This window comes from Cryptomeria japonica, chromosome 3, assembly GCF_030272615.1.
Source record: "Cryptomeria japonica chromosome 3, Sugi_1.0, whole genome shotgun sequence".
NCBI lineage: Eukaryota > Viridiplantae > Streptophyta > Pinopsida > Cupressales > Cupressaceae > Cryptomeria > Cryptomeria japonica.
Window position 1 is genome coordinate 346,121,043 of NC_081407.1, and position 144,179 is coordinate 346,265,221.

The 144,179-nt window shown below is 37.5% G+C and overlaps 1 protein-coding gene across 9 annotated transcripts; it reads right to left on the reverse strand.

The window, feature by feature from the left end:
- Positions 1–13,474: 13,474 nt before the first annotated feature.
- On the reverse strand, positions 13,475–106,727 carry LOC131034796 (ATP-dependent Clp protease proteolytic subunit-related protein 4, chloroplastic). Of its 9 annotated transcripts, none has more exons than XR_009103838.2 (10): positions 106,372–106,727; positions 77,926–78,129; positions 59,796–59,851; positions 41,358–41,484; positions 40,973–41,050; positions 14,590–14,703; positions 14,332–14,427; positions 14,054–14,095; positions 13,840–13,898; positions 13,475–13,727 (listed from the first exon to the last, which is right to left on the reverse strand). XR_009103838.2 is itself a non-coding variant. In XM_057966396.2 (8 exons), the coding sequence occupies exons 1-7, from the start codon at positions 106,627–106,629 to the stop codon at positions 14,341–14,343; spliced, it is 924 nt and encodes a 307-aa protein (XP_057822379.1). In that variant the 5' UTR covers positions 106,630–106,726; the 3' UTR covers positions 13,475–13,898; positions 14,332–14,340. The 9 variants fall into 9 exon arrangements, 1 of the variants encoding a protein (XP_057822379.1); XR_009103837.2 differs by lacking the exon at positions 14,054–14,095 and adding an exon at positions 14,185–14,235; XR_009103836.2 differs by lacking the exon at positions 14,054–14,095 and adding an exon at positions 14,178–14,235.
- Positions 106,728–144,179: the final 37,452 nt, after the last annotated feature.

The following is a 144,179-nucleotide window of genomic DNA, read 5'->3' on the forward strand; positions in this document are numbered from 1 at the left end:
AGAAGCCATAAGCCAAAAGAACCTTCACGAGAAAAGACCAATCAACCCAATCATAGGCCTTAGAGAGATCAAGCTTGAGGATGAAACCCTGTTTCTTAGCCATAACAAGAGAATGAATATTCTCATTAACAGTTATGGTGGAATCAAGGATTTGTCTTCCTGGCACAAAACCATTTTGCTAATGATTAATCAGAGAAGGAAGGCTAGTTAGGAGTTTGGAAGTAAGGACCTTAGAAATAATCTTATAAAAAGAATTACATAAGCTGATTGGCCTGAACTTATCCATGGAGTCAGCACCTTGAATTTTGGGGATTAATGCAATGAAGGTACCATTGATCTCTTTCAAAAGTCTTCTAGCCTCGAAAAATTCTTTGACCCCATTGGAAACATCTTTCCCAACAATATCCCAGAATTCTTGGAAAAAGAACATGGGGAAGCCATCAGGTCTGGGAGTTTTGTTACCATCAAAAGAAAAGACAACATTTCTGATCTCCAAGTTCGAATGTATAGAAGAAAGGGAGGCATTCATCTTCTCATCAATAAGGCAAGGAATATTCTGAAGGAAAGAACTTTGAGCATCAACATCCAGTCTATGATCTCTACAAAGAAGATCTGAAAAGAATCTTTTGGCCTCATTTCTTATCTCATCCTCCTTAACCAGCCCCCCATTGTCCACAACCAGTTTTGTGATCCTGTTTGTCGCTTTATGTTTGATAGTCGACATATGAAAGAATCTCATGTTTTTATCTCCTTCCTTCAGCCAAATACATCTTGATCTCTACTTCCAAAAAATTTCTTCTTTAGCAATGATTTCATGGTATTTTTTGAGGATCTCATTTTCTTCAGCAATTGACACAGCAGAGAATCCATCCTTCTGAATTTGGACTTGTATTTTATTGAGGTCTTCCTGAATTTTTCCTTTGGCCTCAAAAATATTCCCAAAGCTGGATTTGTTCCATAACCTTATATTGTCTTTGATACTTTTGAGTTTCTTCACAACTCTATACATAACAGTGCCCTCAACTTTAATGTTCCACCATTCCTGAATTTTAAGGGTGAGATCTGGATGAAGAATTCACATTTTTTCAAATCTAGAAGGAAAGTGCCTTCTTCTATTTATTGGGTCAGCATAAAAAGTTATGGGATAATGGTCATACCCAACCCAGATGTGGGCAGACAGGGAACATTAATAATGTTTGTACCAGTCATCAGAAATAAGAGCCCTATCAAGGTGAACTTGAATAAGGTCCTTTCCAATCCTCCTGTTAGTCCAAGTGTAATTGCATCCCTGTATCTCCACATCATTGAGAGCCTGAGTGTTTATAAAATCCATGAGGGCCAGTCTACTTTCCAGCTGAGAGGGGCTTCCACCAAAATTTTCCTCCTCTCTCAAAAGAGTGTTGAAGTCTCCCATGACCAGCCAGCTAAGATTCTTGAAGTTGTCCCTTATTTCCATTAGTTTTTTCCAAAAATTGCTTCTGGCTTTCAAGGTATTAGGAGCATAAATGTTAGTGAGGACCCATGATGTTCCATCTTTTAAATGCTCAAATTTTATGCAAGAGAGATTGTTTTCTTGAATAAGAACTTGACCTTTAACACTATTGAGATTCCAAATAGTTGCAATGCCTCTAGAGGCACCTTCCAAGCTACCACCATTGATGCTCCTAGATTTAAAGAACTTCAAAGATTCAACCTTTTCTCTACTCATCTTAGTTTCTTGAATAAGAAAAATATCAGGTTTACTATCCCTTATCATATTCCTAATAACATCAAGATGGATATATTGATATAAACTAACCACCAACACATATATCAACTGATATACACCCATCTATTAATATATGTATAAAATTTAATATGTATTGATTGTTGTACATATCAATTGCTATTATTCAATTTATCAATCAAAATTGAAATTAATATTTATAGGTTTTCTATTGTATCGTGTGTGTGTGTGTGTGTGTGTGTGTGTGTGTGTGTGTGTGTGTGTGTGTACACATGCATACATACATATTGTTGGTGTATATCAATTGTAATATAGATGGATATCAATTGATATTTCTAAATTTTACATTGTATCATATTATATTTTCTATTTATTGGTTGTTGGTGTATATCAATTAATATTGATCGGTCAACCCACAATAATGAATCCCACTTTTTGGCAAAATTAGGCTAGCAAAATCAGCATTTTCCATCAAATCTCCACTTTTGAACACCTATTGAAACTAAACCATTAAGAACTCAAAGATGATGCAAGCTAGCGAATTGTGAGATTTTGTGAGTAGATTCTATCTATCTAACGAACTAACTAGCTAACTAGCTAACTGACTAATTAACTATATATATATATATATATATATATACTCAAAGATGATGCAAGCTAGCGATTTGTGAGATTTTGTGAGTAGATTCTATCTATCTAACGAACTAACTAACTAACTAGCTAACTGACTAATTAACTATATATATATATATATTAAAAAAATAGAAATCAATTCTAAATATTCTTACGTAACTTTTAATAACCTGTTTTTATAGTAAACCATTTTTTAAAAGTGACATTTATGTCGTCATGCATAAATGTTTTTATAGAAAGTATAAACTTTTGAGTAATTATAATTTGGATAGAGGTATATGCCATCATGCATTACTTTTTTTTGTATGCATTTGAATTATTATTATTTTACTCTTTTGTTGAAATGAGAACAACACACCCTAGGGAAAATATACTTTTTAGAAAAAAATTCTCATATTTTTCTATTTTTCCACATGTGCAAAACAAAGACCTTAATGTTTGGTGAAAAACCTACATTCACAAGAAATTAAAAATAAATATAATAATCAAATTAAATATATTCAAAATTATACTTTTTAGAAAGCTTATAGTAAGAGCTACATAATTAAAAAAGATAAACTCTAAATGAGTTCATTTAATCTTCCAAAAGGTATAGCAACAGTGGTTTTTTGTCAGCATTTTGATAGGTGTAAAAGAGACTCCATTGTAAGTACAATTTAAGGCTAGACAGATTCTACCCAAAGGGGTTTGATTTAAACCTCTTTAATTAAAATACTTTAAATGGAACTTCTCAAGACTTAAATCATTATATTCTCTAAAATATGTGATTTCGAACAAAAATCAAGATGCCCTAGAAGCAAGACATAGTATTGTGAGATCATCCTAATCTATACCAATTGACATAAATATAAGATTTCTATTGTTTCATATTAAGTTATATATATTGATTGTTTTTATATATCATTGTTAATGTGTGTGTGTGTGTGTATATATATATATATATATATATATATATATATATATATGGTTTCCATTGTATTAATATATTGGGTGACATATATCAATTAATATCAATCGATATATTAACTAATATTTCTGTAGTATGAGTCTAAGGTTTCAATAGTTATGTCTAAGCTTCTATTATATCATATTAAATTTTATATGTATTGATTCTATCGTATTAAATTTATGACTTCCAATTGTATCATTTTAATTTTTATGTAGTAATTTTTAACCTCAACTATTTAAAACCCTTTTTAAATTTAGGGTTTTAGGTTTACGACTACAATATAAGGCACGGGGTTTAGACTTAGGCCTAGGGTATGTATTTTAAGGTTCAAAAATCAATCTAGGGTTTTAGGTTTATAAATGTCATTTACATTAAAAATAAGAAAGAGAACACAAAATTAAATACACATGTTAGAGAGTTGCCTACCTCAAAGTCTTGGCAATCAATTCTCGTGGAGGGGGCTATTTGAGAAATAATTGAGGATGTTTGACATCGATACCTATTCTAAGTTACTTTCCCAAGTCAAATTTTAAAACGAAATCAAATGAGGCTACTAGGGGGAAAAAAACACTTGTTGAGTACTCATTCCTAAACAAGCATGCTTTACTAACTAGTACCTATTCTTTACAAATAGGTGTTTAGGTTCAAGCTTATATCCGAGATGAACTCACAATACTGGTTCCCACTTTTTGACCAACTTTGACACTTGGATGAATATTTTGAAAAAAAACTTCACTTTTTGACACCTATAACTTTTAAACCGTCAAGAATTTGAAGATGATATAAACTAGTGATTTTTAACATCTTGTTTGTAGATTCTAAATATATTTTTTGCAAATGTGTTTGAATAAAATTTTATTGATTTTTCCATCTCCCTCGAAAAGTATTTGTTTATAGCAAACAACATTTTTTAAAAGTGGTGTGTATCCCGAAACGTATAATTTTTTTTCTATAAATGATTAAATCTTAATTATTTTGAATTTTGGTTTGTAACATCAATACCCAGGGCATGCACTTGCTTTGATAGTGATATGTTGAATATTTTTTATTTTATTAAGTTTTGAAGTTCGACTAATTATAATTTGGATATAGGTGTACGTTTGAACACATAACTTGTTCTATATATATCAAAATTCAATTTTCTTTTTTTTGTTAGAAAGAAAACACCAATACCTAGTGCATAGATATTTTTCAGAGTTTTTTTGAATTAGTTTACTATTTTTCCCAATGCATTGAACAAAGAAGTTCGTGTTCGGTGAAAAACCTACATTCATAATAAATAAAATAAAAATATATTAATGAAATTAAATATATTAAAAGTTATACTATTTGGAAAGCTTATAATAAGGACTAAATACTTTAAAAAAAAAAAATTTAATGAATTAATTTGACCCCCCAAAAGCTAATGTAAAATTGGTTTTTTATCATAATTTGATAGATACAAAGGAGACTCCATTGCAAGTATGATTTAGAAGTAGAGAGGTTCTATCCAAGAAATTTTGATCTAAGAGCCTTTGATTTAACTCTCTTCAATTAATTACTTCAAATGGATCCTCTTAAATCTTAACTCATTATATTTTTTAAAAAATGTATGATTTCAACAAAAATCAGGACGTACCAAAAAGTGGGAACCATCTTTGTGAGTTCACCCTCTGTGAGTTCCCTTTTTAATGAAACAATCCCCAATCTTGTCAAAAAAATTTCCCTCGTGATTCTTCCACTAACAATGGGTTCAATTTCTTGCAATTGCACATAGGAAGAAAATGGTTTGCCCTAATATAATAGGCCACACTCCACAATGAAGCATCATGCTATTTTGGAGCTAACCATATGTTGTTCATTTGGTCCAATATTTAGGAACACTAGTAATGACACAATGCCATTTTTCGAAGGGGGATTCAATTAATAAAAGCATGAATGAAATTTAAACAATCAAGATTTATTTTAAAAAACACAAGGAAACACGTCACTTTTTAATTCAATAGAGTCGAAAACATAAACTTTTTAAAGCCGAACTAAAGGATGTGTGGCAGCAATCTTCAATAGCGTTGAGAGATGATGTGCAAGTTAAGATCTTTGAGGCCACTTGAACCATGCCTCATGCATGTCATTTTTCACAATTTTAATACTTTTAACCAAGCTCTAGATTCTTCAAGAAATGCAATTTTATGATTAGTTAAGTTGAATTGTCATCGGTTTGCCCATGGAGCAGCCCTAAACCTAAGTATATCTTTGACATACCTAAACCGAAAGGTCAATCATATTTAAAATTACCTACCATCGCAAAAATACTTAGTACTTGTTTGAAGCATGATCAATGAGTTGGTTGCACTTGCAAGAAACTATCTAGAGTGAAGAAGTGATTATATGTGCCATCACAAGTAAGAAGCTAGTAGTGATGGTTATACACAAAACATATCGATACCAGCAATGTAGAGAATGTGACTATTGTTTAATAATGTGGGACAACTAATGGTAGGTGTCATATGTTGATGTTACATATTTAACTCTTGGTATTCAACAAGTTAGTTATACAATTGGACAACTGATATTCCCATAAAACTTCTATATATAATTGTATGTGTGAATCCACAAAGATTACTTGAAATTACTAAGTTTGTTCCCTATTGAAACTACTAGCTGGGATACATGCTAAAGTAGATGATGATTCAAAAACTATTTTGTTAAATAGCATGCCTCCTAGTTATGGAAACATTGTCTTCATATTAAACAAAGTAGATGCTAACTTAGATGAAATAGTATCTACTTTGATTGACGAAGGAGCTAAAAAAAATTGATTCAGCTATAAAAGAAATCGTAGTGTATGAAAAAAAATTGGCCTAATTATTCCTCCAAATCTAGTTCTTCTACATCAAAAGAAAATCGTTTCTTCAAGAATAGAATTTTGTGCTACTATTGCAAGAAGGGACACATTGTTATGAATTGCACTCAACATGCCAAGGATCTCCTTGATGGAAAGTTCAATACAAATTAGGCATTGGGTGTAGATGAAGAAGAATGCCTTCATGGGGTGGCTATTGAAGACCCTCCACATAAAGATAGTGAGTAGGAATATGTTTTCTAAATCAAATCAAAAGTTTGTATTTGTGATTGGATGTGTTTGTCCCCGGTCACTATTGTTGGTTGTTTGTGAATGGATGTGTTTGTCCCCGGTCACTATTGTTGGTTGTTTGTGAATGGATGCGTTTGTCCCCATTTGTTTACCCCGTGGGGTGTGTTATTAATATTGCATATCAATTGTCAGATAATAACCATAGGATAGAATAGAAACCAGGAGCTCAGAGCAATGCTTCCATTAATGCCAAAATGTCTAGTACAATAATCATTCTCTGCATCCATGTATCCAACAACAAGTACAAGAGCATATATAAAGACACGGTCGAGAGTTGCGATTACCACCCGTGGGGAACCATCGTGCAACGGACAACTACCCTCAACGACACTAACATACTTAACCAACGTAGCTTAACAAGTAGTACAAAGCCCATTTTACGACCAACATCATCCCCTCCCCCCAAGAAAAGTCGTCTCCGGACGACAAGGACAAAAACTAACACAACAAAATGGGGATGAAGTACACTGTATACAATAAGAAAATCACTAAGAAGAAGGGGCTGAGGGGGTGTCCCTAAAGGAGGTAGTTGCATTGCCGATGAAGAAGATGCAGGAACTGCTGATGCCAATCGAGCCCAAAACTCATACACCTGTTGCGTCCTCGCCTGAAAATCCTTTTCTGCTACCATTTGATGCTCAAGTGCGGATTTCACCATTATTGCTTCCGCGAGGAGTTCTTTTTTCCCTTGACATCACAGTCCTCCTGTGCCTAAACCAAACTTGTCTGCAAAACACGCTTTTCAGTCTAAGCCTCCACCAACGGCTACTCAAATGATACTATCCCCCTAGCCAATTTGTCCTCGATAGCCACCTGCACTGCCCTCTCAGCATCCAACTCCTAGGTATGCTAAGCTAAGTCTCACGCTACTAGTGCCTCCAACTTGGTGGTCATCTCCTCCCAAGCCCTCTATGCATCCACCAAGGCAACCTCACGTCCGACCGAGACATACTCTGAGTTCCTCAAAGTGGACCATTCATGCCTGGAAGTGGCCACAACCCTCTGGCACAAAGGCTAGGAGATGCCTCCCTGGTGTCGTATGACTTCACGTTCTTGTCATGCCTTCCCTCAAACTCTATTTGTTCGCAACCTCCAAATCTGTCTCCCTCTACAGCTTATGGCTTCCCCACCAATGCTTAGCTTCAGGCTTCTTTCTCACAGTACGAAACAACCCCAACACTTACCGTGACTTCTCTGATGCCCTTCGCCCAACTCAAAAGTGTATTGTAGCTCAAAAATAAACTAGGGGTCTGAGGGCAATGCTCCAGAGGGGTCGAGGGGCGCTGCCCCAGCAAGGTCGAGGGGTAACGCCCCCTCGCGGGGTGGAGGGGCAACGCCCCACGTGCGCTCCCTATCGATGTACAAGGCGAGGTCATTTTTGTGATATTTTAAGATGCCAAAAACCTTCTTCTCCACTCTAATTTTTTCAGTGTCCTCCAGACTCCATCGAATGATTTTTCAATCTAATCGTCTTTTTTTTGCTTTTTTCTTTTCACGTGCCATCCCACCGTTTATCCCTTCCGTTTCGTGGTATTTTTTCCATTCACCCTTTTTTTAAACTACCACCGCCGCCGCCGTCGTGCTCCTTCAGACCTACGGTGGTATTCCATCGTCGGTGACCTCTGTCAACGATGGTCTCACCGTGGTGGTTCCACCGTACAGGACCCCTCAACGATGGTCCCACCGCACGCCAATTCCACCGTGGCCATCGATTTTTTTTAAATTTCCTAATCTAATTGTCTAGAGCGTCTTTGGCTCGGGTCCCGTGCCTCTAGGATCACCCTTCATCCTTCTCGGTTTGCCTCGCCCAAGAGTCTCCTGCTTTGGTCATGTGCCTCTCGGGTCCCCCTTTGGACTCTCGAGTGTCCTTCCAACCTCTTGGGTCCCCTGCGCGCTTCTCGTGGTAGGGTTTCAATTTGGACCCGTTGATGGCAAGTCTATTTTCAATGGCCATCTGAAGACCTGGAACCATAAATTCTACAGGGACCACGGTCTCCTTCCTATACATAAGAAGAAGAAGAATAAAGATTTTGAAGGTTGCAGCATTCCACACAAGGTTCCAATCGTTGCCGACTTGAATGATCTTGGGATTATCTACGTCACCGAGGTTTGTCTCCTTCAATTTTACCTCGTGATACTTGATGGGTTCTTCCTTCGAGAACTGGTGTGCGGTGGTGTCACTCACACAGGCGTCTCCCTTCCAATATTCTTTGTATTCCGACAGGTACACCTCTGCTGTTACTTGCTCTGGTTCCTCTACTTCGAGCCTGTAGCTCTGGAACATTTCGTAATCCTCCATCTGCCAGTGGAAGAGTCCGTTCAATGACCCCATCTCATCCTCGGAGCACTCTCCTAGTTTGAGAATCCCTTCGTCATTAGGCTCCATGCAGCCCCGTCCTTCGTTCCTCGGGTCGCCTTCTCCTTCACCCTTCGATTCCGAAGATGGTGCCAGTTCCTCACTAACCAACTGCGTCCCAAGGTCTATGATAAACAAACTTCCTCCATTATCCATAGACAGTGTTCTTCTTCCAATTGTGGGTGGCCTTGGCTGCCACCAGCCACCCTCTCCCTAAGATCGCATCATACCCTTTTTTTCTTTAGTGGGATTACCACGAAGTCCAATATGAAGGGTTGCGTCCCGATGGTAACTTGTTGGCCCATCAATGTCCCGATGGGTTTGATTCCATGTTGATCTACTCCAAGCAAATTGAATGTAGATGGCCACAACGTCGGCTTCCCCAACTTCCGCCAAGTTTCTTCTAGAAGAACATTCACTCTCAATCCACCATCGACGATGGTATCGGTTAGAATGGTGCCAAGGATACCCATCTCCACAATGGTCGGGTTCCTTCCATTGTTAACTACCAGCAGCCTAGGGTCTATTGCAGACCCCCCAGGAACATTCATGTGGTGGTTGGTATTGGTGCGTGGTTGGGAGAGATTATCCAACGCCGTTCGTAATTGAGGCATTGTCTGGAGGAGATCGTGTACCTTCACAGTCACCTCCAGTTTTAAAATTTGATTTAGTATAGCCTCCTCCGCCTTCGGTCGACTAGAAGTACCCGTCGTACCCTTGGCCTTTGTCCTCTCTCGTATCTTTTTCTCAATTTCTTCTCGTGCTTCTCGTACCCTTCGCTTCTCCGTCTTTGGGTCTGGGCACGTTGCTTGTCTGGCTTGGGCGCGGGTTACGGCCAGCACTTCCTCTTCTTTGGTTTCCTCGATATTGAGCAAGATGACATCTGAGTTCGGGCAGGTGGCGTCTTCGTGGTCTCCAAGTCTGCACCATTTGCACAAATATTGTGTGGCCTCTCCCTTCGGGCAGTCTCGGGCAAAGTGCCCCCACTGGCTGCACGCTTTGCATTGTATCATCGGTCGACCTTTGGAGTCATATTGGATCCGTCTCCTTGTATTGTTATTGTTGTTATTGTTGTTTCGTCCTCCCCACCGGTTATCTCGATAGCCTCCCGATGTTGCATTGTTGTTCGCCTGGGAGCTGTCGGTACCGCCCGATGTAGTTGGTTCTTCCTGAGTAAGCAATACTTGTTGGTTTCATGTTTTCATGTTGTAGGGGCATTCCCTGGTAGGATGCCCCATCAACTAGCATATATCACAATAGGCCTTCTTTGGGCAGGAGCCTTTCGTGTGGCCGTCCGTCTTACATTCCGTGCACCAAAGCTCCCCTTCGTCGGTCTTGCTCGGGCCTCCCTTCATAACCTTCAACTCTTTCATCATCCTCAGCATGTCCTTCTGCAGGGCTTGCACCTTTTTGCCGGACTCGCCATCGTTGATGCTTCCCTCAGAAGAGTCATCATCCTTGGACGAGCTATCCTTCTTTTTCTTCTCGGATGTCTTGGTCTCGCTCTCGAGATCCATCGCTCTATTATATGCATCTTCGTACGAGGTTGGTGGAACAATTTTCATCTTCTTCCGAAGGGAGTGTTTCAATCCCTCCACGAACCATCTCTTTTTCAACCCATCCGCTGGTTGACTCTCCATTTTCCCCAACAGTTCCTTGAGCCGTCGACTATAGGCTCGGACCGTCTCGTTCTTGTTCTGCTTTGTGCCATAGATTTCGGCTACTATTTCATTGTCATCTTTGAGGAGGCAGAACTCTATCTCGAACTCCTTCAAGTTGGGCCATGTGCCGCCTTTGGCCTTATCCGTATCAGAGTACCAGTCGATGGCCACTCCCCTTAAGGTTGCTGGAAATTGTGTTACCCATTCGTCCTGGTTGGTAATACCATTCGCTGACCATATGGTTTCGCAAGTGCGGCAATGGCCGAGGGGATCTTCCTTCCTGTTGTCGTTGAACTTCGGCAACTTCTGTTTATTGGCCATTGATGGGGGTCGTGTCCCCTGTCATGCACCTGCACCACTCCCACCTGCGCCGGTGGTGTTTGTTGTTTGAGTGACTGGGGGTACGGTGGTTTGTACCCGCATGCTTGGTGTGATGGGTCCCAAGAGGGGGTCCTGCTTGTCGTGTGCCTGTGCCTCCTCCGCACCTACAGTCTTACGGTTGCCCTCCCCTTAGTTCTCACCCTCGTCGTCTATTTGCTCCCTTCGGTGGTCCTTCCCTGAACTGATCCCGGGTATCTTCGACCAGATTTCTTCGTAGCCTTGTTTCCTCCAAAAATTCTTTGTAGCTTCTCACCCTACAGTGTTCTGGCGACACGTAGAAATCTCCTTCGGCTTTTGCTCCGTGGCACCTCCTTGGTTCCCTTCGGGCAACCCTTCGGCAGGTCATCCTTCGGCAAGTTGCCTCAGCCTCCATCTACGTTCTACTTGTTGTTCCAGAATCAGGGCTCTCTGTGCGGCCTCCCACTCCTCACTTTGTGCCTTCTTATTTAATTTGTCAATAGTATGACACCATTATTATAGTATAGAATGCTCTTTATTCCTCCTAGAGGTTCAAGGTTCAATTTCCCCTTCCCCTCTTGCCATCACAATCCGCTTCCTAGCGACGATTGTTTTCTTCATACTATCAAAGGACCTGTTGGCGTCGCTCCTCACGGGCAATCTCCTCCAGGCAGGTTCGTTGTGCCAGTGATGCCTGTGCAAGCCACCAGGGGAGGTGGTTCATCAACCAATTCACTGCAGGGCTAACTTCCAGTGCGGTCCACACGACACTTGTTGGGACTTCAACCTCCGTGGCCTCTCTTCGGACGTAGGTCTCGATGGCCGCCTGAAGCAGGATTGAGAATTCCCTCGTTGCAGTGTCCTCTCCGTCGTAGAGTTCCTTTTGTGCGTCGTTGGCCTCTGGGTTAATCTCACCAACGGGTAGGCCCATGGTGTCCGTACGCCATCCGCTCCTTCCTTTCTCGAGTATGTCTAGGCAACGGCACCAGATGTTTACCCCGTGGGGTGTGTTATTAATATTGCATATCAACAGTCAAATAATAACCATGGGATAGAATAGTAACCAGGAGCTCAGAGCAATGTTTCCATTAATGCCAAAATGTCTAGTACAATAATCATTCTCTGCATCTGTGTATCCAACAAGAAGTACAAGAGCATATATAAAGACAAGGCCGAGGGTTGCGGTCACCACCCGTGGGGAACCGTCGTGCAACGGACAACTACCCTCGACGACACTAACATACTTAACCAACGTAGCTTAACAAGTGGTACAAAGCCCATTTTACGACCAACACCATTCACAAAATGATGTAAATGATTGGATGTGTGTCCCCAATCATAATTGTTGTGAGTAGATTTGTGTCCCTTGTTCATACCTTGATGTTAGATAAATGTATTTGTCCCTATCCAAACTTGATGTACAACCTCGAATGGATCTGTTAGTCCCTCTCCCTGGTTCCATAGGTAGAAGTGTTTGTCCCTATCCTTGGATGAAAGTACAATGAGCATAGCGAGGCTTGTTCCACTATTGCTGGTCACGAGTAGATGAGTATGTTCCTACTCTACCTTATGATGAACTACTACATGTGGTCATCAAGTATTGTTGGTCTGCCATCCCCATTTGGAGAATGATGCAATATGAGGGGGTGTTAGGAATATTGCATAATAGGATGCATAAAATAATAGTTTAGAAGGTTTGTTATGGGCATTGGGAATATCACATCATTCCCATATAGGTTATTTGCTATTTAGCTATGATTTGGAATATGAGTTGTCAAAACAACTCATATCTTTAGCAAGTTGTTATAGGCAGTTTCCTGTAAAATAGGGAATATAAATCCTATAAATAAGTGAATGTATTGAACAAAAAGAAACAATAAGAAAAGAAGCCTATCATTCTTCATGTAAAATCTTCCCTGCTTTCTGTTCTGCCCAAATTCTGAAATTTACTACAGAACTGAGAATATAAGGCCAGATTATTCTCTTGTTTGGTTCTAGGTAATTCCATTTGCCTCCAAAATTCCATTAGTGTCAGATTGAAGATAACCCTTGTCTGCTGAGGAGATGCCTTTGAGAAGAAAGTATCCGTAACTACTTTAACTACTCTGACAACTTTAACATAAAAAGCTTTGTTCCCTGAAAGATTACTCTTACAATGCAACAGCTCTGTAACATCCTGCCACAACTAATATATGTTTCGATACAATATTCTTTGTTTCCAAGAATATCTCAGCCAATTGTAGATTGGCCCACCGTTCTTCCACAGCCTTAGTATTCTATAGTATGGGCCATGGTAGAATCCCTCATGATTTATTATCCGATCCATGTGTTCCACATAGCTCTCAATCCATGTGCCCTATATTTTTAGATTCCATACCCCAAAGCACATATATTCTTTAAATTGCATGCAAAGAACATGTATATGTGTGCTTCTTTGTTGCAGATTATTAACTACAAATGACTGAAACAAAAAATTACTCATTAAACAATAATTACTAAATGCATTTCAATCGGTGACCTTATAAATTAGAAGTTTTGTTTTTAGCCTGATCTTTAATCTTAGGGACTGCCCAACAGATCCGCAAAAGTTGTCCACACACACATGAAGCATTACTATAACACCTATCACATATGAAATATATGTGCAGCACAAGGCCTGAAGGAGAGACTGCTCATGTAAACAAAGTAAGAAGGTTGGATCATAATACTTATTCCATTAATAATAACCTGCCAAGTTTCTTTTACAGAAGAAATATTTGGGACCAGATACACGTGCAGGAATCAATTCATTCATTTGAATAGATGAACCAATTCATCAAAATTTGACCAGCACTTACAATAAATGGTTCATAATAGCAATTGCACTAGCTCAGTGCTTCTCCCACCCAAATAAGCTGAAACATTCCTCTAGAAATGGCCACTAACATATCCTAACCATAAAACAATAGTGATCATTTTAGCGGAACTCCAATCTCAAGTATATGAATATTGGTAAAAGATTTAGAAGCATCAAAAGGAACTTTCCAGCATTCTAAGAAGAACCTGCAAACTCAATTTTAAGCTGAAAATGCCACCCCAAGGTCATAATCTTTAATGGGAACCTGACAATAGCAAAAAGGTTCAAACTGTTGTAAATAAATGAATGCATACAACAGAGAAATTTTTTAACACCAAATACCACTGATGAGTCTTATAGAACATTTGGTTAACACAAATAAAAATATATCATAAAAAGTCTAAAAGATGAAATTTAAACCTAACAATTGCAAATAGCTTGAAATTGTTGTAAACAACTACCCTGAAAAGATGCAACATAGCAAAATTTAAACACCATTGCAAATAGCTTGAAATTGTTGTAAACAACTACCCTGAATACATACAAGTTACAACACAGCAAAAATTAAACACCAGCTATCACTGACGAGTCTCATAAAACATCTGATCAACACAACAAACAAAAAAACAAAAATTAAAAGCAACTTACAAGTTCAATCATAGCAAATTCATCTGTGAGATAACATTTATTTTACATACCTTCAGTAGTTATATTAATTCCGCTTTACTGACAAGAGAAGCAGCAGAGTCCTCCAAGACCCTACCCTCCGATTCCTTACCTTTACCATACAATACCTATTGACCAAAACATGTACCAGAAATTATGGTATAGAAGAAAATTAAGTTTAAATTGAAATTTCTCATGAAAAAGGTAGGCTTGCAGGAATTCAAGGTATTGTGCATAAAAATCCATATTGTGCAAAACGATATTGGAATGTAGAAGTCTTCTGTCTGTACCTTATCAATCAGCCCATACTCAATAGCTTCTTCTGGGCTGAAATATTTTGGCCGCAAAATATCTTCTGCAATCTTTTTTCTAGAATGTCCAGTGTAATGAGCCCAAAGTTTAACCTATGATACACAAAAAAAGCATAACATTACCAAATTATACAGTCCAACATTAAATCTAAATTTATGAATATAATAGATGCATAACACTAACAGCATTGCAATTTAAACCTTTCTGACATCTTTTCTGATGTTCACTAAACCCCAAAACATAATCACTGCCATAAAAGCAGAAATCGCCTGAAAATCGCAATAAATCACGAGTAATCATTTCTTGGCCCCCCTCTTGATTTTTTTGTCTGCATAGAAACCCAATTTTCAATTTTTTTCCTGCTACTTTTCTTCCAGTTATTTCAGTCTGATTTTTTTGCAATTGTCTTGATCTTCTACAATTTTTCAGAGGGGTTTAAGTCAAAATTTATTATGTTTGGTTTGTCACAAATACTTCAACATGGTGTTGCTTTAAGGCAAAAAACATAACAGTTAAGGAGGTGCAGGTATGAACCAAGGGAATGTGTGACTTTCAAGCTGGAGACCTCTCATAAACCAGCACTTATGAAGAAGCAACCTATATTGGAAGAAGATGCAATAAAGGTCAATGAAGACACTTCGAAGAGGTGTGAAATTTCTAATTTTCTGAATTTGACCAGCAGTCCTTGGTTATCTCATAAGTCTTGCATTGAGGACACTCAAGAGTGGTTTGATAAGTATGGAAATTCGGATTGCTCACAGTGATTTGGTAACAGCAATTAAAAAAGAGCATGATGTAAATGATTCTACTTACTATTATGATGGTGATCCCTTGACTAAGCATGATGGTGACTGTTGTGAGGTATTCACACATCGCCCCATCGCAAATGGGGACCCCCACTATTTTTCCTGATTTCTAGGGTAATGTTAGAGTCCTTAGCTATTAGCCTTTGCATCGAAGAAGTATAGATGGTCAAGAAGCCAGGAGTCAGGTGGATAGCCTTGTGTGACAGATGAAGTGAGTGAGTTTGTTAACCTTTAGCAACGTCTAGATCACATGAGGAGTAAAGCCCATCATGAGTTCAAATGAAGAATGAATGAGAGAATGCTAGATAGGGAAACTTCAAGTGCCCCTCTCCTCGAGTGAATTTCACTCCTATTGCCTCAAGTTGAAGAAGAAATCATATTCAAAGTAAGTTTTGAGGTCTTATAGTATATAGAGGCATAAACTAAGGCATAAAGTAATAAGGTTCAACTCAAAAGTGCATTTTCAAGCTACTTCAAGCGCTCAAGGTTGAGGGTGAAAAACTTCAAGTGCTCCTCTTTAGGAGCGAAATTCACTTCAAGTGCCCTTAGTTGAGAGCAAAATTGTTCCTAGAACGCACAATGAGCCTAGTTTCAACAAGCTTGAATGAATAGAATGAAGGAGAATGAGCAAGAAAACACTAAGTGTCAAGTTTCAATCCACTAAAGGTGCATGAGCTTTAGGACTTCACTTCATGTGCATCCACTTTGATTTGGGCTTCACTTCATGTGCATCCACTTTGATTTCGACTTCACTTCATGTGCATCCACTTTGGAGTGGACTTCACTTCATGTGCATCCACTTTGAAGCAAACTTCATTTCATGTGCATCCACTTTGAAGCGGACTTCACTTCATGTGCACCCCTTGTGGAGCGAACTTCATGTGCTCAAGACTCATAGCAAAATTCTTCCTAAGACCTCATGTCGAGCATGCTATGACGTATTAAAATTGGGAGAGTGTAAGTAAGCAAAGGAGAGTTCAAGTGTTGATTTGAAAGTAACTTCAAGTGCATGGAAATTGGAGCAAACTTTATGTGCATGGCATTTAGAGCGAACTTCATGTGCATAGACCTTGGAGCAAATTTGCCTCATTTGCCCAAGATAAGATGAGAAATTGCTTACAGATCATTGCCTTAAGCTGATTTGATGTCTTCATATGCTTAGAAAAGAACAATTTTGAATTTGAGAAGATGAAGGGCAAGTTAGAGGTTTACTTAATGTGCACCTCTTGTGGAGCGAACTTCATGTGCACCCATCTTGGAGTGAACTTCATGTGCTTCACTCTCAGAGCGAAATTCCTATAGAGGCCTTCCCTAAGGTTAGTTTGTCATGTTTTCATCAATCAATGGTTGAAAGACTCAATGTTAGAACCCATAGAATGAAGGGAAACGAGTGAAAGAAAGTTCAATGATGAGTTTGAAGATCACTTCATGTGCATCAAGGTTGGAGTGAAATCTACTTCAAGTGCTCCTCTCTAGGAGCGAAAAACACTTCAAGTGCTCCTACATGAGAGCGAATTTTCTCTAAATCCTCTTATCAAACCTGCAAATCACACAAAATCAGAAATCATGTCAAATTAGGAAGCTATATAGAGGTTATATATCATGTGTGTTTGATGCTCATTTCTTTGTTTTGCAGGAGATGAAGAAAGAAATCAAGGGGATCACATTGGAGGAGGATTGAAACAAGTCTCTCAAAGAGCAAATTTCAACGTCAAGATCAAGATACAAGGAAGATATCTTCAAAGAGATTTCATAGACAAGCACAAGAAGGTGACTTCACAAGGAACATTTACTAATACAAGGGCATGATCCAGCTATTCAAGGTTTGATGCGTTGAAAGAATCAACAACATGAAGGGGGTCACAAAGAAGGAATTCCAAAGGAGAGAAGCAGTTGTGACATCAAGAGTTTGTTCCAAGACAACACCAATACTTCAAAACAAAGAGGAAGTCAAAATATATACCTTGCACCTCCATGATTGAGGCATTCCAAAGGATAGTTTCAGAAGAGTTAATCAAAGTTAGAAGATCATCATCATCACTACTGAAGTTGGATAATGATATTCATTCATGATGATGAATCAAGTCCACAAGTGCAAAGTCGAGGTGGCATCCCAATCATCACTCACCAATCAGAGGAGTTCCACCTCAGCACGTCTAGATGCAATGAACTTGACTCGTCCATGATGGCACAAACTTCGAGGCACCTACCCTTGTTATCCATTGGTCGAATATTCTAGAGATGACATGTGTCAAAGTGTTGTAATTATTTCATTGACCAAAATTGAGTTTGTTGTAACAAGCCCTAATTAGGGTTTCATTGTAAAATCTCAACCATTGATCTCAAATTGATCTGAGCCATTGAATTGTATTGAGAGCATTATAAAAGGCTCAAGCTCTTCATTTGTTAAGCTTAATAGATAGTTTTAGACGAATAGAATAATGAATAGCAATTAGAGTAGAAGTTAGAATACGAGAAGACAAAGATTGTTGCCAAACCTTGTTGTAAAGAACAATTGATTTCATTGAAGTTATGGTAAATTTGATTTGTTGCTTCAACAACTTGCATGGTCTTTGCTTCTCAATTTATTTTCATGTTGATTAGATTGGATGAAAGAATTTGTTGAATGCATTTATGTAGAATCCGTTTAGTCCATACCACTAGCCTCTTGTTGATTGTAAGTGTGCCTTGCGTGGTCAACTGGAATAATATGAGCTTAACTTCAAATTGTTATGCATCCATTGTTTATGCATTAACTTGGATGGTAATCAATGTTTGATGATAATGATTTGAACATCTTTTAATTATCCCTTAGAAGATTGCACTGAGCTTGTGTCAAATTGTTCAAGTTGATGGTGAGACCTTGCCCAATAGGATTCCATTGAATCATTCACCCATTCTCTTGCATTCTTAGAATTAGAAGACTCCCCAAACCTTATGTCTTTTGCTTTTTCTTTATTATCCAAGCGTGTAGTTAGGATCTAAGTTCCAGCGATTTAAGCACTCAACAATTCAACGTAGGTCTCTTTGTGATTCCAGCATAATCACATCAAACCAATGAGCTTATCCACACGTCGTGACCCGACATTTATAAACCTTGAAATTATCTCAAGTGATCCTTAAGCTAATCTTCAGCATTTGAGTAACTTTGTTCAAGAGAGGATAAGATACTTTTGGGTATTTTATTTTGTGTTCGCATGTGCCTGAAAAACACATCAACAGTGACCAAGCTTCCAAACATGGATATTGTAAAGAAGATGTCATGGAGGAAGCTGATTTGAAGAGGCATTATTATGAAGAAAAATTAGAAAAGTTGTTTGAAGATAATAGGCCCCATGAGTCACATCATTTAAAAGGGCATTTGAAATTAAATGGGGAAACTGATGCAAAAAGGGTAGAAATTGAGCAAGTAATGGAGGATCTTCATATAGAAGAGGATTTAGTTTGAAACCATAATATTTTTAATTTTTCACTTGTATGCATCTTTTGGATCAGCCTTTGTTGAACCTCCCAATGAAGAAGTTGCAATGAAGGCTCAAACTATGATCAAAGGGGGAAAAGATTGTTTATACTCTTTGTGGGCCATCAAGGGATGATAGTGGTGCAATTGGGGAAGAAATTGTCCTTGATTCAGAATGGAAGATCCGTGTGTCTTGACATCTCACCTTGAAGAGGGTGATTTCTTGATTAGACATGATGCTGTCCTAAACTTAGAAAATTCTGATTTTTGGATTGTTGACAGCAGTACTCTAGTTGGGACAGTTGGCAACCTTGTGGAGGATGGTCTTTGGTGTGGTACACACTTTGGGACAACAAAAATCAATGGCACACTTGTGAACATGACAGCTAAGAGGATGGAGGCTCAAATTGAGCTTGAAGCATGTGACTTTCAGTTAGAGACATCTCTTGAACCAGCACTTGTTGATGACCATCCACTCATCAAAGGAGAGGTGATCAAGATCTATGATGGCATCACAGCAAGGCATGAGGAAAAGGCTGATTTGCTAATTGGGAACATCAGCTCCTTATCTTTAAAGAATCATGAGTTGGCAGCCCGTATACATGAAGATGTTATTGTTACAGAGATTTCCAATGTTGGCGCTCAAGAATTGAGAGCCAAACATGAGGCATTTGTAATTGAAGGGTCCGAGTTTCTATATTTTAGCAGGGAAGATGTAAGGAAGTCACAAGGTACATGTTACGAATGGCTACAAAAGGATAGGAAGGCCAAGTGGTTGACTGCCCAAGCAAGATGGCACTTACAAGAAGAAACACTGCCCAAGCAAGATGGCACTTACAAGAAGAAACATTCAGATTAGTGTCATCTAGAGAAGTATGATTCAGAAAATTTTAAGGGGACATCTACTTTGCATCATGAGGTTCATGAGTCTCCTCTTTTAGAGAATCCAATGAACGCTCAAATCATAGAGAAAGATGGGTTAGTTGAGCACACATTTGGCGGATCCACCACTAGTGTTGTATCTACACATATAGAGGGAGGCATAAGTAATTTGGTTGGGTTTGTGGTCATTCATGGAGAATTTGATGAGAAGTTATCTCTTTTAGAAGTTCACCTGGTAGAACTCACCGTTTTGAAGCCAGCCTATGAAGGAGTGTACATGGATGGGGGCATTGGTGATTTTTTGATGAAGTCTAAGACTGCTCAAATTCCAAGACTTTTGATACATGTCATAGAGATACGTGCTCTTGGTTGGTATGCACTTGGAGAAGTGAAGACACAGCTGATCTATGAACCAAGGTATGGAGGAGTTGTCACGAAGATACTTGGTTTTGGGTTGCAAATATTTGTGCTTCAGCTGGGTTGTGATCTATGGTATGAACCTAGGCATAACGGAAGAAGCATTCCAACCGTAATTCATGGGTTAATACTATATATATTGTTGAGTAATATCTGTTCTTCATCGAACATGGATTTTCTTGGAAGTACTTCTAAGGCAGCAACTGTTTGGGTGTTTTGGAGAGACATGGATCATCTCTTTATCATTGGAAGTTGGCATAACGATGAGGCACTATCATCATTAGTCATTAGAAGCACTTCTCACATCATCATGAGTCTGATTTTCAGATTTATGGGTGCTGTTTGGGTTTGCATCAGCAGCCTGGGATGGGCTGATATGTTTTTTTGTGCGCCTATGATGTGTATTTTGCACATCCAAGGAAGATCATGTGGAGTTGGAGAGTTATTTGTTGTTGATAGCTTCTTGCAAAACTTCTATCTCCTCATTTTTGTTGAATGGGACAGTGTGATGATTTGGAATCCATTAATCAGCTTGATAGTGGGAATGTTTCAGAATAATAGAGTTGCAGGGTTTAGTACTGCGGGTTGCATTAGAGCGGAGCAGCGGAATGATGCAATGTTTTTCAGATGGATAGTTTGGGATCCTGGTGGAGCAGTGGAGAATTAGTTAAGGACAAGCAATGTTTGGGCCGGGAGGACTGTAACGTCCCCAATTTGTAAGGTGACAATTAGTTAGATTAATTTTTATTAAGTTGTCAAATTTTTTTTTTAAAGTCCAATGATGACTTAATATTAATTAATTAAATTAAATAAACAATAAAATATTATAATGTCACTTTATTAAATAAAGTTTTCCAATGTTCAAGTCAGCCTTATCCTCTAGGAAGTTCCTAGAGGTCTTTATAACGAGGCTCACTGGGAGAAAAAAAGCATGCTTTTGGATTTGAAAAACGTTTATGATTTTTGGAGACAAAAACCTTCACGAGTTGAGAAGGGCTGGATGAAAACCTAGTTCTTCCGGAGGGGTGGATTCACAATGGAGTCTACATCTGCGCCAAATTAGTTAAGTCTCCTTTGGAGACAAATTTGTAAGATTTAGAGTTTGTCTCAGAGATAATATTATATCTATCCATTTACTATCAGAAAATAAGATTTCTATATTCTGAAGTTCAATTTTGTCACTTCCTTATACTAGCCGCCCTTTTCAATATTTTGGAGATTGAAGTATGATAAGAATGTTGTTTTTCCTTTCATAAAATTTACCAATAAACATAAGGAAGGTAATGAACATTGTCTTTTTCATCCTACTTATTGTCATTCTCTTGGAAAGTGCAAAGCATTTAAAACATTTGTTCAAGAACAATATGATAGGGCTCGCATAGCTCTTACAACCAATCTAGCACTCTTTCTTGGTGAAGAGGTAGTGCCTTAGCACTCCATTCATCCTTCATGTTGCTCCTCACCCTATGACACTAGTGGTGGTTAACTTAATTGGAGGCTCTTTGTCATAACAGGTGATGCTATTTCAATTACAAACATTTTGGTGCAGCAACATTATTCATTCTTGCCTCTATCTTATTCCTTCTCTCTATCTAAGGTTTCGCTATTCCTTTTAGGGGTTGCATTTTTCATATTTTAATGTCATGTCTCTTATGATTAATCTCTGCTTAGGGGAGTATGTGATCCTTCATCTAAATCTTTCTTTTCTTCTCTTTGAAGATTACCTCTTCTTTAGAGTGGCATTTTACATATCTTAATGTCTTTTCTTGCATTGAATATTCCTTCATGTGAGTACATTGTGCATTTGCTTATGTCTAATCTCTCCCTAGAGGTTGTATAATCCTTCTCATTGTCCCTACGCTTGGGAGACATTGATCTTTCTCTCCTATCCTTTCTAAGGATCCACTTTTTCGTTGTTAAGTGGTGTTTGCTTATGATTTGATGTTATTCCTTGTATAAAGTTGTTTGTTTGCTCAAGGATTCTGTCTTATGCAAGAGGTGTGTGTCCTTGGCTACAACTTCTTTTACACTCGGCAATTGTAGCATCCTAAATTGTACTCCCTTACAATTTGGTCCACATTTGGGGCCCTTACCTTAGTGTTTGTCCCCCAATGCTTAATTAAGACCTAATTATGCTTACATCATGCAAATATGGCCTTATTTTCACTTCATACACCACATGGCCCCTTATTTTCGACCCTAAAATGGGGTGGGACCACGGCGTGGTGCCTTGGTCCTCATTGGGACGATGGTGCCACACCTTGGTCCTCCCTATTTGGGCTCCCCTTTGAACCCCTTGAGCATTTCCAAATTTGAGCAGGAAACCTAGCCCCGTGTGGGCCTATGTCGGAAAACTAACATGTTTTTTGACGAGCAAGTGTATAAGGAGGCTTTCCCCTCTCATTTTGATATATACAAGGATAGAAGGGCAAAATTATAATCACAAGGCATCAAGCATTCAAGCATTCATTATCAAGCATTTCTAAAGATCTTCAAGGCTGCATATTCTTCATTCATCAATTGCGGAGCAACATTACATCGTTCATATGGAAGCATGTGTGTGTGATTAGGGTTTTGTCAGATTCATGCCATTTCATATAGCATATGTGATTACATTCAAGAAAAAAAGCATCATTATCAATCATTGTAGATCTGAGTTATATCCTTCCATCACTTATTTCAGTATTTGCAATATTTCAATCAAGCTTAATTCCTAAATCGGGGTATAACTTAGGCAAGCTCCTATTCCCAACCTATTTCCCCTTCTTTCTGTGTGTAGAAAATAGGTACGGAGCTGCGATCTTCAGGATAAGCATTATTTACAATGACGAATCAATCCCCCTTTGGTGTGTGAAGTTTGGAGGACCAGGGCGATAGGCACCACGATCTTGACATTTTGAGAGCTCCTTCGGGGATCAAGTTTGAATTTGCTTATATTTCTCAAATCCAGGTGCGTGGCTCAATCCAACGACTGTAGCTCATTGTTTCTGTGTTTTCATTCTCATTTCCAGCACATTACCCTAATTTCAGCAATTCAACTTACAAAAGAGGGTAAACAAAATCACACTTTGAATCCAATCAGTATTTCTAGTCCTTATCCTTGTTGGTTTGTGACTAAATCTATTGGATTCAACCCGTCTTTTGAATGTAAAGGTCCCTAAGTAAAAATTAGTGGTTTTCATCCTTCTTGTGGTGGAAACTCTAATTTTTCACTCCTTTACAACAATATATATCTATTATAAACTTACCCCTCACATTGGGTCAAAAGTGTGTCGTCTTTCATCAAGAATCCCTTTCACCTAGCAATAGGGGGAAGGTATGCATTCTTGTTCTCCTTCTCTTCTTTTGGTAGAAGATGCTATGTTTGTTCAAGAAACTCCTCTTGGAGGTAGATGTCTTTTGAGCAAAGATCTATTCTCCTCCAAGGATCCTCTTTACACTTGTTGCAAGATATCTCTTTTTCAACTATCTTATCCTTGCTTGTAAGAGTATTCCCTCTTTAGCTTGGATGTATGAACATTGTTGCCTAAAAGGATATCTCCTTGGTGTTGAAGGTGGGTATCCTTGTTTCTAACTTCCTTAAGACATCAATGTAGGGCTATGTTGACATCTTAAGCAAGGGGCATACATATCGCCCTCTTTGTACCAGATTGTACTATATTGTTGCATGTCTTAAACGGGGTGTTCATTCTCAAAACCAGAGAAAACAAACTCTTACACGAGATGCTTCATGCCCGAAACCAGACGCCTCGTTAATATGTCTTAGACGAGGTGCACATTCCCAAAACCAAAAATAACAAACTCTTACACAAGATGTCCTCGAAACTAGATATATATTTGTCTTAAACGGGGTTACACATTCTCGAAACCGGAGCAAACAAACTCTTATACAAAATGTTCCCGAAACCAAACTCGCCCCTTGGCATTTGCATTTTCATTACATGTCTTAAACAGGTTGAAGCATGCTTGAAACCAAAGAAAACAAACTCTTATACAGGATGCTATACACTTGAAACCAAAAATCACTTGCACACACACACAAGGGTGAGTGGAACTAGCAAAACATAGCTAGACTTTTCCTACTCTCCTCCCCAACATGGATCACCTAGAAAAACACATCTAGAATGTGTATCCATGTCTTCTCTCATTCTTCTCATGGATCACCTAGAAAAACACATCTAGAATGTGTATCCATGCTTTCTCTCTTTCTTCTTGTGAGCTCATAGCTTTTCTATTTGTTTGTTCATGGATGATGTGTGCTCCTTCTCTTTTATGTGATCACTTGTGTTCATGAGATGGCATTTTTCAAGAATGATATTAGAGGTTGAGGCATTTTGATATCGAGGTCTCTTTGGCTAGTTGACTTGAGCTCTTGTTTTTAGTTTTTAGCTTTTGCATTGTGTGTCTTTTGCCTTTTGTCTTTTTGTTTTCTGTCTTGTGTAGTGAGTTAAGATCCTAAGATTGGGGGCTTTGTTCCTCAAGATTAGTGATGTCTTATACTCCTTGTGATTGTGCTCCTAATTGCCCCTCTTCCATCTCTTTCGTCTACTTTACCACGGGTATTTGCATAAGCTCATACTCCCGTTAAAGTGGGGACTAAATGTAGTGTCGTAAATTGTCACCAGGCCAGTTTACACCTCATATTTGTGCCCCTACTTTAGGGTGTTTCCCCCTCATCTCCTATCCGGGTCCGTTTAATGCCTTAACTCCAATTCTGATGTCATGTACACCTAACAATTAATTTCCTGGAGGGATGTCCTTCTCCTTGGGTTGAACCATGGTCCCCGACTAAGGAGGACCAGAGTGCCCCGCGCCCTAGCCCCCCTTAGTTGGGCCCTATTTTGAAGTGTGTGATGGGCCCTATCTTGCCGACGGGAAATGAAACTTGTGGCTTTACATGACTGTTGGAGGTTGGCCTAATCGGTAATTGACCTAGAATCCCCTATATAAATACATTAATCAATTCATTTCAATCTAAGTCTCCATCTCCAAGCAATTCGTGAAGCATTCATAATCAAGCATTTTCAAAGATCTTCAAGGTTGCATATTCTTCATTCAGCCAATGTGGAGCAAAATTACATCATTCATATGCAAGCATGTGTGTGATTACGGTTTTGTCATGTTCATGCCATTTCATACAACATATGTGATTACATTCAAGAAGCAAAGCATCATCATCAACAATTGCAGATCTGAGGTATATCTTTCCCTTATTTATTTCAGTATTTGCAATATTTCATTCAAGGATAATTCCTAAACCGAGGTTTGACTAGGCAAACCCCTATTCCCAAAAAAATTCCCCCTTCTTTCTATGTGTATAAAACAGGTGTGAAGCTGCAATCTTCAGAATCAACATTATTCACAGACACGAATAGGTTCCCCCTTGGATGGCAAAAAGTGTGGAGGACCAGAGTGACATGCATTCTAGTCTTGACAAATCAGGAGCTCCTTCTGGGAACAAGTCCGAATACTCACATATTACCTAGATCCAAGTTCGTGGCTCCGTTTGATGATCGTAGCTCACTGTTCATTCATACTCACTTCAATTTCAGCACATTTACCCTAATTTCAGCATTTCAACAATTCAACTTAAAAGAGGGCATTAATCCTAAAACCAGTGAATCTAATAAGAATTTTCAGCCCTATCCTTGCTGATTTGTGGCTAGATCTATTAGGTTCACCTCTCTTTAATGTAATTGGTCTCTAAGTAAACATTAGTGGTCTTCTCCCTTCTATGGTGGAAGCCCTATTTTTTCACCACATTACATACCTATCTCACCCATTTTGCATTAAGAGCGTCATTATGTTGCCCAAATCTTGAGTGAGCACACATACAACCAAATATCATGGACAAATCTACTCAACAAGGGGTTTGATATAATTTTTATATGCTCTTTTAACCTCTTTTAACTTGATCTTGATTTTAATTTAATTTGTGTGTTTTGGGTGTTTTCCTTTAGTTGTTTATGCTCTTTAAACTCACATTTTGTTGAACACATTCTGGCACGTTTGATGGGACCCACGTCATAGGCTCCCTTTTAATCATTTTGCATTTTTTAGCATTTTGATAGCTTGCAGGTTTGTGGATCGGTGGGTTTTCCAATTTATTGGCGAACTCACTTCTAGATTGGTGGATTTGCTAATTACAACCCAAAAACGAAGATCTTATAAACCAATAAGTACACTTTGTCAACTAGCGAATATGCTCAATAAACAGGCCGATTCGCTCCCTGATAGTCAACAAATACACTTAGTCACTCGACAGATACAAAGCGAGCTGCAGATTCGTTCAAAAACCCACACATTTACTCAAATACCAGTAAATTTCTCAAGAACTCGTGGATTCACTCAAATACTAGTGAAATTGGTTAAGAACTAGCAGATTTGCTCAAGAACTCGTGGATTCGCTCAAATACCAGTGAAATCGGTCAAGAACTAGCAGATTTGCTCAAGAACTTTGCTCAAATACTAGCGAAATTGCTCATGAACTAGTTGATTCACTCAAGGACCAGCGAGCTTACTTCTATATTAGCAAATTCACTCTGTAAATTAGCCAAAACACTCTATTCTTTAATGGATTTGCTCAGGATCAGCGGATTTGCACTATCATTTAGCGGATTCACACCGTGTTTCAGTGGATTTGTAATTAGTTATAAAAAAACAATTTTAAACTAATTTTTGTGCAATTTTTCCTTATCATTTTGGGGGGGCTTATAATATTGTTTCCTTACAACCTCCTTATCATTGGGTTGAGTGCTCCAACCCCCCTTGGGTTAACCTACTGCTATCTCTTTGAGCTTTTTTAGCCTCTAATCAGTTTGTTGTGCAACTTGTAATTGATCGCCAAAGACAAAATCTTAAACAACTAACACATCTTCTTGCAGCACCGCACTCAAAGACAATCATTTTATCACTAATCTAGGAACACTTTAATTTCATAAAGTAATTTATGACTGTTTTTTGTCTCTGGTGCGCTTGGACATCTTTTGTCATCTGAGTTAGCATGTGTGTATCCTCTCCCCTTGCCTTTGTGGAACTTGGGTGTAAGAGAAACACACACTAGCTCCCTTTTATTTTCATGTTAGGAGGCCTATTTGGGGGTTTGATCACACCAAAAGGACAACCTCAACCATGTGAACCAACAAGGTATATAAAGGGGTGAGAACAAAAGTTGTAGCCCAATCCATCTCATGTTGTGTTTAACGAAATCCTGAAGCTCAGGTGATACCAAGATAGGGGTGCAAGGCTGGTCCAAAGCGGTTAACTCACCTTCCTGACCCACGCTTGTGGCAGAGTGGTGTTTACGAATGTGCCTCATGTACCTTGTGTACATCGAGGACACCCCTAATCGCTTGTATAAGCCTAGCTAGAAACTTTCGCTCACCGCTACATTGGTGCAAGTGATGTAGATCATACCCCCAAGTTACTCATGATGTACTTATTTGGGTTGATAAAGGAATCCCTTGGTTGGTCTTATCTAGCCTTCTTGAGATGGAGCAAAGGGTAACCTCTTTATAGGCCCAAAGCTCTAGCTATCTGCCCTTTGTGGTATTAGTGCTTGCACTGTGATCCTAGTGTAATACCTTTATTCCTAATTGTATAGCATAGGTTGTGAGCGTTTCTAGCGTGTATTCTTGTGCTCGTCTAGTATTTAACTCCCGTCAGTCCAATCCGAGTCATCTTTTGTCTTCTTGTTTTCTATCTTCAGTCTTCCTGTCTCAATCAGTCTAGTCTGTCATCTCCATCCTTCAGAGGATTCATCTCCTAGTTCAGCGAATTCGCCTTTCCTAGTCCTATCCATCCTCCAGTGGATTTGCCTCCTAATCCGATGGATTTGCCTTTCCCAGTCCTCTCCATCCTCTAGTAGATTCGCCTCCTAGTCTGACAAATTTTCCTTTCCCAATTGTAATGTCCCTACTAGGCAGGGATCATTATCCTGCAAAACAGACTGTTAGAATACAATAGACATTTATATATATATGTAATCTAAATTGTGATCGAAATTTAAAACACTTAATTAACATAATCATAATTTTAATCTAATAAAAAGGATACGAATGCCATACAAAGTATGTCCTTAGGCAGCCGTGAAGCTCGCCTTCTTGGAACCCATCTTGGTTCCAAGCCCTCCAAGAAGTCGAAGGTGAATTCGACTCCTGTCTTGAATGTAATTCCTTGCATCCAAGCCCTCTAGGAAATCGAAAGTTATCTCGATTTCTGTCTTGGGTGTAACCTTTTACGCCCAAGCCCTCCAAGGAAGACCATGTGTCATTCCTTGCCTTGGGTGGTGCATCCCATCACCCGAGTCCTCGGAGTGGACCGGCCAGATCCAACTCCTCTTGGTTGAACTTAATCAACCAAGCCCTACATATGCATATTAATAATCAGTATATATACTGCCCTAGGGATTTCATAATCCCTTCCTTAGACTAATGGAGTTTCCTCCCTATAGCCTCCAACATGGGTATACATTTGTATTTATAATGCATTTGATGATTTAGTCCTATTTTAATTTCCTAATCTTCATTTTATGTTAACATGTATTCCTAATGTGTTCTTTAACATATATACATATTAAATGTATCCTACCATTGTTGACATATGCATTACACCTTCCTTGATAACATCTTTATTTCTTAATCATTCCCTATGTGCAGATTAGTATATTAATTAATTACCTTCCTTAATGCACATATGTTTTAACCTTTATATATTCTTACCAATGTTCAATGAAATATACATTACTTAATATTAACATCTTAATTATCATATTTAATTTAATGCTTAAAGAAACATACATTAGTTAATGTTAACATATATTAGTTATCACACTTAATTAATGCTCAGTGAAATATATATTAATATATTAATCTGCATTAATATACTAATTAATCCTATTATATCCTACCTTACCTCTTACCTACTGTCCGTGAAGGTCTGCTCCTGATTGCTCTTCCCGTCCTCCTCTCCTCTTCCCTTGCGGTGGTTGCTTCCTTTTAGAGCCTCGTGAAGGGTTGTGACCCTTCACGATCTCCTTCCGCACCAAGGGTTGCGGTGGTAATTGATTACCGTCGCACCTCTTGGTGTGGGGGAATAGGGGGGTTTATTAGTGCTTGCCTTTTAGTTTTTAAATATATAATAATATATTAAGGTTTGCTCTTTTAATATATATTAAATATAATACTTCCTTCATTTAAAATAATAATATAATACTTCCTTCATTTAAAATAATAATATAATACTTCCCTCATTTAAAATAATAATATAATACTTCTTTTATTATATGTGTATATTAAACATTGACATTTTAAATAATGTATTTCCTCTATAATATAATACTTATATTAAATGTATTTCCTCTATTTACAATAATCTTATTTACTTGATGCATACTTTACATCAGGTGCTAACGCGGGGTTATCACAGTCCCTCCGTCTCAATTTTGCTTGTCCTCAAGCATCTTTAGGTCTTCCTCCTTTTCCCAAGTAGCATCCTCATTTGGGAGATTCTTCCATTTAATCAGGTGTTCGGTAATGGTTCTATTCCTGAGCTCCTTCTGTCGTGTATCTAGAATGATCTCGGGGTACAAGGTGAGTTTCCCTTCGTCATCTAGGGGCGATAGCTCACTGCAAGGAGCCAAGTGTTGCCCGAGAACCTTTTTGAGTCGGGAGACGTGGAATACATTATGTATTTTACTGTCTTTGGGAAGTTCTATTTCATAAGCTACTTCTCCAACCCTTCGAAGTACCTTATAGGGTCCATAGAACCGTGGTTTCAATTTTTCATCCCCATTCTTCTTGAGGGAGGATTGCTTATATGGTTGCAGCCTTAAAAACACTAAGTCTCCGGCCTCAAAAGTCCTTTCTGTACGCTTCTTGTTTGCATAGATCTTTTGTTGATTTTGGGCTTGCTGTAAATTCTCTTTCAAGGTCTTCATGATATCCTTACTTTGTTGAACAACATCTTGTGCTTTTAGTACTTTGCTTTCTTGGTTTATTATTTCTCCAAAACTTGTGGCCTCGTAGACGTACAAGGCTTGGAAGGGGCTCATCCCGATTGACATGTGGTGTGTCGTGTTGTAGCAATGTTCTCCTAGGTCTAACCACTTGATCCAGGCGGTCTGTTGCCCTGTAACATAATTCCTTAGGTAGCCCTCTATCCATTTGTTCACTATTTCAGTTTGCCCATCAGTTTGAGGGTGGTAACTGGTACTAGGGGTTAAAATTATTCCTGCAATTCTGAAGAGTTTCTGCCAGAATTGACTGATAAACTTGCTATCTCTATCACTGACAATATTCAAGGGAAGTCCATGGAGTCTAAAAATCTCTTTGAAGAATAAATCGGCTATTTGGTGGGCTTTGTATTCGGTGGAGACCGCAAAGAAATGGGCATATTTTATGAGTCTATCTACTACCACAAAGATGCTATCTTTACCTTGTGTCCTTGGCAATCCTGTTATGAAGTCCATCGAGATGCTCTCCCACTTCTGTTTGGGGATAGGTAATGGTTGAAGTAGTCCGGCTGGGTGAGTGAGTTTTGTTTTATTGCGTTGACATGTTAGGCACTCTTGTACATATTTCTGGATGTCTCTCTTCTGGTCTTTCCATGCATATTTTTCCCTGATGTGTTTATAAGTTTTATAATATCCTTGGTGTCCCGCCAAGGGGTTATCATGGAATTTTTTTAGGAGCTTGTTTTTGAACTTGGTTTGAGGGGTCAAGTATACCCTTCCTTTATACAATATGAGGCCTCCCTTAACTTGAAAGTCTTCATTGGGTAGGTTTCCCCCTAAGATTCCCCTTGTTTGTGGATCTTGGTTGTATTCATTAAGGATTTCTTCCCTCCAGTCCCTTGAGATGCTGGTAAGGGCATTGAGGTAAGCTCTGCGGGATAACGCATCTGCTGCTTTGTTATTCACCCCTTTCACATATTCTATATCGAAGTCATAGGCTTGTATTTTGCTCACCCATTTTTGTTGCCTATCATTGAGGTCTCTTTGGCTCAAGAAGAAGCGTAGACTGTTATGATCGGTTTTCACACTGAACTTTCCACAGACAAGGTATTGACGAAATTTGGCTAAGGCGTGCATTATGGCTAGCATCTCTTTGTCATAGATAGAGTAGTGTCTCTCTGCTTCGGTGAGTTTACGGCTCTCAAAAGCTAGGGGTTGTTTCTTTTGCATGAGGACTGCCCCAATTCCCTCCCCGGATGCATCACATTGTAGTTCAAAAGGTATAGAGAAGTCGGGAATGGCCAATACGGGACATGAGCTCATGGTTATTTTAAGTTGTTCGAAGGCTTGTTGGGCCTGGTCATTCCACATGAAGGCTCCTTTCTTTGTTAGGTCGGTGAGGGGTGCTGCTATTTTGGAGAACCCCTTTAAAAAGCGTCTATAGTAGCTGCATAGTCCCACAAACATTCTTAATTGTGTTAAAGTTCTAGGGATGGGCCATTCCTTGATGGCTTTGATTTTTTCCTCATCCACACTAAATCCTACCTCACTAATTTTGTGTCCTAGGTATATGATTTCTTTCATCCCAAATTCACACTTGGAGGCTTTAGCATATAAGGATTCAGTTTCAAGAATATTTAATACCTCTTCGATGTGCAAGAGATGTTCTTCCCATGTCTTGCTGTAAATGAGTATATCATCGAAGAAGATTAGAAGAGATTTCCTCAACTGTTGTCTGAATGTATGATTCATGCATGATTGAAAGGTGGCTGGTGTGTTAGTGAGGCCAAATGGTAGAACCAAAAATTTGAAATGTCCATAGTGACATCTGAATGCGGTCTTGGGGATGTCTTCCTTCCTCATTCTGATCTGATGGTACCCCGGCCTTAGATCGATTTTAGAGAAATATTTTGCCCCGTGAAGTTCATCCATTAGCTCATCAATTCTTGGGATAGGGTATCTGTTCTTTATAGTCTTTTTATTTAGGGCTCTGTAATCTATGCACATCCTCATTGTCCCGTCTTTTTTCTTGACCAATACTACTAAAGAGGCAAAAGGGTTGCTGCTTGGTTGGATATGTCCCATTTCTAATAATTCCTTTATGGTTTTTTCGATCTCTTCTTTGAATTTGTCTGGGTGGCGGTAAGGAGTGGTAATTACCGGTTTTGCTCCTCCTTCTAATTCAATGGAATGCTCAAACCCCCTTTTTGGTGGTAAGCCTGGAGGGATGTCTTCGAATACCTTTTTGTGTCTTCTAAGGATGGGTTGTATATCACTCTGAATGTTTTGACCTTCGGATTGAGATTTATCCAAGATCATACATTGAGCGATCCACTCTCCTTGATCATGTCGAAGAATTTTCTCCATTTTATTGCAAGATACTATCTTTGGAGAACCGTCGGGAATTCCTTTTAATGTTATCTCCCTCCCTTCATGTTGGAAGCATATCTCTCGATTTGGACTATCCATGGTGAATCATCCTAATGAATTTATCCATGGCATTCCCAAAATGATGTCATTCTCTAGGTTCACCACGAAGAAGTTCCTCATAATTGTATGTCCCCCTAGGGTGACTTCCAACTGAGGGATAACTTTAGTGCATTTGTCTATGACTTCGTTGCCCATAACCACTTCAAACCCTTCAAATTCTTGAGTTTTTAACCTTCTCTTTGCTGCCAAGTGTTTGCTAATGAAGTCATGTGATGCTCCTGTGTCCACTAACGCAATTACTTTCTGTCCTTTGATAGTTCCTTTGAGCTTGAAGCACCTATTTTCATTCCCTTGAGTGATGACTGCCAAGGTACTTGGTTCGTTGTTTCCAAATCTGGCTCTTTTGTATGGTCTTTCCTCACCTTGTATTTCTTCTGTGTTATTTAACTGTCCTCTTTTACATTCATGGCCTCTCCCCCATGGGGCCTTGCATTTGAAACACAACCCCTTCTCCACCAAGTTGTCTCTCTCCTTACATTGGTGATTGTAACTCCAAGGTTTTTTGCACAAGCGGCAGGGTTTCTCTCTGCGGTCATTTTGGTGTCCTTCATTCCTATATGGTGTTTTGGTTGAGGTATTCTTGGGAGCACTAAATTCAACCATTCTAGTTTTCTTGATGGCTCCTCCTAAGTTTTGTGGTTCTAGGGGTTTCACAAAATTCTTAATAGAGTCTTTTAAGCCTTCTAAGAACATGTAAGTGAGCCTCTTCTGGGATAGGTCGGGAACCATTACTGACTAGTTCTGGAATTGGTCTATATAGTCCTCAATGGTTCCTAATTGTTTAAGGTGTGTTAACTCTTGGAAGTACCATTCGGAATCCTTTTGGTCGAATCGGCTAATGAGCTTTTGGGTGAATTCAGTGTAGGTGGCGACATTTTTGTGTCCTAGGGTAATGAGACCGTTGTGCCACCAATTATGGGCGGTTCCGGTTAAATGTAGTATGGCAAATTTAATAGCATCTCCTTCCGTCATGGGGCTGTATGAAAGATAGGTGTCTAGTTTTTGTACCCAAGCTTGGGCGACATCCTTTCCTGTCCCATCAAAGCATGGTAGGGACATTTTGTTGACTTTAGCTTTAAGGTCATTACCCATAGGTTTTCTCTTTCTACATTCACTAGTTTTGGATTCACAAAAGTCCCTGAAGGATACCACTCTCTGAACTTCTGGCTCTAACCTAGCATAAATTTGGGCAATTTCTTCCACTCCAAGTGTGGCTGGTTCCTCTTCCTCCCTTACATGTTCCTCTCTAGGTAGAAATTCGGGAATTGTTTGTCTAGAACTCTGAGGAGATCGTTCGTTATCAGCGTGATTAGAGTGTACCTCTCTCCTATGGTTTTGCATATCTCTATTGTGCCTGTTTGTACTTTGGAGGATTAGTTGGCTCATTCTTTCAAATTTCTCATTGGTCTGTTCCATGAAAGTCTGAAGTTGTTTGGCCAATTGGTCGGCCATTGCTTTTGCTCCTTTCTTTCTCTGATACGTGATCATAAACTAAGAATCCTTCCCACAGGTTGGCAGGATTATGCTCTGATACCACTGTAATGTCCCTACTAGGCAAGGATCACTATCCTGCAAAACAGATTGTTAGAATACAATAGACATTTATATATATATGTAATCTAAATTGCAATCGAAATTTAAAACACTTAATTAACATAATCATAATTTTAATCTAATAAAAAGGATACGAATGCCATACAAAGTATGTCCTTAGGCAGCCATGAAGCTCGCCTTCTTGGAACCCATCTTGCTTCCAAGCCCTCCAGGAAGTCGAAGGTGAATTCGACTCCTATCTTGAATGTAATTCCTTACATCCAAGCCCTCCAGGAAATCGAAGGTTATCTCCATTCCTGTCTTGGGTGTAACCTTTAACGCCCAAGCCCTCCAAGGAAGACCATGTGTCATTCCTTGCCTTGGGTGGTACATCCCATCACCCGAGTCCTCGGAGTGGACCGGCCAGATCCAACTCCTCTTGGTTGAACTTAATCAACCAAGCCCTACATATGCATATTAATAATCAGTATATATACTGCCCTAGGGATTTCATAATCCCTTCCTTAGACTAATGGAGTTTCCTCCCTATAGCCTCCAACATGGGTATACATTTGTATTTATAATGCATTTGATGATTTAGTCCTATTTTAATTTCCTAATCTTCATTTTACGTTAACATGTATTCCTAATGTGTTCTTTAACATATATACATATTAAATGTATCCTACCATTGTTGACATATGCATTACACCTTCCTTGATAACATCTTTATTTCTTAATCATTCCCTATGTGCAGATTAGTATATTAATTAATTACCTTCCTTAATGCACATATGTTTTAACTTTTATATATTCTTACCAATGTTCAATGAAATATACATTACTTAGTATTAACATCTTAATTATCATATTTAATTTAATGCTTAATGAAACATACATTAGTTAATGTTAACATATATTAGTTATCACTTAATTAATGCTCAGTGAAATATATATTAATATATCAATCTGCATTAATATACTAATTAATCCTATTATATCCTACCTTACCTCTTACCTGCTGTCCGCGAAGGTCTGCTCCTGCTTGCTCTTCCCGTCCTCCTCTCCTATTCCCTTGCGGTGGCTGCTTCCTTTTAGATCCTTGTGAAGGGCTGTGACCCTTCACGATCTCCTTCCACACCAAGGGTTGCGGTGGTAATTGATTACCGTCGCACCTCTTGGTGTGGGGGAATCGGGGGGTTTATTAGAATTTGCCTTTTAGTTTTTAATTATATAATAATATATTAAGGTTTGCTCTTTTAATATATATTAAATATAATACTTCCTTCATTGTTATATATATTTAAATTAATAATATAATACTTCCTTCATTTAAAATAATAATATAATACTTCCTTCATTTAAAATAATAATATAATACTTCTTTTATTATATGTGTATATTAAATATTGACATTTTAAATAATGTATTTCCTCTATAATATAATACTTATATTAAATGTATTTCCTCTATTTACAATAATCTTATTTACTTGATCCATACTTTAAATCAGGTGCTAACGCGGGGTTATCACACCAATCCTCTCCATCGTTTAGTGGATTCACCTCCTAGTTTGGCAGGTTCGCCTTTCCTAGTCATCTCCATCCTTCAGCAAATTTGCTCCTTAGTCCAACGGATCTGCTATCTAGTCTAGCGGATTCACCATCCTAGTTTGCCCATACTCCAGCAGATTCACTCCCTAGTCCAACAGATTCACCTTTCCTAGTCAGTTCATCCTTCAGTAGCTTCACTCATTAATCCACTGTATTCAACTTTCCTAGTCAGTCCATCCTTCAGCAGATGTGCTCCTCAGTCCAACGGATTGACTCTCTAGTCTGATGGGTTCACGTTTTCCTAGTTATCTCCACCTTCCAACGGAATCGCCCCGTTGTTTGGCGGAATTGCTTTGTTGTTTAGCAAGCCTGAATATACTTAGCATAGTCCCTGTTCAACTGTTCTATTGGGTTTGTCCTATGTTATGGCGGATTCATCCCCATCCAAAATCCAGAGAGTCAATCCTTCATCTAAAATCATTTTTATTCTCCCCAACTTCTTTCCATCATCTTCAGAGTCAATCCTCATCCTAGTTAGAGCTTAATCCAAGTCCTAGCATGAGCCTATCGTTCATCATAATCTAAGCTTTAGTAGATGTCATCCACCTTCATCCTGCATCCCTATCTAACTCATCAACTAATAATCATGCCGTAATCTTATTTTGATGAGTTTGGCCATCCTACTTTTTCTTCCACTTCACCCCATTCCAATGTTGATGAGAGTCTTGTTGATCAAAACGAGTACAAAATTGAAAACTTTGATCCCATCATTCTTAGCAAGCTTGCGCCAAGTGTTAGATACCAAAATGCCATCATTCATCCCAGCTACACCACCATTCCTCCATACATATCCACTCATAATCCTTATCATACCTTTGACAAGGGAGCTCCATTGTGTCACCCATCTACATCTCCCTCTTATAGCACACCCACATATCCCCCTAATGCAACATCCATGCCTCCACCTTCACCCATGGTCATATCTCAACCTCCATCTTTTCATAACAACACTACCACCTACTACTTAAATCTAGTTTATTAATTACAATTAAGTTTTACTTTTTACATTTTATTTATTAAGTTTTGAAGTTTTACTTACTAATTTTAAATTTTATTTAAAAACTATGTACTTAGGGAAATAATATTTACCATTTGAAGAGTTATTTTACTTTAAGTTTTGAAAGGATTAAATTTGAAACAAATTATTTACTACAAACATTTTTATGAATAATTGTCTATTATATTAGAAAAGATACATTCAAAGTTCAACAAGGACGCATCCTACCCCCCAAAATACCTATGTTTCCAAGATAAGGATGACATGCAAATATTCTTCTAGTTCAGGGGCAGCAAAGTCTAAGGGGAAATGTAGGATGACTAGTGATGCTCCAAACCCACTAGCAGATTTATTCAATGTGTAATTGAAAGATGAGGCAAATAATGTCATTGGCTAATTCATTTTTTAGCCAATGGAATTCCATTCCATGTGACTTACTCGCATTATTATAAGGAATCTATGGCAACGATATTAAAGACAAGACCATCATATGTGCCACTAGGAGAGACTAAATTAAGGACAACAATTTTGGATAAGAACTATTCCAAGATTAATATTTTAATATAGAAAATGAAGGAATCCTAGGTCACAAGTGGATGTAGCATTGTCATGGATGAGTGGGTGGACATTGGGCATCATCCACTCATCAATATCATGGTTACATGTACAAAGAACTCTTATTTCCTTGAAGTTGCTGTTTGTCCAAGGCATTGCAAGTATGTTGATTTTCAACTTCAGATCCTTAAAGATGCTATAGATAAGGTTGGGTCAAAATATGTGGTGCAAGTAGTGACAAATGCTGCACATGTGTGCAAAGTTGCAGGGAATTTAATGTGCATTCCATGAAGAATGCACTCAAGAACATGGGAAAATTTGGTTGAATCAAAACAATTTTTAGCAGTGATAGAGATGTACAAATGTTTATTTGCAACCACCACACTTCACATGTACTTTCCAACACTTTCTCCAAGAAGGAATTCTTGAAACCTATAGACACTAGATATGCATCATATTTAATTCTCTTAGAGAGGATACTTGAGTTGCAAGAGGAATTGCAACTAATGATTATGATAGCAGAATAGAATCAGTGTCCTGAGTCCAAAACAAAGCAAGGGAAGAGGGTGAAGGATGTGGTGAAGTGTGATGTTTTTTGGGGTGATGCAATATGTATTGTCTCCATCATTATCCCAATCTTCAAAATGAAGGTTGCTTCAAAACAAAAACAAAAACCCACATTGCAATTCTACAATGAATATATCCAACCAATCATTCATCACAAATGGGAGAAGCTCAACACTCTCTTGCACATGGCAGCCTACACATTGAACTTGAAGTGGTACATGCAAAGGTCATGCATAATTACACCTATAAAAGCTGTTGAGATGAAGGCATGGTTCATGAAGGCCATTCAAAAGATGAATGATTCTATAGAGGTTCGCATTATTTGTACAAAGTAGCCAAAATTTGTCACTCTTTGGGAATATTCTAAAGAGGCAAAGATAAAAAGAGGGACTGTGGCACAAGAGGACTTAATTTTGTGGTGGACAATACACAAGCCTACTTCTTTGAGTACCACACCAGCCATTTGTTTTCTATTTCAAGTTCTTAATTCTTCTATTATTTAAAGGAGATAGTCTACTTATAGTGTCATCCACTCCATTAAGAGGGACAAGCTTACCTCAAGGGGGGCACAGAAGCTTGTGGCTATACATAGTGTCTTGTGTCTCATTGACCACAACACATTTACATATAAGGAGAGTCTAGCATCTTGATGTGATGTAGAGCTAAAAGAGTCAGAAAAAGTTGATAATGACGCTACATAGATAGGGCTGGTTAGTATTTATTTGGAGGAGCCTGAGCATGTGGAGTCCAACAATTCTAGTGATAATGAGTTTGGGAATGATTAGATGCGTCACTTTAGGCATTTCTCCATTTTGAACATTGTATTTGTAATCATCATATAAAATTTTGAATATAATATAAATTCCTAATTCGACATTGTCATTGTTAATGTTCACTTAAACAATTCAAATGTTCAATGCAATCACTGCAATGTGTTTAACATTACTATTTCGTACATAGTAGTTTATTTAGTATGTCAAAGTTTCATCTGTAATCCTTATACATCTTTTTATAACTAATTTCCAAGTAGAATATGTATATTTGCCCGTACCCCCACTGTCCCCAAACTTAGGTCTTTGGTCCTTCCACACCCTGTCAGAAAACTCCATTAAACTATGGATATATTACACTAATTCACAAACAAAAAACAAGTGAAAGGGAACCACAGCTGATTATTTCAAAACCATTATTACCTACATATTTAACTGTATTGTTATTTCATGAATATTCCTATTTAAAAACATACAGAAAATAGTGCAAAAAGACTAAAATAAGAGAAGATTTATTTATTCCTTTGACAATTTATGACAGTCCACAAAAGAACATTCATTCAAAATAACTCATTGGACATTACAGCACACAAACTGGAATCCTAGGATGAAGTTGAATGCTTGTTGGCAAGGGTTTCCATTCTCAATTATATGTTGTAAGCAACACTAGTGATTTCCCCCACATCCTGCTTTTATTAATGCTGCTGATGTACAACTCTAACGATGATGGTTGCTGGAGGGTTTCGTCCCCAGAATCTGCTTACTGTACCTGTAGATTTCCACCCCAAGCATCAAGAATTGTTGTAGCTGCATCACTCACAGACATGTTTTTTTATTTCAAAAAGGAAATGCTCTCTAATCATTCCCAACAGTACCTATAAACCCTCAGCCTGGGCAATCCACAGACTGTGAAAATTGTTCCTACATTTATTGCTGGTTAGCTAACAAGCCATTCCCCAAGATTTCCAGGAGAAAACTGATTGCATGAATAGTAATTTAAATGCAGATAAATTATGGAAATCACAGCCAAAAAAAAGATATAAGTGCATCGCCCCACCTTTAAGGATAATCTAACAACTAATTGAGTGAGTCAAATTCTAACTGCAAAACTGACAACTTCTCAGTCTAACCACTGGCAATGGACATATGCAACACCCACTGCATATTGGTCACTAACAGTCAGTCTTGGCAGGTCAAAACGAGAACATTACATTTCAAAAGTACTATATTTTATTTATTTACTAAAGTGCATAGTTATTTACTATATTATTTACTAAAATTATAGTTCTTTCATTAAATTATTTTATTCATTACAATTAAATAAAAATAAGCATGCACACAAGTACAGTAACTTTAATATGCTAGTCTGAAAATAGTTAAATTTGAAACAAATTATTTACTGCATATTTAACTATAAAATCATTTCAAAAGTATTACTTACTATTTTATTAAGCAATAACCAAATAGCATAGCTATTTACTATTTTATTTAGTAATATACATAGCTATTTAATTGAAACTATTTTATCCACTACAATTAAAAGCAATAATCATGTGCACAAATGCAGTAATTTTACATTTTTCTTAAAAATATTTAATCACTCTATTTTTCGGGTTTTTTGTTTTTGCCAGTTGCACAATTTTTAAGTTTCTGTGAAGCACAAATGCAGTAATTTTACATTTTACTTTAAAATATTTAATCACTCTGTATTTTTCGGTTATTCTTTTGTTTTGTTTTTTTATATTTGTGTTTAATTTTGTTTGCCAGTTGCACAAAAATTTTGAGTTTCTATGAACACAGTCAAGCCACAACACTCTATCCTTGCTGCCACTATAGATTAGACCTCTCAATATAATAATAAATAATGAAATCAAACATTTAAGCCTCGTTCTATCTGGTAGATGATGCAAGGTTTGATGCTGAATATTATAAGATTCATTGCAAAAGGCATAGTCTCCCAAAAAGATCATTCAAATATCAACTCTTGTAAAAAAAGCTCAAAAACCATGGGGCAAAGGCACATATATTCTTAAGTTTTTCTAGAGATTTCAACTATATGTATCTAGATAAAATGTGGCTCATATAATTTTATCTAAACCTTCAGAAGCATCAAAAACATATCTTTACACAGAAGGACCTTAGAATCTTGAACATTAAGCATCCTGAAGTTTACAAATCAATCTACATACAGAAAAATATAAGTATTTTTTTCAGGGAAAGCTTCATAACAGAAACAATCTTATGTTTTTCCAAATTCTATAGAGACAGGAGATCTCCTTTGTGAAAAGAAAACGCAAAAACAATGTGAAAAAAACTTACCATAAGATCTTTACCAAATGTTACTTCATCGCGTGCAAGGTCAATGTCAGTAGCTTGGCCTTGGGCCGCTATTATTGGCTGCAAATCAGGTGGAATCATAGATTAAGCACTCTATAATTTTGAATCAAATTCAAGGAATGTCAAATTCATCTTCTTAAATAAAATTGTATATATAGATAGAGAGACACACAAACAAAATAAACTCAGATGACTAATAAAATGTAAAAAATCTAGGCAAAATAATTAAGTTAATGTTCATGCATTTCATTAGCTATGTTGGCAATGATTAAAAATTCAAAACTCAAATATATTTTCATAGAAAATTGATGCATTTGCAGGTTTCTATTAAGCTCTACATGGAGAGAGATGATCATCCTTAAAGAACCTGTTTTATCATTATACTAGCTGATGGCAAAGCAGCACGATGTCCTTTAGCTCCAGCTGCCAAAAGCAAGGCTGCTTCCCCCCATGCATTCCCAACACAAAGTGTATAAACTGGAAATGATGCTGTCCTGCAGTGACATATTGGAAAATCTTAGTTATGCATATTTTAAAACTTCCCAAGCTCACTTTTGCAGACAAAATTTGCATATTGAAGGAAATAAAAAATAGAAGACTATGCAAGCTTTATACAAATGGACAAAGTAACCCAATGGGACAGGAAAGCTCAAGTTAAAATAGTAAGTGCAAGTGCTAAAAATAAGTACAAAAAATGTATCTGAAAAAAAAAACAATAAAAGATCAACGTTCAAAGTCCAAACTATAGTACCAAGACCTGGACTCACATCCATCTAGTAGACTTTGAAGTTCTTAAAACTAGCAAGGGCTAAAACTGTCCTTATAGCTTCCATACAAGCAACAGAAGCAAAAGTTTCTATGAAATCAATTCCTTTTACTTAAGAATATCCTTTGCATACAAGCATTGCTTAGTTCCTTACAACTTGGACATCCTCATTCAATTTAGTTCTGAAAACCCATTTAGTGCCAATGACATTCTTGTCTTTAGGTCTTGGGACAAGTTCCCAAGTTTCATTCTTCTTGATTTGATCCAATTCCTCTTCCATAGCCTTTATCCAATGCTTATCTTCACTTGCCCTCGATAAAGTCCTTTGTTTCTATTTTGGAAAGCAAGCACAGATTTGCATGTTTTGTTGTGCTAGTAAATATCCTCTTTGTCTGAATCTTTGTATATTTGTCCCCAATAATTGGGCCTTATGGATGATTCTTCTCGACAAATTTGGATGGAGTCTTAGGTGGCACTCTTGATGGTGTCTTTAGATTCTGTTGCCGAACTATCTCTTTCTCAATTTCCTCCTCTATTTCTTCTTCTTTGCAAACTTTCTCATTTTGAGGAACATCTTCTTGAACTTATTCATAGTGTCTTCATCAACCTTCACTTTGCACTTTCAACAACGTTGTGCAACCTCTTGTCATAGCATTTGTACACTTTACTTCTTGTGGAGTAGCCAAGGAATATTCCTTCATCAGTGCTAGAATCAAACTTCCCTAGATCTCCATCATCTCTCGTTATATGACATGTGCTTCCAAATACTTTGAAATACTTCATTGTTGCAGGTCTCCTTTCCATAACTCATATGGCATTTTGCTATCATTTACTCTATTTTGTGCACAATTAAAAATGTAGATTGTCGTGCGAACTGCATGTATCCAAAAAGTATCAAATAACTTTGACTCATTTAACATATCTTTAGCCATTTCTTAGATTGCTCTGTTCTTTTTTCTACAGCTCCATTTTGTTGTGGAGTTCTTGCAGCTGAAAACTATCTTCTTATCCCATGCTTTTCACAGAAATTTTCAAATTCATTGGAAGTGAATTCTCCTCCTCTATCTAAACTAAGACCTTTGATCTTCAAACCTGATTCATTCTCCACTAAGGCTTTGAACACCTTAAACTTGTCAAGAACTTCAGATTTTTCTTTTAAAAATGTAATCCAAGTGATTCTAGACAAATCAGCAATTAATAACATAAAGTAGCTTTCTCCTTGCATGCTTCTTGTTCAGATCAGATCACAGAGATTTATATGTATAAGCTCCAATGGTTTTCATGCAAAGTGTTCCTTTGATTTAAAACTCACTCTAGTCTGCTTCCCGAGTTGACATTGCTTATAGGTGATGTTTGCGAGCTTTGAGATCCATGGCATGTCTCTCACAACTTACTTACGACTGATCTTGACAAGACTGTCAAAGTTTAGGCGCCCTGTTCTCCTGTGCCATAACTAGCTCTCGTCTTCTTGCCCCATGAAACATTTTTGGCTTTTGATTTCATTGAGGTTATAGCGATTATCAGATGTTTCGTATGCATCTGCTATCAAATTCCCATCCTTCATTTCAAATCCTCCAAGATGAAATGTAAGAGTGCGCCCTTAATCACACAATTAAATTATTCTACTTCAATCCTTTGACATATAGGACATTCTCCGTTTTGGTTTTCCATTGTCCAGACTATGGGTTCCTTTTCCTTTTATATTTCTCTTAGTGTTTGTTGGCTCCAAATTTCACTGTCCCTTCATTTGTTTGTTCAAGAGTAAGAAATTTACTTTTGTCACTTGTCATGTGCCTTGAACAACTATCAACATACCATCTATCTCCTTTATTTCGTGCATGTAGAGCTGTTTGAACAAAAATGGATTAGATTCTTTCTTTTCTTTCTCTTGCTTCTTCTTCTTCTTCCAAACTTTAGTTGATTTATCCTTCCTTTTATCTAGAACATCCTCCTCATTTTGTCTTGGAGGCTCAGTAAAAGTAGTTCTGCACAAATGTCTTGTGCCCAAAATTGTTGCATTTGTAGCATATAATGTTATAATCCCTTAGAGGAGCAAATAAATTATAATTCCTTTTGGTGACACTAGAATTATCCCTTGCACAAATTCTACAATCTACTGCTTTGTGACCAAAATGATTGCATTCAAAACAACAACAATGAAAAGAATGATGGAACCTGATTATATGTGGTTGTCTTTGACGAAAGGGCCTTCTGAAGTTGTCCTTGATTGCCTTTGGAGGTGGATTGTTCTTTTGTGGGACTTTATTATCCTCCTTGATCTTCTCCCTTTTGTTGTCATCCTTTTTGGTAGAACTCTTGAGAGCCTTGATGTAGCTTTTTGGCTTTTCTTCATTTTCCTTTTGTGACAACCATAACCTTAGAACTTATAGCCTCCTTTGTCTTCTCTTGATCTTCAACAAAACCAAGTCCAATCTTAATAAATGGTGACCCTTGGAAATTGATGATGTCATATTTTGGTGCATTTGTCAAACTTAAGTTTCGATTCACTTGTTCAATGGATTTCCACAACTCCTTTCTTAAAGAGGCAATTTCATGCCCTAGTTTTTCACAATTGGCTAACTTTCTCATAAGCTTATCTCTTATAACCTCCTCAATCTGTTTTGCCTCTTTTAATTGAACTTTTAGATCTACAATCAGCTTATCCTATTTTTTAGGATTTTGTTCTAGTTTTTCATGAGCTTCACTACTCTCTTGAATTCATACCTTTTGCTTTGGAATTTTTTTCTTGAGCTTCTCGTTTTCTTTGTAACCATAATGGAGTTCTTAATCCAGATCTACTTCCTCTTCATCTTAATTGTATGCCTCTATTTCTCCTTTCTCTTTGTCTTTATCATCTTTTACTTCAATTGCCAAGAAAAGTTTTCCCCATCACTGCTTGAATTTTCTTCACTCATTCCTTGAGATGAGCTATTGTCCTTAAATAAAGACTCTTTGTATATTTGCTAGAGTACTTCCTCTTTTGATATTGTCCTTGCTTGTAGCTCTTCTTTTGATGATGCTTTCTTCCTTTCTTTATGTAGTGGTACTCTTCATCCTCACAATATTCATTTTATCCTATTGACATTTAGAAGCAAAATGTTCTATTTTACCACAATTAAAGCATTTGAATGGTAACTTACCTTGATATTTTCCGGATCCTTTCTTTAGCTTCCTCATGAAATGAGCTTCTTCTTCATCCATTTCATTGCATGAACTCTTGCTTGGTTCACATGCTTTCTTCTTTCTCTTTATGGATGCTTTAAAGACTGCCTCTCCATTTGATAGCTTGTCTTCAATCCTCATTTCATAGGTGGTAAGAATCCCATGCAACTCGTACTTTGTCAGTGTATCTAGATTCTTCACTTCTTCAATTCTTGAAACTTTGGAATCAAATATTAAGGGCAACGACCTTGGAACCGTTTGAACACTTAAGGCTTCATCAACTTGTTCACCGAGTCCTCTACTTATGTTCACGATCTCATCAACATGAGGCAAATAGGAAGCTATGTTCTCTTCTTCTTTCATCTTTAGACTTTCAAATTGTTTTCGATAGGTTTGAAGCTTCGGCTTCTTCACCTTAGCATCTCCTTCATAGATGTTCTTCAACTTATCCCACATGTCCTTAGCTGATTTGCAATGTATAACCTTCATGAATTCAATTTCAAATAATCCATACAAAATTGCATGCTTGGCTTTTGCAGTGTTCTCACTTTCTTTCTTCTCAGCCTGATCCGTTGGGGGAGTTGGCAAGGGTGTGTAGCCATTTACCACCAATTGCCAAACTTCATATCCTAGGGCATTCAAGTAGGTTTCCATCCTTATGCTCCAAAAGGCATAATTTGTCCCATCAAAGAATGGTGCCTTGTTTGATGAGAATTCGTGACCTTGCCTAACCATTAATGCTCTTATAGATCTACCCAAGCGGTTAGGCTATATCCAAAGGAACCAACTCTAATACCAATTGAAGAGAACAAGATTATACTTGCGGGGGGGGGGGAGGGGGTGAATCAATATAACAAACTTTTGCTTTTCAAATTTTGATTGTCACATAGCAATACTTCAAAATTTAATAAACCACATATGCAAGATCTAGCAAGCAGAAACACAAGAACACGATTTACGAGGAAACCCTTGCGGGAAAAAACCATGGCAAACTATTGCTTATATTAGAGACTTCTTACAAATTTCGCAAGCACCAACCCACAAGAGACATCAATCCCCTTTAGATGATTCATAGGCACCAACCCACTAGATACACCAATCCACACAACTGAGCACCAACTCAGCAAGAGACACTATTGATGTGTTTTTTTAGACACTTCAAACATAGAATAAGATACCAAGAGTATCCTATCCTCTCTTGATCAAAATCTTCCTACATGCTAAACTCTGTGATCAATTAGAAGACTCCAAGGTTTCTATTGTTGGGTCACGACTTGTGGATAAGCACAATTGCCCATTGTGATTGTTGTTACTCCAAGGGGCCTTACGTACTTCTTAAGGGATGAATGTCTAGCTTTCAAGGGATGCTTTTCAAATGATATGCAATGTAGCTCACTTACTTACTACTACTAGATGTTCAATAAAAAAAGTGCAAAAGTTGAGGGTTGAGAGATACTAAACTATGCCTAAGAATGCAAGGATGAAGGATGACTTTAGATAAAATTCTACTAGTCTTTGTTTCGACATACAAGAACAACTCCACAAAGATTAATGCAATCTTCTAAGGAAATTAAATAAGTTTTCAAATTATTACCAAGCATAGACACCATTAATAGAATGCATATCAATGATTGAATAGCAATCAAGCTCAAGTACATTCAAAAATTCCAGTTGACCACACAAGGCAAATTTGCAATCAACAAACTGCTAGTGGTATGGATTGGGAGTTTCACCTTAGATCATACACAACATTCTATCATTCAACCTAAATACTTCAACAAATTTTAAAGCTTAGATTGAGAACATGAATAACCATGCAAATGCTCCAAAGATTGAAAAGAAAACACCCCACTTCAATGTCTTTATTAATCCAACAGCAAAATAGCAACAATTGTTCAAGTCTATCTCATACATTACAAAATGAAAGATGGTAGCTTATATAGAGCTTCAAAATGAAATAGAGGACCAAGATTGCCCTGAAATGAATGGCTAAGATCAAAACCCTAATCAGGGTTAGTTGTAGCCAACTAACCAATTCCATAATCAACCAGAAGGAATCAGGCACGTTTCTGGCATGAAATTTGAGGAAATTTCGTCCAATGAGAAAATAAACATCACATGGGAATCACAGCAAACTTTCTTCTAGAAGCTCATTTCCTTGATCCTTCTCTATTGATGGCGAATGCAACGAATTTGGACACCACTGTGTTGAGCTCCTCCATGCACAAGCTAGGCAAATTATCAAGTTTGAACTCGATCACCTACAATGTGTCAGCACAATTGGCGAAGACCTTTTGCCATTCCATTTCCTATTTTCGGAACATACCTGTGAAGACCATGAATGAACATACTCCATTCAAAACATCGTCTGAAAAACCCATGTTTGGAAAGAAGATAGTCTTTATATCATTATGCAATTCATTAATATTGAAACCATCTTCTTCAAGCATGTCCCAGACAAACACTTCCCTAGTTGACATGATGAATTGTTCTTGAATACCTTAAGTGTTTCCTCCATCTTGATACAATCAGCTCTTGTTTTATCAAGAGTTTCCTTCCTTGCCATCAGAATACAATACCACCTATTGAAATCATAGACTGCTTTTGCTTCCATTACCCCACCATTAATTAGTACCTGCTTGGGAATTTATTTCAATGCTTGCAAATATGGTATAGTCTTATCCCGAATAAACTGAAACTCTTCCCATATCTCCATGATGTTTTGGATCCTGCACAAGAATGTGGTGACTCTGTCATAGGTTTGCATGAATTCATGAGTGAATGTACTAGTTCATTGAAAGGCATTCTCAATCCATGTCTTAGTGACTTCGGCTATTACTCTTGTTTCTTCTACTCCTTCAACGGCTTCTTTGGAGAGTATCAGTGGTGGGCACGGTGTCTTCTTCTTCTTGCCGGGATGACATATGGTGAATGTAGTTTATCAATTGCTTGTTTTCCTCCTTAATTTGCTTCCTTTTTCCTCACCTTAATCTCCAATTGTTCTTCCATGTTAGAGGTTGATCCTCTTTATTCTTCAACAACTTGACTGCGAGTGATAGGACCAATGTCTATCTCTCTTATGTCATAATCTTTCGTTGTAATTTGATCCCTTGGCTTATCAAATTTAGGAATAGCCACTTGTACTTTTCGAAAGCCAGATGCGTCATTCACAATCCTAGAATATTTCTTAGGCTTCTTTTCTTTCTTTTGTTCTACTCTAGCAAAAGCAAAGTGTTCAAATCTCTTACCTCATCAACTAATTGTCATTGTTTTCTTTTTCATTCTTTCTTTCAACCATTTAGGCACTTGATCATCTTCCTCCTCCAATTCAGATTGTTGTCGATTACCCTTGGGAGCTATGAATGTGTCTTCATAATGTTCTTGATTTTGATCATCAACATCCATGCATTGTGTCTCTCCCATTGGATTGGTTTGTTGATCATAAACAGGTTCTTCATCATGAGATGGTGAATTAACTTCTTCATTATCTTGCTGATTGGTATCACTGGATTCATTAACACTTCTCCTATCTTGTGCGTTCTGAATGACTGCCTCATCTTCTTGTGAGATGTTCTTCCCTTTTGAGGCTGCATTCATGTGCACAAAGATGTCTACCTCTCTGTTAGAAGGAGTACTAATAGTAGATGGAGTACTTGTTGTCTTGTGTTTCTTTCACTGAGTTGAATCATCATTTATTCCTTTTCTCTCCCTAGCTTGGGCTTGTGAACTTTCAAGAATGTCCTATTGACTACTCTCCCTTTGTGTGTTCACTTCATTTCCTATGCTTTCATCTTCGAACTTTTCTGAATTCTCATATTGATAAGATGATGATTCCTCATTATCCATTCAGTCATATGTTGGAGTGATGCCTTTTGCTCTTACCTTGTCTATCTGGTATAATATCCATTTTTTAGTGTTTTCTAACACGAATTGATTTATTACTTCTGGTTGGGTGACTTCAGGAACACACCAATCTATTGCAGAGAAGGGCTTGTCCTTTTCCTTTTTATAGTGTGGTAGTATCATATCTTCATCACCTTTGACCTGGTCTGGAACTCACAACACTTTTGTGAGCCTGATCAACTTGAGAGAGAGTCTTAAATATGCTTTCTCTCTTATCTCGAAATGTCATAACCCCTCTTTGGACATTGGATTAAATAAATACGATAATTAAAACATTTATTAATTAACATTTAATAATATTGGAAAATCCTCTCATTTATGAGACTTCACGATTTTCCTCTGAAGTGAGAGGGTTGTCATAACCCCACATCCTGGTGATGTAATTAATACTAGATTTTGTGATTCTTCATCATAATAATAAATTATCATTTATTATGTAATTAATTGAAAAATTAGTTAATAATAAATAATAATAAAATTAAGATACAAAAGAATACAAATAAAAATTAAATATAATTAATACACTTATTTGGTACTGATTCATCATCCATTTATTTAATAATTAAAGATTCATTGAATTAATTAAACTAATAATTAAAGAATGTGTGAATAATTAAAGAAAGTGTTAATAATTAAATATTCATTTGGGCTGAGTGTGTATTAAACCAAATGAAGAGATTAATTAAAGTGAATCCCTTATATATTAAGATGGGAGGACGTGACTCAAGAATAAATCACAACTCTCCCATTGTTCGTGCCTTTCACTCACCATAAAAGGTACGCTTGCGTGGGAGTCAAAGGATATATATAGAGGGGAACAATTAATAAAGGAGGATATAACTTTAGGAGGACTTCAGACCAAGCAGATACATAAAGGTCTGACTACTTCCCTGCTTTTAGAGAATTCACGGCACACGTTTAGCATCTATATTATTCAGATTAATATCGGCATCAATAATATCATATTATTCAGATTATTATCAGCATCAATAATATCATAATATTCAGATTAATATCAGCATTAATAATATCATATTACATCAGATCAGTATCTGCATTTAATAATGTCATATTATTCAGATTAGTTTCAGTATTCATAATATCTAAAATACTGGAATGTTAAGTGTATGTTTATGATGAATTAATACTGTTCTAGAAGTTTGTATATATATATATATATATATATATATATATATATATATATATATATATATATATATATATATATATATATATATACTGTGTGAATATGTCTGAGAGCATATACTGTGTAATTATATGAATGCTGCTTGTTCAATAAGAAGATAAGATATAAAATGGGAAGAGTGTCTGAAGAAATGGGGGATTATGAAGGCAGCAGTGAAAATTCCATAAGTTTAGTTATGACTAGACATCAATACATAGACATCAATACATCTCCAGACAGCAGCGATTATAATATGCACTAATTAATATGTTAAGAAGCTACAGCAAATATATATTTGAAATACATAATCAGATTTTATTATTCTATTTGACTCAAGCAACACTCAGAAAACATATATTAATTCAGCATCATTTATAATTATCTTGTGATGTGGAAGCGGATTAGAAAGGAAGGAATTCCACGTGGGGGGGGCTCTTGATCTGACAGAGATATCAGAATTAAGGAAAAAGAACTTCAATAGAAATTCAGATTTTAAGCTTGCCAAAGTGCTTGGGGGCCCCACACAAAAGTTATTCAGATTCCTATAAATAAAGAATCTTCCAACAGTATTTGCAGAAAAGGTTATGAAGATTTCACAATTTTTGTTGTGTTTTTAGCAGCAGCTCCACTAAAGGGAATGGGGCCCACTTGTAATACTTGGAGATATTGGTTGTGTTTTAACTTCAGCCCCATTTAAGCTTTACAAGGAATTTGTAGATTATTGTTTGTGATTTGAGCAATCAGCATTACCAAAAGGTCAACAAATATTTAAGAGGAGTCAACAACATGCTGAAGAATTTTGTTTGGGTAAATCAGAGAGAGTTACCAAGATAAGTTCCACTCTCTTAAATTTTAAATTCAATATTATAATGAAATGTGTTCAGTTTTAATAAAGTTATGTTTATTAATATATTGCCATTCTCATTTTAATTTAAAATTGATGTCTCAGGGCTAAATTATGTTAAGTCTGAAATGGGGACATTACACGAAACCATCAGCTGCATTTGGCCAATGGTCTTCAATATGCATGAAATGATGAAATGTCTCCTTGTTTATTGTCCCAATGTTGTGGTAGGGATAGAAGTTGCTTCTTAAGGTATGAGTCTTGAGATTGTAGTGTTGTAGCTCTTCCTCTGATCCTTGTGCTGCTGAAATAGTGGGGCATGTTTCAAGAGACTTACCTATTTTGACTGGGAAGGTAGTCTTAGCTTTCTTCTTTCTTCTCTCAAGTGCATCATATTCTAACAACTGCCTAGATACTTCCAATAGTACCATCCTACTTGTAGGATATCTAGGAAGACGGTAAGCATAAGAAGAGCATCCTTGTATTCTTAAGTAGGTAAATTTTGGAAATTGAATGTACCAAAAACCATTATTTTTCACCAACTTCTTAGACTCTTCAGATAGCCTAATATGGGTGCCTCCTTGCAATGTTCTTACAATGTGCATGGTGAAGGCATCATTCACCCTTCTATAATGGGGAATACTATTCTTCAAATGCAATTGACAACATTTGACCCTCAGCTGGTCCTACTGGTGCTTTACAATTCAATCCCTTGTATTTACCATATCTAGCTAAGAAGTACATCAAGTATGAGCTCATGTAAAATGTTTTAGTTTGTTCCACATTCATCAATTGCTCATGTAAATTATCACTTACTAATTTCACCCAATTGATGATGTTAGCTCCTTTGGTTACTTCTTCAATGTAGTACCACATCCATGGTTCATATGATGAAGCTTGAGGTGATCCCATGACTTTGTTTAGCATCATGATCAATTCTGCTATTTTTCCTTGAAATCTTATTTGAGGAGTGTTTTTTCGGTACTCTCTTATGACTTTTTATAGGCTCTAGGATCCAATTCCTATTGAGGATGTCATCACAAGCTTCTAGTTTACTTTGATACGAATCTAAGGCATCATCTTTGCTTTTGTAGATCATCTTGTCGTATGTAGGAACATTGAACACTTCAGCTACTGATAGTTATGTGAGATATGCTATCTTCCTTCCATCTGCTGCTACAATTTGCCTCTGCTCTGAGCAGTAATGCTTAGCACATTCAAGGACCAGCTCGCTACATTGGACTGTCGGTGGGAAGCAAGCTATATGAGATATGCCATTCCTTATGAGCTTCTTCGCCATCTTGGAGGTATTGTACTTGCCTCTCCCAAACACTCGATCTCGGAAGTCATCCATATCTGTGTGTCCAAAGTTGGTGTCACTAATCTTCCGTCATTTGGATGTGAGCTTTGTATCAAAGACCATGTCTTTGAATTCGTTCTTCATTAGCGCTTGCCTTCGATTTGCTCGTGTCTTCATGTCAGACATTAGCTTACAAACAAAATGATTTTATTACCAAGTTGATGTGGATTTTGAAGTTCTAAGGAATAAGGTATGATAGATAAGAATGCTAACAATATTCAGCTTGATCAATAACTTCTCATACCTTAGCTAAGGCAAACAAAAAAATCTTTCCTTAATGAAATTATAGGCTACAGCTCTTTGTGATGACAAAATCAGACCTAGAAATTAGAAAATAAACTCAGATTTATAGCAACTTGTGAGACCTTAGGGTTTGTAAAAGTGGTTTTTTGCATAGAAAAATGGTCTTACAAGTAGAGATTCGCTAAATGTCAACACCTGATTTAACTTTTATTTGTCTCTCTGTGCTGCTGTAAGTCTAATGATGCATACAATTTCACTAAATTCTGTCAATGTCCCCTTCAATTTGGACTGGAAATTTTCCAGATTGGATTTAGTATTGTTCTAATCAAAATCGCTTCTCTTAAAGGTTCATTTTGATCATTGAAATAATCAAAATCCTTTGTCTAAATCGCTGACTTCCTTTGTCCAATTGCTGGCCTCAAGATGAAAATTGTTCTTCAAAATTATCACCTTGAATGATAAGATCACTGATGTCTTTGAACTTGCAGATCAAATTTTGTTTGAATGATGTTTTAAAAATGAACTTGAATGCCTTCTTATATAGGCACTAAAGACATAGAGTCACCACCTTTCATTTCTAATTCCTACATAGGCTGACTTTGTATCTTAACAAAAACATTTTAATCCATTTGGACTTGGTGAGTGCTCCTCCTTCATGGCCAACTTCTTCTCTTCTTCAAATCGGTGATTATCCTTTCAATTGCACCAAATTTTCGGCTTTTATGCTTTTTTATTTGTACTTGTGTCAAATCGGCAGCTTTTGCATCTCCATTTGGACTTGGAGGCATGCGCAGATTTTTCTCTTTCATTTGCACCTTATGAGTTAGGCGGTCTTTCATGTTTTGTTTGCACCTCTCGACTTTGGCGGCTTTTCTTCTTTTGTTTGCACCTAAAGGTTGGAACGGATTCTTAAGGTTCATTTGCACTACATGATCTTGGCGGCATTTTGGACTCCATTTGTACCTTGAGACTTGGGCAGCCTTTTGATCTTCGTTTGCACTTGATGAAAACTACCTTCTCAAATCGGTGATTGGAGCTTTATTTGCACTTAGGTGTTTTATATTTCTTTTGCACCATTTCCATTTCGCACCTCATTCGTACCGCATTTCTTCATTAATTTCAAACTTGAGTGAGGCGTTGTATATTTGCACCAAATTCATTCTGCATTTCGTTCGTACCTCTTTCAAGTTCAAAACGTTAAATCTTGAAGGGTGGAATTTTCACTTTCATTTGGAATAAATTCATACCTCATTTTATTCATACCACTTACATTTTGCGAAATCTCCAACTTGAACGGCGGAATTTTCGCCTTTATTCGTACCTTGTTCATTTTATGTTTCATTCCTACCTCAATCAAATCTGGATTTCAAAGCTCTCATCTATACAGACTCGAAATTGCTAAGCAATCATTCATCAAGATCGATTTTAGCAAATTCAGGCCTTAGCCTATTTTCATATCAAAATCCCTATGAGGTCACATCATCTATCTTCCCTGAAAGTGATCCTGATGACTCTATTTCTCATTCGGACCTAGACCACTTCAACTTTGGTTTTTGTATTCTTTTAACCCTAAAAGACCCCTTGAATTGTTCGGCCTATGCAAAGGGAAACCTTCAATTTGGAGTCTGACTAAGACTATTAGCTACTCAATCAATCAACTTGAGCTATTGGAAAAAAAAGGGGCCCCATTTGATGGGGTGGTGTGTGAAATGGTCACAACAAACACCAACCTCCAAAAGAATAAAGTGAAAAATGTTTGATCTTCTTGAATAAGATCTGATCCTCCTCCATAAATCTGCTCAAAAATTGCTTCTTAAATCTGCTTATGATCTTAAAGAATATTTGAACATAGGTCTGCAACAATTAGCCCTTAAAATTTGCAATAATTCACCTTCATGGTCCGCTCATAATCTTATAAGGTCTGAAACAATCTGCTCATAAGGTCTGAAACAATCTGCTCATAAATCTAAAACAATCTTCACTAAAATCTGCTCAGAGGCGCTCCTTAGATCTGCTCTAAAAGTCTGTTCATAACTACTTTGAATAGGAAGGATACTCGATGAATTGCTTCAAAAGAGATCTTCAAATGAACTCTTATTTATGCCAACCAAAACACCCCTTCATCAAACGGTCACACCTCTTCAAGCAAGTCGGCCAAGGGGGAAAAAAGAATTTTATTTAATTTTAATTTTTGCCTCACACAATGGCGCCTATCTCCATAAGGTCTACCCAAACAAAAAATGCAAGTAAATTTATTTACAGACCGTAGATTGGGGTGCACCACTCAAGGCAAGGTTGTCCCTCATAAAAGGATATTTAAAAGCATTTTTAGAACCCATATATAGGTTTGCTCCAAGAGGAGGGTCGACCACATCAAAGATAAATATTTTACAATTTTTAAATCCACAATTTATCTCCTCCTTGCATTAAGACACCTTGATAATAGTGACATAGATATGGCACAAATTGACCTTCATCAAATACGACATGAAATGCACTTTGACATCAATGACAATATTCCAACAAGGCTAACTCTATTTAAATAAACCAATATTCGAAGAAGGAGAAGAAGGCTACTTAAATAGAGATTACAAGACGGTCTTTCAAATAGAAACTAACTGTTAACAACAGACTCTAAATAGAACGTAAGATGACAACTAAGACGACAATTAAGATGACCATTATAGAATAAATATAATAATATTTTAAAACCCTCCATAATGGTCATCATACTACTCTACAGAAAACGCTATAGGTCTTTTGATCACAAATGCAAAGAAGGCTGCCCCTTCTCTTCTTAACACTCTGTTGCTGCGAAGACCCTCCCAGGATCTGCAGAATGTTAATGACCAAGAGTAACAAAATCTGTCCAACCTGAAGTAATCGTCACACACGAATTATAGAACTATCACACGTGAATTACTGAGGCTGAAACCATGATTTTGAGGAAAAATCGGCAAACCTTCCAAAGAGCAACAAACACAATTTTGACAAAAACCGCAAAAACTTTTGCAGATGAGCATTGAGCATTGTTCACTCAAGCAACTCCAAAACAAACTGCAAGATACCATGATTGCAGATGTCCGCTCCAGCATCTCTAGGTGCGACCCAAAACAGACTGCAACAAATCACATTTTTTGTGGAAAAAATCGTCAAACACTGAAAACTAAAGTTACAAATCATCGTTTTTTGTGGAAAAAATGGTAAAAACCTTAAAACAGGAACACCCATCATAATTTTTTGTGGAAAAAATTATAAACCCTATTTACTCCCTACGGTGAATATGTTTTAACTTCATGGAGTAAACAGAGAAACTACAGTATGCATAAAACACAAATAAGAGTCACAACAACATAGGTGGAATGATATAACTTTATTGCATCATGTAATGGATAGTACAACAGTAACCAGAATATATCTTCAATCATAATCCCCTTGTTCCCGATACAATGCCAGAATATATACCACTAGGTCGATTGGCGAAGAGGCCAATCGTCAGGAACTACCAACTACCTATGGGAACTAATTACCCATTACATTGCCATTTCAAACATAACAAAACATACTTTATTTAGTTGCAGCATAATTGCCATCTACAAACCCAAATAACCAAAATCCCACGAGAACTTCACGAATTACAAATGATTTTTAGGACAAAATCAAAAAAACCCTTAAACGATTTTTGAGGAAAAAATCAAACAAAACCCACCAAAAAAACAACTGTGCACGGCAAGACACCAAACATCACGCGACAAAACAGAACTCGATTTTTGAGGAAAAAATCGGGCAAAACCCTCCCATGATGTTTTGTAGAGAAAAATAAAAAAACCCAACATAATTTTTTGTGGACAAAAATTATAAGACCCACCCCTGATGCTAGATACCTAGGCACTGCAGACAAAACCACGATTCCAGCACGACCCAAAAAAAACACTCCGTCGCACAGAGGAAGAACCGCAAAAAAGCATGCCTCACTGCTAGAAAACACGAAAAATTGAAGCCTTTTAAACACAGGCCTTGCACAAGAGAAAATTGAAACCAGAAAAAAATCAGGGAAACCCTAAATCACACACAAAAATTGCGATTTTTCAGGTTGCAGGAAACACAATCGCGAAAAACAAACACAAACTCCCATCGCACGCAGAGTAAAAATTGTGCACAGTCAACAAACAAAAATGGCAGCCTGGAAAAACACAGATTGGGCGATTGTAGAAAAGACACCGATGCAAAAATCCCACAAGTCGAAGAAAAATGCGGGCGTAGAAAAATGCAAACCAAAAAAAAATCCACGTGAAAAGGAAAGCACGCCAAAAAAGACGTGAAATCTACTGTCATAGACTCAGAAAACACAGCCTCAAGAAAACACACAGTGATTTACAGTTTTTTTTTTTTTAAAAACCCCCGACTTACACCCACATCGAAGGAAGAAACAAGCCCTTCAACGTACCTCCTAAATAAACCAGAAGACCCACGAAAACGCACAGAAAAGATCAACTAAAATCCAGCTTCAGACCTCAAGCAAACAAAAAGACGGGTTGAAAATCCCTAGCAAAAATACCCTCCACTAATTTTTTCCATTAAAAAAATCGGAAAAATAAATTCCAAGTAGAACACCTCGAATTTTCGGAAACCCTTGAATTTGAAAAAACCACCAAAATCCCATGAGGGAGTTAGACTCAGACAACCGGCTCCCACTCTGATACCATGTTCAGATAAACCAATATACAATATATTCAAAGGAGACGAAGGCTCCTTAAATGGAGATTACAAGACGGTGTTTCAAATAGAAACTAACCAAAACTCTAAAAATAGAGACTCTAAATAGAACTTAAGATGACAACTAAGACGACAATTAAGATGACCATTATAGAATAAATATAATAATATTTTAATAAACTCTAGCTAAGAATAGATTGTATGGCCAAGGGGCACAAATAAGGATAAATTGTACGACAAGGTGACTGCAAATAAAATTCCACTATACTACAAGGAGGTTTGAGGGGGTAGCATAGGGCATACAATAAATCATGACATAATTTGTAAGCAATATAGTGGGAAGCAAGGTCATATGACCGGACTTGGAGGATTGTACAATGAGTGATACAGCTAGGAGGATCATAGAGCAAAAATGAATGACACAACAAAGTGGATGATGATCAACAGGTCATACAATATAGTAGAATTCAAAAAGACTACTGACCATATGGTGATAAAAAGGCATATGAGTGAGCAAAAACAAGGCCGTATAGTCAAATTTTATCACAACCAAATATAAGGAACGAACGTACAACACACTTCAAAGGAGGTCGTACAACATACGATAGGCAAGTATAGAGTACGACAAAGAAAAAGATTGCTGGTCATATGGAGATTTCTAAAGAAAGACATACAAAGATTTCTAGCGAATGGTGTGCAATCAATTTCAAAAGTTTTTATTGGATTGCATAAAAAGGGAGGTCGTATGGTCTTAATATGAGATCGTACCTTTCGACTTTTTATTTTACTTTTTCTTCTTGAAAATTTTACTTTTCCATTTATTTATACATATATCATATTTTCCTAAATTGATTTCAAATCTATCCTCCCCTTCTGACAATTTTTGTTTTTGTTTATCACACTGAATTTAATTATTTTAGCAACTTTACCTTCACTTCATGTTGCATTATACAATGTGTACAGCCCTATGTGACATTCATTCATATAGCATTTTTTGCATATTCTAATTGAAATTTTTCCTTAACCATCATGATTTTTAGCATACCTTTATTAATGTTGTGTTTCAAGAGTCAATAAATTGCCCTTTGCTCACAGCTAACACTAGGTGACTTCTTTTGTAATGTTCCCCTTTTGTGGCCTTTCCAACATCTTTGGAAGCTCCAACTTTCTTGGAGAGCACCATGCTTTTTGAAATAGAGTTCAGAGAATGGTATTTATTCAAGAGATCAAGATGAATCCATTGAAGCTTTCTGAGAGCAATTTCATAATTTCAAGTGCATTCCAAACCTCTTGGATATCTATGGAAAGTATTAGTTTTAATTTATTTGATCTCCAATGAGCTTCAAAATATGATGCCATATTTAGAATTTACTTGCGGGTTAATTTTTATGTTTTCTGCATCATTGGGTGGATGTGTAGAAAATGTTTAAAATACTAAATAATTAATATTGCGGTGCACAACTCAAGGCAGGGTTGTCCCTTATAAAAGCATATTTAAAAGCATTTTTAGAACCCATAAATAGGTTGGCTCCAAGAAGAGGGTCTGCCACATTAAAGATAAGTGTTTTACAATTTTTAAATCCACAATTTATCTCCTGCTTGCATGAAGACACCTTGATAATAGTGCCATAGATATGGCACAAGCTGACCTTCATCAAATACGACATGAAATGCAGTTTGACAGCAATGACAATATTTCAACAAGGTTAGCTAAGAATAGATAGTATGGCCAAGGGGCACAAAAAAGGATAAATTGTACAATGAGGTGACTGCAGATAAAATTCCACTATACTACAAGGAGGTTTGAGTGGTGTAGCATAGTGCATACAATAAATCATACAACATAATTTATAAGCAATATAGTGGGAAGCAAGGTCATATGATGGGACTTGGAGGATTGTACAATGAGTGATAGCGGGAAGCAAGGTCATATGATGGGACTTGGAGAATTGTACAATGGGATGGGACTTTAAGGTTTGGTGAAAATTACTGTATGTTGATTTCCGGCAATTTTTTGGCCTAGTTTAAGCAGTTTTTTGCGTTTTTTAGGATAAAAATTGCTGCATTTGCGAGTTTACTCATGAGTGACTCATGGCCATTTTTGGCTCGTGAGTCTTGCAATTTTACTGCAATTTTTTCAATTATAGTCTTAACTATTCTCACTGATTGTACAACATAAGTAATGTAACTATCTACCCAATAGACTAGTAACTGATTGAAATGATACAACATCCTCTTACTTGCATCTATTATCTCCATTTGAAGGCTGTCTTAATTTCAAGAATGGTACTTCATAATGAACAGAAACAAAGGCAGAAGTTAAAATGGCAGGTGGAAACACAAGCTTCCTTCCTTTTCCACTGGATTTCCTCTAAATCTAATTATGATAGATTTTTATATTTTATTTAAGTGACAATTTATCTTGACCAACCTCCTCTGATTATAAGAAAGCCAAAATGATGCTTATGTAAGGGCTTCTTCAGTCTGTAAAGAACTGAGAAACTATTGTATTAGATAAGAACAAAATTTAACCAATCATTCAATTCAGTTTAGAAAGAGATAATAGGATAGAGCAAAATACAAATTTGCTTGTCTAAAAAACAATTACAGAAAAAGAAAGCTAACCGCATAACATCATGAAGCGCAATAGCTTGAGTCTCGGATGCAAGTTTTATCCCATTCTGAAAAAACCGAGAGGAAAATACTTAATTATGTTTGCACCAAATGTTCAATTTACTACTAATATCAATATGTCTAGAATCCAAATGCATTCTGGCCATATTTATCTACACAAAAAATGGTTAGAAGGTCTACTATTTGACACTTCACCTCATAATATGTCAATCCCTTTCTAGAAGGACATTGAATTTGTTTGAAGCCAGAAAATTACAAAATGTTGAAATACTTCATTGTTTTCAGTGAACTTCTTAATATTGTACACTTTCAAATGAACACCCAAATAAATACATACAATAAAATTTTCTCCCTCAGAGCTAGCTATAAAATAAAGCAGCCACACAGATCATAACACAGTTCACAAACCATACTGCATTGCACATCTATCTGAAAACAGTTGCCAACAGTCATAGGGAGCACAAACAGGAGCATTCGTCCACATTGGTTACAAGACAGCAAACCAACAGGCACCAATCATATTGTTGCCCAACTGACTACATTTTGCTCACAAACATGTTGACATATTATGGTGCTAATTCCAAACTAACCTAAGCATACTCGTTTCTATCAATATCTTTGCAAGCTGCCAGCATAATCTTTGGTTGACAACCAGCACTATCAAGGACAAATCCCTTCAAGTTGAAACCTTCTCCACGACATCCCTTAAGTCCTCTGTAACTTTCCATACTTCTTTCACCATTTTCTTTTTTTGCTATGTCAAGTTTAAGAAAGTCAAGTATGTTAAAGCACTTCCTAACATACAAGAATTGATTTTATGGTTACTTACAACAAATGTTACACAAAGAAACCTATGCATAACATACAAAAAATAATACTGAAGCAACACTGAAGTCAACTAGAGATCATGTTAAAATAATTAAAGTTGAAAAATAAAAGGAAAACAGCTACATAAACTACACGTACACAACAGATAAAAAATATACTGTGAAGGAGGTCAGTGTAAAAAATCTCTGGCAACAAAAAGGGCTGTGCCTTGTTATCCATTCAATTTACCACCAAGTACTATGCAAATTACAGGTATCTCTCCAACCAAAATGGAACGATGAATAATTGTAATGCTGGAAAATGTACAAAACCTCTGCCTTCAGCTCTGTTGTTCATTCTAAAAAGCCCTCCTTTGCAGTTGATCTCCACTTGAAACTGGAAAACAAAATCCATAACAATGAAAGACAATCTATTTATCTACCAAAGGTAATGAATAAGTATTGTGCTCAATATGAAATTCCACTCTGAAGGCACAAACTAGTTAAACCAACAGCTTCCCACTGGCTGGCTTTGGGAGGCATTCAGTCATCCAAAACAGATTTCTCTGGGGCCAAACTGTCCAAAGCTGAGATCTAAACTTTTATCTTCTCAGTAGTCAGGAGCTGAACTTGCCCAGCCTGAATTTCCTTGATAGCCTCTAGCAGATTCATTCATTTATTATTCAAACAATGTGGTGAAAGACAATACTACCTGAGGGTTGGCTTCTCCCCTATGTTACCATGTGCTTCATATTTGACCGGAGTAAGTGTGTGGGTATGGTGCTGGTGCTGGTACGGTGCTGGTTCTTCCCCATGTACACCCCACAAAAGGACACACAAGGAACGCAACTGCCACAGTAGTACCCAGGGCATACCCAACAAGACCCCCACGTACCTGCTATTGAAGCTATCACTAAGATCAATTTTCCTACTGAGCTGTTGTCACCAATTGCAGAATCTATTGCACAATATGTTAGTGTAGGTTGTATATTTTATTATTTTCCTTATGTTAGCAGGTATTTATTCTTCTTACACATATTATTTAAGCTAGCTTAGATTATTAGGAGTGGTTAATGTGTCACTCCCTCCCACACATGGGTAGTTGAGTCACACAACCTCTTTTGGCTTGTTGTGCCACCTCTAATAGCCACTATTTTGTCATTACCTAAGTAGGTTATGGGGTAGTTGGGTTACTCACCCTCTTTTGGCTTTATATGCCACCTTTCATAACTCCTTTTCTCTCGTCTCACCTTCATTAGTTGAGTAGCTCGATGAGAATATTGAGAGTCTTCTACAATTTCTCTTGCCTTGTCTCTATTTTTCTCTCATTTTATATTTATATTCATTCGGCTATTTTAATCTTTGATCATCCGTTGCTTAGAGTTGCATGTGATCTACAACCAACATCAAATCTTGGCTTCGGTCTCGCTTCTCGCAAAATCTAACACGATATCGGAGTCATGTTGTCTGGTATAGTTCATTATATATCTAATTTTTTGAGAGATTTGAGACTAATAGATAGCTAATAATTTTCTAAGAAACCCAATATGCTCTTCTCTTGTGTCTTCGTATGACTTGGAGATTCAAAACAGTTTAAAGAAAAATAAGCATCCGGTTTACATATATGTGTTCCTATAAGATACAGGTGATTGCAATTTTCTGGTAATATTGGAGGCATTTTCAGCATTTCCAGAGTGTTTGAAAGGCCTGAGAAAGTCAAGATTGACTTTTATTTCACCAGTATCAGAGATTGGAGAGGACGATAAAAAAGTCCGAGTTAAAAATTTGAAATTTTTACTAGAGCCATTTTAATTTTAGCTTTAGAAATATCACTTCCACTCATTGGCGAGAAAAAAGATTACTGGGTTCTATTCCCAACGTTGAAAAACAATTTGGGTATATGCTATTTTTTTGCATAAAGTCAATCAATTCTGCAGAAATCAAATCGGATTAGCACACAAAGATTTTTGTTTCAAGATACTTAGGGCTTATTCAATGTGTTCGAGATGTTCTTCCATAGTTAAAAAACTCGGACTTGGCAATGACTAGGCAACCCCAATTTTTAAAAAAAACTCAGGACTTGCCAAAACTCAGGGAAAAACTCGGCAATAACTAAGCAAATTTATCGAACATTTGAAAATATATAATTTCTTATAGTATATTTTAAAAACACATTTATACACAAAAACCAATAATATTAATTTCAAATTTTGTATAATGAAAATTATAAATCATAAATACATACATATCAAAGTTCAAACTGTTGTTTATTTTTAACTTAGGGAGTAAAATAATATTGTAATCGGGTTCTAATTAGAATCCGAATAGGGCTGGGCCCTTCTCTCTATCAACACACCAAACACATAAACTTAACATGTGCGCACTCCTATAGGGTCGACCCTATATCAGCAACATGAAGCGTGGGAAAAGAAAATAATAAAAAGAAAGAGGTTGGCGCCAAAACTAATATTAGGCCGACCCAATATTAGTTCCCCTTCCACATATAAATAAGGATTCATTTGTATGCTTTTATTATTCATTTTTATATCAACACATATGTGAACTACCTCTGCAATTTTGGTGCGAAATCTGATTGAAGGTGAAATACATCTGCTGCTAGTAGATGAAGTATACTTGCTGCTGAGTGAATTAACTTAAGTCACTAGGGCAAGTTTACCATACAAGTATAATGTGAAATATCTCTGCTCATAAGGGGGTGCGAGATTATCCTTCTAAAGGTGCGAACTGGGGCAAGTTTACCATACAAGTATAATGTGAAATATATCTGCTCATAAGAGGGTGCAAGATTATCCTTCTAAAGGTGCGAACTGTGTGTGCACTTGGAGCTTCCCAAGTGTGAAGAAGTCCAGACCTTAGTACAAAGGATGGTGTGCAAATTAGTATACAGAGAGTGCAGATGCAAGTATGTAGGGCAAATTGGTGTGCACCTTGGTGCGAGCTGGTCAGTACACAGACGGTGCAGTGCAGATACAAGTATGAAAGGAAGATCTAGGGCTGTTTGTGTACTGACCTAGACATCTAGATCTTGTTGTTGTTCATCCTTATCAGCCTAACGGATAAGTGTGTGATCTGCCTATTGGTGAATAATTCATAAACAGATCCGAGGATCTATTTTGGCTGGGGTTTTTCCTCCTAGGAGGTTTTCCCAGGGTAATGGTGTGTTGTCTTATGGTTGTTCATTTTGCCTACTTATTGTTTATTACTAATCTGTAACTACTTAACTAACTGCAAACAATCTGAAAGTAGATATTAATTTCCGAATTCTGAACTTACTGTTAATCTGAAAGTGGAAAAATTCAACACACACTAAATATAAGTTTTAAAAACAATTAATAATCACATTTTTACATAATCTAGAGTCAAACAATTAATAATCACTAACAATTTATTAAAAAGATAAAGAATCTAGTATTTAATTAGTCACTGAACTTTCAAAACCTCAAACAGTAATTTAAAAAAATGATTCTTTTTCTATTAAAAAAATTACTCTTGATTATTAAATTATTTAATGTTTACCAATAACCCATGGTTAAATTATTTTTTTTAATAATCACCACAATTACCATCTCATATTTTAAAATGGCGATAGGTTAGTCTTGAAAAATCCTAACAAACCGCGATCTGTACATGGCACATGACTGTTAGGTATGGAATTCGATCCATTAGTTCAGTTAGCGTAAAAAACGTGCTCTCGTGCGTCAGGGAAGAAGAAAAATCTTAAGTCAAAAATCTGCCCTCGTGCATCAGAAATGATGGCAGCGTTATTATGTTTTTAGCGCTGATTTTTTCCACATGCTCAACGATTTTTGGCAATTTTTTAGGGTTTATTTAGCAGCGAGTTTTTACAAAAATTATTGCCAGGTTTATCCGCAAGTGACTCGCAGCCAACTAGGGCTCACGAATCTATTAAAAACGCGCAGAGATTTTCATCCTTGGTTCTTCCCATGTCCTGTTGTAAATGAGAATGTCGTCAAAAAACATGAGTAGGAATTTCCTTACCTGTTTCCAGAGTATATAATTCATACACAACTAAAATATTGTTGGAGCATTCGTTAGTCCAAATGGTAAAACTAAGAACTCAAAGTGCCCATAATGACACCGAAATGCGGTTTTAGGAATGTCTTCTTTTCTCATCCTTATTTGATGATACCCTAATCGTAATCAATTTTGGAGAAGTATCTGGCTCCATGGAGTTTGTTGATTAGGTTATCAATTCTTGGTATAGGGTAGCGATTTTTTATTGTTTTCTTGTTTAAAGCCCTATAGTCTATACACATTCTCATGGTACCATCCTTTTTCTTGACTAGTACTACGGATGATGCGAAGGGACTAGAACTAGGTTAAATATGACCCATTTCTAGCAGTTCCTTAATAGTTTTTTCAATCTCTTCTTTGAATTTACGAGGGTGTCAGTAGGGTATGATGATTACAGGTTTTGCCCCCTCTTCCAATTCTATTGTATGCTCAAATCCTCTTTTGGCGGGGTAGCCCTAGAGGAATGTCATCAAATACTCTCTTATATTTGCTCAAGATCCATTGGATGTCACTGTGAATTGTTTTGCCATGGGTGGAGGTCTTGTCAAGGATCATACTTTGTGCAACCCGCTCTCCTTGCCCAAGTCTAAAAATCCTTTCCATGCTTTTGCAGGAGATTACTTTAGGGATCTGTCGAGTAACCCCTCCAAGTTGACAAGTATTGTCCCTCATGTTAGAAGTGAATTTTCAAGTTCAGAAGGTCAAACATGAAGCATCTCAGGGAGTACATCCAAGGGATGCCTAATATTACATTGGCGTCCAATGGTACCACATAGAAATCTTCTTTAGTGGGGTGTTTCCCTAAGGTGATTTCTAGTTGAGGAATTATTTTAGTATACTAACCTACCTCCCATAGCAATGGCTGTTGTAAATCCATTAAAGCTCTCGGTTTTCAACTTCATCCTAGTAACTAATTTCTCATCAATGAAATTGTGGGATGCCCTACTATCCACTGGGGTAATAACCTTATGTCCTTTGAAGGTACTTTTGATTCTAAATGGACGGTGCTTAGAGGATTGAGAGATGGTGGCCAAAGTTCCATGCTCTTCATCATCGTACTTTGCCTTCTTGCTAGGATTTTCTTGTGTTTCTTCATTGGATGTTGCTTCCATGTTATGCATTTGGCTTCCTTTCCCACATGTGTCCACGTTCCCATGGTTCTTCACATTTGAAGCACAAATTCTTCCTTTTAAGGTCATCTCACCGTTTTTGGATGTTTCCTTCATAGCATACATGCTCTGGTTCACTTTACCCTTGCACTTGAAACATAATACTTTACTCAGGCATTCACTTTTCTCCTTGTAGGATAGGAAAAAGTATTGTCCTTCCTCCCTTTAATGGAAGGTTTGGTATGAGCATTGGAAGGTTGACTTTGGGTAGGATATTTGTCTTATGTGTGTGTGATATCCAAATTTAGTGCCTTTTGAATTGCATCCTTGAGTGATAAAGGGTTAAGGGCACTTACTAAGACACAAATGTAGGCTAGTCTTCTTTGGGATACTTGGGGTACAATTACAAAAAGTTTATGGAATTGAGTAACATACTCTTCCACAGTTCCTCGTTGCCTTACTAATGTGAGTTCCATAAAGTACCACTCAGAATGTTTGATGCCACCAATCATGGGCTATCCCCTCTAAGTGGAGTGTGGCAAACTTGATAGCCTTTCCTTCGGTCATTGGGTTAAGTACAAGGTAGGTGTCCAGTTTTTGGACCCAACAACGTGTTGTCTTCCATGATCCATCAAATTTGGGGAGGGTCATCTTGCTAATTCTATCTTTTAAGTCTTTGTCAAATTGCCCTTTCCTTTTTTTATTAGGGGCAACTTTTATTTTGGCATCACAGTAATCTTTCAAAGAGACATCTCTTCTAATTTTGGGGTCAAGCCTACCATATGCTTCCCCAATTTCATCAATGTTATACATGGGTGGGGCATTTGCCTCCTCTTCTTCCATGTGTTCCTCCCTAGGTAGGAAAGGAGGTCTTGTTGGCCTACGGTATGCTGCCCTTGGGGAAATGTTATTGTTCTTAGAGTGGTTGGAGTTAGTATCCCTCCAATTGGGTTGGTTGGGTCAAGAATTATTACTTATATTTTGAATGGCTTGTAGGAGAAGTTGTGTGGTTCTTTCATTTCTCTCATTTTGTTTCATGAGGGCTTGAGTGGTTCGCTCCAAGAAGCTTCTCAAATCGTTGCTCATCTATTTGATCATAGTGTTGTTTGGTGTAGGATAGCAAGCAAATGCAAGCTTTCTTTTCTAAAGCCCTTTGGCAAGTTTGCATCAACTACTTCTCACATGGTGGCAAAATCACTGCTCTAATACCAATTGTAATGTCCCCTACTGGGACATAACCTAATCTGCCCTAAATTTGTTCAATTAGGGTTTGAATAAAGCTTCGAAATGGAAATTGTTATCTCAATAACATAATGTAGGGCATGCAACCAAGTTAGTATCACAAGATAAATTACACATATAAACCGTTATTGTAAAAATAGAATTCAGATTTACTATTGTAACATCTAAGATGTACATATGGAATTCCCTTCGAAATTCTATCCAATCATCTCATCATCATTATGGAGCACCAATTGGCAAACCATACAGGGCGCCTCAAGCCATTCCACCCAACCAAGGGCCACGGGATGATACCTTCATCTAACCTCCCAAGCCCACTCGAAATGTCTCCACCAGCGTGGCTTCCTATCTACTTGCAATTCTCCATATGTACCATGTCTCCCCTCCAAAATGAGATGACCCAATGGATGAGAATCCTAAAGCGAATTATCATATGCATCACATTATATACACACAAAAATAAAGACATTGTCATCTACATACATACAACAAGGTAGAAGATTATATCAACATTTGTAAGATAAATAATTATCAATGCTAATTATTAGGCCATATAAATATATACACATATCATACCCCAGAATTGGGTACACACGTAGGTTGTTGACTTATTATGTGTGCAACCTGAAATGATACTCTTTATCTACTCAATGCTTAGTACTCTGAAATCTCTTGCTCTTTTTCTCCTTTCCTGGATTGCTTGCTAGATTTTTATACCTCTCTTTTGGTGTTGAATGGTTATGACTGCCCCTCAAGCTGGTGATCGCTAGACAGAGAGGAGTCTTTTAGAAAATCACATGACCTTTCCTAACTGAGCCACCTCCTTGATTACAATTTCTTATTCTAATTAATCCCTTGTCTTTAAGGGAATCGCATGTATTTAGGAACGAATCCTTCAACAATTAATGGTATTGTGGGTGCAATTATTCATAATATCTGAAATTAACGATGGTAGCATGATTGATATTTTTCCCTGTGCTTTTCCCCATTAGTCTATTTGTCTATCAAGGATATCTCAAATTGCTGATAACGTATGTCTTGGTGTTTGAAGTTGTGAAGTCCTAATCAATGAATATGGTTATTATCCTCCTCATGATATGATTGGGATCATGACAATGCATCTACAGTTTCTATTTGAACACCATATAACTATTTTGAATAGAAATCTAAGATGTTAATATATATCTAAAAAGACACGGATATCATCGTGACTCTCTTTCGACAGTCTTACTCGTGCAAATGAGGTGAGTTGTTTGTGGCATCAACAGTTTGGCCACTTTAACTATCGTTACTTGCAACAGCTCGGTCAACAAGACATGGTTTCAAGGTTGCCTTCTATTTGATTTTCTAATGGAGTTTGCTAGGGATCCATTATTGGCAAGCATCATGAGGGGAAGTATGATAAAGGCAAAGCATGGAGAGCTACATAACTATTGGAGTTGGTACATTAAGACTTGGCAGGACCATTTCCATAACCATCATTTAGTAGGGCTAGATATGTCTTGACATTTATTGATGAGTTTTCTGGATCACAAGGGTTTACTTTATCAAACATAAGTCTAAGGTCTATGAGAATTTTCTACCTTTCAAATCATTTGCAGAGAAACAATCTAGGAAGTTCATCAAGATTCTGCAAAGAGATAATTGAGGTGAATATGTTAACAATCAATTTGAACCACTTTGTCCTTCTAAAGGTATCAACATGTAGCACACAAATCCATATAGTCCTCAGCAAAATGGTTTTGAAGAACGCAAGAATGGGTCCTTGGAGGAGATGGCAAATTGTATGATTCACTCCAAATTGTTGGCACTCAATACTGGGTAGAGAACATCGACTGAGCATGTTACATTTAGATTTGAGTTCTTCACAAAGCTATGAAGAGGGTAACTCCTTTTCAAGCTTGGACTAGTCGAAAACCCACAGTTAAGCATTTCAAAGAGTTTGGTTCTCTTGCATGGGCCCACGTTCAAACAAAGAAACGTAAGGCTATGGATCCACAAAGGAAGCCTTGCACATTTGTTGGGTATCCAAATGATGCCAAAGGATATAGACTTCTCCATCCAAACACTCTTGAGTTGTTCATTGAGAGGAGTGTCCAATTTGAGAGGAGCTCTTCTAGTTCTTCTCTTACCACTTCTCCATCTAGCATCACATTGAAGGCATTGCATCATGGTGACAATTCTTCAGAGGATCTCAATCCTCCTAATTTTGATGAGTCTTCTTCCTCCACTTTAGAAGGAGACAGTTATGGGCTCGACAAACATTGGATTCACTTAGTGATTGGGTTGGTGATCCTACAGATACTAGAAGAACAATGTCACAATTTTAGAAGGCTCCACATATCTTCTTTGCTTCAAATCCTAATCCACGATCCTTTGGAGAAGCTTCAAGCATTCCTAAGTGGGATGCTACAATGCAAGAAGAGTTCAATTCCTTGGAAAAGAATCACACATGGGATTTTGTCCCTCTTCCCAAGGGAAGGAAACTTGTTCAATGCAAGTGGACCTATCGAACAAAATTTGCAGCAAATGGGTTGATTTATAAGCATAAGGCTTGCTTGGTAGCAAAAGGATTCTCCCAGGTTCCCAAGATTGACTACTTTGAGACTTTTGCACAAATTACTAAGATGAATTCCATCCGAATTTTCCTTTCTATAGCTACAACCCATCGCTGAAAAGTTCATCAAATGGATGTGGCAACTACCTTTCTCCATGGTGACCTTCAGGAGGAAATCTACATGGAGCAGCTACAGGGGTTTATTCAAGATCCCTCACTTGTGTGTCAACTTCGATAGTCTCTATGTGGCTTCAAACAAGCTCCTCGAGCTTGGTATGCCAAGATGCATTCATTCCTTTTAACAATTGGTTTCACTCGATGCCATTCTAATCTAAATGTATACGTTCTAGAGAAGGATGACACTCACAATTCTGGTTCTCTATGTTGATGACTTGTTGGTCAGAGGGAGTCACTCATCCACCATCAAAGCAATCAAAATTGCTCTACATGATAGATTTTTGATGTCAAACTTGGGTCTTTTGCATTACTTCTTACGGATTGGGATCACTAAGTCATCTTCAAGTATGTTCCTTGGACAACCCAAGTATACACTTGATATGCTCTCTAGATTTCGCATGGCTAACTATAAACTTGCACTGACTCCATTTTCGTCAGGAATCAAACTTGAGGCTAAGTGCTCTTCAACCTTGGTTGATGGCACTTTATACTGACCGCTTGTTGGGAGTCTCATCTAGTTGACTCATACAAGACCCAACATTTCATATGTTGTGGGCATGGTCTCTTGATTCATGCAAGAGCCATATGAGTTGCATTGAAAAGAAACTAAGCAATTACTCCACTACATTCAAGGTATTCCCAAATATGGAATTCAATATGCAACATGCATGGAATTGATTTGGTGCGATATACAGACTCATATTGGGTGAGTGATTCTCAAGATTGCAAGTCTGCTTTAGGGTATTGCTTCTCACGTGGTTCGGGTCAAGTTTGTTGGTTGAGCAAGAAGTAGTCTACAATTGCTCTTTCATTGAAAAAGGTTGAATATCACAAGGCAGTTAATGCCTCCATTGAGGTTATTTGGCTTTAGAATATTCTCACTAAGTTCAATAGTTTGGTCTAAAAGCCTACAATCATCTTTTGTCATGAATTGATAATCAAAGTGCTATACAAATCTCAAGAAATCCAATTCATCACTAGAGAACAAAACACATTGAGATACATATGCACTACATGTGGAAGTTGATTCAAGAAGGAATCACTAATCTTAAGTATTGTTCTACATCGGAACAGACCGCAAACACTTCACCAAACCCTTCATAGAAAGCAAGTTCCTTCATTTGCGAACTTTGCTTGAGGTGCCACAGGTGTCTACTTCAAAAGGGGCTACTTAGTCCTTCATTCTCTCTCTCCCTCTACTTTGGGGGGCATCTTCTCTCTCTATTTAGAGGGGCTATTCCTCTTATGGGGGAGCTTCTTTTGAGGGATCCCTATGTACATGTGTACCTAACATGGCCTCATTTGACGAGACCCATCTTTTCACCCACCTAAGCTACGCTTAAGGGGAGTGTTAGTGCATATTTTTTATTTTCCTTATATTAGGGAATATTTCTTTTCCTACACATTATTTAAGATTTCTTAGGTTATTAGGAGTGGTTAATATGAGTACATGTGGCGAAATACTTCAAATGCATGTGTCACTCTCTCCCACACATGGGTAGTTCAGTTGCATACCCTCTTTTGGCTTGTTGTGCCACCTCTCATAACCACTATTCTGTCATTACCTAAGTAGGTAATAGGGTAATTAGGATTCTCACCCTCTTTTGGCTTTATGTGCCACCTTTCCTAACCCCTTTTTTGTCTTCATGTAAGGAGGTTATACCACATGTTTTGGCATTTACCAAGTAGGTAAAACCTCCCACTTTTTATGGCTCTCGGAGTAGGAGTTAATACACCTCTTGGATGTATATACCCTTAATTTGCTATAAATTCAACACTCTCCTCTCACCTTCACTAGTTTCATGATAGCTCGATGAGAGTATTGAGAGTCTTCTACAATTTCTTTTGCCTTGTCTCTATTTTTCTCTTATTTCAAATTTCTCTTCATTTGGATATTTTAAAATTCAATCAACTATTCCTTGGAGTTAAATGTGATCTATGACCGACATCAAATCCTAGCTCAGTTCTCCCTTCTCGCAGAATCTAACACAATGATCTAATCTTTGTTTTGGATGTTGGCTATCATGCTATATCTTCCCATTTTTTTGAACAGTGTAATGTCCCACCCTCTCTGGGACACTAAATATTTGAACGGTAGAAGTAGAACCCCTGCTTGTTCTTTAATTAAATTAATAATACTATATGTCTTTTGAGTGTGATCTTTCAAAGCTAGACATAAGTTGCAGAAGGTGAGTTTTTTTGTGTTTGAAGTTTTGATAGATAAATGCTTCCTACTTAATAACAAGGAATAAACTGAAATCTGATTTGAAAGTCACATTCAACTTAATATTCTTATCAGATTTCTAATGAACTTGAGCATACAAATCTTTAGATATGAGTGATATTACCAAGTCAATGAAGTCTTTAAGACCACTTCCAACATACCCGGTAGTTTGAGTGGGGTTACAAATTGGACTTTGAAGGTAGCACACACCTGAGGAGCATACTCAGAAAACGTTACATGGAGATTAGAAATCTGCTCCCTCTCTTCCCAAACTGCTGTCACAAGTCTGCTGAAGGAGTAGTGTAGGAGTGCAAAGACTGCAGTCACCCCTTGAGTTAGGGTTGTTTATGATCTTCAAATTCTTTAGACAGTACAAACTGATGTAGGACTGTTTTTTATGTGTTTTGATATCCCTTTATGCTGCTGCAACCCTTCAAAACATATCTGCTGTGCTGGAATGATTGTGTGACAGGAGTAGACTGATTGGAAGGGGGTTTGTGATTGTATTACCCTTTGAAAGTGATCAAGAGGAGGTCGGCTGGCCAGGCAACCACCTCACAACAGCAGTTGTCAACAACTTCTTTGCTGGCCCAAAAACTTCTCAAATCACTGCCAAATCTTCACACAACTCTTTCTCACATACTGCCCATAAATCCATGTGCAAAGATGATTCCAAAACGTAGAACAAACCTTCCAAAGCAAGAAAATACGGCCACTCACACTAGCAAGTAGGTGCCTCCAGATTTTGTAAACCAAACTTGTTTTCTTGAAGCTCAATGGAAACCCCTGATATGGAGTTCCTCCTCACACCCTTGGCTGGTTTCTCATAGTCGCAGATGTGCAACAACAATGGAGATTTCTGTCCCCATAGTCTACAAAAACCCTAAGGTTCACAAGCTCCTCAAGGGAGGCGAGAGAGAAAGAGTAATATCCAACATAATGATCTTCCTCAAAGATTTGCCTTTTTATGAGTCTTCAAAACTACACCCTAATTAGGGCTAAACCATAGCACCTCAATCAGATTTAATGATTTAAATATTGATTACTTTTTCACTATTTATTATAATGTTTTTTGATCTTTGTTTTGAACTTTCATTAGTTTGTACATATTGTATGCTTGTAATTATTTTATTCATTTATTTTAATTTAAAATTGTATAATTACTTCTAACAACAAAATCAAATTGCAAGAATGGCCACTAGTTCAAATTCAGTGGGTGTAAAAGCAAACAAAAAATTTAAAACTGATAAAGGATCTCCTCTATGGAAACATACTACCATGCTTGAACAACTTCCACGAGGTGAGGGATACCTTTGGAATTGTAATGTGTAAAACCAACTTAGAGAGTTTGTATTATCAAGGGAGACTTCACTTTTGCGGCATAAGTGGTAAAGGGATTAGAGTATGTGTAGGGTCAAATAACAAGCAATTGGCAAATGAAAAAAATTATGGCATACATTAGAGAACAAGAAGAAGATGATGTTGCAGTTGAAAGAGCAAAACTAAGATTTCATCCTTTAGCAAAGAGAAAATCAATCACTTTACCTACAGATTCTCAATCATTAATGCCCTCCCAACATCCTTGCTTGGACACACCTTCTATCCAAGTAGGAGATCCCATTCCTTCCCACGAAATAGGCCCATTGGACAAGGCATTTAAAAATGAAGCAAGAGACATTGAAGAGGAAAAAGTTGCATGTTGCATTTAGGCCAATGGTCTTCCTTTTAAATTGGTGATCACTATATTTGTAAGAAATGGTGGCAGCAATGAATACTGCACCTTCTAGTTTCACAAGTCCTAGGTATCATAGGGTGCGCACCACCTTATTGGAAAGGGAAAATAAATTTGTAGAGACATTACTCAAACTAAAGAGGGTTTCTTCAATTGAAATGAGAGTTTCAATTGTTCTGATGGATGGAAAGATAGCAAAAAACATCCTTTAATAAATGTTATTGCGGTGTCCCCCAAAGGGGTAATGTTTTTGTAGGCAGTTGATTGTGAGGGGCAAATCAAAGATGCAAAATTCATTTCTAGAATCCTCATTGAGTCCATAGAGAAGGTGGATCCTGAAAATGTTGTCCAAATCATTACAACCAATGCGAAAAATTGTACGGTTGCAGGTGCTTTGATTGAGGAAAGATATGACCACATTTTTTGGACACCATGCATCGTACACTCCCTTAACTTGGTGATGCAAGCAATTGGCAGTCAAATAGAGTGGGTGAAAGATAAATACCAATAGGGTGAGAAGAACCAAATGTTTGTGAAAAAACACCATTTGTCACGAGGCATTTTTAGGACTTTCTCAAGGTTGGAATTGTTGAAGGTAAAATTAATTTAATTATTTAATTTTTTTTTAATTTTTTTTTAATTTTATTTATGCCATGATTAATATGTTTATGATATTTTTTAATGTGTTACATATTTTTTACATGATCCTAGGTTGCTAAACCGATTTGCATCACACACGATTGTTTTGAGACGACTTGTGAAGGTACGAGAGGCATTGAGTCCCATGGTTATTAGCAACCAGTAGAGTGTTTGGAGGCAATCAAATTTAGAGAGGGCCCAAAAGGTCAAGTCATTGATCCTAGATGACAATTGGTGGGCTTGTGTGGAATATATCTTGAATTTCACTGAACCTGTCATGAGTATAATCAAGTTTCCTGATACAAATCAGCCATGTTTTGGGGAAACCTATGATGATATGGACTCCATTATAGAAAAAATAAAGGGCACAATAGCACGAAAAAAAGAATGACCCTAAAAGAAACATTTTTCCTAAATGTGGAAAAAATCATTCATCATCATTGGAACAAGACAAACACACCATTGAACCTCCTTGCATATACATTATCTCCCAAATACTATAGCTCTCAGATACAAGCAGGCATTCAAAAGACTCTTCTCAAAGCCGAAAGTGGTGGAACATGTTAGGAAAGAGTTTGGCTTGGTCATCTCAAGACAAGATCAGTCCTTGTCAAGGCCAATACACTGTAAATGCTTGTACATGGTGGTACTTGCATGGGTAAGATTTTATCACAAGTTTTTTTTTTTTTTGACATTTGTATTGTAGACTTCAGTACTTAGCATTCTTTAATTTATTTTGCATTTTTTATTTTTAAGATGTGTTGGTTTTCTCTCCAATTTCAACAAGTTGCAAGTTCTTTCGTTGAACAGAATTGAAGTACATATTCCTTTATCCACTCAGTGAAGCGTAACCGGTTGGCTGCAAAAAAAGCATAAGACTTTGTTTATGTTCCTTCCAATTTGCATCTTCTATCAAATAAACAAGAACACTAAAAGGATGGATCAACGAAGCATTGAGATACAGCCCCTAAGTGTGTCAACTTGGATGCATCTATTCAAGAGCTTGCTAGAGTCACTATAAAAGATGCTGCTGAGACACTTACACATGATGCACCTAGAGGGAGTGGCACTGCATTTACTTATGGTTCAAATGATATTGAACTTGAAGCAAACAATGATGATCTAGATCCTTTTGATGATTGATTAAGACTGAAGACAATTATTATTTTTTATTGTCAATTTTTTAATTGTAATGATACATTCATTTGAATTTTGATCCTAGACATATATGATATATATTATATGGCATATGATATAATATTGAAATTCTGGACTATCAATTGGCATTTGATATTTATCTTTATCGCTACCATTTTGGCATTAGGCATTGATCAATGACTATAATACTATCAAATGTATTTAGTTTTACAGTTTTGTATATTTCTTTAAATTTTTGTGTGCACCTGTGTGTGCATGTGCATGTGTGTGTACCTGTGCCTGTGTATGTGCGTGTGCAATGTGTATACAAACACCGTACCCGAGGGAAAAAACTTGTCGTACTGGCAACTTAAATTTCAATAGTGTAATACAGAACTTGTTAGCAGCCAAGGATGATGATTCTTATTCAATGACACATTCCCATCTAGAACTCAGCAGAACATTGCAATGGAAGGGTGTATACCTTCATCCCACTCACTGCTGGTGAGTGAGACCAACCAGAAATGGTTCCAACAGGCCTTCCTAGTAATGAGTAATTTTGAATTTTCATTGAGTAATTTTGAAAGTTTTCGAGTGTTTTAAGTTTGTAACAGACTTTCATTTGTTAGCTATATCTTGTTTCTACATCTCTAAAATTGTCTCAAAAAGTATATGGGATGTAGAGACCCATACCTGCTTTATTTCCTCTCTGCCTTCTTTTGACGTTCTAATATTCATCCTTTCTTCTTCATGTTTAAAAACTCCTTCACTAAACTGCCAAGTGAATGGCACGCTCTACACCTTAAGGGGATATTTTCTCAGTCCATCTCCTCTAGTCTTCCCCTAGTTTCTGATTTGATAAAGACAATCTAAAAAAGGACTTGTAAATATCAATGAGCACACAAAAGTCTAGCAAAGGCTCAGAGGTTTTATTGAGAAAGCCCTTACAAAACTTCCAAGTAAATGGCACACTCTGCACCTGAAGGGCATATTTTCTTAATCTATCTCCTTTAATCTTTCTTTAATTTTTCCTTTAATCAACAAAGAATGTAGGAAAGGTTTTGTAAAAATCAATGAGCACACAAAGTCTAGTAGAGACAGAGTTCTATGAATTTGGCTAAAAACTTTGAACACAAATGATCTCTCAAGCTGCTACCTATTTAATTAAATATTTTGGGTTTCCAAAGCAAAGCCCATATAATGAAATCTGAAAAAAGGTACTCCAGACAATCTCTCTTTTTGGGGGGCTATCACCAGCCTCATTCCAATAAACCCTGCCCTCCCCATGAGCCATGGACCACCCTAAAATACTTCTCAAGTATTAGCAGAATCAAAGATAACCAGAAAAAAGCCTTGAGAGATTCTGGATTGATCTTTCCTTGCTGGCTGACAGAACATCCCAACTGTGGGCAAGCAATTTCTCTAAATCTGCAGTAAGCAGCCAAAATCATGTGAATTTGCAGAACTAAATTTCCAAATCCTAGTCCACTAGGTTGATAACTGAAATTTACTCTGCAGATGGAATGATAGATTGTAATGAAAATATAAAGACACCAAGAATAAGATAAAGTAAACATATATCTAAAGAGCATTAAACTTGTCCAGAAAGGTGAAAAAAAACAAGCAAAACAATTGAAAGATAAATAATTTATACATTATTCTTCTTCACGCATTAAATGTAAACCTATGTAATATGTGTAAATTGCATACAACAAAATATTTAGTATACAAACCGTATAATATATTTTAGCCATATCAAACTGACTGGCACTATTTATATGGGACATAACCTTATGATAATATTTATAACTATTCTATCACCACTCCATAATATGTTCTAACATAATTTGACCTTTCTTCCCCTAAGACAAAACGAGCGTTTAACCAATAGTCTCCTGTTAAAGTTGTTTATGGTGCTTTTTTGGGGTTGACAAAGTCTCCTTATTACACAATTATAAAGGCTGAACAAGCATGTGAAAGCTGACTGAACATTAAAATCAATTCATTTTCATACGATTTTCCAGATTTAATAAAACTGATTTTTTACAAGCCAAAGAGAAGAAAAATGAACATCAATTTGCTCAATAAACAAGGAAGAATTATATCAAAGAACAACAAAAAACACGAACATGTCTGTGTTTTGTGAAATGTTTATTAGGTACCTACCAAACATATGATAGCTCAGAAAAAGTCAAACTGATAATGACTTCATGATGAACTAGTACATGTTGAAAATACTTGTTGAAAATATAACCTAGTGTGAATGGATAAATTTCTTGACTTGAAAAGGCAGACAGCCTAAAAGCAGACACCATAAAACTTGCGAAATAGGCAATATGACCTGATATCACGGATAATTAATTTGGTTGAAAAATGTAAAAACCTTAAATGATCGACATAACAATTATTTGCCACAAATTTGAATAGAAGTAAATTACTAACCTTTGTACTGCCTGTGGAATTGATATACATGTAAACTGGCTTATCAGAATCCTCTTCTCGCAGATATATTAATTCTCCTAAAATTAATTCAAACACACTCCAATAAAGTGGCCATCCCAAATAGATTATTCTTTTACTCAAAAAATAGGATGCTAGATCTGGAGGTGGAGAACGCCGTGGACTTTCTCTTTCAAAAGGAATAACCTGAAACAATACTTAAATTTTGTTATGAAATCTACCGCAATAACCAATATGAATGAAGCACTATAAAATTAATAACATATTGCATGAAACCAAAAGTGATAGAAACAGAATATGCCCAACAAACACATCTCTAATTGTAAAAATATTTTGACAATGTGAATTGTGTAAGACACATTTAGTAATACTGCCAATGTCTAGCTATTATAGTTCAAATCATTCACTTTTCTCACAAGAAAAATGGTCAGATTATTTGTAAATCGAGTTTGACATGTATTAACTGGAAAAAGGATAAGCTTGTTGATAATTAGTAATTACATACCCAGCTGGAATTTGATTTGAGTGGCAATCAAAGTATAATTAGATCAACTTGACGAAAACATTAACTACCGTAGAAGAAGATAATCAAAGCATTTCACAATTGCACTAAAAGCTAGCATTTGAAGACCACTGTACTTTGATAGATATTGGCTGTGCTAACAGGAATTGCATATAAATCTTCTGTTGCAAGTAAAAAAATAAATGGAGCTCATATGGTTCATGCTATACTGGATGATGGAGGGCATAGTGCATGCAACAAAAATGGCAAAAGGTGCTTATGTGTCTAGAATAATTTAAAACGAGAAACCATAAAATCGGTGAGATAATTGATACAAAATTAATGTGTCAAAGCCTCAAAGAAAGGTTTTACTACTTGTTCAAACTACAAATAATACAAAATAAAGGACTCCTGACTTCAATAGTACCTGCATATAAATCACTTAAGTCAATAATTAAATCTAATATATTACATTTGCAAAACACAGTGAAGACAAGAGCCCCCATACATTATTTGAGATAGCATCACATAGTTTGGACTCCAAACAGTTGTCTTCTAGTATCGCGTAATATAACTAATACGATGGCCTTATCTCAATTCAATTTCAGAAAACGATATAACAAGAGCTAGATCAGCAAGAATCCACAATAAATAGCCCATAAGTTAATTCAACACACTTTCAACAGTTGTCAAGGACATATATAACCCTTGCCAAAACCCACAATCAATCACCATCAGGCATAGGTAAACTCAACAGAAACAGTCATCCAGGACATGTGTAAGCCTTGCTGAAGCCCACAATCAAGCATCACCATGGCATAGGTAATGTCAACAGAAACACACAATCAATTATTCATCAGAGACATCAGTCAGCTCGACTGAACCCTCCAATCAATCATAGTGTGTGAGTAAAGAAGTCTATGGGTATAATTTTCAATCCGTTATAGGTACCAGTAAGTGCATTAGCTTTCATAAGGGTGATGCTCTCTCGAGAATATTTATTCTACACAAATTCTAACAAATATTTCCATATGTTTCCTTGTGTTTTTATATTAAACATATTTTTTGGCTACTTCATGTTTTGGCTCTAAATGCATTATCCACAAGCAAGTTCAAATTAAGAGGTCTTGTGATTGGGTACAAGTTGCACCTATTTGTTTATGTAATAGAAAGAAAGAAGGAAACTATATTAATGTCCACAAATGATCAAAAGCAGGTCAATGAGACTCAAAAAATACTTTATGTTTAAATAGGGAAGTGCAAGGGTAAAGGGACCCTAGATTACAAAAACAGTAACCAAGTACGAAGCACTAAAGGAACATTAGAATCAGTTATTAGAGAAAAACAAGAATGATTAAACATCAAATTATAAGAACTAACTTAAATACTCAGTGAAGGAAGGACCCCTCGAGGAAGCATGGAGCTCAGGAAGAAGAAAGTAAAAAATTATGACTAGTGAGGTTAAGATGAAAGCAGGAAATCATGCAAGAGACCAATGATGTCATATGTAACAGTGCACAAGCCAAAAAAAAAAAGGAATTGTCCTCAACTATCACCACAAAGGGCAATGCAAGATTTAACATTACTCATAGGGTAATGTTCAAGGCTGTCAAGTCCATGCCTGCCAAAAAATCGTAGGAGAAAATCAAGTGCTCCCTCTACAACCTCCCTTAACATCCACGGCTACTCAACTTCTGGTAATAAGGAAACCCCTAGCAATCAACACCTACCTTTGTGACTAATCCATATGGATCAGAAAAACAGAACTGCTGCATCAGTCAAACAGTTATTGGCCAGCTGCAAGGCTCAAAACAAAATATTTCTTGTATGGTGATGAAACCGCCAGTTTACATAGGTGTCAAGTACAAAATCACCGATTAAGGCAGGTGAAACTGCCAAATTATGCAATAAAAAAATGCCTGTAAGGAAAACACTAGCAAATGCAGGTGGTAGTTGTGAACTCGACAAAAAGAAAAGAAAACCATTGGCCTGCTTGAAGCAGTAATTTCACCACAAGAATTCATAAAGGTTGAGTGACAGTAAAACAATTGTCTCTTTATAGTTTGCATTGTAAGAGAAGAAAAAGTTAAGTTAGTAAGAACAGGATTATGAGGACATGAGTGCTATGACTGAAGTGTGGAATTGATTTTAGAAAGAATTGTTGAGCAGAAAGTAACTGTAGAGAGCGCAGCACTAGGTGTGGTATTTGTTTTGTTCATGCTCTTTGTATCTAATCATAGGGAAACTAATAAAGCAAACTTGATTCTTCCAGCCGGGTTTCCTCACATTTGGGTTTGGTATAGAAACTTTGCATGTGTTTATTATTAAATTAGTTTACCTTTGTTCATGTTCATAATGCCTACAACGGTTTGTTAGCATTGCATAGGCATAGTTTGCCTTGTGCTCTAGAACGCATATGATTGTAGGTGGCTGTACATGGGTTGTAGTTTTCTGTGACAAGGTTCCTCATTTGTAGGAATTTCAGTTTAATTTTTTAGTTTGTATAATAAGCCTCCATGCATTGTATTGAGTATGGCTCAACTTTATAATATTTACACATGATTGTAGGTGGTTGTTCATAGGTTGTAGTTTTCTGTGACATAGTTTCTCATTTGTAGTTATTTCAGTTTAATTTTTTAGTTTATCTAATAAGCCTCCATACATTGTATTGAGTACAGCTCAAGTTTATAATATTTATAAGGTATCCAAGACAAATCTTGTGAGTCTGGATAATTAACAAAGCATTCATGTTTGTATTGCCTGAAGGTGACTGAATTTTTTTATGATATACCTGAAACTAGTCCAAAGCAGAAGCATCTGGTGAGAGAAGAAAGAGGGACAAGCTGTATGATCATTGTGCAGAAAATAGACAAAAGTCATAGCCTAGTCTATTGCAGTGAAAAGGAGATCATCCATGGCCCAAAGTACACCAAAGGAGAGACTGTGGAGACTAAAATTTGGTCCACAAATAAAAGAACTCTGATTTGTTTGTGTTTTCACATGTAGGGTGTGTGAGAGAAATGTGTGGTGTGTGGCCTGAGGCATGGTTTATCAGGCTCTCCCACAAATTCCCTTGCGGTAAAATCAATATTCCCAGGTCCCCCCTATACTCACCATATTTCCACAGGCACTTGCTACCAAAGGAGTATAGATTTTTTAGTCATATCAAAACCCAGAAAATCTTATGGGAATGAAAGAGCTGTCATGAAGGATTCTGTGTCTCTGAGATTGCTCCATGTGGACACAGTTAAGGAAGATCTACCGCACCACAATAAGAGAGATTGTGCTGTGAGATAGAAAAAGTGGCTTTAAGCACAGAGTGCAGGATACAGGTCCTTTATGTTTTAATACAGAGTATGTTTCTAAAAATGGCCTTCATAAGGATATTGGGCAATATTTTTGGTTTACACTTTAATTTTATAAAGTTTACTGTTTATTTAAAATAGTTCTAAACTATATAAAATTGTTAAATATTTACCATAAGTTTACCCAAGAGAGGATTAATTCTGTAACTTGTGAACGGATTTGTCTATTTCCCTGTGAATTTGTTTTGCTCTAGCATTGCCAAGTGTTCCATTTTAACTTTTTCCATAACTTTGATGAAAAGATATCATTAATTTAATATCTTTCAGACTGTGAGGAATTTAATCCTGAAATCTTGCCCTATTGTGTGTTGTGGGATCTAAAACATCCCTATGAATTGGTTTTATCTGAGTACCAAACAGTCTTCCAATTTAATTGCTTCTGTAAATCTGAAGTCTATTGTAGTGTCCTGAAAAAGAAGGAATCAAGACATTGCTTTTGCCTGAATCTCACAAGCTAACTGGAAAGAATTATAGCCTATGGAGTCGTAAGATACTCACCATTTGTGAGTATCATGGCCTTGATCAGATTGTGTTGCAGGAAGAAAGACCTGAAGATGATCCAAAGGTCAATGACAAAAGGCATAATGGAGCTTTTATGCTTCTGAAGTTGTCTGTTATAGATGTACTAATTCCACAAGTTTGAATTGTCATTAATGCAGCTACACTTGGACAGAATCTCATAGCTAATATCAGGCATTACAAGTCACAACAGCTATGTATTTCAAAACTATTTTCTCTTCCACATAGTTGCAAGAAGTAGGATCTGTTTTTTACTACTTTACATTTGAAAGATCTCAATGATCAACTGGAAGTGTAATGTCCCCTACTTGATCTATTTCAATATACTAAAATTGATTGATATTCTTCAATTAGTTATTAACAAGTTCTTATTTATTTTCCTCATTAGATGATTAATTTCATTATTAATAGTTTTTAATATAGATATCAGACCCTGCTACCACTTCAGTTTTAAGGGAGAAGGGTCTATGTATGTTACCAAAGCGCTTAGAGACCAAATACAATAGGTTCCCTCAAAGTTTACAGATCCAAGCCCTTACCTATCTTGGGTCTATAGTTATACCCTCAAGGCTTATGGGTCGCTGATCCCCACCCTATCTTGGGACTTAACATATCGCTTGGATTTAGACTGCCCCTCTTTGGAACATCTCATTCCCATCTTCTTAAATACTGACAGTAATAACATGATTTAGACTATAAGTATACTAATTTCTTATGTATTATGAATATATATGAAATTAAGTATGACTGTCATACATATTGCAGTCCATATTAATATTACTATTAATTCTGCATAAGAACATTATCAGGTTTCATATATTAAGCATACATACTCAGCTCATCCCCATGCATACCACCAAGAACAAAGATGTTAGTGCTTGTAACTTAATAACAGTTCTGATCTTATCAATCCATGGTGATGTTACTAGATGCTTTGATTCCTTTCCTTTATATCTCTCAATGTGAGGGAGAGGTCACACCTCTTCATCATGCATGCCCTTTGGCAAGGGACACACCTTTTCACCATTAGCACCCTTTGAAAGAGTGCAACTCTTCATTATTTCCACCTTTTGAAAGGGACACAACCTTTCATAATCAGATCTGCATTTCTTGTTTAAATCAGATATGCACTTCTGATTTTCAAATTGTCCCCCTCTCAAATGATGTTCTCTTCTCCCTTTTATATCTCATTGTTGAGGGAGTCGCAACTTTTCCTTCCATGTCTTTTGACCATTCATTAACTTAATTATATTCTTTTATAGTTTAATTTTATTTTATTTTTTTTATTCTTTTGTATTTTAATTTTATTATTATTATTATTAAATTATATTTTGAAGTAGGGACATTACAGGAAGCTATTGATAAGCCAATAGATGATCAAGATTAGGTTACTTTGGTGATGCAGAGTTTGCCATCATCATTTGATTTCTTTCTTGAGTCACCGTACCTAATTGCAGAGAGAACAGCTTGATTACAAGAACTTATCTACTCTTCTTCTGTAAAAAAAATCTAAGGCAAGAACAGTCAGAAGCTATTGATAAGTCAATAGATGATCAAGATCTGGTCGCTTTGGTGATGCATAGTTTCCCATCACCATTTGATTCTGTTCTTGAGTCCCTACACCTAATCGCAAAGACAAGATCAATTATGAGAAGTTGTCAACACTTGCTCTGATAAGTTGTTGATGGAACCTACAAAAAGCCTAAGCAAGAACAGACAAAAGCAGAAACTTCGAATGCCTCATAGAGTGCATTGAGTGCACATATCAAAAACAGAGATAGACAAAGAAAAAAATCTGTTCATCAGTTGAATTTTCCGAAGACAGTAAATCATCACCAAGATCCAAGTGGAAGGGTTACTATTGTAAAGAGTTAGAGCACTTCAAGAAATATTGTCAAAAGCAAGAATGAGATCTTGCAAGCAATCAAAAGAGGTCATGCTAAGAAAATCTTGTGAACATGGATGAACAAGGAGCAACAGTTGATTTTGCATTTGTGCCACCAAAAAACTAACCTATGAGTCAACAAACTAGTACTTCAACTCAAGATCATCTAGCACTACACATGTCACAAAAACTAGCATGTAAATTTTGTTAACAAGAGTAAAGTGAATATGTTTCTTTGGATGACGGATGGACTCACTCTGTTAGAGGATATGGGGACGTTAAAGTTACATTGAACAAAGCTATTAGTATTGATTATAGTTATACATTTGAGAATGTTCAACATGTCCAAGACATGAACAAAAACCTCTTGTCTATTAGTGAGATTACTAGAAGCCCTTTCTTTGTGTAAAATTTCAAAGAAAAATGTATGGTAACTACTATTCAAGATAACAAAGTAATTGTTAATGGAATTGGTGAGAAGTGCTTGTATAAACTTGTTGATCCTGAAATAATAAACCCATGCACTAACAAGAATTGAAAATACTTAAGTACTTCGGCATGAGAGGCATGGTCACCATAATTATTAATATTGACTATTTATCTTTACTTAGCAAGACTAATTTGGTGAATGGACTTCCATACAGTCAAGAAAGTCAAAATGTGCATGTAGTGTGTCACATGGGCAAACAAAGTCTGTACCCATTTGAATCTGATAAGGCATAGGAAGCCAAAGGGATTTTTATTGTTGTAATATAATGTCATTGTGATATTACATCGTTGTAATATTACATCATTGTAATAAATATGTTAATAATACTAATCAAATATTATTATTAACATAAAGTAATCGGTTAGGTCCTTAATTGATTCCCCTTGCAAATCAATCATTCTCTTATATATATTGATTGCTTCACCATAGTAAAATTACTCATTGCCTCTAAGTTTTTCAAACTGAATAATCAACCAGCCAACTACTTTATGTTAATAATAATGTGTGATTATTAATCACATTACTCCAATATTGTAATATTACAATAATATTATGTTCCAACAATTTCAGATTTGGTACATATTAATTTGAATGGTCCTCCTACCAAGACACATACAATGTTTGGATCCAAAGTATTTCTTGCTCTTGGTTGATGAGCTTTCTAGATTAACATGGGTTTAGTTTTCAAAAAGATAGTCAAAATTGGAGAAACAAACAAATAAACATGTTGACACTCTAAGATCTGATAATGGAGGTGATTTTGTCTCGAAACAGTTTAAGGAAATCTACAAATAGGAGACTATAAATAGGCAATATACCACTCCGAACACTCAACAAGAAAATGAGGTCATCGAAATGAGGAATAAGGGAGTTGTGGAGATGGTGAAACGAATGGTGCACAACCAGAATGTGCCATATCAGTACTAAGCAATAATCGTGCATACAGCAGTCTACATCCTAAAACAAACGTCCTTGTAAAGCATTGTGAATGTTACTCCCAAGGAATCATAGTCAGGCAAAAAACCTTTTGTAACTGTTTTCTAAGTATAAAGGTTATTACCTTTTGTAGGCTTCAATGAGAAATCTAAAGCATACAGATTATAAGATGACTCTATGAATGAAATTGCAATTAATAGATATTTTGTAGAGGAGAAAATACATTTATTTTTTAGGTAACAGTAATTACATAGATAGTAGTGTATGGGTAATCGCTCTTGATTCGAGAACAAGTTTTGGTGTTACATTCAAATAAGAAACTTTACAGGAGTCAAAATCCAAGTGGGGATCTAGTGGAGAAAAGAGCAAGCATTCACGGTCTTCACAGAAAGATCAAGGGTTCGGCGGAGAAACAATTGATTCTCAGTCTTTGCAACAAGATCAAGTGAGCCAGCAAAAGAGACAAATGAGGTACCATACCATAAGGAAGGACATTCAAGAAGATGAATTACCAAAGACAATCAATGGAAAGTCAATCTAGGCAATCAAGGAAACAACTTGTGCAAGTGAGCAACTAGTTTTTGCTCTAACTATTGTTTTTTTGCATATATTTGAGCCTAGCACATTTGAAGAGGCCAAAGGAAAGCCTGAATGGAAACCTGCCATGAAGTTTGCATATGGTGCCTTGATGAAAAACAAATCTTGGCTATTGTCGACATTGCTTGTAAATAGATTTATAAAAGTAAGTGTTAATCAAATAGTCCTTTGGACAAGTATAACACTTGTCTTGTCACAAAAAAATATATGCGTAGGAGGAATGGCTAGAGTATGAAGAGAACTTTGCCCCTATTGTACAGATGGTGACCTTTTGATTGATTATCTTCATCATAGTTCACCTGGATGGAAGGTGTAATGTACCCTTTTTGAAACAGGATTTAATAATAAATTAAAATATTTTTAAAAATATAATAATATAATTAAAATTTTATCAAGTTTAATGAATGGTCTAAAGGCATGAAATGAAAGGTTGTGACTGCCTCAAGAATAAGATATAAAAGGGAGATCATTTCATTGGGAGGAGATATATAAGGAAGAAAAAAAGCAATGAAGCATATGAATCAAGGAAAGATAAATAGAAAGGAATGGGGAGAAAATAAGGAAGTAGCTATTTCAAAGGGCAGAAATTATGAAAGGTGTGCTCTTTCAAAGAGAAACAATTCAAATTGTGAAAGGTTGTGACTCTTGCAAAGGGTAGATATGATGAAGAGGTGTGACTTCACCCTCACATTGGAAGATATAAAGGGAAAAAGGTTTCAATTGAGGAGGAAATGGAAGAGAAATCAATTTGGAAAACAATTTATTATTCTCAAAAGGCAGCAATGGTGGGTGGTGACTCAATTCTTATGAAAGGTGGTGACCCTTTCACCAATAAAGTATAAAGGAGAAATCATTCCAAGCATTCAATATCACTTATCAATCATCAATCACCAATACATCAAATCAGCACTCACTCAATCATCACTCACTCAATCTTCACTCATCACTCTATGAATTCAACATTCATTCAATCATCATTCACCAATATATCAAATCATCAGATCAAAAGAAATCATTCAATCATCAATTGGGAATAAAGGAATCAAGTAAACAAACCAAAAATCAATTCTTCCATCAATTCAATCAGTCTTATATCAATCATTCAAACATCCATCATGCGAACATCCATCATTCAAACACCAACTATTCAATAATCAATCATTCTATCATCAAATCATTCAAATATCAACCATTAAAGCATCAATTCATTTAAGCATCATTTAAGCATCCACTCATCATTCCTTCAAGAAATGATGATAAAGAGAAATCAAGCCATCAGTGATACTCTAGAAAACTCCTTCAGCAATCAGTTTTGAACTTAAGGAAATAGGAAGGATGGCCCCTTCCAGGTCAACAAGAGGTCAGAGGATGGCTCCCTCTAATGCTCTTATCAAGTATGCCACCCTGAGATGGAATGGATGGCCAGCCTTCATGCTCGTGGGCCAAGAGGTGGAATATATGGCCCACCTTCCACCCTGATCAAGGAGGATGGCCCCCCTCCAAGGTGGACTGAGAGTTGTAAGGACATCCCCCCTTACATATTCTCGGCAATATTGGGTATGGCCCCTGTTGTGACCATTTCACACATCACCCCATCAAAATGGGGACCCCCCTTTTTTTGAGTTCTAGTTGCTTAGTCTAGTCTCTCTCTCTCCTCTCAGGAATGAAATGAATGAGTCTGTAAGGTTTGCATGCCATGTCAGTTGAATTAAAGCCCTAGTTAAGGAATTCATTGAAGTTGCCCATTTCATGTTGAATGATTGATGAGTGAGTTGTCCTTGAGTCTTTTGCTTGAGAATTGGTGTAAGTATGAATTTGAGCATTTGAATGTGCAATGGAGTGATCATTAGCTTATTTGTAATCCGCCTCATCTCTAAGTCCTCGTTAGGTTTTGAGCTTCATGACTTCACAGTTTGGAGCGAACTTCATGAATTGGTGATTTGGAGCGAACTTCAGGTGTGAGAGTTTTGGAGCGAACTTCAGGTGTGAGAGTTTGGAGCGAGCTTCATAAGGGAGGAGATTGGAGCAAATTTAATCTTCTAGGCTTCACAAGAGAAATGGAAAATAAAGAGATGAAAGAAACTTACAAACACTTCATGTTCAAACGTTCATGACTGAACTTCAGGAGTTGTTACCTTGGAGTGAACTTCATGAGTGAGACCTTTGGAACGAATTTCATGCTTGCAAGATTTGGAGTGAGCTTCTTCATGTTGGAAATGGAAGAATGAGGTAAATTGCTCACTTCATGATCAAAACACTCAAGATTGAACTTCATGACTTCATGTAGTGGAGCGAAGTGCCTAACTTCATGAATTAGCATCTTGGAACGAAATGAATACTTCATGACTTCTTGTAGTAGAGCAAATTCCAACTTCGTGAGTCAAGCAAGTGGAGCGAAGTTCCTACTTCATGAGTTGAGCAAGTGGAGCGAAGTTTTTACTTCATGAGTTGGACTTTAGGAGCGAAATTCATCAACTTCATGAGTTGCCAAGGAGTGAAATCTTAACTTTGTGATCTCACAACTTAGAGGGAAAACATACTTCATGACTTGAGATATTGGAGCGAACTTTGGGTTCAAGAGTGATGGAGCGGATTTTGTAACTTCATGTTTGAGCAAATTGGAGCGAAATCCTCTACTTCATGAATTGCTAGGATGGAGCGAAATACAAACTTCATGACTTGATCAAGAGGAGCGAAGTTGATAACTTCATGAGTTTGGGTTTTGGAACGAAGTTGATAACTTCATGAGTTTGGGTTTTGGAGCGAAAATTTCCAACTTCATGAGTTTGGGTTTTGGAGCAAAAATTTCCAACTTCATGAGTTTGGGTTTTGAAGCCAAGTTGATAGCTTCATGAGTTTGGGTTTTGGAGCAAAAATTTCCAACTTCATGAGTTTGGGTTTTGGAGCGAAGTTGACAACTTCATCAATTGGTGTTTTGGAGCGAAGTTCATGATCTCATAAATTGGAGCGATTTACTTCTTTAAGAGTGAAGTTGGGTATAAATGGATAAGACAAATTAGAAAACACAACTTCATGAGTCATCATTTTAAAGCGAACTTCATGATTCCACCTTTTGGAGCGAACTTGAACTTCGGGATTAGTCATCTAGGAGCGAACTTCATGACTTTACTTCTTGGAGCAAATTTCATCATGCATAAGCAAAGTTGAGTGAGAGAATGAAGGATGATCGCCTTGAGTAGATACAATGCCAAATGAACTTCATGAGCTGCCGGTTTGAAGAGATTTTACTACTTCATGAGTTGTAGGATGGGAGCGAACTTCAGGTTCAAGAGTTTTGGATCGAAATCATTACTTCAAGAGTTGCACTTCTCAAGCGAACTTCACAAATTGCCTTATGAGAGCGAATTTGAACTTCACAGTTGATGGATAGCAGCAAGATTCATGAATAGAAAAGAATGGAGTAGATTATACCTTCAAGCCTTCGTTGATAAAATGAGAATCATAGGAATGAAACAAATTTAAAGAATATCAACTTCATGATCTCTCAACTTGGAGCGAAAAACTTACTCCAAGAGTTGAAGGATTGGAGCAAAGTTCATACTTCGGGAGTTGAAGGAATAGAGCGAAGTTCATATGATGTTTTCAAAATTGACTAATTCATGATTTGAGCGCCCAAAACAAATTCAAAATTAATCAAGAGGTAAGTCGGCCAGGGGAAGTTTTTGATTTAATTTTATTTCATGGCAAAGTCGGCCTTAAGGTAAAAGACACATCCACTCACCTTAGGCGCCTATAAAGGTAAATGTGAAACAATCATTTCAACATCAAATCATACAAGTTATTTCTTCCCTCTTGAGCCAATTTCATTAGCAATCAGCAAATTCCATAAGTACAGATTGGCGAACTTATCAGCAGCAACATCTTCATAAGGGCGAATTCGCACAAAAAGATCAGCAAGTATATCCTGTGGAGGACGAATTTGTTCATTTTTTCCCAGCTCTTGTATATATTTTATCATCATTTAGTCTTCAAGTAAGGTGAAATCAGTAAAATCTGAGGTGAAGTATAGCATCTTGCTTGATAGAAGAGTCATCCTAGGACTGATTATAGTTAAATTTTGATTGAATTTCATTGAGTTAGATCTACATTAACCACAAAATGAATCTTTTTTAGTCATTAAAATCGTATTCATTAAGAAGATTGATTTGAATTTTCATTTCACCTACCTTTCACCATTAATCTAACTTGAACATCTCTTATAGGTGAAAGATGGCAGCTCCTAAACAAAACAAGACTCTCTCCCGCCAAGCGCTCATCAAGGAAGATATGAAAAGGAGTGCATTCGAGAGCCGGATCACGTCGAATTGGAGCAAAGTTGGGGACACCCATCTTGGCAAGTTCAATACCAAGAAGTTTCACCACCCATCCATCATATATCAACGAACCTGCACCAAAAGCCAAGAAGATGATTGAAAGTGGACTGATAAACGCAGCTGGTTTTCCTCCCACGGTGCAATGCTATGAGCTCATCATAGAGTGTGCTCAACACTATGACTCGGAATCAAGGAGAATTGTGGCAAAGGATGGGAAGGTGCTCACGTATGTCTCAGAGACAGCAATCAGCGAGATGTTTCATCTACCCGAGCCCAAGGAAATGATCTACATAACCTTGGAAGGAGCTAAATCAGCCTACGATGATGACCCTGATGCTTGTGCGAAGGTCATCGACAAGTTTTGGTTGAAAAAGAGTAGAGGAAGAAGCAGATGGCCCGATAGACTACACAGGATTGACTTCAATGATGAATATAGAGATTTCATCACCTTGCTCCATCGATTGGTTGGTTCACCTAAGGCTTCATCCTTTGAGGAGTGGATGTTCTACTACATTGAGATTGTCACCCGTGACAAGAAGGCGATCGATTGGGCAAGACTTATTAGCAATTGCATTGATAAGCAATTAAGGAGGCTAATGCGCACCAGGACGTTCTATATGAACTCTTACGTCATATACTCCATTGCGAGAAATTTTGAATATCCGGAACTCATGTATACAGCCATAATTGGAAGGAGACTTGGAGAGATAAAGGTGTATGATTGTTATCCGCAACTCAAACATCCACCGAAACAACACTACAGGAGAGTGAATGATGCATTCACTATGCATATCACAAGGCAGTTCTGAGGTGGATCACAACAAAGACTCTCTCCAGAAGCACAGGCGTTGGTAGAGCAACATGGTGCATGGTTCATTCAGTTCCCAAAGTTCACCTATATTAGAGTTCAAGGATCTCCTGTTCCTCCCTACATATTGCCACGATACCCAACAAAGAGAGTTGTGCTACTTGAGGTGGTGAGATAGCTATTGGCGTATATCAAAGCATATAGACATAAACATGGAGTCGGGGTTTCTTTTCCCATCACACTTGGAGATTCCATTGAGTCATGCCCATCTATTCATGCAGCCGAAGATGCCAAGCAAGAGTTAGCACTTCATTCACTCAAGCCTTTCACATTGAGCGAGTGCTTTGACCCATACGGCAAGGTGAAAGAAGTTTTGGGAAGGAACAACAGGCATCAATAGCATCTTGAAGATTATTGGATGAATATTCAAAATGATATAGAGGTAAAAAGGAAGATAAATTCTAGGCTACCACTCCATTTCATCAGAGAAGGCAAGTTGTTTCATGTAGCCGATCAAGTTCAAGATAGTGGTAGATATCTTCAAGGAGCTTACGCCAAAGAAGACAAGGAGGTCAAATTCAAATGGGCAGATTTGGAGATTGATGATTTGAAGGAGTTAATGAAACCAGTCGTGGGGTACACTCGCATATGGGTAGATGTGCAGCACCAAAAATTGAAAGAGCAAAATATAGCACCAACGTTCCATTTAGAAGAAAGAAGAGACGAAGATGAAGCTAGCGCAAGTGGCAGCGCACCCTAGCCATCTCATTCAAGAGGATCAAAAAGGAAGGAAGATCATGGTGAAAAGGAACCCGCAAAGAAGAAACATAAATCAAGTGCGAATCATCCTCCTTCCAGACCAGAAGAACTAAGGATGGAAAAAGAGTTGAGTCAAGGAGTCAAGGAGCCAATGAATCAGCTGAGTCTACAGTCCACAATGCTAAAGACAAAGGGAAGGCATCTCAAGAGCAAGATGATTTCACCCACCTCATTCAGGAGATTGAAGAAGGCAAAGAAGATAATGATGAAACCACTTCACCACCTAGAGATGAGCAAATGATCGAAGGAGCACAAATTCAAGAAGGGAGATCTTCTATTCCAAAGTGGTTAAAGGAAAGGCTAGCTCAAGAAGTGATAGTGGCCGAAGAAGAAGAACAAACATAAGACATAGCAAGTCTTCTAAGCCGAACTCAAGAAGCTACTAAGAAGAGGAAAGCTATGAAGATGTCAAAGGTGATCAAAGATGACTCGGGATCAAGAAAGTTGCAAATAGCCACCCCAAGAGTTGAGAAATATGAAGGAGAAATTACAGCCGATGAGTATGATATGGAGACCATTGACTTGGGTCCACTCACCTCCTAGCAAGCCATAGGTGATGCGACTGATTTAGTGAAGGCCGTCAATGACATGTTGAGAGCTGAAATAGAGAAGAATAGAAAATTGGAAAAGGAGATAAGCGCATGGAGGAACTACGTTCAGCAGCTTCATTGACGCATCAAAGTCCAGCAGCTACACCACCTCCCTTGCTTCCTGCAGAGACGGTTGATCATATGGAGAAAATGAGGAATTCAACACAATTGATGGATACATGGATAGAGGATTCCTACACTAGAGTGAGCAAGTTCATGAAGAACATCATGCAAACACTTGATACAATCATAAGGGTCCTTGGGATAACTCGTGTACTCATAGAGGCCTCCGATGCATTTACTCATGCTAGAGATGTTATCATCCCGGTGCTTCAAGTGATAAGGAAGACACCAAGAGAGATCCTATCAAGGGAGAAGGTAAGAAAAGAAGGAACTACCCCTAATCTTCTACAATGGAGTAGCTTGCTTCGCACCAAGAAGATTATCTTCAAGGAGATTCGAAACGGATGTGGTCAAGTTCAGGATGATACGCATCGGAACTATGATAAGATAGTGGGAGTAGCACAGATTGTCTTGAGAAGGAAGATTGATCCAGGGACAATTATAGAGTCCAAGGAGTTGCAAGAAAGAATAAAGATTATCTTCTACAGTACAAATGGTATGATAACCAAGGAGCAAATAAATGATATATTAGAATTCGTAGTCTTGGTAAGTAAAACACGAGAGCTCGAACCTGAATGGGAAGATACCATTGTCAAAGCCTTCGATGAAGTCATGCACATGGAAGAGCCGCTGAAATCTCTACCTGAGATCACAATGACTGAGATAGAGGAGATGGTGACTAGATTCATCGAATATGCTCGAAAGGAACGTGAGAAAGGGAACCAGATTCTAGAAAATAGTTTGTTATGATCACGTGGCATTTCGCATTCCTATTGGAGGATGCTTCCTCAATTTTCGTGTCAGCACATGTTGTCTTCTTATTGGTTCATTCATGGTGATGATTATCTTGATAGGGTTTTCATTTGTATCAAACCCTAATTAGGGTTTAGGTAGCAAAATCTTGGCCCTTGATCTTCATTTGATCTCGACCCTTCATTGTATTTGGGAGTCCTATATAAGCTCCACTCATTTCATTTGTAATGGTTAATAATAAGAGAATCATAAGTTAATAGTAGTGATAGCAATAGTAATAGAAGAGAGAGTAATAGTGCTAGAATATTGGCAAGAGAAAGACTCAAAGAATTGTTGTTGTTTGGCTTTTGGATGAATGAAACATTGAAGTTATGGTGTTTTTGCTCAATCCTTGAAGCTTATTGCATGGTTCTTTCGTCATCTCAAGTCAATCTTTTATATTAGTTTTAGTGTTTAGATTACATGATGGAATGTTGCATTTGATATATTGTGAAGCTCATTATCCATACCACTAGCTTTCTTGCTGATTGTAAGTTAGCCTTGTGCGGTCAACTAGAACATTTGGAAGTGTCTAAGTTCGATTATTGCTTAATCATTGATATGCATTCAATTGATGGTGTCTATGGTTAGCGGTGATTTGAAAATCTACAAACATCCTTAGAAGATTGCATTATTTCTAGTGGAGTTGTTTGTGTATGGCGAAGCTGTAACTAGTTGAGTTTCACTGGTGTCAATTTCTTCCATTCATTCATTTTAGAGTAGCTTAGAATCTCTCTGGACCCTCATCCTTTTGCCATTTATTTTAGTAATCATTTAGTAGTCTTAGGAGAAAATCCATCGCATAACATCTGCCAATCACTTCATGAGGTTTTCTCGAACCATAAATGCCCCTTGATGAAACAGCAATCACAACAAACAACTAAGCTTATCCACATGTAGTGATCCTACATATATGAACCTTAAGCCTAATCTTCAGCATCCAAAAGATTTTGTTCAAGAGAGGGTAAGATACCTTGGTATTTTATTCTGGGTTTGCGTGTGCCTGAGCAACACATCAACAGCCCCCTTAATATTGCTATTTGCAAGTATTTTAAGATATTCACAATATGATTTGCTGTGAGGAATATGCTATGATGTATAGATCCTAATAGTAATAATGCTATGATTTATTGATCTTCAACAAGACAATTCGATGGAGAGCTATTGCAGAAAAGCAAGATAAGTTATATCTTCTCAATTATTCTTAGAATTTTAAGTAGACTATTATAATGAAATGTTTTCAGTTTTGATAAAATTGTATTTATAAATATATTGCAATTCTCATCTTAAGTTGGAATTATTGTTTTAGGGCAAAATTCAAAATACCCCAAGAAGGGACATTACAAAAGGTATCGAAGCATGATCCTACCAGCCTATCTAACATGGTAATCAGCCCAAATTGGTTTATATGGAGGCAATACAAACTAACAAGTTGGCAAAGGTTAAGCAAATGATCCTAGATGACATTTAGTGGGATTGTGTTGAGTATCTCCTCAATTTCATTGAGCCTATATTGAGCATGATCTGTTATACAGACATGATGGCATCAACTCAATGATTGAGAAGATGAAAACATCATAAATGCAAAAGAGCCAGATCCTAAAGAGAAATTCTTCAAAGATCTAAACCAAATCATGTGAGAGAGATGGAACAAAATGACCACTCCATTGTATCTTCTTACCTTTGCATTGATTCCCTAATATTATAGTTCTTAGCTCCTTTCTATTGGCACAAGGGTTCCCCCATATAGAAATCCTAAAATTACTCAAGGGTAGAAGACAGCAATTTGCAGACTCTCAGGTGATCATGACATGAACGATGCAACGAGGGCTGAGTTTATGGGTTTTGCAAGCACAAACGATTGTGGTCTTGATGCTCTTCGAGACAAGTATACGGTCGATGCTCATACTTGGTGGTACTTCCATGGAGAATCAAACCCGAACCTACAACCTCTTGCTATCAAAATTTTATCGCATGCAAGTTTTATTAAAAAAAAGAATCTTATATCTTTTAAGTTTTTTTTATATTTCAATTTTAGCATTTAAATTTTTAAATTTTGAAACTCTTAACTCTCTAATTTTGTCTTGATAGGTTGCTAGTTATCTTCAACTAAGAGGAATTGAAGCACATACTCCTTCATCCAATAAATTAAGTGCAAAAAACTACACTCAAAAAAGGTTGAGGACTTGGTGCTTGTGCATTCAAACTTGCAGCTCCTTACACACAAAGAAAGTGCCTACAAAGAAGGAAAGACAAAGAATAGGGATGTCGAGCCAGAGCATATTGAGTTGGATGTTTCCATTTCCCACCTTGTTGCACTTGAAGTTGATGATGTCTATGAGCCACCTAATGAGTATGCGAGTGTCAGTGGCACTATTTGTGGTTCTTCTAATTTACCACAATATAAGTCATCTAATATGGAGGAGGAGGATGATATTAAGGATGAACCATATGATATTTGATCAATTATGGCTGATTGTTGACACTTGACATTATTATTTTTAAACTTTGATATATATCATGACAGTCAAGTTTGACTAATATCTGACTAATAATATGGTGGTGTATTTCACTATGTTATTTGAATATTAGTATGGTGTGTAATTAATTATTGCTGCAAATATATATTTTTTTATTTTTTTTTTATATGTTTTTGTACTGACGAACCCAAAACGAACCCAACCCCCCAAAAAATTTGCTTGAACCCGAACCCAAACCCAAATGGGTAATATAATATAAAACAATGATACTCATAATTGCCAATAAAAAAAAAATTTGAATACCTCATAATTTGCAAAAATGAAAATACTCATAAATTCATAATTCGATGATTTGTTAAATGTCAATACACAACGAAAATTACAATCAATATTTAATAATCTCCGTATTGCTCTTCATCAAAAGCATCAAAGTATAACATTTGGTTCAATTTCACTTGAACCACAATGAGTTACAATGCCACTTCCACTAACAATGTTGAATGTACTATACAAGCTGCATCATCTAAAGATATTTTTTGGCATATTGTGCAACAATAATGTCTAAGTCAACACACTCATGAGTTAGATCCCAATTCCTCTTCACCCCCTCATTGAAATCAAGTTTCTCATGTGAAAAAACCTTGATGATGCATGACATTTTAACAATTTTATCACTTGAGGGCGAAATTATGTATGCAGGCATTTTTTTTGTTTACAAAAATGTTATTAAAAATTAACATTTTTTCAGTTTTTTAGAGGGGCAGCCCTTGGGTCCTCCTAGGTTTGCCTGGGTTTGGCATAGGTTCACTTAGGGTCCCTCTCGGACACCCCGGGTTCCCTGTGGGTACTCCTATAGAACCAAAACCATACCCACACGAGTACGAAGAAGGTTGTTGGAATTTTTGTCATTGATGTAAAAGTTATTTTTGAGGTTTATTTGAGCTGACTGCTAGCCAGCTTGTGCAGCTTGACCAGCTTGAGCGCCTGGGTGTCAGCATCAGCTGGTTGTGTGTCTAGTTGGTTTTGTCAGCTGCCTAATGTTCTTTGTTTCTGCAGCTGAGTCAGCTTCTTATGCCACATCAGTTTATCTTAATGGGACCCAATTCTTATTGACTCAAATTTTATTTCATTTGCAATCTTATCGTGTTTGGTAAAGTCGAGAATCTATTTCTGAGTGGAGTCTTTATTAAAACATGGTCGTGTGCATTACACTCAGCAGAGGTAGTGGTGATGTGTTCGAATATTTCTCTTTCAAGTCATGCTTTCTAAAAGACTATTTTAGCAGAAAACTTTTTCGGTTTCTCTATATTGGAGAACTCTCGAATGCTGGACAATTAAGGCTCGAAGGAATTAAATCATATTCTTTGTTTCTGTGCGATTTTAATGTCATTTTATTTTTTTTTAAATGAATACGATCAGTCAGCCCCTTTAATGGTCACGACTTTACTCCATATCATGAAAAATGATTTTATTGTGAAAAACGCTATTGCTAGTGATTATGGGTGCCATTTTTTTTCTGTAACGTATGCTGGAGAAGTGTTTTGGGGTTGCAACAACTATTGCCGTGGGTCTTCGATTCTTTCCAGCTGTGTGACTTTGTATCGCTGTTTTTACAGGGAGGTGAATTTTCTTCTAGTGGCATCGACAAATATTTTGGGTATCATATGAGCTAACTCAGTAAAAAAATCCATGCCTCATGTGATAATTTGGTCTCTTCTTTACTCTATCAGAGCCGTTTTTCTTCAAAACGGAATATGTGCTTGATGGAATATGTGCTTGATGGCGGCATTCAAAAAAATTGTGTGTGTTTTTTAAAAAATAAACGATTTCTGAAGTTATGTTTAGTCAGCGTATATCTGGGGATCATAAATGTTGTGAAGCTGTTTTTTTTTTAAATTATCGACAGAGCTGAATGGTCTTTAGACACGTTGTAAAAAAGCTGTGTGTTATTCTGCTGAGCGTATGACCATTGGTGTTCCTCTTGGCGTTGAATGATATCCAAGAATGATTTTGAACTTAAGGGGTGCGATTTTTCAGATGTTTTGGCATGCCATTGAGCTACATGGTCTGCAGAGATTATAATCTGAAGTTGATTAAAAAAAAAAATTGTTTTTCTGGAGTGATGGTTCAAACTTTCAATTGAATTCTGTCTAAGTCGATATTGGAGAGTTACACCTTTTGGCTTTTAAAAGGAGTGCTGTGCATTGGAGTTAAGATATAGCAGTGTTAAATTTTTATCTTGAACCTTATTGGGCCTGTCGACACTTCATAGCAGTGAACATTATTTTTCTGGGAAAGCTGGAGAACTCTTATTGCTGAGCAATAACAGGTTTACAGATTTTTGTCGAAGCTGGATGTGTGCTGAGTATTACTTTTTGGTGTTACAATCTTGATAATTACTTGTAAAAGAGGTTGGTGCCTCATCTAGCTGGAGTTGGTGCTCCAGGTGCTAAGGAGTAGAAGTGTCTCTGAGAGTTGGAGCTCTCTTTTGTAACTGGGTTGGTGCCCATTTGTTTAGAATCAATATGAGCTCATTTGTGCTGTGGTTTTTTATCCGAAAGGGTTTTCTACGAGAAATCTTGTGTCTGTGTCTTTCTGATCTTTTGTGCATCATTTGGCTTTGTAATAAAAATTGATTATCCAATACTAATTCACCCCCCCCATAACATAGGGCGAGAAGAGTATCTTTGACATGACCAAGAATCAAGTGGACCGAATATACTCTAAAACACTGCAGACTTCCTTCTCCATGAAAATCGTACCTATATCGAGTGAGTATTCAACTTGACCTTTCGGAAGTATAGCTTACAAAAGGAATTAATTATTGACTTCTTAAGGGCTCCATTGCAGGGGCAACAATTGGAAAAAGGTTAGGAATAAACATGTTTTGTGAGGCTTCAAATCCAATCCCTGAATGCTGTACTCCATCATCGGCCAGGAACTCACGGGATGAAGTGAATATTATTGAGGACTACAGAATCTGCATGAAGAAAGAATGCTACTAAATTGTTGGAAGTTGTAAAAAAAATTTGACTGGTGTGTAAGGCCTACCTGATTTGCAAGGCCACAGAAAAGATTGATAACAAAGAACCCCATGTTAAAATAAGTTTAGTATGATAAGTCAAGATATGATGATCCTAGGTGGGTTAGCCATGGTAATTTGCTTACCCCAGGGATGAAACAGTTTTATTTTGATAAAACAGACATCTTCATTGATGGCATATATTTTCTGAATTAGTGAGGGATCTTTCAGGGTGAGATTTAAGAAGAAAATGAGAAGATGATGTAATTAACGGACAAAAAGTAGAATTATCCTATTAGTCACTCTGAAACTTTGAATTAGATAGATGGCAACAGTCACCACTGTAATTAATTGCATTCTCTCTACAATGATCTCCAGCTCTTACTTTTATATTTTTATCTGCAATGTCATTGCAATAGAAAGAGGTGAGCTAAAATGGGTGATATATCATTGCCTTCAAAAATCAATGTGCAATGGTTGAACGGAGCTACTGAGCCAATAAAGATAGGAAGGAGAATAGTATGACGATAACTGAGATCTTTGTTGTAGAATGCTGCTTGTAATAGCTTACTTGCCTGTAATGTATAGATGTGTTACTGTTTGCTGTATGGCTTTGTATTCTTATTTTCCTCCGAGGCTGCGAAAAAGGTTCACTGTATGAGGCTTCTTGTTGTTGAAATGTAGCTAGGTGGAATCCCTAGCGTAATTAATTCTAATGTGGCCCTTGGCCTTAAAATTAATTGTATTGATATAATTGATTAATGTTTAGGGCTGAGCCCCAATTTGGATAGCTTGCAATTGGGCTGGGCCCAAACAGATATCAATGTAACTTGTGAATGTTAAGGGCAGGCCCTATTTGGGCGCTCAACTTATGTAACTTATAATGGTTATGGGGCAAGACCTATTCATTGTGTAACTTGTAATTCAATAGGTTGGGACCTATTGAATATGCAACTTGTAACTTGGGGTAGGTTCTATGTAATTTGGCACCAAGGCTGACCTAGGCATAAGGTTTAAAGGCATGTATATAAAGGAAGTGACTTGAGGTCACAAGACACACATTCAGTGAATATCCTCTATCTTCATCAAGTAGCGAATTGCCTTCTGTAATCAGAAAATTATCTTCAGTGATCAGCGAATCTCATTTAGAAGACAGCGACCATATCTAAAGGATAGCAAATCAGTATTAGAAGTCAGCGAACTTGATTGGAAGATCAGCAAACATAATCTAGAGGTCAGCAAACTCCTTCCAGCTGTGAGCGAACTACTAGTCAGCGATCTACCCTTGTGTTTTGATCTGCAATCTTCAGCAAGCGAAGAAGAGTTACAGCCCAGCGAACCCTATCAAGACTGAGCGAACATCTTGCAAGGCTGAGTAAACTTCACACAAAGACAGCGAACTCAAATCTGGGCTGCCAAATTGAGCTACAGGGATTTGATTCTTCTATCTCAGATAAGTTGTGCTTGTGTCATAGAAGGCTATATTGTAAATCTGCTCTATGGTTAATATAATACAATCTGCGATAGTTGTTGCTGGGTTTTTTCACCTCCAAGAGGGAGGTTTTCCCAGGGTACATGTGTGTTATGCATATGATTTACTTTGCATTCTGATTTTTTGTTTTATACTGCTAATCTGATTGCTAAAACTAACATGGTATCAGAGCCGGTTCCTTCTATAAAGCCTAACAGCTTGAAGGTAGATCCCGTATTCTTTTTGCAGACTAGGGCTGAAGAATTTTAGCGTGAATGATTGGGAATCGATTGTATCAGATAGTTCTACAACAACATAACAGCTTGAAGATTGAGGGCATCGATGGGGCCGTAACAAGAGTATGAAGGCTTCAAATAAAATCTTAGAATACAGATGTCCTTATTCCTTTACTCTCTTTTGTTTACTTCTGTTAAGAAAGGTTTGCTTAGTTTGAGGATTTGTATCTGTTTGCTTTGTTCTTATTGGTATTAGTTCTTTTAGCTGTAACCCTAGTTTGGGGTCTTAACTAGAACATAGGGTTTTCTTGTTTGTTAACTATCTCATCAAAGATATGTTGGTTTTGTGCATTTGTTTTCTTCTAGCTTCAAACCCTAGTATTCCTTGTATTTTATTAAGGGTTTGTATAATTGTCATTCTAGGGTTTGTGACTGTCACCCTAGTTTGAGCTTTGTCTTTGTGTTAAGAATTTGTTCCAACCCTAGTTCGAGTTATGGAAGTTGGTATTCGGTTATTCTCTATTCTAAGTATGCATACCTCAACATTATTCTTAACCCAAATCCATGATTTGCTATGGGGAATATGCAATGATCCAAATATCAATGATGTTATTGATCTGAATATTGATGATGCTTTGATGCGGTGATCTGAATATATCATAAAGTTGGAAACATATAATATATAGTGGTCTATTCTTCTTCATTCATCATGGCTCATATGCTTGGTATTTAGTTTGTATGGGGAACACTCCCTATTACATTTTGAAGTAAACATTTATTAAATAGTAATGCTTGATTAGTTTCTGATTTCTTTTCATTAAAGCAGAATATACTTGAGACTTTGTTCAATTTCTTGATGATGAAACCTAAGAACAATGCAGAATAAAAGTATCTAACCTATTGAACAGACATTATTCAGTTAGAATGATGTGGCGCTCCCACCATGGAGATTTTGTGGCCTCAGTTCTTTTTGGTATTTATCAATCATATGTTTGTGCTCAACTATACAATGTGTCTCTTCAATTAAGTGGTTGTTGCTTACATAATTATCTTGTATTCCTTCTGATTAGTTTTACGCATTGGCTGGAAAGACAACTTGGCTTATGTACACTGTTTTTCTGAAGACATACACTTGTTTTAGTTTTTCTGATCAGTCATTATTTTTGCAATTCAATAATACAACAATATGATCAGATGTGATCAACATAAGACATTTTTCAGTTCTTTGCACAAGCGCGGTTATCTTACTGTTATTTGTTCAACAATTTACAGAATGTTGTGTAGTTTTATACTATGATTGAAGGTATTCGAATTGATCATATTCTATCACAGCGACCTCATTTAGGAAGAGTGATTGATGACTAGAGAGCCACCAAATTTGAATTAAGGCAATTCACAGGGTTGAAGGGTGAAGTTCCCAGCGACCCTTGCGTGTAACTCCAATATGTCGTCGCTGAGCTGAAGGTAGATGATATGTGATGGCAAGGGCCGAAGGCCACGCAACCATCGGAGATCTATGGGCTTGAAAGTGGAACAGCTTAAGAACATTGGTGGATTGTGTGGGAGTCTAGCCAATAAAGAGATAAGTTCTCTTATATTTGAATCATGTTCATGAATTTTCATGTTATTATTAATTCATTCTATTGGGATGTTGAATCATGTTTGATTGATGTTTCTCTTCAAGATAGTCTTGAACTATCATGCTTCAAGCTTCAGGGGGAGCTTGGGAATAGACATGAGAGCCTATACAAGCTTTTAGCTCATTCCTTCACTTGAGAAGATGGTTGAAGGTATGCCATGTTCACAATGATTGTGCTATGGGTCCTTTTCGTAGAAAGTGAAAGTAAGGGAAAAGAAAAATTAGCATTTCTCATTCTGAATTATGAAATCTCATGATGGTTGCTTTCCTTAGTGGATTCTTAAGATCTGGTTGTCACAGCTTTATATTAAGGATTAAAAGAGAGTTCTATGTTCCCTACAATCCTCAGTAAAATGCTTTGATTGACAATATTCTATAAGCTTAGGATTTTGTAAGCATGATGCTGATCCTATCAGTTTAATGTTGAAATGCTAATTCTGATTTACACACAATTTCTAACTAGAAAGAGTTAGTTTCAGAATTTGGAATAAAACTAGGCCTAATACATTACTCTCTAGAGTTAGAAGTATGCCAAGGATCCAATGAATTGATATCTTGAATAATGGATTGCAGTGTTTCTACAGCTAACTCTGATTTTGCAGATCCATCAGAGTACAGACAGCTGATTGGATCCTTGATGTATCTAGTTAACACTAGACTGGATATTTGTTATGCAGTGAGTGCCCTCAGCCAATTCATGAACAAACCGAAGCATGTTCATCTTGTTGCAACCAAGCCTATTCTGAGATATTTTGCGAGGCACAGTTGGCTATGGGTTGAAGTATCCAATCAACACTATCATCACCTTGGAAGGCTACTCTAATTCTGATTGGGCAGGAAGTGCAACCGATAGGAAGAGCACTTCAGGAATTTGTTTCAGTTTGGGTTCTGTTGTTATCTCCTGGGCTAGCAGAAAACAGTCCTCAGTTGAATTAAGTACTGCAGAAGCTGAGTACATTGCGTCAAGTGTGGTGTCAAGAGAAGCAGCGTGGCTTCGCAAGCTTCTTGCTGGGTTGTTCGGACAACCTTGGGAACCCACTGTCATTCATTGTGACAATTAGAGTTGTATTAAGATGTCTGCTAATCCCGTGTTTCATGACAGGTTAAAACATGTGGAAACTCATTATCACTATATTCATGATATGGTACAGAGAGGTGCCATTCAGCTGAAATATGTCAGCACTGTTGAGCAGATTGCAGATGTTCTCACCAAGCCTCTAGCTCGTGTGAAGTTTGAATACTTCAGAGAGAGACTTGGAGTTGTTGAGAACACAGCTTTGGCTGAGAGGGTCCCAGTGATGCACTAAGTTGCATCTTCCACCCTCTGCGGGCAATGCAAGGTGGAGTCACCCTCTGTGGGTAATGTAAGGTGACATTGGATCCTTCTCAAGGAGAAGTTGAGGTGAAAAACCTCTTCCACCCTATGCGGGCAATGCAAGGTGGTGTTGTATTCTTCTCTAGGAGAAGTTGGGGTGAAAGACCTCTTCCACCCTCTGCGGGGAATACAAGGTGGATCCATCCTCTGCAGGTATGCATGATGGGTATCATGGAAGGAGTCCATGATGTATATTGAATTCATCATCTGCGGGCATGCATGGTGAATATCATGGAAGGAATCCATGATGTATCTTGGAACCATCCTCTGTGGGAATGCATGATGGATATCATGGAAAGAGTCCATGAAGCATGGTCACGTTGTAACTTGATTATTCAAGGGATCCTCCCTAGCTAAGAGGGAGTGTTGAAATGTAGCTAGGTGGAATCCCTAGCGTAATGTGGCCCTTGGCCTTAAAATTAATTGTATTGATATAATTGACTAATGTTTAGGGCTGAGCCCCAATTTGGATAGCTTGCAATTGGGCTGGGCCCAAATAGATATCAAAGTAACTTGTGAATGTTAAGGGCAGACCCTATTTGGGCACTCAACTTATGTAACTTATAATGGTTATGGGGCAAGACCTATTCATTGTGTAACTTAACTTGTAACTTGGGGTAGGTTCTGTGTAATTTGGCACCAAGGCCGACCTAGGCATAAGGTTTAAAGGCATGTATATAAAGGAAGTGACTTGAGGTCACAAGACACACATTCAGCGAATATCCTCTATCTTCATCAAGTAGCGAATTGCCTTCTGTAATCAGCAAATTATCTTCAGTGATCAGCAAATCTCATTTAGAAGACAGCGACCATATCTAAAGGATAGCGAATCAGTATTAGAAGTCAGCGAACTTGATTGGAAGATCAGCAAACATAATCTAGAGGTCAGCGAACTCCTTCCAGCTGTGAGTGAACTACTAGTCAGCGATCTACCCTTGTGTTCTGATCTGCAATCTTCAGCAAGAGAAGTAGAGTTACAGCCCAGCGAACCCTATCAAGACTGAGCGAACATCTTGCAAGGCTGAGTAAACTTCATACAAAGACAGCAAACTCCAATCTGGGCTGCCAAATTGAGCTACAGGGATTTGATTCTTCTATTTCAGATAGGTTGTGCTTGTGTCCTACAAGGCTATATTGTAAATCTGCTCTATGGTTAATATAATACAATCTGAGATAGTTGTTGCTGGGTTTTTTCACCTCCAGGAGGGAGGTTTTCCCAGGGTACATGTGTGTTATGCGTATGATTTACTTTGCATTCTGATTTTCTGTTCTATACTGCTAATCTGATTGCTAAAACTAACAGTTGTATGACTCAATGTTCGTAGAATATTTGTTTGGGTTTGATCAATCTGCATCTAGCTTTTAGAGATGAGTCCTTAAGGGAAGAATGTGAGTCAGTGGATATTAATTCCACTGACCCAAACTAGATAAGTGTTTCTCCTATATACTTCAACTGACCAAGATGCAAGAGTTCGTAGTTTCATTTTAGTGTATAAGATAGAGAAAGAAAGCTCTGACTTTTGTAACAACTGCTTGTGCTTGGCATCTGCTGATAGAGGCTCACATAATGTTAATGCTAATGAAGATATATGTGGCTGCCAAAGAGGCGATGAAAGATTGCACTCATCAGTGCTTGAGACAGAAATGATAGGACTATACCTTGATGACAAGGGTGACTTAAAATCCTTCATTTATATTTGCGGACCTAATTCGATTTATATAATATGGACTACCATTTTTACTTAACTCTTTATGGGCCTATGGTCCTTAGCCCTTGTATGTATGTATTTATGTATGTGAATTTCAAAGAATTAATCTTATTTCTTTGTGTTCCAACTAGTATCTCCTAAGACTATGCTCCATTGTCTCAAAAATGTTGTTAATGGTTTCGTTGAGAAGTAAAAACCTATTCTGGATACTGACAATAGAGCATAAGTTTATAACCCAGTTTAAGAGACACGTTATTGAGGTTCATCATTTATAGCAAACAACACTTATTCACTACTTGCTTCTTCTATGAGTGTATCCAACCGATCAGATAGTTAGCTCATGACGTGTTAGGTATTGTATTGTCTCAGCATCCGCTATCTTGCTAGTGGTAGTTCTTATTTGTAATTATTACCGTTATCTTCAATTCCAGTAGAAAATGAGAAGTGATTGTTATTGGGCGTGAATAGAAGGCAAGTTAAATATTACTGAAAGTGGAATAGTTCAGTCCATAGTGCATATGTTGAACCTACTCCTTTTGATTTTGGTGGAAGATTAATCCACAATCAGGACCACAGATGTATATGTAGCTCAGTGCGTAGAGGTCAATGACAGCCTCAACTCAAGTTCCCGAAACAAACCCCTAAGATAAAGAAGTTTGAAAACAAATATATAGAAAACCTAGAATCAAGTCTGAAATTTTGGAAAAAGAGGCTTATTCGAGAAGCTCGTACGTACGTGAGCAGCAACATCACGGTCGCGACGAGAATGAGGAAACGCCAGGTCAAGGCCCCTGTGAACTGTGCTTATTTGTTCCTGCCAGGTCACTGGGCTCTGCTTTAAAGGGCTTCTCATATTAAAACCCTCCTTCGTGTTCAAAACCTTAGCGCTGTATCTCCGAGCATGTTTTGTCTTTAAATTTACGACGCGTGAACAAGCAGGGGGTATGCTAAAGTTTTTCGTGCGCATGCCTCCGGTGCAAATGGACATATCCATCGCTGGATTTTGCTGCACCACAGCCAGAAAACCTCCCAATATCGCAGTTTGAAGAAATCACTTTCTACTAGAAGTCTCAAATTTGCCTTGTCACAATAATATCATATTTCATCTTATAATAATTCCCTACTTATCTCATAAGGCATGTCACCCAATAAATCTAGAAGACCTCACATAGAATTATTTCTTTTGAGAGAATTATGTATATTTTTATTGTTTTGCTCAAGAGAGAGGATTAGGTATTAAACACATAGTAAACCTTACCATTGTTTTGCAATAATTAAATTGTTGTAAACATGTTGTCAATGTTAGGTTATTAAGGAATGGTGTATCAAACATGGACGGAATCTCAAGATTTATATATTGGTATTTTATGGCACTTACCTTATGTCTTATGGCGAGTATAGGTGATCATGGAAAAGGGGTTGTTAGTGGATTAGGAAAGTTGTCTTTAATCGATTGAAAAGATTGTTAATAGGAGGTTTATAAGCGTGATTATTGCACCTACAATGGAACACTTGAGAGCTTGACTTGGCCCCCTTGATCATAAGGATCTATTCATGAAATAGTTATTTAATATTCCAAGAGGATGTAGTCTTGGATTTCAACACATTGGCTCATCTTGGACCATTTTGATCATGTATTAGTTCATGGTTTTAAGCCTATAGTTTTTGAAAACCATTTATAGTTTCTAGGATCTCTTTGCCATATAAATTCAACAGTACTCGAAATGAAGATTCTATAGTAATCATAGTGTAAGATTATACTAATGGATTGACTCCAACTATTAAGATTGAAGACCTTTATTAAAACATGAATTGTCTTATTTTATTATAACTACTAAACTTTTAGATTAATATTGAGTATGCTTTGTTGTTGGTTTTTTTCATATAGGTAATTCTAAGGTACATATTGTATGCATCCTTATCATTACTCTATTGAAATTTGTTTAGATTTGTTTCTATTTGCACAATTTCTCTCTTTGGGTTAATTCAGATCTTATCTAGTTTATTGTCCTTTGGTATTAGAGTTAGCTTTACTTGTTGGATATATGGGAGGAGATGGCTTGTTATTGTTCCTTGTTTGAGTAAGATATCCATGTAGGTGATCTTATTTTTAAGTATAGATCATATGGCTAAAATATCTAAAATTAACTTTGAAAAGTTCAATGACGCTAGCTTTTAGCTTTGGAAGCTATAGATGGTAGACCTATTGGTAGATCATAATCAATGGATAATGGTAGTTGGTCAATTGTCTATTATATTCAAAGATCAAGATCAACACGTACTTGACAAAAACATTGAATCTACCATTATTGCACCTTTCAAATGTGATGCTCCTAAATATATCTACAACAAATGTTGCTAAGAAGTTGTGCAACAACATATCTACATTATATGAAACAACAACATTTATTAATTGGAAATTGTACATGGATACTTTTTTATGATGAGAGACAAATATTTAGTAACCAAGCATCTAATGCATTTGACACCCTTATTAGCCAACTGGTTTCCATGGATCTGGAGATGACCAAGAAAGATCAATCTATAGCATTGTTGTGCTCCCTACTAGATTCATGAGATAACTTGGTGACAATAATCAATAGAACCACCTCTAATCTCACTCTTGATGGGGAAGTAACATCCTTTTTATTAGAAATGTGTCTGAAAAATTATGCAAGTTAATCAAACCATTTCCTACATAAACCCACGAGAGAAAAGTGTGCAGACAAGCTTGCAAAATAACCATATACAAAGTTCAAACGAATACCACAATATTAAAAAATGCATACCTTAGGAAAACCCTTGAGAGAGAAAAAACCATCCTCTAAAAGAATCTGCATGTCATGGCCCCAACCACGAACAACAAATCTAAATAAGAAATTAAGACTTCATGAATAATGAATTTGAACTATAAATTCAAGATTTCTTCTCCTGTCACCAACAATAATATTAACAAATAGTTTGTGGTCTCCATAAAAAATCATAGAAGGTCAAGGATTAACAAAGATTAGTCAAATGTGGCCAATTCCAATCATAAAGTAATTAATACACTAGGAGGTGCAATGGGGTAGCAAGGGACACACCCTACTCCAAGGATCACAATCTTAAAAGAAGACAACTTTCTAAATTTCTTGGAAGGATATAAAGAGACATGGCCTAGCTAGAAGTTAAAAAAGGATATAGATGGGATACCTTAGCAAGCAATCAAATATGACTATAAGATCTATTAATGTTCCAATTTCTTGTGGTAATGTAGAGATTATTGATTGGTTTTTATATATGAATTTATATGTACATCTCTATTATATACTAATAAGTATTAAAATATACATAACAGTACTACAACAGTTTGTCACATAGGGTAAGGAAGGGACCACATTAAGGGAGATAGAGAGAACAACTATTAGGGCACCTTATTACACTATGAGAGAGGGAGAATGGCTAAGGGCGCCCTATTGCAATTCCCCTTCCAAACCCTATGTTGATGGATTGTTTATGAACCCAAAGATCTACAACCATGGAAGAATGGAGGAGGATTTCATGGAGGGAGAATAACTGATTTAAGGCACCCTACCATGCCTCCTTATTCCATATCTTATATGACTAAGATCCCACATACAAAGCAAACTTTCTACATATTGATGAATATATGATTTCCCTCGAGGAAAACTTTAAGAAACCCCCCCTTGGACAAGGTGTAAAAACATGACGAAAGGTGTATAATCGCCGAGGAAAATATTAATTTTACTGGCAAAATTTTGAGGTTTACGAAGAAAAAATAATAATCTCCACTGGTGAATCATTCGTGATCACTCAAAGTTTGTGAAAAATCCTGGCAAATTGTAATGTTTTTAAAACTAAAAAAAATATTTGCTTGGGAGAACTGTAATGTTTTTAAAACCAGAAAAAATATTTGCATTGGCGATTTCAACCTATTTTCAAACCATATATATATATATATATATATATATATATATATATATATATATATATATATATATATATATATTGGCTATTTCAACCTATTTTCAAACCATAAAAAATAAATATAGGCGATTTCAACCTATTTTCAAACCATAAAAAAAAAATATTGGCGATTTCAACCTTTTTCCAAAATGTAAAAAAAATATATTGGCACCTCAGCGACCCCCGTCAAGTCATTAAAACACATGGCACACAGTCATCAGCCCTCTGCCTAAAAGACTGCCCATTAGAAAATCTTGCGACCTAGCGACAAGCCCTTACAACACTATCTCCAGCTCGCAAGCTGAAAATGCTAAGCCTTCATAACCTCGAGAGTTAGCGATTGTGGGCAACTGAACCGCCACTAGCCAATTCTCGACCTCAAAATGTTAAGTCCTCGTCACCGCAGCGACTTGGAGATAGTGGCAACTTTGACCCTTGTCGCGTACTCGCCAACATAAAACTATTTATCTCTTAACCGCTAGCACTTCACTCGCAAGCTCGTGGCTTGATCACGTCTTCAGACATTTAAGTTCGCGAACTGGCGATAACCATAAAACTTAACCACAAACTGTCTAGTCACTAGCTCACGACCTAAAAATGCTAACATTAAACAAACATTAGAGCTAGTGACAACTATATGAAATGAGTTACTCGCTAACTCTCACGGCTATAATGCATGACATCAGACCAATTCGAGACCTCACGACCAAAGCAATTTCATTAACAATCTCCAGCTCGCTAACATAAAATGCTAACACCCAAAAAGCTAGAGACCTCGCGATGTAAACCCAAACCAACTTGTCGCCAGCTCGCGGCTTGATCACCTCTTCAAACATTTAACCTCGCGAGATGGTGATAACCATAAAACTTAACCACAAATTGTCTAGTCGCTAGCTCGTGACCTAAAAATGCTAACATTAAACAAACATGAGAGCTAGCGACAACTGTATGAAATGACTTACTCGCTAACTCTCACGGCTATAATGCATGACATCAGACCAACTCGAGACCTCGCGACCAAAGAAATTTCATTAACAATATCCAGCTCGCCAACATAAAACGCTAACACCCAAAAAGATAGAGACCTCGTGACTCGAACCCAAACCAACTTGTCGCTAGCTCGTAGCTTGATCACGTCTTCAGACATTTAACCTCGTGAGTTGGTGATAACCATAAAAAATAACCACAAACTATCTAGTCGCTAGCTAGCGACCTAAAAATGCTAACATTAAACAAACACGAGAGCTAGCGACCCCTATGGTGGCAAGCTAATATGTATGAGGAATTTTTAAGGCTTGGATGCCGACTCATTCCTTAGGGACTAGTTTGAAGGTTTCTCCTGAGTTGAGGTTGATTAGACAAGCAAGGACGATGGTTTCAGAGGCATAAAAGGATTGGATAGCTTTTGAGTTAGAGATGGGAGATCACAGATTCCTTTGAGAAATCAGAGGTTGCTTGTTGTCAGGGATTCTGAAGCAAAATTTGTACAATCAAGGAGGAAAAAAATCAGAACAAAATCATTCACATAAGATAAGCCTTAGCAGGATGCAGTGGATTTGATAGGCATGACTTCTAGAGTCCATAGCTGGTAGGATGAGTTGAAAAGCACCAAAATGATGATTTTTCACGTGAATGAGCATTACCAGATGAAGTGTTAAAAATTTATAAATACAATGGGGTGGTGACCTAATTGGTAGAAGAGAAAAGAAACCTTTTTCATTTTCTGAGAGTGGTTTTTTCCTAAAAAAGGAAGATGATGTTTGAGCAGGATCGTGCATGGAGTTGTTGTGCTCTCTGTGATACCGGATAGGTGTTTTTTTTTCTCCTATGTGACTTTGTTTATTGTCAGAAGGGTTGTGAAAGTGAGAAGGATTGCCAGAGGGGGCGTGAAAGCCTTTTCTTATCAAAAAAGGCAACACATGGCACATCCTTTACTCCTACTCTGCCACTAGATGGTAGAGGGTTCGAACAAGGAGCTCGCAGAGGAATGAAAGAAGGATTTGTTTGGGTGGGGAGTGGTAGCCAATCATCTTTGTGATGGCATGGAAGCTACAACGCCTCCCCAACATATTATGTTTCCCTTAAAGCTCCTCTTTCCACTTTCTCTGATCATGGGCATGAAGGCTCGAGCTCCTCTTTCCACTTTCTCTGATCCTGGGCATGAAGGTTGAAGCTCCTCCTCTATTTTATGGGCGACTTTACTTCTTGCCAGGACCCAGTATCCCTTCTGAGAAGGGAAACGCTCTGTTGGACAGAACGTAACATCTCACACTCCATCTGAAGGCATCAAGGTGATAATGGCCCGACTCAAGCAGTTTTGCTTCTACCAATTTTTAGTTGAAAATTTTGATTCACGGGTGCTAGCGCATGGATAAAGAATATTTTTGTAACATAATTGCATATGGCCTTTTAGGCCTAATTGTTGAGAGTAAATGTTATGTTGACATGTGTCTCTTTGCCTGAAGCTTGTTGCTCCCTTTTCTTCTATAAAAAAGGGAAATCAAGGCCATTAGAAGGGTTCCTTTTTGGGGGGTCGCTTGAGGGTTCCGAAATTCTGGTGCCTTTGGGGTTCCTTTTTTGGTTCCAGTAGTGAGTCTAGGTGAAGGGAGAAAGTTGTATAGTCATTTATAGAGAAAATGAAAAGCATTTAGTGTCAAGCTTTGTGCAGGTTCTCGAAGGAGTTATATGTAAATTTATTTTGTGACAGAAGTAGTAATTTTATTCAATAGAAATAAAATTTTGATCTATTTCTCTCCACTGTATAATTCTATCATCTTTCAAATGAACAGAATCAAGAGTTTTTTCATTTGTTGCATTGTTATGGTGTATGTAATTTTTCATTTTATGCTTCCTATTATGCCTAGGAATGCTAGTCTGGAATCATATTAAGGATGCATCTCATTGTAATTGGTGGGTAGATTACTTAAGGGAAGAGGGTTTTGAGGTCCCAGAAAACTTGTCGAACATACCGATGGATAAGATACAAGAAATATTGAATGTTCACAGAGGAATATATATATATATATATATATATATATATATATATATATAATTTATATTAATATATACACATATAATGGCAAGGATACAAAGGCTGAGACACATGTTGATTATAGGTATGATGAAATGCCAACTTTATGGAGGAGGGAAAACATGTACATGATAGAACACCTCCATATATATTTTACATAAACATCCATAGCATATAAAATCATAAGAGTATTAATAATAAAAGGATCGAACACCACAATAGATAGGAATGCAACATAGTTAGTAAAACATGCATGCAACTCAATTAAAGGGAATATCTTTTCAGGATCCAATTCCATGATATATGTTATAGACAAAGAAGTAAGAACACAGCCTAAGGTTGGGTAGGTGAGATCAAATATATACAACACACACACACACACACACACACACACACACACACACACACATATATATATAATTTATATTAATATATACACATATAATGGCAAGGATACAAAGGCTGAGATACATGTTGATTATAGGTATGATGAAATGCCAACTTTATGGAGGAGGGAAAACATGTACATGATAGAACACCTCCATATATATTTTACATAAACATCCATAGCATATAAAATCATAAGAGTATTAATAATAAAAGGATCGAACACCACAATAGATAGGAATGCAACATAGTTAGTAAAACATGCATGCAACTCAATTAAAGGGAATATCTTTTCAGGATCCAATTCCATGATATATGTTATAGACAAAGAAGTAATAACACAACCTAAGGTTGGGTAGGTGAGATCAAATATATACAACACAATGAAAGCCCAAACCCTAAACAAGATGTAATAATGAAACACAAATGAGGGTAGATCCAAACTCTAATCAAATCTAATATAAAAAGAATGCAATCATAAAATCAGATCTCAACAAAAATCACACTTTCAGAATCAAAGGCAAACAAGAAAACATATTCACCCACAATGAATCAACTATTATAATTGGAAGGTCACTTCTTTTGTGACATCTCCATATTGATGCAAGTATCATGGTATAATAGACTATATATGTGATCTCTTATTGAGACAATGATCATATAAACAAGCAAACATTCTCATCCACAATGAATCAACTATTATATCAATTGAAGGATCACTTATATTGTGACATCTCCCTATTTTTATTACTTATGGAGGTTGTACTTATTCAAATCATATTTGTGTTGATATTATATAATCATTTTTTGTGTTGATATTATATAATCATTTTCATCATACAATGTTCAGAGATTCAAAATTTGCAACTCAAAGACTCGAAGAACACTATTCAGACTTCTATATTTCTCTATAAAATTATAAATAGTTACAGAATACTCATGTTACCATGTATCTTTCCTATCAACATCTGAGACCTATGACTCAATAAACCTGGACTTCACAAAATTTCTTAGCCCCTTCCTAAGTGATCATGGTATTCCTTTTATAACCAAGGAATGCAAACAAGCTACCGATCACTTAGGAAACTGGAAACTGGAGCAACCACTGAAACTTTGACTTGGCACCTTTGTCTATGGGTATTCAGGATAACGTCTTTAACTCAATGAAGGTCATCCACAACCGTGACAACGAAATCAAGATGCCTTTTCAAACACTTATCCTCCCTATTAGCATCACTCAGGTGCCAGGTCATTCTAATCCTCAAAACAAACAAAAACAAAATAATCATTCAAATTTCAGTTTGGGCCCTTTTGCCCTTGTTCATAATTATTTCCCATCTGGCTACTTCCTTATTTGTAGCCCAAGCAAACTTCTTAACCTCCTCTAACTGTCCAATGACCTCATTCCACTGAGCATCAGTTACAACCCGTGCATCAGCAAAAAACTTTAAAAATCCACCTCAGCCTTGTACAGTGCGTCCAACACTTCATTAAAACCAGGAATATCTATGTCATTGCCTAGGTGGAGTAAAGTCTTTGTATCTTCTACTATCATCTCCAATTCATATTTCCAAACATCCAATTGCTTCAGATTTCCCTCTTTGTCATGTGTGGCAGGAATGAAAACACTATAGCCATCAACGAATTTCTACAGTTTTCCCTTTATTAGCTGGTCCTTGCCTTTGAAAAATGAAAACAAAGAGTTCACAGTGCCTACAATCTCCTTGGTGTCAGTTATTTTCTCTGGTAGGTCATCCCTGTAAACTATAGCAGCTTCCAATTTATCTATTAATCTGTTCCTTCCTAACCACAAATTGAATAATGGTTCCAAAAATGATATGGTAGAAAAACACACATCACTGGCTTCCTTCAGAGAAATGTGAAAGTTATGAACATCTTTTGAAGAAGTTGAGAAAATACAACTTCAGAGATCCCAAGAACACCTGCAAGCAAAATACCTGTCACAAGAGAAGAATGGAGGCAAAAAATAATAATGGTTCTGAAGAAGTAGATTATCATTTAGAGAGGGAATTAATTACATGAAAAAGTACAATATAATCCTTATAAAAGGATATTAGCAACCCTAAAGGTGTGCAACCCTAAAGAAACCCTAAAGGGATAAAGTGTATTTAATAATTAGAATAATTATTAAACACCTACAATATTATTAAATGCCCAAGTTTAGCTTAAGCGTAGAGTATAATAGACTAATAATTAAATAAATAATTATTAGCTAATACAAGATAACTCTAACACCCCCCCTTAAGATGAACTTAGGGAGTAGCTAAAAAACTAAATGCATGAAGCAAAAAATGCAACTACATGATGAAGGCAAAAATTTGGGTCCCGGCAACAAAGCCTAATCAAGTACCCAATAACGACCAAATCTCTATGAACCAAAGAAATAGAGAAAACCACATGGGAAAAAAAAGTCTGATCCAAAAAGAGATGGAAAAAGAAAGTGAAGGACTGAAGAAGCCTCCAAACAAGAATGTTCCAAAAAGATAAGAACAAGAGAATAGTAGAAGAATCACCAAAGCATGAAGAACCTGCAAACACTGTCGAAGAATAACTGTCAATTTGAAGAACCTACATTGAAATAGAAGATGGTCAAGTAGAGAAGACTGTAATCTGCATGAGTGCCCTTAAATAACACTACTCGAATCAGATGGCAAACAAAGGCAAAAAACTGAACTCGAAGATATAGATGGCATAAAACACCAAAGTCTGAAGAGTTGATCCAATGAACCAAGGAAGCATTAGAACAACAGAAGAAACCCCCACATAATGCTGACAAGGGAGAGGGATGGGTACACTGAAAAGAATGGCCAACAAGAACTGCATGACGAAGAACCAGGAACATCGAAAGTGCAAAGAAAAGTACATAGTGTCGTAGAAGGAACACTCACTTGACACACATAATGAGGTTAATGTCATGGAAGTAACACTCACGTGACAAAGGTATATGGCAAACAAAGGAAAACATCAACCCCCCCATGACACTTTATAATGTAGTGCATGTACAATAAGGCACAAGATGTGCAAGATCCCAAGTATAAAATGCATAGTGGCACTTTATCTCAGTGTGTTTGCAAAAAAGGAAATACTTACAAAATGACGTATACAAAGATCAGAAGAGACATAAGGCTGTAAATACAGAAAGGATAAACAAAGATGAGACATCCTGCTCAAAGAAAAAGATCCCAAGACCTGAAACATCCAAGATATTTACCGCAGTGTTGAAAAACAAAAAAATTGGATAAAATACACCTAGAGAAGAATCTGAAAAGAAAACTCACATTAATGAAAAGTGCACAGAACAAGTTTTCCAACGATTTAAAGCTTTCAAAAAACGGAGTTCAGATGCTCAAGTTATGTCTCCCAGAGTGCAAAAAGGAACTTCTAGCTTTGAAAATAAAAAACACCATCAAAAAAGAAAAATAAGAAGATCAAACCTCTAGATCTAAAGAGAGCTCAAAAAGAGCTTTCCGACGATATAAAGTTTTTGAAAAAGCGCCTCCGTATGACCAAGTTACGACCAAAAGAAAAAAAACCTTCTTTTAGAGCATAAAGAGGGTAAAAAAATTATTTATTTATTTTGACGAAATTTTTTTGACGCATTTGCAGGTACATCCATATGGATTTTTGTGTCTCGTAAAGCGTGTCAATGAAAAAATAATGGCCTAGATGCCCTTGTCATCGAAATAGGTCGAATTATATATATCAAAATGATTGAAAACACCCTTCAGAAGCCAACAGTGAGGTCTTTTTTTGCCCCAAACTGTTCTAAAAATTTTTGTAACGATTTTTCTGGTAAATTTCTCGAAATTCGTGCAAAAAAGGCAAAACAAAAAAAAAGTCTAGAACCCAAATTTGTCAAAATTTGACAAATTTTATATGGAAATGGGGGGTTTTGGGGTGTTCTGAGTTCAACAATGAGGTCTGTTTTAACCCAAAATAATCAGAAACAAAACAGCTACCCCAAATCCAATAAAAAAAACTGAAAAAACTGAAACCCTAACCTCCAAAAATCTTCTAAAAAATTCAAGAACAAGTAGTAGCAGATGTAGGCTTTGATACCATGGAGAAGTTGAGAAAATACAACTTTTGAGATCCCAAGAACACCTGCAAGCAAAATACCTGTCACAAGAGAAGATTGGAGACAAAAACACAATAATGGCTCTGAAGAAAAAGATTATCATTCAGAGAGGGAATCAATTACATGAAAAGGTACAATACAATCCTTATAAAAGGATATTAGCAACCCTAAAGAAACCCTAAAGGGATAAAGTGTATTTAGTAGTTAGAATAATTATTAAATACCTACAATATTATTAAATGCCTAAGTTTAGCTTAAGCGTAGAGTATAATAGACTAATAATTAAATAAATAATTATTAGCTAATACAAGATAACTCTAACATCTTTAATTTGACCTTTTAACATATCAATTCTATGTTGGAGAACCTCCAACAGAGCAAACACCCCTTTGTCATTTCTAGTTTCCTCCAACATCTCTATCCTCCCAGCATACTCCTCAAGCTGAATCTTGATCTGGTCAAGAAATGCAACCTCAATAGAAACATGAACAAACTCCTCAGGTACATTGGTGGCAGCATCCACCATCTCTGTTGTATGGTCATGGGATGTACTCTGCATATTGGCCAATTTTTTAGTCAGCTCCTTGATTTGATCCTCCATCATTGCACTCTTCATTATCTCTTCTTCATACTTCTTTGCAATTACAACTAGTTTCTTATATGTTTCAGTATTTATTTTCTGCAACTCCATTGTTTTAGCTTTATTTGTATAGGAGACATGTGTCATTAAATCTGCAATTTCATTATCCCCCGTGTCTTGCAGATTCCAAATTAATCTATCTCCCCTTCTCTCCCCTTGAATATTCATGAGATGAGGCTTCTGTGTGGCAAGGGCAAGTGACCAGATTGTAAATCTCTTGGATTTGGCATCAAATCCTTATCCTCTTACAAAATCTCCTACATCAACCTCTGATCTGAAAAGAGGATCTGATTGCCTTTTGATTTGATCAACAATGAAGGTGGAGTGAATGTCCCACACAAGCAACAACAACATTCCATTATTTTCTACAAGAAATCTTGCTTGTTCCACCATTAAATCCTGACTGTCAAAATCATACACCTAGAGGGCTTGAACAATTTGTTCATTTTTCTCTTTACCTCCCTCTCCCAAATCCAATTCTTTTATCAATTCATTCTGCTTAAGTTTGATTAGGGAACTTTTGAACTCACCTATTTTTATGAACTTCCATAAAAGAATTTGATAGCATAATCCTTTCATCCATGTGAGTAGCCAGAGGTAAATCCACTTCTCCCACTTCTTCTTCAACTGGCTTCTCCCTAAGCCTCTATCTGATAGCTTGAAAATATTTACCTTTCTCAACAACCACTGCCTTGGCAGGGTCCTTCCTTGCCAATGCTCCCCGTTGCTCAACCTTCTGTCTTTTCACAGGTGGTTCCCTCACAGATTCACCTCATCAATACTCTCAACAATGTCAACATCCATTACCAGTTGATCAATAGGTGTATTGCCTTGAGAGGACAATTCATCCTCTGGTTCTTGTGGCTCCTTTTGTTCTGGCATTTGAGCCATTACGTCCTCATAAGCATTGAGCATCTTCTCCATTCTTTCCAAATAACCCTCTTGATGATAAAAACCAACGAAAGTGGGATTTCTCTCTTTGAATTCTTGTTCTAACCTCATCAAATTACCCCATTTCCTTCTTCTCTCTTGCACAGTAGTCTTTTATGTCAAATTCTCGACTACATCCTCTTCATCAAGAGGCTCATGATGTTTCACTTGTGCCCAAGGTGTCATTCTCTTTAGTGCAATTTTCATAAACTGCTCAGGGTCACAAAACCTAGAATAAGCAGTTACCATTCTGTATTGTTTTAACCAATTATTAATTTCATCTAAGGCTCTTTTGCCAATGGTAAAGTCAGGAACTACCCACAACCTAGGCAGAAAAGTGCCCTTTTCTGTAAGTTAATAAATATTCTTTATCAACTAAAGTGAGTTGCCAAATGAATTCAATTATGGCTAATCTCATTAGAAAATTTTTTGGTAAAATGTGTGGGAGTTGAGGACACCCATATACCCTCATGACAGTAAAATTATCAAAGAAATAAAAATCCCCCCAGTTATGAGTAATGGACCAATTATGGACAAACTGTTATGCCTCAAAAGCCTCCTCACACCTAGGATAAGTCTTTCTTTCTTTGTTCCTAACATATCTCTGATAGGTAAAACAATCCAATTTTGAAAATAAAGAAAAGAGGAATCGTAAGTGCTGCTATTCCACACCTGTGTCCACTTTTGTACTAGCATAGGCATGTCGAACTCCACTCTTTCCAGTACCAATTCTTTGTCCATTTTGTCTGCATTGTTGTACAAAATCAAGTGCATCAATATTGGAATAATGTTTGAAATTAATGACAGAAGCATTCTTCTGGATGTCCACCAAGGCATCATGGATGTGTTGCACCAAATATCCCACAAAATCATAATTTGTATTGACTTTTTGGTGTTGGATGTTCATTGCCATCATCACAAGCTCAGTTGGCACCGTACTGCTCCCATCCATCCCCAACACCTTACATAATCCATAAACTGTGCACTTCATATAGAAATGAAAAGTACTCAAATGGCTCCTCCACATTGTCTGGAATTGGAATTAAAGACCGGTTGCCAGACCTAGGCATGTATCGAGGAATTGTGTGCTTCTTCAGAACATTCTTATGATTCTCGTAATCCTGCTTTTCTCTATCTAGGTCTATATATGTGCAAGTTGCACCAGATATCTGGAAAGCTTCAACAAAACTGGCCCTATTGATGGTAACTAGGGCAGATTTATCCTTCTTTCGAATTACCCTAGTTATAGGGCAATATGCCTTCACAAGCTCTCTAACCAGGTCCACATCCATGTATACATTAGGTGTTGACAGGAATAATCATTATGTTATGTTGTTATATTAGGGCTATGTTGTCGTCGGTAATAATGAGTTACGGCGGTCAGTTAGTTGGCCAACGGGTAGGTAGTTGGAGTCGCGACGGTTGTGTCGCACCCCTTCGGGTATTATATATTGTGTACCTTTTCTTCGAAGTATGATCATGTTAGTCGTGTCAAATGTAATGTTATAAGCACATGATGTACATGGACTATTGAATTAATATAGAGATTGGTTAATTAATGTATTTCCATTATGTTCTGTGCATTTACTTTCTGCATTTAACCGTTTACCCGAGAGGGCAAACATTTGGCGCCGTTGCCTAGACGTACTCGGGAACGGAAGACATGGATGGCGCACAGACACAATGGGCCTACCCGTTGGTGAAGTAAACCCGGAGGCCGACGATGCGCGGATAGAACTTTACACAGGAGAAGACACGGCAACGCGAGAATTTTCAATTTTGCTCTAGGTAGCTATTCAGACATACGTTCGACGAGAAGCGGCGGAGGCAGAAATCCCACCAAGTACCGTGTGGACAACGCTGGAGGTTAGCCCGGTAGTAAACTGGTTGATGAACCACCTCCCCCGATTGCTTGCACAGGCATCGTTGGCACAACAGACCCGCCTGGAGGAGATTGCCCAGGAAGAGCGACGATAACAAATCCTGCAACGCTACGAAGAGAACAGCCGACGAGAAACGGAACAAGATGGCGCCAAGCCAGGAGGAAATTGAACCTTTGACTTATGCCCAATAGACTAAATAAGGACAAAAATAAAAAGATACAGAGTGACGAATGGGAAGTGGCACAAACCGCGTTGAATCTCAGACAGCAGATAGAACGAAGGCATAGGCTAAGGCAGCTTGCCGAGGGACGACCGGCTAAGGGGTTGCCTGAAGGGAACCCAGGAGGTGTCACGGAGGTTGCGGAGGCAGAGATAGACGGAGAGAACTACACTGTCTACACTGTTGTAGGGCTGCCAGAAGGAGTCACAGAGGGTGCCGAAGGAGAACTCTACAGTTCGCCAGAATACCACCGTAGGGTAAGAAGCCGTGAAGAGTTGGTGGAACAAACAAGGTGAAGTCTAAACCTGATCGACGCTACCAGAGAATTCCTAAAGAATTTGTCCATTTCAGAGGACAACCGGAGGGAGACACCGGAAGGTGACGGTACGACCGAAGGTGCCGAGGGAGCACAAGGGTACCGTACAGGAGGCAATTTGGTTGGTTCGGTGTCAGCAACTTTTTTCGGAGGACCCACGAGTGGAGGTTCAGTTGCAGGAGGTGGAGGATCACCAAGTACAAGCACACAAGGAATTAGAGGAGCGAGACCCAGCGGTGGGATGGCGAGTAAACAAAAATTGCCAAAGTTCATAGGGGAGGGCAAGGAAGACCCCTTACGACACTGCCGTACATGTGAAACCATTTGGTCCGCCAATGGAGTTACAGACCAGGATGACTGGGTACAGCAGTTTCCAGCCATGTTACGAGGAGTTGCCATAGATTGGTACTCCAATGTGGACAAGCAAAAAGTGGCCACGTGGGCCAATCTTCAGAAGGAATTCATGGGGGAGTTTTGGTTGCTCCGTGATGACAATGAAATTGTAACGAAGATATACAGTACCAAACAAGGTACCAGGGAGACAGTACGGGCATACAGTCGGAGGCTGAAAGAACTCTTGGGTAAAATGGAAAGCCAACCCGCAGATGGATTGAAGAAACGATGGTTCGTTGAAGGGTTGAAATCCTCCCTACGGAGGAAGATGAAAATTGTACCCCCGACGTCATATGACGATGCTTATAATAGGGCGATGGACCTGGAGAGCGAGCACAAAACATCAAAGAAGAAGAAAAGTAATAAATCCTCATCCGAGGATGATGACTCTTCACAAGCAAGCAGCAGCGATGACGAGGCTGGCAAATGGGTGCAAGCACTCTAGAAAGACATGGAGCGAATGAGAAAGGAATTCAAAATAATGAGAAGCACTGGTCGAAACGAAGGGGACATATGGTGCACTGAGTGCAAAGAGGAAGGGCACACAAAGGGTACTTGCCAAAAGAAGGCATTCTGTGAGATTTGCCAAATGATGGGACACTCCACCAAGGAGTGCCCATACAACATGAAAACTCGAGGTACGCAAATGAACCAGGTGTTGTTCACGGAGCAGGCCACAACATCCGCACCAACGGGTACTGGCCAACATACTAACACAACGGCATCATCTGGAGGATACTGGGACAACAGACGCGGCAGTGGAAGGAATAGCAACAATAACAATAACGGAAGCCGTATCCAGTATGACGCCAAGGGCCGACCAATTATCCAATGTAGGGCTTGTAATTAGTGGGGGCACTTCGCCCGTGATTGCACAAAGGAAGCCACCCCTCAGCACCTCTGCCGTTGGTGTGGGCTAGGCGACCATGAGGACGCAAATTGCCCGCAGGCAGGGGTTAATCTCCTCAACATTAAGAAGGCTGAGAAGACTGGTGAGAAAGAAGTACTGGCGATCACCCGCGCCCAGACGAAAAAAGCCACTTATCCCGACCCCCGTACGGAGAAGGAGAGATTACGGGAGGCAAAGGCCAATATTGAACGTGAGATGACGACCGAACGACGGGACAACAAGGTGGTGAGTACATCATCCCATACGGAAGCAAAAAATAACATCATTGGGCAAATCTTGCAGATGGAGGTGCCGATAAAGGTGAAAGACCTTCTAGACTCTATGCCACAATTGAGGACTGCCATCCTCACCAACGTGCAAAGCACCGCATCGTCGAGGGTACCACAGGTACGGGTTCTCGCCACCGCATCGTCGAGTGCACCATAGGTAGGGGTTCCCGCCACTGCTTCGAAGAGTACACCACAGGTGGAGGTTTCCGTCAGCCCTTCGACTGACCCGATGTTACTAGCCTTAAGTAGTGGTAGACACCCAGCTGTGGTAGAAATGGGTATCCGTGGGACCATTCTGAAGGACACCATTGTGGACGGTGGATATGGGGTGAATGTACTACCAGAAGAAACATGGAAGCGGCTGGGGAAGCCCACCCTGTGGCCACCCACATTCAACCTGGTGGGAGCGGACCAACACGGCATTAAGCCACTCGGCCTGTTGATGGCCCAGCAAGTGACAATTGGTACGCAACCATTCTTGTTAGATTTCATGGTTATTCCCTCGAAGAAGAAAGGCTATGATGCCATCCTAGGGAGAGCGTGGTTGATCAACGCGAGGGTAAACCACAACTGGAAGAAAAATACACTTTCCATGGAGAAGGGAGGGCGGAAATATACCATTGACCTACACACCCAAGATGTCGGCGAAGAGCTCGCCTCTTCAGACTCGGACTCAGAGGACTCTAATAAAAGGGAAGGGGGTCCTGATGAAAGCAAGGGCAAGAACGCGATGGAGCCGAATAGTGAAGGGGTGCTAGAATTGGAGGGATGTTCTGAAGATGAGGTATGCTCAACTAACGGGCTCTTCCACTGGCAAATGGAGGATTACGAAATGTTCCAAAGCTATAGGCTCGAAGTAGAGGAACCAGAGCAACCAATAGAAGTGTACCTACCAGAATACAAAGAATATTGGAAGGGAGACGCCCCAAACCCTGGCGACGTAGAGAATCCGAAGAGTGTTGGCAACGATTGGAACCCTGTGTGGAAGACCGCAGTCTTCAAAATCTTTATTATTCTTCTTCTTCTTATGTACGGGAAGGAGGTCATAGTCCCTGTAGAATTTGTGGTTCCAGGTCTTCGGATGGCCATGGAAAATAGACTTGCCACCAACGAGTACAAATTGAAACCCTACCACGCGAAGCGCGCAGGGGACCTGAGAGGTCGGACAGACACCCGAGAGCCCAAAGGGGGACCTGAGCGGATGGAAGGGGACTTGAGAGGCGAGGCAGGTGACTCAAGAGGCACAGGACCACAACAGGAAACCCTTGGGCAAGGAAAACTGAGAAGGATGAAGGGTGATCTCAGACACAGGGGCCTCAGCAGAAGACTCTCTAGCAGAAAAAAAAAAAAAAAAAACGAAAAAAAAAGAGCTAAAAAAAACAAAAAAAAAATCGTATGGCCGTACGGGTCAGCTGACCGTACGAAAAAAAAAGCAGCCTCGGTGGAACCACCGTATGGTAGCACCACCGTGCGGTGGCAACACCGACGGTGCGGCCACCGGCGGTGGAACCACCGTGCGGTGGCAACACCGACAGTGGAACCACCGTGCGGTGGAAACCACTGCTGTCGCAGAGCACAAAGACATAAACTCAGCCCCCACACAAACAAACATAGTCGTACGGTGGAGGGTGTTGACCGCACGATCGGAGGTGCCAGTGTTGTGTTGACCGTACAGGAAGGTTGTATGGCCGGGATGCCATCGGGGAAATTACAGTGCCATAAAAAAAATAAAAAAATAAAAAAAAACGACGACGGCCAGATTTAAAATGATTCGCTGGAGTTTGAAGCCAGGACGCTAGAAAAGAAGGGTTTTTTGGCATCTTAAAATATCACTGAAATGATGCGCGCCATGGACTTTCGTGGGGTTCTGAAGGTTGTAAATTGGACCCCGCGAGGGGCGCTGCCCCTCGACCCCGCGGGGGCGCTGCCCCAGAACCCGCGAGGGGCACTGCCCCTCGACCCCGTTGGGGGCGTTGCCCCCTGTAAAGCGGAAAAATCGAACCCTAGTCGTTCTCCCCTCCCCAACTTCGAGGAGAGAGAAGGGAGAGTCACTAGGGTTGATGGTTTTCACTTAGGAGGGACTTTACATTCAAAAGAGGGGTTGAAACCCACAAGATCCAATCCCACGCAATGCAAGATTGGATTCTATATGAGTTTCAAGGGTTGTGATAGCAAGGATACCCTCTTTTGTAAAGAATGTAGATAGAAAGATTGAACTAGGAATGCATGTAGAAGCAAGAAAGATTTACTTATAAATAGAGATAGGGATATGATATGAAGCTGCGGACCTGGAATTAGCAGTAAAATGTCGAGACGGCGCTGTCCTGCAAATTTGAGCAAAAGTTGACGGGACGATGGCGCCCGGCGTGCACACGGTCCTCCGAAAAATCCGCGAAACGAAGGGGGATCTGTTCGTCTCTGCACAAGGATTCCAGATCTTCAATTTCAGCCGCGTACCTGCAACTTACACACAGAAAAGCGAAGACGATTGGGGGGTTAGGGATTAGGGGTTTGCCCTTAGGTCAAACCCCGGTTTTGGAATTAACCAAGAAATGAGAAATGCTGTAAATGTAAATGACTGTAATGTAAAACAAGTACTAGTACCTTGTTGTAAGGATGTTTGTATCCTTATATGCAAAGGTATAGATGTTGTTGTATGTTGTATGTTGTATGTTGTAGTATGTGATCTCCTCTTCAATGGTTGAATCCTTGTCTTGAATGCAACACCTAGCCTTGAATGGAGACTTAGAATGATCAATTGCTTGAAGGAATGCTTGAATGCTTGAATGTTTGAATATCGTTTCCACGTCTTGTACACATATGTCCTTCCTCCCTAAAATGGGAGAGGAAATGTAGTTTATATACTTGCCAATTAGGGTTGATAGACTGATTTTCCCGACCTTAGGCCGACCAGGAAATGTTATTTTCCAATTTGCAAACAAAAAGGCCCGAAGTCCCATAGGAGACCGGGCCCAAAATAGGGCCAGGGACCAGGGCGCTGGGCGCCCTAGTCCTGAAGGACCAGGGTGCTGGGCGCTCTGGTCCCACCTCCCGAGACAGCAGGGTGCAAGGAGGGATCAAGCAGGGTGCTGGAAAAATGCAGTTTTTGATGTCATGAACAAGTTTCGGGGTCTCCATTCAGGTTCCGTGTTGCATCGCCATCGTGAAGACCCAAATGCAGTCGAAATTGCAAGTGTCGCAATTTTAGGACGCTACATTTAGCCCCCACTTTAGCGAGAGTATAAGCGTACGCCAATACTTCCGGTAAAGTACAAGGAAACAACATTGAAAAACTTTCACCACATCAAGGAGGCAAGATACACCAAGCCCCCAGTGGACTAAGGATCTTACGACTTCGATTGACAAAGTAAAAGGGAAGATCACGAGGGAGAACCATGACTGTCAGTAGTAAGGTTCCCTCACTATGAGTCATGCAAGAAACATATCAAAAATTTTCAAGGCAAAGCTAAATTTGTCAAGAAATTTTCAAGTATCTTGAAAAGATATGAACGGGATGTATGCCCCCCTACATTAAAGCGATCGCACACGCCTCACCGGGGGTGATTGCTTTAAGGTAGTGATACATATAAGAAATGAGACAGGAGCACGTTATCACAAGGATTTAGCCCCCAAGTGTGAGATAAGCCCAAGGATAATAGACACAAAACACAAAGCACAAGGTGACTTCGCTTTCCTGGGGGTCAGTATGCTGTATGATAATTCATGTATATCATATGTATGTATGCATAATTGTTCTTCATTCCCCAATCAAGGAAGGTCACCTAGAAGAAGGGAACACATGTGTCTTTTGAGTCAACATGAGAGAGACCAAAAGAGATCTCAATGTTTTGCATCGTCCTCAAGTAGACAACACTAAGGACAACAAATAGAAGAAATGAGAATAACACATAGAAGAAGTAACAAAAGAGAGGGGGAGAGAATCTGCTATGCTAATGAAACTAGTCTAGCACATCATCTACCCCCCGATCTTGCTGATCAATGTTTCGGGAAGGTAGGGAACACGCTAGAGGAGGAACATCCAACACAGCAGATGGAGCTATCACAAGATCCAAACAAGGGCTATGTTCATATCCCAAGCCACGGTGTTCTTGTCTAGGAGCTAGGATAAGTGCTTTAGAAAATTCATTAGATAAATGGTTATCAATATCAACAAGTTCATATTCACTATCAGAATGAACAGGAGAAGTAACATTTTCATCATGAATAACATTTTCATCTATATCATCATCAAGATTTATAAAAATAGGATCTTTAACTCGCACAGGATCAAGACCATCATGCATCTTATGTTTAGGAGATTTCGGCTCAATTTTCGGCTGAGGAGAAAATGGAATAATACTGGCTGAAGGTGTTTTTGGGGATTGCAAAGTTTGAGAAGCAACTGCCTGAGCTCTAAGACGACGCTTTCGTCGGTGTTCACGTGCAGAACGATTTCGTCTAGTCTTAGTAGGAAGTTGCAAAGATTGAGGAGGAGGAATGTTCTCATCCTTATCACTTGGGTGTTTAGGTTGTGGTCTCTTAGGTTGAATAATAGGAGAAGAGAAAGGTCTCTTCTCTCCATAAGAGGAAGGAGGAGGAACTGCTCCATATAAGGGAGGAATATTTGGTTTAGGAAGGAGACCAAGTCCATCATGACGAGGAGGTATAGGTCTACTCTTAGGAGGTTTATTAGATATAGGCATAGTCACATCCATAGGAATAGGTTGGGAATCTTCTTGACGAAAGACATTAGTTTTATCTTTCAAAGGAAGAACTTCCTTCTCAAGAATGATAGGAATGTCAAGTTTGGGTGTTCTAGGTTCACTTAGAGAAAGGATCATATCTTTTTTCCACTTTTGATAAGATTTGAAAAGATGATCACTTTGCGGAGGAAGAGATTGGAATTGTTTAGGCCAAAAGTAATCAATAGGAACACTAGAAGTTCTTTCAGCTGGTTTAAAGAGACTATGATTGACAGTAACAACTTCACCATTATGGGGAAATTTCAAACACTTGTGAATAGGAGAAGCAATAGCTTTCATGGAAGATAGCCAAGGATAGCCTAGATTCACACGAAATTGTTTGGATGATGGAATAATAGCAAAGTCCACATCAAGGGATTTGTTATGGACCTCAATAGGTAATGTAATAGAACCAATTGCAGGAGAAGAAAATGCATCAAATAGTTTCACAACCACATTTGTTTCGTCATAGATCACTTGATTCAATTGCAAAGTAAAAAGAAGTTCTTCAGTAATGACATTAACCATACAAGAAGGATCAATAAGCACTCCACGACAAGGTGTATTCTTGACTTTTGCGACTATATATAAAGGACCATCAGGTGCCCTGATAGTTTCACTGGAATCAAATGTGATGGAAGGTTCTTTAGGGATTTTTTGTTGCTCCACAAAGTTAATCACATTCGGAGTCATAGACACAAGATCATCAGGTGAGATAGAGGAATCAGTAGTATCAATCGCATTAGAGGTATGAGAAGGCAATGGATCAGTGAAAATCTGAAGATTTTGGTTGGGAGGAGCTACAGATGTATTGCCTTTATCATTCACTCCAGAAACAGAGATAGTATTATTATCAATCAAATCTTGAATTTTACCCTTTAAAGCAAAACATTTTTCAGTATCATGCCCAGGTTGACGATGAAATTGACAAAAAGATTTGTTATCAAAATAGGGTGAATTAGTCTTTGCAAGATCTATTTGCCTTATAGGAGGAAGAGTAAGCACATTTTGTTCCAATAACTTATTCATAATACTATGCAATGATTCATTCAAAGGAGTAAACTTTCTTTCTTTCTTGAAAAACTTAGAAATAGGAGACACACCTGATGCTGCATTCACATTGTTGTTGATGATGTTTTCATTGAATTTAATGGACTCTCTGTTTGGTTTAAACTTCCCAAATGGTTGTTGACTACTATCACCCTTATCACTCGGAGCCATAGGATGTGATTGTTCCATTTGACTCACAGTCAATTGATAATTGTGAAGAGTTGCGCACAACTGTTGGAAAGAAGTAAACTCAGAAAACAGGAGTTTTTCTCTAATATCTTTTTGTAAATTAGAAATAAAAATTCTTTGAATATCATTGTCAGGCACTAGAAAGGAAATTTGAGCATACAAATGCTTATATCTACCAATGAAATCAGTCACTTTTTCTTTAACACCTTGTTTACAATGCATTAAATCAATCAAAGTAACTTTAGGACTTATATTGTTTTGAAATTGTTGAATGAAAGCATTTGCAAGTTGTTCGAAAGAAGTAATAGAATAGGAAGGCAACGAGCAATACCATTGTAGGGCTTTGTCTCTTAATGTTCTAGTAAACAGTTTTGCAAGCAACCTTTGGTCATAAGCAAAATCAGTACATATTGTTTGAAAGGTCTTAACATGTGTTAGAGGATCACCCTTACCATTATAAAGCTCCAAATGCGGAATTTCAACATGTTTAGGGGGAATGGCTCGAACAATGTCAAAAGAGAGTGGACTCGCAACATCAAATGCGGGCACACTAAACTTAGATTGATTCATAGAGGCAATTTGTTGCTGTAAAGAAGAGACAGTTTGTGCAAGATTGTTAATGGTCGCTTCAGTCGAAGAGTTCATATTAGACGTGTTAGATTGTGATGGAGGTGTTATGTTATTGAAAGAAGGTAGAGAGTAAGGTGGTGGGACACTATGATAGTTAGTCATAGGAGATGATTGGACAAGAGGAACACTACAAGGAGGAATGGAATGGTTAAATGAATTGCCCCCTTGCGTCATGTTCATTTGTGGTGATATAATAGGAACACTCATTGAAGGAATGAATGAAGAAGTTGGATTGAATGAAGGAAGAGGGTTAATTGAAGAAGAGGGATTGCCCCCATGACTGGTGATCATAGGGGGAATGTCTTGTGTTAAAGTAGTCATTATGTTTGATGTAAAAGTAGGTATACTAGCAATAGGAGTCGTCAAAGGAATAGAATGATTGTCTTGAGTAGGAGGTTGTGTATAACCTAAGGTTTCAGCACAACTCTTCATAGGCATCACATTTGAATCCACAATGTGTGCAATACCACGCAAAATATCAATTCCATTCTTATCACTTTGAAGCATACGTTTTAGACCCTCAATTAAAGGAAGAGCTTGACTATCAGGGTATTCTTGAGACATCCATTGTCGAAAATCATCAAATTGGTTATCCAATTTTGAAAGTTGTTCTACAGAAACCTCATGGAGAGCTTCTTCATCATTAAGAGGATTAGAGGAATTACCCATGTCCTCGTTAAAAAAACCATTCAAATTAGGTTCCATCTCCTCAGTAATTAAACCTTGGAAGGACTTAATTCTAAGGCTTCGTCTAACGGGAATAGTGTAAGTAGGGCTTATTGTTGTAAAACTCATGCACTAGAGAGATAGAAGATTTTGAATTTTAGAGGTAGCAAATTTCAGTAAAACCAGCCAATCTTCTAGATTTAAGCTGTTAAATACAATCAGGACAATCTCCCGAAATTTCGAAAAAAATGTCCGGGACCGTGGCGCTCGGGGTGCACACGGTCCTCGCAACTTTTTTTGAAATTTGCAGGGATGAAAGTTTTGATGATTTTACAGCTAACCTGAAAAAATTGAGTGATTTTATGATCTGTAGATAGGCCAAATTAAAGTTGCAATCTCAAAATTGAACCCTACCAAGATTGTCGAAAAATGCAAAATTTGAATTTTGAAAAAGAGAGGGAACCTGAAATTTTGAATTTTATGATTTTAGAGGGAATACCAAAAGCAATGCAAGTTTTGAAATTTGAAAGTTGACTCAATTTCATGCAAAATTCAATTTTGAAAGCGGAAATCAAAGTTGTTGTAATTAAGCACTTAATTTCAAAAGTCACAAATTGCAAAAATTTGGATAAATCACTGAAATTTCGAATGAATGATAACACACTTTTCAGATTTAGGACTGTAAGAAACACACTTTTCAGATTTAGGACTGTAAGAAACACAATTTTGACACAAATTTCAATTTCAACAATTTTTGAATGATTAGAAGCCTCAATCCAAGCAATCGCTAGACCAACTTTGACTGTAATTTTGAAGGTGTTAAAATTGATAAAATCAGCCAAAATTCGGGATTTTAGCAGAAAAATACAGTAAGATCTAGCTCCCGAAATTCCAGAAAAAATGTCGGGGACGATGGCGCTCGGGGTGCACACGGTCCTCGCAACTTTTTTCCAAATTTTCAGGGATGAAAGATATTGTGATTTTATTGCGGAATCCAAAGTTACAGCCGATTTGGAGATGTTTTGATTAGTGAAATTGTTGGACAAAGGTTGAATCAAGAGGGTTTCAAAAATTAGGGTTTTGACACTTAACCACTTAATTTTCAAAATTAACGCACAAATATGAATTGATAATTTGTAATAGAAGGGCAGATCTAAAACATGCATTAACAATTAAACATTTCACAAGTTTAATTACTTAAAAAGAAAATTTAGGGTTTTTATGCAATTAACCTCTAAAATTTTGCAAAAGATCAAACATGGAAATGTAATCAAGGAATCCAATTTTCAGATCTAACTATGAATAATTAGAAAGGATGTTCACGTCGGGTTCACCAAAATGTAAAGCGGAAAAATCGAACCCTAGTCGTTCTCCCCTCCCCAACTCCGAGGAGAGAGAAGGGAGAGTCACTAGGGTTGATGGTTTTCACTTAGGAGGGACTTTACATTCAAAAGAGGGGTTGAAACCCACAAGATCCAATCCCACACAATGCAAGATTGGATTCTATATGAGTTTCAAGGGTTGTGATAGCAAGGATACCCTCTTTTGTAAAGAATGTAGATAGAAAGATTGAACTAGGAATGCATGTAGAAGCAAGAAAGATTTACTTATAAATAGAGATAGGGATATGATATGAAGTTGCGGACCTAGAATCAGCAGTAAAATGTCGAGACGACGCTGTCCTGCAAATTTGAGCAAAAGTAGACGAGACGATGGCGCCCGGCGTGCACACGGTCCTCCGAAAAATCCGCGAAACGAAGGGGGATCTGTTCGTCTCTGCACAAGGATTCCAGATCTTCAATTTCAGTCGCGTACCTGCAAGCTACACACAGAAAAGCGAAGACGATTGGGGGGTTAGGGATTAGGGGTTTGCCCTTAGGTCAAACCCCAGTTTTGGAATTAACCAAGAAATGAGAAATGTTGTAAATGTAAATGACTGTAATGTAAAACAAGTACTAGTACCTTGTTGTAAGGATGTTTGTATCCTTATATGCGAAGGTATAGATGTTGTTGTATGTTGTATGTTGTATGTTGTAGTATGTGATCTCCTCTTCAATGGTTGAATCCTTGTCTTGAATGCAACACCTAGCCTTGAATGGAGACTTAGAATGATCAATTGCTTGAAGGAATGCTTGAATGCTTGAATGTTTGAATATCGTTTCCACGTCTTGTACACATATGTCCTTCCTCCCTAAAATGGGAGAGGAAATGTAGTTTATATACTTGCCAATTAGGGTTGATAGACTGATTTTCCCGACCTTAGGCCGACCAGGAAATGTTATTTTCCAATTTGCAAACAAAAAGGCCCGAAGTCCCATAGGAGACCGGGCCCAAAATAGGGCCAGGGACCAGGGCGCTGGGCGCCATGGTCCTGGGGGACCAGGGCGCTGGGCGCCATGGTCCTGGGGGACCAGGGCGCTGGGCGCCCTAGTCCTGAAGGACCAGGGCGCTGGGCGCTCTGGTCCCACCTTCAGGGACATCATGGTGCAAGGAGGGATCAAGCAGGGTGCTGGAAAAATGCAGTTTTTGATGTCATGAACAAGTTTCGGGGTCTCCATTCAGGTTCCGTGTTGCATCGCCATCGTGAAGACCCAAATGCAGTCGAAATTGCAAGTGTCACAATTTTAGGACGCTACACCCCCAGACCCCCAGTTTAATTTGAGCCACAGAAGACCACGAGAAGTGTTGTGGTTGTCCGTATTGTGAGCAAGAAGCCCGCAGCTAAGCATTGGCAGGGAAGCCATAAGCCGTAGAGGGAGGCGGATTGGAGGTTGGGAACAAACAGAGTTTGACGGAAGGCATTGCAAGTCCGTGCAGTTGTATGACACCAGGGAGTTATTCAGTTCAGTTTTTAGCCTTTGGGGAGTGTGATGGAGGATTTGAGGTGTCTCCTAGCATTTGTGCCAGCGGATTGTGGCCACCTCGAGGCAGGATAGGTACGCTTTGAGGAACTCGAAGTATGTCTCTGCTGGACGTGAGGTTGCCTTAGTGGATGCACAGAGGGCTCGGGAGGAGCTGACCACCAGGTTGGAGGCAATAGTCGCGTGAGACTTAGTTCAGTGTACCCAGGAGTTGGATGCCGGGAGAGCAGCACGTGTGGCTATCGAGGACAAATTGGCTAGGGAGATAGTATCAATTGAGTAGCAGTTGGTGGAAGCTGAGACTGAAAAATGTGTTTTGCAGACAAGTTTGGGTTAGGCACAAGAGGACTGTGATGGCAAAGGAAGCAATATTGGTGAAATCCGCACTTGAGCATCGGATGGTAGCAGAAAAGGGTTTTCAGGCGAGGACGCAGCAAGTGTATAAGATCTGGGCTCGACTGGCGTCAGTAGTTCCTGCCGTTCATCTCTAATTTGTATTAAGTCGTCGGAGTCGACTTCTTTTCTTGGGGGGGATGATGTTGACGGGAATAATCATTATGTTATGTTGTTATATTAGGTTTATGTTGTCGTCGGTAATAATGAGTTACGGCGGTCAGTTAGTTGGCCAACGGGTAGATAGTTGGAGTCGCGACGGTTGTGTCGCACCCCTTCGGCTATTATATATTCTGTACCTTTTCTTCGAAGTATGATCATGTTAGTCGTGTCAAATGTAATGTTATAAGCACATGATGTACATGGACTGTTGAATTAATATAGAGACTGGTTAATTAATGTATTTCCATTATGTTCTGTGCATTTACTTTTTGCATTTAACCGTTTACCCGAGAGGGCAAACATTAGGCACAACCAATTTAGCCATGTTCAAGTCCCAAGGATTAGACATGGGCACTCCCTTTACCATGTTGTTCCAGAAGTACAAAAACATACAAGCACCAGAAATATTAGGGGTCTCCGGGTTTCTACACTGGCTGCATGTGTCTTTTTGTGCATACTCATTCATGGACAACCCATTAGATGTCCCTGGCAGCAATTCAATAAATTCTTCTGAATACTTCATCTCTCTGATTGATTTCCTCCCCGACGCCTGAGAACTGCCGCTACTCGTCGCTTTACTCATCTTCTTAAAGAACACAACTTCAAATTCTGCACAACTATAGATGTACCAGAGAACTTGACACCTTCACAACCCTAGGGCCTACAACTTGTAGTTGCAGAGAGAAAGCTACCACTCACACCGTCAACACTCAAACCAAGTCTCATAAATCATTGCGAGTCTGCAAAATCCTTAACACAATCCTCCCTTTATAATTTTTTGGCCTTGAAATAACTGGTCATCATCTCGACCATTAATGCTCATGCATTCGACCATTACAAATTTAAAACTGCAAACTAGGCTACTAGCCGTAAAAACAATAACGTCATAAATTCATAATGAGTTGTATGCAAAATTTAGAAACTATCTTAGAATAAAATTTCACTTTAGTATTTACTCAACAAAAGGTGCCAAAACAATCCACATGTCAATTCGTCATTTGTCCCAACCCTTTGTTTCTATACACCTCAGCAGTCCTCGTCAAGTCATTAAAACACGTGGCACACAGTCGTCAGCCCTCTGCCTAAAAGACTGCCCATTAGAAAATATCGCGACCTACCGACAAGCCCTTACGACTCTATCTCCATCTCGCAAGCTAAAAATTTTAAGCCTTCATAACCTCGAGAGCTAGCGACTGTGGGCAATTGAATTGCCACTCGCCAATTCTCGACCTCAAAATGTTAAGTCCTCGTCACCGCAACGACCTGGAGATAGTGGTGACTTTAACTCTTGTCACGTACTCGCCAACATAAAAATATTTATCTCTTAACCGCTAGCACTTCACTCGCAAGCTTGCGGCTTGATCACGTCTTCAAACATTTGACCTCGCAAGCTGGCGATAACCATAAAACTTAACCACAAACTGTCTAGTCGCTAGCTCGCGACCTAAAAATGCTAACATTAAACAAACATGAGAGCTAGTGACAACTGTATGAAATGAGTTACTCGCTATCTCTCACGGCTATAATGCATGACATCAGACCAACTCGAGACCTCGCGACCAAAGCAATCTCATTAACAATCTCCAGCTCGCTAACATAAAACGCTAACACCCAAAAAGCTAGAGACCTCATGATATAAACCCAAATCAACTTGTCGCTAGCTCGCAGCTTGATCACCTCTTCAAACATTTAGCCTCGTGAGCTGGCGATAACCATAAAACTTAACCACAAACTGTCTAGTCGCTAGCTCGCGAGCTAAAAATGCTAACATTAAACAAACACAAGAGCTAGCAACAACTGTATGAAATGACTTACTCGATAACTCTTGTGTCTATAATGCATGACATCAGACCAACGCAAGACCTCATGACCAAAGCAATTTCATTAACAATATCCAACTCGCGAACATAAAATACTAACACCCAAAAAGCTAGAGACCTCGTGATTCAAACCCAAACCAACACTCGCTAACTCGCCACTTAAAATGTTAAACATGAAATTGATCAGCGAATTAGAGATGAAACATAAAACATGTTTGACCGACCGTTTGACCACCCTTGACGTTGACATGGACAAATAAAGAGAGGACAACTTAGATTTTCAACACATGACAACTAGCCAATGAATGCAAAAAACAAACACAAAAACCTAATCACCATGAACATAACCAGAAATTGGGAAAAGACACTTCCATAAAACCAGAGGATAAACCCATGACATGAATCGAAGCTCGACATGACTTAGCCAAAAAAATTGCAGTCCTAATAAGTGTGACCCTTGAAGTCAGACAGACTTTGTCTGGTCTTCCCGATATGAACGGTATTGGGGATTTTTGAATTTGGACAATTTGAGGAAGGGAGCATATCATATTTTACGATGAAGATTAAGATCAGAGAGGACATTTTGAGACTTGGAGTTGGCATTTTGGAAAAATGGAAAAAATGTTGTTCTAACATCATGTTAAGCATTTAATGTAGAAAGGTTCTAATAGTTATGCAACATAAATAATTTTATAGATCTTCTGACACAAATTATTGCATTTCATGTTAAGCATAATGTGGAACCAATTTACCAAAGATAATATATATTCAAGAATCAAACTTCATTCAGAACTAAATATATTCTCTTAGCTCTAAGAGTCAAGACTCTAAATTTCTTAAACTAGAACTAAAATATATAGTAACAGTCAACATGCAGTTACACACAACTATCAGAAACTAAATTCTAATTGTTTACTAATAATTCAAATTCTTAATTAAAAATATGATATAAGTATCTGTTCTGATTGATAATTTCAAGGAATACAATATAAAAAACTATCAACAACAACTATAGTTTTCTTACTTGTAAATTGCGATAACTAATATGACTCAAGAAGTACAGTATAAATACCTAAAAATTGACTACTAATTCACTTCAGTGACTCAGTTTGGAATGAGGGACTCTGAGGCAAGTCTACATCCCAAATGGACTCAGGATCCTGAAACTGACTAGTACTAACAGGTCCATCTTCATTCTGAGTCGGGTATAAAAAAATATCTTCGTCTTCAATTTCACGCTGACTCTGAGATCCATCATTTGTCTTAGCACTAGCAGTAGCAACACTAGCTTTTGAAGTGTTGCACAACCCTCATCTTTCGCGCATGGAATTCTAGATTACCAGTGCCATATCATAAGGAGAATCTCTGACATTATACTGAGTTACAAACAACCTCAAGCAAGTTTCCATTTTTTTGTCTAGTTTGTTTCTAATCTTTGATTTCAAAAGCCCTAATGCACTGACAACTCTCTCATCTTCCACTGACCCCAATATCATTGTTTGACATAAATCAGCAAGTTTAAAATATTCTGGTATTGAAGTATGCAATACTTCACTCTGATCTATTCTTTTCCAAAGCCTTGTTATTGATCCAGGTTCAAATGGATTCTCGAAGTTTTCCAACTACTATTTCATACACAATGCAAAGCGTTTACATTGTTTTTTAAGATGATCTGAATTTAAAATTCCTTCTATTGGCTGTCCATTGCAATATGCATCTTTTGAAAATATCAATATCAATTCCTCTAGTTTTTTATGAAACACCTTTGCATCATTTGGATTATCTCCAAATGAATGCCAAAATTGAGTATACACACAACCCATGGCTTCAAGTATTTCTTCTTGAGGGAATCTTTCATGAATCTCAGTTGAAACTTCGTATGCAATAGACTTCAAATTATCACTAATAGATTTAACAATCCTATCAAAATATTCCTTTTTAACTAGCAGTGCTTTGTCTCATTTCCCTGTCTTAGATTGGTGCATTGGTATCTGAAATCCTTTTACAAAAACACATAACTCATTTTTTGCACTGAAATGTAAACAAATTTCAGCATGATTCAAATCTATAATTATCTACCACCTAAAAAAATTTGGGCTTCGCCCTATTAGATTTTAATATAGACCATCCAAGGCCAATCATGTCATTTTACGTAGAGTGCTATACTCATTGATATATATAGTTTTGTCTTGGGCTTTCTTAACAAGTTTGTTCATTGAATCCAGCATGGGGAGAAGACTAGCTAAAGTTAACAGAGTCTCTATATCACTTAACTTATTTAATAGATCAGGAGCTTTGTCTATTGTGAGGTGTTGCTCGTACATTAGTCCGATTGAGGATTGATATTCTGTTAGAACTCGTTCCGCTGGTCCATGCAAGGAGGTCCATCTGGTCTCAACATCCCTGAGAAGCTTGTTTCCTGTTGTTACTCCCTCAACAAAAATCTAAAATTCTGCAAAATGTATAGGACTTCAGCAGAAGTATGAGTGGAGCTTGTGGACCAGATCTTCAACTTTTGACACTGTAGGGAAATCGCTTACAATTCTATATGTTAAATTTATTTGATGGGCCATGCAGTGAATGCTAAGCATGTATGGTGCAATACTAGTTTGTAATCTTGTGCAAAGATCGGTCTTTTGACCTTGCATTATTGCAGCTCCATCAACTCCAACACACACCAACTTCTTGGCAATTGTCAAGTCATCCATACCAGCAATTTCATTCAAAGCTTTCTTAACTTCCAAATATACATTTTATGTTGTTGAATTGCCCCTCATTTTATGAACACGAAGCATATGATCTCGACAGATGTGTTCTTTTACGGTATACACATGTATACAAACTCAAGCAGTGTTATCTGCCGCAGTAACTTCATCTATGGATAATGAAATGAATTTTGACTCTTTTACACTCTCCTGTAAATTTTACTTTTCCACCTTAGCGAGACAGTTTGTCATTTCCCATCCAGCGTTTATTGACCAATGTGACATAGGATAGTGAGGAACATTCAAAAAAGATAATAAATTACTATATTTTGGGAAATCTTTCATAGGACGCCCTCTCGACAGAATATGAAAAATAACACTCATCTGAATAGTCTTTGCCAGGTTTGCATCTTTCGCTGCATGTTCAAGCCCAACCTTGATTGTATTTCCACTATTACCAATCAATGTCATTTTGTGGTTATGCTCTTCATATTCCGTGGCATACTTAACATGAATACATTCTTCCTTTGATTTCCATCTTACTATTGGTGTCTCCTTTCCGTCTATGATCTATTTTTCATAAACCTTACCAATATGCTTTTCTATGGTGTCAAGCTTTAGCTGCAACTTCTTCTCTCTTTAAGTTTTCCAGCTACAAATCTTACACCTGCATTCTTTTGGTTGTTCATCATTGTTTGGGACTGGTTCAATGAATGGGTACTTTGCTACCCAACCAAGCTTAAAGCTCCTTGTCATTTCCCACTCCCACCCCATTTTTACTTTTCTTTTTCTTTTCTTTCTACCAACATCATCTTCAGTGCTAGCATTTTCATCCAAGTGAATTATCTCATTGTGGGTATCCCTTACATCTTCTCCCATGTTGGTATTGTCATCCTCATTTGACGTATTTAACTCAATGACAATCCCACCTTGTGGTGATTGTGAGCTACTATGAATGGCTTTTGCGACTACAAAAGTTGATGGACCAAAAACTTTGTCAATCCCAAAGTAAGACTTTATGGTGGTATCTCTAAGTTTTGGGCATTTTAATGGCCTCCCAATCCCTTCACCGCCCTGAGGAGTCTTACCCTTGTCTGGCCTCCCAATCCCTTCACCGCCTGAGGAGTCTTACCCTTGTCTAGCCTCTCAATCCCTTCATCGCCCTGAGGAGTCTCACCCTTGTCTGACATCTCAATCCCTTCACCACCTTGAGGAGTCTCACCGTTTTTTGACATCTTGACCTCTCACTATGAATTAAAACTAATAATATGAAGTATGAAGAAATGATTAGTTTACTCACCTTTACACTTTCTCAATTCTCTGAATCAGGAATCGAGAATGTTTGGGCATGTGTTGCAGGATTGCAACTTTGGCCCTCCACCCTACAATCAACTTCAAGGTTCCAACTCATGCGCAATGCGAATCAAGAGCTCCCAAATTTACTAATCAGATACGAACAATTGTAAGGAAGACTGTTTCAAACTTTCAATTGTATTTATATCAATCCATGATTCCATTTTTGGTGAATTCCGCAAGCTTTTCAAAATGCATCTTATTGGCCCTCTGATTTGTATGTAGGTATCATACTCTATATGCATTGGAAATTTGGAATTTGGCGAAATGGGTCCTCAAATGCTTATAATGTTTTATTGGCCCTCCGATTCGTATGTAGGTGTCATACTCTATATGCATTGGAATTTGGCAAAATGGGTCCTCGAATGCTTATAATGTTTAAATTGTTATTGGCAAATTGGGTCTCATTATGCTTAACGTAAAATTTAACAATTGGCGAAATGGGTCGGCACGTGCAATGAAGATTTAATTAACCGTTGGCGAAATAGGTCTTGGGTACAGTGTCGTGTTACTATTTCTAGCAAATAAGGGAGGTGATCTAATACCCAGGTCCGAGTGATTCCAGGCGAATATAACGGGCATCCACATGAAACGGTATGTGGTCAATGGCAAATTTGAAATATATTGGACCGTTAACGTCGAAATTCTGGGCGATTTGGCCACCGTGTTGTCCAATACTATTCACCAATTCTGGAAAAATGGAATCGCGAAATTCACCAAAAGGAGAAGATTCGCCACTAAAAAACACTCTGGTTTCCCTACTCTAATAATAGATTTATTTCATGAGCTATGTTTGCAATGTTACCTAACTTGATTATAGGTTTCTAGAAAACCTTAGCATGCCAATTTCTCATTGTTTGTCCTAGATTTAGCATTGCAAGTCAACCCTGATTACAATTCAACTTCAACTTTAACAAGGGAATAATTAACTTGATTTGAATTTAATCCTTTTAGGATTAGATCAATCAAGTTCAATTTCCTTCTTTAAGGTAAGGTGATCCCATGGAAATTGGTGGCTTTGCCCATTAAGGTGGTGGAACCCTAATTTTCACCACCTTACATTTTGGTGAATAGATATTTGCTTATTTTTTATTATTTATGTTTAGATATATTTTTTACGTATTTAATTCACTTTTAATTTTATTTATTGCACTTAAATCATATCAATTTGAAGGTTAAATTGACAAAACCCTAGATATTATATTAAAATTGATTTATGGGTTACATAATTTTTAAATTACATGCCAACTGTAATAGAATGTTCCATATATCATGCAGAGCAATAAACCTAGATCTGAGGATGGAAAATGGATCAAAATCTATGATGGAAGATTCAATATTAATTTTTAGGACCAAGGGGAGCAAGTTGCCTCGGTCCTCTAAATGTAAGGACAAACAAACTAGATGTTTTTCAAATCGGGACAACCCGTAGAATCAACTATTGGAAGGTTGTCAAATGTTCTCGAGACTTAAGTGAGCCGACCCTCATAGTCCTCTGCTTTTCGCACCTTCAAAATTTGAGTCTAGTTGTTATTGTCTACATTTACTAATTTCTCACTCGCAACTCTTGACCTATACACAAAAAGAAGGAAATAGGTTTGGTTCATGGGGGTTTACCTTAGGTCAAACCCTACTTTAGGACCTATAACCTTGAATTGAATTGATAATTGAAATAGAATTGAAATGGAACTGAAAAGGAATGCTTTTCTTTTGAGGGAAAATTTAAATTTGATCTGAAAATGCTTGAACTTGATACCTTAATGAAGTTTGAAGGAATCCTCATGCAAAGGTGTAGAATGTCTTTATAAAAGGTTGAACATGGATGCTTGGACATGAATGCTTGATCTTGACTTCATCTTCTCCTTCAATGCTTGATGAATACTTGGATTCTTGCTCACATGGACTTGAAATGATTTTGCTAGAGTGTAATTGAGAGCTCACTTATGATTTTTCCTAGCCCTCCAAGATTACCAAATGAGGGGGGTAGGCTTCCTTTTATACCTAATCAATAGGTTGACATGAAGCCAAATTTCTCACCCACATCAAGTGATCATTGTGAGGTCTTATTTTGGATCTTAATTAGGAGGACCAAGGTGCCTAGGGCATCCTGGTCCTATCAATCGGGACTTAAAATGGAACAGTGGCTAAATGAGGAGTTGAAAATGCAGATTTCAAGATGGCATGGGCAACATTAAGACATTAAGGTAGTCATTGAGCACTAGAGACTGATTGTATAAGGATACAATTTACGATGCTACAATAACTTAATTTCTATTATTATTAATGCATATATATCGTGGTTTACAATATTGTGTGTGTGTGGGGGGGGGGAGCAATATATATGTTCTAATTAAGTGATTAAACAATATCAAAAAAAATAAAAAATTGATAATTGTTATTTCACAAGAAATTATTTTGATAAGCAAGAATAGAATCACAAGATCGACCAACCCTTCCCAAGCTTAGGTCAAGACTTGACATCTAAGGTTACTTCAAAAGTCAACTAACTCATTCAAACAAAACACAAGGGTAACCCTCTACAAGTCAACCAAGGAGGACTTATCTCTTCATGAGTGTGTGAATGACTCCAATGGCAACCTTGTGTGTTCTCACATTAGCAATCCTCTCTCCAATGATTCTCTCCCTCTTCTCTTAGGAGGTGGTGATGTGTCCTACAAATTTGGATTCACAACTATAGTTAGATCATACATAATTAACTTAGTTGGATTTAGTTTGATAAAGGTTATGTCGATAATAAATTTAGTTTGAATAATTTTAGTTATAAATATAAATACATATATGTATATTGAACGAACTACAAATACATACATATATGGAAGCATATTTATATACATATATATTTATTTTGTATGGCTTTTAGGAAGTGTAAAATACTAGCATGCTTATATTTTAAAAAATCTATGTAAAACTCGCTAAAAGATATCAACTTTAATATTCATATAAAATATTGAGAGATATTCATATTAAAAAAATGAGATATATTATTTATAACTTTCTAAAATTTGACATTCCAAAAGAAAAAAAGAAAAAAAAAGATGACAAAAAAACAATAAAAAAGAAAACAATTGTATTGAAACAAAGAATGAAACTACGTTGATGTGAAATGAGCATCTACATCTAAACGAAAATATTTCTTTTCTTCTTTATCCATTTTTTATACCCTCAATTTTGAGTGTCATGGGCTAAAATATGTAGGGAGACCTTGCTGCTATGAATAGTGTATATTATCACTAAAGATACATGTAAAACAAAAATGACATAGATCCTTTTGATCTAAGATTTTTTATTTTTCGTTTATTTGTCATGAAACATCATAACATTATCTCTCAGAGAAAGAACAAAAGTAATAATAATACAATCCTCTAGTTAAATACACAATACAAATTATTTAAAATAATTTAATAAAATAATTTTTAAAAATGTAATATAATAATTTAAATTTATTTTATAATTTTTTTTTATCAAAGTGGATAATTATATTTTAGTTACATGATGATGTAATGATTGTGTGAGTGAATTTTGCATCTAACAATTAAAATATTATGACTTATATATCAATACACTATCGATTATTTCTTTAAAAGAATAATTAAGATCAAAGAAGCAAACCCCTTAGCTATACAAGAGAACCATGATTAAACTACTTATTTTGTAAGTTCTTTATGGACCATTATTGAACCTTCAATCGCTATGTAATAGACTCACTCATTAACAACTTTAATTAAAAAAACAACCCCATTTTATAAGGGCATCCTACATATCAAAAGACATTTCATTTGTATTATATTTCATTTGTATTATATTTTAAGTGATAATATATAAGCTATACTATAGTTGTAAGTACTTGTTACACTCTTCAATTATTCAAGTCTTGCAAAGAATATTTGAGGCATCTCACATTGTAGGCCTACATTTTCTACAATGAATGTGTGACCATTGTTGCAACTACCCCAGGGAAACCCCATCTCTAGTACAAGATATTTGACATTATGATCATGCACTTAGAACAAAAACTCACCTATTCTTATCAAGTTTAAAAAGAAGATTGCTTAAAATGTTGATTTTCCACACAAAACTCTAATTTTGGTGGCAATGGTGAGCAATGCCAAGACAATGTTAGGTACGCTTGGAAGACAACCAGATCCTACTGCGGTGGAGGAGTAAGATAAGACATTGCCCAGAATCTAAACTTTCAAGAAAAATTGAAATAATTGCTTCTCTTACCATTTACCAATTTGCCAAACATGGATTTTGATCTCTACTAGTCTTTACCTGCACAGAAATTATCAGTTGAATGTTGTCTTTTGGCTTAACCTTTCCATACAAGGTGTAATAGTAGCAGTTTGTATGATAGTTTTTAAGTTAATCAAAACAAATTTTATATTTGATGTTTAATCCAAAGAACTCTACCAAATGTTTGACAATACAGTGAAAACAGAAAAAATAGGTGAAACATCCAAATTAAAACAGAAAATATAGCTGCAGTGTCCAAATGAAGCATGCAATTTTCTTGAATGGTGATGGCCTCTGTTCATGTGCCGTTCAGAATACTTCTGGTCTGGAACAAGGACCCTTGATCAACACCACTTCTTTCCATCCATTTTACAACATCTTTTCAGTGGTATTAGTACTTTGTAAATAATGGAAAAAAAAAAACCGTGAAACAAATTATGATATAGATTAGTACTTTGTGAATAATGGAAAAGAACTTATGTTCTTACAGTCAACCTTAAACCACACACACTAAGCAACATATTAAGTATAGAGAACGTTAGTCAGCTTTGAGTGTTTAACACTTTTAAGCTTAGAAGTGTATTCTTAGTGTGACCACACGCTTTAAGCAACATATTAAGTCTAGAAAATGTCAGTCAACTCTCAGTGTTTAACACTTTTAAACCTAGAAATATT

Coding starts and splice junctions, on each gene's coding strand:
- LOC131034796 (XM_057966396.2), bottom strand. CDS start 106,629: ATGGATATGTCCATTTGCACCGGAGGCATGCGCACGAAAAACTTTAGC. Junction 14,704..40,972: donor CATTTGGTAAAGATCTTATG/GTAAGTTTTTTT, acceptor TGTGTATCATAG/GTTAAACTTTGGGCTCATTA. Junction 14,428..14,589: donor AGTATGGGCTGATTGATAAG/GTACAGACAGAA, acceptor TTTGGTCAATAG/GTATTGTATGGTAAAGGTAA.